The sequence below is a fragment of the Helicoverpa armigera genome, chromosome 14 (genome assembly GCF_030705265.1).
Source record: "Helicoverpa armigera isolate CAAS_96S chromosome 14, ASM3070526v1, whole genome shotgun sequence".
Taxonomy (NCBI): Eukaryota; Metazoa; Arthropoda; class Insecta; order Lepidoptera; family Noctuidae; genus Helicoverpa; species Helicoverpa armigera.
The window spans coordinates 10,826,378-10,952,635 of NC_087133.1; the positions used below are offsets into that span (position 1 = coordinate 10,826,378).

The window sequence follows — 126,258 nt, forward strand, 5'->3', positions numbered from 1 at the left end:
AATCTGGTATTTTTAGGGTTAGTTTCTATAGTAAGTTTTAACAAGCCTGAAGCAATGAAACAAAATAAAAACAGTATTTGAATATTATTTTCCTCACCCCGTACTGTAACTTTATTTAATAAAATTAACCCTCGTTACTGAAATCAATCGTTCGGATCCATCTCCGCAGATAAGCTATTAACTGGCAGATTAAACACTTATTAAGTTGGACGCGTTAGTCCTGAAACGTATCTCTTTCAGATTTATGTACATTTTAATTGCGTCTTCACACAAGATTTCAACGTTACGTTTCAACGGACCACGGCATGAATGCGAAAATCTCTTCTGTCCCTTTCACTATGTACCGCACGCGACCTGCAACCCTTACGAAAATCGTGTGCCATCCCTCTCTGACAGACGCTCGGCTGGCACCGGGCGAGTCCCTTATGTAAGTCAGTGCTTTCACAGCTGCCTCCCCTAACGGACGCGCGCGCTCCTACACGAAAAAATCCATTGACGATGCCGATATACAACTTGTTCCTCACACAAAAAAATATCAGTGAATCCTCCTGTGATGCGAAACTTTTATGAACACGAGTGTACACCAGTGTGTCAAGTGGTCGTATATTTTGTTACGGAATGTCGTATCTAAATGAAAATTTCTTTCAAACTTACGCGCCGGGATTAAGTAAGATTTATATCTGAAAACAACGGAGATTCTCGAGTTAATTTTAGACGCTCATTATGCTCAGTAAAATAATCCAAGCACGCGTTACTAAAGTCACCAGTGCCGTACAATTTATGCGCCAAACATCGGTTAAGGATAAAATAAAAATAGACGAGCATTAAGTAGGAACTTTAATATATGGAGCGACATTCGTTTTAACTAAGTGTCATAAAACTATTTGTCAGCGCGTTAATTAAGAAGTAGAATAAATGTTGACGTATTTAGTGGAAACTAGTAGAGTTGTAAAAGCGAAAAAGTTGTGACAAGATGCTTAGCTGTTTAGTAATTAGAAGATAGACGTAGACGCTAATAGGAACAATACATTTAAGTGTTAAGTGACGATGAAAAGAAGAAGAGTGTCGAATTAATATAGTATTTATTAAATATTATTATAAACAAAATGGCCGGGGAATTGAAGAGGATAAAGAGGCATTCATACGTATTGAATGCAATACTGCTATTCATCTCAATGATTTATGGTGAGTGATTGTATTTTGCTAATGTTGCGTCGACTTAATTAGTTCGCTTGATCTTTCAATTAAAACAGGAAATTATATTATAGTGAATGAACAACTGCAGTATTCGGTAATGTTACATAACAGATATATTATGAACATTTCAGATGCAGAAAAGTTGCAGTACTCCTAGATACCTAGTTCTTTTATTTAAGTATTTTATGTCGTATTTGTGCCGTTTTTTTATTTATCGACAACAAAATCAATTTCAATAACTTAATGATTCAATTATAACTTACATGAAATAAGGAAAAAATAATATTATTCCATTAAAATAATCGCTCATCCGAACATATTTATTCAATTGGACGCAAGATCCATCAGAGTAGATTGAAAACTTACGTGCTCTGACAATATTTCACCCGAAGCGAGAAAAGACCGACGTTGAATTAATTGCTTCAGTCAGTAATTACTTGGAGTAATGTAGTACTCTTTCAACATTAATCTCTAAAGGATAAGCTTTTGCGCTCACCCTCTCATTCAAATTATGTTACAGTTGGCCCGTGTGAGTAATTACGATAATGGTCCTAGTATAAGCCCTTGCAGCATTCCCACAGTTTTCAAAACCGACTTTAAAGACGGATAATAATTTGAGTGGAGCACTCAACATTTAAATGAACACGGACAATGTGTAAGTTTTCTTATTATAAGTTAAAGTGGTGACCGAGTCTGAAACTTCATTAAATTGCTTGAATCGAGTGTAGAACTCGGTCAATTGCGTCGTTTAGTTCTTAATGTGGAAAATTCTTGATTAGTTTTGATCTTACAAACATGGAGTTATTGCGGTATACAAAGATCAACTTTATCGATTGAAAAATAACTTTGAAGAAATTCAAAGTCAAGTTTCAATAAAAAAAACGTGAAAGAATATTATATAAAAGAGTTTATTAAATAAACAAATTAACAAGTATTTACCTATTCAGGTCTCATTCTAAGAATTCCGAAATAAATATTTATACGGACAATGCTTTTCCATACACAAAACTGTTTACGTTTCTCGCACTTAATCGTTCTTCAAACCGCGTACTAATTAATAAAATTCGGTAATAGCGCTTCCCTCTCGAAACACTCTTGGTTCACAAGAACTCTTGAAACCTCTCATCATGACCTTCCAACGTCTTTATATTGTTTGGCCAGACAAGTCTTATTGCAGTCACTTCCATTGCTATCATTAAGATTTTGTTTATTCATCAACAATTTTATGAAGTACTCATTTTAATTGAGTCTATATTATTACTTCGCAGAACTTGTAAGTAAAAGTTTTGTATAATTTTATCAGATAGCAACCTCATTCTCTCTAGTGGGTACGAATAAGCAGTAAAGATATTAGGAACAACAAATAAATTAGAAACATCGTATAACAATTTCTCCGTAAAAGACAGCAAGTTTGCTTAGTTACTGGCTGCGAGCCCCGGGCGATACTATCGTATTCGTTCAATCTACGCACTGTGACAGTTGGCAAGTCTATCTCGACAGCTCCTCGCTTACAAATACCATGGCAACCCACTTTTGCTCTGTTTCATGCCTCGTAAGATAAACAGGTAATCGCTATATTCAATCTGAGGTTTGATACGCAAAATACATCTTAAACATCTCAAGTAATTTTGGCTTCATCTACGTGCTCATACGAAATTAATAAATCCATATTGTCGTAAACCATTATAAAACTTAGTCACTTTCAAGAGAGTTTTGAGCTAAATTTAATTATTTTGCTCGCTGGCAATCTGAAAACTTTTCAATTGAACAAGTAATTTTCGGAATCTTGTAACTTTTATTGAAGTGAAGTGCAGGGAACGAATTAAGATGGACTCATTCAGTGGGTCATGAATGAATTGGAATTAAATCACTTTTGTGAGTTTGGCGTCGCGGTAAAAGGTTTCTGAGCCCTGAACTTTATTCCAAATTTAAGTTTTCTATTGTGTTCAACGTTTCTTTTGCCTTTTTCTTATTAGCCAGGCTTTGGTGACGTAAAAAAACCACTTAAAAATAAGCCAAGAATAATTGTACGCGAACATTTTCTTCGGGAAAATTTTATGTTATTCGTTGACAAACTTGGAGATCTCTTTGAATATTTTGCATTTATTTGTTGTTTCGTTGTTTTTGTTATGTATATTTTTTTCGTATGTTTTCAAAAGTCCGCTGAGAGGAATTGTTTGCTCCCGAGCTCTTGTACGGCGGGCGAACAATTCTTTAGAGCACACTACACTACAACGATCATTAAAACAATGTTTTTTTTCTCGACATGCCCTGAAAGGTGCTTTGATGTCAGTATGGAGATGGTAACCTACTTTTAATAAAATAAGTCTCTGTACTTAGTTTTAAAAAAACATATTATGCTCAAGATAAAATGATATCTCAAATAGATTTCAAAGAAAATAGCCTTTTTCTTTCGACTCCTCCCTCATTAGTACTATTCTCAGAGTACCAGTCAATAATTATGTTCGAGTATATTAGTACCACCTTTGTCTATCTATTGGAAATTACTACTACTTGTAATATTGGGTACTGCTTGTAATATTAGCTCATATGTATATGTGACTCTTAACTTATATAATATTTGTACTAAATATTCGTGCCTTTTATAGCACACCAGTGAATTGGTATCGCCACGTTTGGCTAGTAATGTATCGAAATAAAGTGCGTAATGGCTCATAAACGCTGCCATTTCGCTGCCAACATCGCAAAGATGATCCCCTCTTAAAATTCAAGAAATAAACACAATTTATATACAGGTTTTGTTCCTTTAAATAATACAAGTATGGGTATTAAAGCACCTTATCTTAAGCCAGATAAGTCTATTCAAAGATCCCCATTCAAGAGGCACATTAAAATTCTCGCAAAATGAAACATTCAACAAAGGTCAACATCCAATTCGAATACAAGGAATAATGACCTTATTTATCCAAGTAATATAATTTTATCAAGGAAAAAAGAAACTATGAAAAAAAGCCAATTTCAAAGCAAAAGCTTATTGAAACTCTCTGTAAAATGGTAATGGAGGGAAACGTCGAAACGGCGCCCAAAGTCGTTGTGATCGTATCATTGGATTTTAAACGTTACGCTGTGTGTTTACGGTCGATTTTTGTGTGGTTGTATTTTAATGCAGTGCGTACGTTTAGTGCTTCGATATTAACGGTATTTTTCAAATGGAAGTTTACAAAGTTGGAGTAGCTATCTTTGGAAGTTTGGCAATGCATTCGCTGTACTGTGGCGGTTTTAGATGACTTTATTGAGGGCAAGTGAACAATCGTCTCGTAAGAATTCAAAAAACAAAAATAGAATAACAACGTTTCATTCGTTTTTAGTTGCTTGAACACTTCCAAAATCAAAATTAATTTGCTGTCTACGGCAGTGGAAACAGGGTAAATAATTCAAGGGGTAGGCTTTGGGATCCGAAATCTGTCAGTACTAATCAACACTATATTCAATGGATCTTAAGGTGTAGGTACCTGCTACTCCTTGTTGAATTTGATTATGTTTGCAAAACGCCATTTGACTTCAAGAAGTTAAGTAACTACTTTATTTACCTTTCAACATATTTTCATACTTCTTTACGAACCTGATTTGTCTATAAATATTTCCATATCCATTTCTTTCTGTTTTCAATTACTTCTCTAATTCAACACAATTCTAAATCTATCTCATCATTTTAACTCAGCTATGTTAGAAAGGACCATCTGCCGTACTAGGTACCCACCCTTATTGCAATTACTTATTTGGAGTCGATACAGCATGAGTTCTTCCAGCAGACTTCCTTTCTGACAACATAACTCAATATATCAATAAACAAAATGAGGAAACCTTATTATTAACATGTTCTTTCACCAAAAATTGGGTCAATACTATGAAGGTTCCAATAATTCCATCAATGACAGTCCAAAACTTAAAAGCTAACACTGTTTAATTTAACGATTTCCGAACGATTGGGGTCAAAGTAAACATCTCATTCGCAGTCCATGATTCAGAATAGCCGATATAAACACAAGATATTGAATACCCATTAAAATTAACGATGACTAACATAGAAAGACGTATTGGAACCGGTGCATTAAACGTTGCAACATTTCCTTTGTAACAATACCGTGATTTGGGTCAGTTATTTTTTTATTAATATACTAATACTAGCAACCTGGCTTTGCTCAGGTATCGATACTAGGGCTGCGGGATTGTTCGAAAGAGTTTCCGCGGCCCTGGTACATAAAAGGCGTACGACGGAACACGACGGTTTTTAGTCAGTAAGAGTCTGACACTCCCTCACCACTGCTAACCCACAGCGGCAGGGGTCATTTGATGATTTTTGACGTCGTTAAAAAAAAGGTATATACTAAAGCTGTTTAGTCAGTATGTTTGAACGTGTTACTTTGAGTAACTACTCGATAAAAAAAAAATCAGTGTAAGATAGCTTATTTATCAAGGCAGGTTATTTGGGTGCGTCAAGTTTTCGCCGCGGTATGTGGGTGAAACCACAGGCGGGAGCTAGTAAATTATTTCTATGATATTGGCCCTCCCAAATCCCCTCCCAAAATCGCACTATATAGCTAGGACATGTAAAACTTAAAATCTAATGAAAATCTATTCTGTAGTTTTTGAGATGATCGCAAAAAATCGTGGTGGGGCCGACCTATTAAAAACCTAGACCAGTAATAATGTTATAAAGGTCCTTTTTTATGAACGTAATGTTAGTAATTCCGGTGAACTTATTACATTGTTATTATTAATTGAATTAGTGGGCATTTAGGTATGATTTATAGGGCGGGGAGAGGTAGTTAATTGTGCGTGACTAATTTTTATTGTTCCCTTGTTTTAGTGACGCAAAACAATAGTAATTGTTTAATTACGTAATTGAGCTTGTAACTAGATGATACAGTTAGTTTGATTGAAGTAAAATTGTACTTTCCTCGGACTGTGAATGGATGGGTGAGTAGACCACACGTGTATAGTTCTCGGCACGGATATTGAGCTCTCGGCGGAAGAGTGGGCATCGCTTAGCGCACTGTACACATAAGGCAATAACCCAATAAATCGCTTCTGCGCAGGTGAAGGTCAGGGCTCAATATCTCTGCCGATGATTATAGTACTCTGAAAGATTTCTTTTTTTGCTAAAATTAATGATGTCCACCAACACTAAGGCACTTAAAAAAATCCCAGCTTTGTCTCATCACAGAATATCTCTCTTCAAACTGCTATTTAATGCTACCCTGAAGTTAATACTCAAAATGTGTAAACAAACACTCTACAAGACATCTTCAAGCTCACTTCAGATAAGCAAAGTTATTTTACGCGAGTGTTTTGACTATTGTGAAGTTACTACCAGAAATTCGGAACAGAAAAGTCAAACTTTAGGTAAGCTGAACAACCCACTTCTAAAACTAAAAACAATTAAAACCGAACAAACCCTTACACACAACTTTATCTACCAACCTAATAAAACCGATACAAAGCGATGCAATAACAGAACAAGGGGCCAAAACTAAAAACAAGCAATATCTACCAAACAATCAGATAAGCTTTGCTACAAAAAGTTATTCAATCTACCCACACACGTACGTATTGGAATGCACAAGTTCGTGGCAAATGCTGCCGAATTGAACAGTACCGACGAAAATTTTATTTGGTAGATTTTTATGGCCTGTAGTGTAGTATTTTTTCGACAGATTTCTTTAAATGTTTTAATTTGTACTGCTTTTTTGTCTATGAATTAACATAGTCATGAAGATATTCATAAGTATTTACATTCTTAAATGTTTTTTTACTGAGTTGACGTTAAAACTATAACTAAATGTTTTGAAATGAACATTAAATTGAAATTACAAAAGTACCAAATTTCGGTAATAAAAAGCCAAATTAGACGTGAACCAGTACCTACTAATACAGTTAAGTAAATAATTCAATCATCTTACGAGGTACAGTCAACTTCAGGTCAGTGGTAACAGTTTTATAGGAAAATCGTACTTATTACTATTGAGTTAAGGTGCATGACAGTTACCACTAATGTGCAGTCTACTGTACAAATTCAGCTGCCAAATATCTTAAGTACCACGAATTGTACCCTAATTCTTAACACAACAAAGTATCACTTACATCATCCCTATTTTCTGAAAACCAGTTCACAATACATCAGAAGTCAGACCGTCTGTCTTATTCATGTTCCTTTACAATTTAACAGAAGCTGTCTTGTTCAAAAAATGTTGGCAAGCCTTATAAAACTGTTGTCGACCTAAAAATCTTGGGAGTCTCGTCCGGGCCAATTATTGTTAAAATGCCTTCAAGAAATGTGTGGTTTCAGACTTGTCCGCTTTGAATTAAGGTCAAAATAAAATTTAATGCAATTAGGAATGAAAATTGGGGCGATTTCGGCTTTGTTAAAGTTGTTACTGAATTAGGTAGCAAATGTTTTTGAGGCCCATTGCGGTAACATCAAGGCTATGTACCTATATGCTTATATTTTATACTTAATTGATTGAATAGGTATGATATTGAAGAATTTTCTAGATATAAATATAAACTGTATGTTCAGGCAATCCTTAACAATTTCTAAAACAACGTACCTACTTAGCTCGTTATCTAAACTGTTATCCAGTCTTCAACTTATTTGCCTTTGTAGCAACAAAAGCGAAGTTTTCTTCGTTAAACCATACCATATTATATGTAAAACAAAGTGCCTTCATGCATAAATAAGTATCAACTCGCGTTTACTTGAGGCACTTCAAAATATGACAAATGTGCTTCTAACTTCGCTATTGCCTAATCTTTAAAGGATGAACAGAACAAATTGGATTTAGCTGACATTGACATTATTAATTAAGGCACCAGGGGACTGATGCCCCTAAATCCTTACTGTTCTGTATTTTTTCGAGAAAAACCCGCCAGGATTAGACTTCAGGTATGGCGGAAAATTCCGGGAACTCGTTTATTTATTCACATATAAGATATCTTTGTGGGCTATAGTTTTATACCTCAATAGATATTCTCCCACGGTTCTACCCACAGGCCCCTGGGATCTGTACTTATTTTGGCGTATAGTCTATTACCAGCTGTCTTTTGGTGAAACTGATATTGGGGTCGAATCATTTTATCTAGAAAATTCCATACCTACAATGCCTAAAAAAAGAAGATATAACAATTTTACTACAATTACTCCTAACACAATATCTACTAGATATATAAATAAATAACAAAGTTTCTACAAAAATCTTTAAAAAAAGAATAAATTATTACAATACAATTTGTAAAAGTAGTTAGGTAGTGAAAATATGGACCGTCTTGATTCTCTTAAAAACAAATATAACAACTGTACTTGTTCTCAACCAACAGTACAAGCTGACCTACAGTTAACAACGCCTAGTACTATGCAGTCAGCTGTGAACAGTGACACAATACCACCTCGTGTCGCTGTTCAGTGCAATATTCCACCATCAAGCATTTCACATAAACATAGTTCAGGAAATCAAAACTCATCACAAATATTTTCTGATAGATTTGGTCTAGGTTTTGGTAAATTAGTCTCTCAATACTGTAAAAGTAATATAATAAACAATTGTTCACCCGGTGCCAGCTACAATGAGATCATAGAAAGAATTAAATTGACTAATCTTAATACCACTTCATCTGCCATTATGCTATTTGGAGATAGTCTAGCAGTCAATAAACAAAATATAATAGATTGCATTGAATTAATGATAAAATTAAATAATGAAACAAATTGCAAGTTTATCATCTGTGCCTTACCATATTCTAAAAATTTTACTGAAGAACAAAATCAGTACATATTTAATTTAAATCTATTAATGTACAATACAACTAGGCATTACAATAATAGAATAATGTACTTTGATACAAATAAATTTATAAATAATTTTGTAATGACAAATGATACAATGTATCTTAGTTTTTATTATAAAAGACAAATTGCTATATTGATAGCAAATAATATACAAATTGACCCGGGTTCTACTACAGTAACCTTTTCTTTTAGTAACATTAGTAGTTCTACTAATACAAGTATTGATACACCTGATAGTTTAAACTACATGGTGCGACAAAGGGTGGGCCACATCAACTGAATGTTGTACATCAAAACATTCAGGGCCTTTCCGGCAAGGATCTAGAATTAAGTTTATTCATTGAGCATTATATGGTACAAGTAATGTGCATAACTGAGCACTGGCACAGAAATTCTGAAATAATATTCCTTAATAATAGTAATTACACAGTACAAAGTGCGTTTGTTAGAAAGGAAGCCATCCATGGTGGCTCTCTTATAATTGTGTCCAATAATATAAAGTGTAAAGAACGTTTGGATATAGTTAAATTATCAGTGGAGCGCAACATAGAACTGTCATGTGTTGAACTGGAGCGGTTTGTTATAATTTGTGTATACAGGCCTCCTTCAGGGGATTTTAACATCTTTGAATCGGTAATGGAAAATTCCCTTTCTAAACTAAATTCAAGTAGTAAAACACTTTTAGTTTGCGGTGATTTCAATGTTAATATTTTAGAATCATCTCCCTTAACTATAAGGTTGCTTAACTTATTTAAATCTTTCAACTTGTTTAATTTATTTCTAGAACCAACAAGAATTACGGCAACCTCGTCAACCTGTTTAGATAATATATTTAGTAATTGTACCGCCACGGAGACTCTGATTACCAATGGCCTTCCTTCCGATCACCGTGGTCAACTGGCACGGTTTCCTGATAGACAGCATAAAATCAAACGGGAAATAACATGTCGCCCCTTAACAACCAGTCGTTTTAATACATTCAAAAATAATATAATTGCAAAACTAGGCTATGAGATATTAGATAATGACAATCCCCATTTAATGTACGGAGCTCTGTTCGATATCATTAAATATGAATTTAATTCTAGTTTTAAAACCAAAACTTTCGTAATAAAAGAAACGGCTAATTTCAATGAGTGGGCTACCCCCGGCATTTACAAGAGTAGAGCTAAGTTGTATGAGCTGTATGAAATGAAAAATTATAAATTTGATGAAAATTTTATTACATTTGTTAGAAATTATTCCAAATTGTTTAAGAAAGTCTGTCATGCGGCAAAATCAATGTATTTTAGTAATAAAATCAAGAACAGTAATAGTGTAATTAAAGCTACGTGGAATATTATTAATAGTGAGACTGGAAAAAATAAACAGCGTGATACTCGATACAAAATCGTTAATGAGAATCAAGTTTATGAGAAAGATTCGGATGTAGCTAGAGAATTTAATACCTTCTTTTCTAATATTGCAATAAAGACCACTAGCGACTTAGACTCCTCTACCACCAACGCCGAAAAATTTTTACGAAGTAGTGTTAGCCAATGTGAAGCCACATTTACTTTTAGTTATATTACACCTCATGATATAGTTAGAACCTTCAAGTCATTAAATTCAAAAAAGACAGGTGACTTGTGGGGTATCTCTGTAAAAGTTATAGACTGTATTATTGACGATATTGCACCCTATTTGGCTAGTATATTTAATGAGTGTATTGACTCAGGTACCTTTCCCGAACTTATGAAATACAGTAAGGTTATACCACTCTTTAAATCAGGGAGCAAGAATGACCTAGGCAACTTTAGGCCGATTTCAATTTTACCCACGTTAAGCAAAATTTATGAAAAAATCATTTTAAATCAGCTGCTGCGTCATTTCAATTTACATAATATTTTACATGCGGAACAATATGGTTTCACTAAGGGTCGCTCAACAACGGATGCCGGAGTTGCTCTACTGAAGCACATTTATACCGCGTGGGAGAAGTCGCAGAATGCAATTGGGGTGTTTTGTGATCTTTCTAAGGCGTTTGACTGCGTCCAACATGAAACGCTTACCCAGAAGCTTAAGTACTATGGCATTAGAGATAGCGCACTTAGTGTCATTAGCTCATATTTAAGCGGCAGAATGCAATGTGTTGACGTTAATGGTGTCAAATCTTCCAATCTACCCGTTTGTTTGGGCGTACCGCAAGGCTCGATTCTGGGGCCATTTTTGTTTCTTGTGTACATTAATGACTTGCCATATTATTTAAAATCATTGTGTGATGTAGTATTGTTTGCTGATGACACGTCTCTAATTTTTAAAGTTGATAGGAATAGAGTAGATTTTGATGACGTGAATACGTGTCTGTCGTTAGTAACGCACTGGTTCACAGCCAATAATTTAGTTTTGAATGCGAAGAAAACCAAATGTATTAAATTTGCTTTGCCAAACGTGAAAAATCTCGGCCCCAGTGTAGTTTTAAACAATGAGGAAATTGAAACGGTCCAAGCTACCACTTTTCTAGGAATAACTGTAGACTCCAAAATTCAATGGGGTGAGCATATAACTGGCCTCACGAATAGACTAAGCTCTGCTGCGTACGCTGTCAGAAAGGTAAGAGCTCTCACCGATGTAGCCACGGCGCGTTTAGTGTACTTCAGTTATTTCCACAGTGTTATGTCTTACGGAATTCTTATGTGGGGCAATGCTGCCGACATAGAAAATGTCTTCGTGTTACAGAAGCGTGCTATCCGTGCTATATACCGACTAGGTACTAGAGTCTCCCTAAGGGAAAGGTTTAAGGATATTGGTGTTCTGACTGTGGCGTCTCAATATATTTATGCCAATATAATATATGTAAGGCAAAACATAGAGTTATTTAGTAAAAAGAGTGACGTGCACAATTTCAATACTAGAAATAAACATAAATTAACCGCATCCAACTATCGATTGCAGAAAGTGCACGGTTCGTTTGTGGGCCTTTGTATACGCATTTATAATAGAATCCCAGTTCATTTGCTAGAACTAACGGACAGTTCTTTTAAAATCAAAATTAAGGATATTCTGATTAAAAAGGCGTATTATAACATTAATGATTATTTCACAGATACACGCAGATGGCAGCTCTGAAGTGGACAACAAGTGTTTTTTATATACATATATATTTTGTGACTAATATTGAATTGTATAATTGTAATTTAATTATAATTAAATTGTAATAGACAGCTGTGTTGCTGGGAAGTTTGTTCTTCACCACTTCTTCTTCCCAGCCATAACACTAGGAAGTGGTGAAAGGGGGGCGTTTTGGGGGTGCTGTCATTCTGTATTTTTTTGACGTGAAAAAGTGCTAGAATCTAGCCTATTTTCAATAAACGATTTTGACTTTGACTTTGACTTTGAAAAGAATAATTTCTGCCGTATCATAATAACAGCTGTGTTCTTGTTAAAAGGTTAAACTAGCTCTTTGTGAAAATAATCTAGCAGTACTATTAAAGTACTTATAACATTAAGCTGCCGTGTTTGTTTGCTTGAACTTGTTAATCTCAGGAATGCCTGATTTTTTTTTAAAAAATCCGTAATTCGATATTTCTATTACGTACAAATTGCAGTAGGAAATGTTACTCCGGGATAATAAGCTTCTTATTACTCAGATAACGTATCTAGGTTTAATTGGTATATTCACAGATTCATTACTAGCGTCCACCCTTGGCACAGGCATCAAAGACAAAGTCAAAGTCAAATCATTTATTTCATTTAGGCCTTTACAAGCACTTATGAATGTCAAAAATATAACTAAGTTTGATTCTAGTTGCCCATTCCAAAAGTAGCTTCCTATGGAGAAGCACGAGCATAACAACCACAATTGCTACCTAGTATTACAAAACAATTTTATCTTGGATACCATGTCAGATTTTCCCAAAGGTTAAGAGGTTAACAGAGGTAGACCTACATATAATTCAATCGTATATGGCTATGTTAAAACCCCATATAATACAGGGTTGACCTTTGGACACCTATCGGGAACAAATCCATACACTGGACAATATTTGATAGATAGGTATCTCAAATAATAGGTATGAGGAAATCGAACTCTCAAGGTCTCAAAGGTCAATCTAATATTATAAATTTGATAGTGAGTTATCACGCTTTCACTGTAGAACGGTTGATACAATTGAGATAGCGAAACACGTATGTAATTCTTAGGCCCAAAAATATAACGTTCAAGGTCAAAGGTCACTGATTTCCTAATTAATACATTTGTTTTAACAACATTCTACAAATAAAGTTCCTGTGTAATTTGACATTTGATTCCTGAAGGTGGGTTGTGATCCTAATTATGTCGTACGTAGGCAGTCTTTTGTAATCAAAACATTACAAGTGGGACTTGAATTACAATACTATTACGTTTTGAACAGGTGTGAAAGCTATATAATGTGTATATTTACATATAGATCACTGTATAACCTTTAGTTGACAATTACTTTTGTCTGCCTGTGTAAGAGAGAATTACGTCTCCTGTTAAAGTTCAATGAGTAGCTTTCCTACTAAAATGACACAATCTTTGAGTAGAAGACACGTTTGAAGATTGTTACAAGCAAGCGACATTTTAACACAACAAATTGTCACAAGTAACAACAATAACAAAAAACAAACACACAAACAAACATCAAAAACAAGCGCATAAATGTAAAACTTACCATTTTTATCCACAAAGCTCCTGATTAAAGTACGAATTACGAACTCCAAGACCTAGGATGTTCCGGGAAGTTCTTTACGAGTAGCACTTTGCACTTGTCGACTTGCTAACTTCGTTCCCTGAAGAACAAGTCTTCGAACTTAATATGTAAAATGTCAGAGAGAGCAGATTAGCGACGTTATTTGACACAATGAAATTCCCCCTTAAGTTCCACCTTGATATAGTGATGGCAAGTTTAACAAACTTTTGAAGATTTAATTTAGTGACTTCGGTAATGGGTTTTGTGAGTTCCTTTGCAATCTTGGTTGGAGTCGAACTTGGTTCAGTACTTTGTTGCTGGATTCATCACGTTTTACGATGCAGTCTATAAACACGCTGGTACTTTACAACGGGTCTTTATGGAGAAGATGGTGTATACTTCTCCTTTTTAAGAGAAAACTACATAGTTTGTAAGAATATAATGGATACCTTTGTCTTATTCCTCATTAATCTCTACGATGCTAATCATGTATCCCAATATCTTTTTTTTGCTTCTTACTTAACAATGCAATATATTACGTCATCAAAACCGTCTAGAAGAAAGAAGAAATACCCTGTCATAATACAGCAACGTAAAGGAAACTCCTTTGTCAGAGGCCTATCAATTTCAACCCTCTACATTTACAATAGGTGTTTACCTTAGACTAAATTACATAGTTTTTTTTTTTTCAAATTAGCAACTAACCCACTTCAACTAGTCACAAAACAATTTAATCCAAGTCTACAACCCTTCGTATGATCGAAACAGCGCATTACCAAGATGTACTAAGACAAATGGGCTTCAGTCCATTCTTCTATTGTTGCTGGTTTAAATTGTAAGCCCCTGTCTGTCAAGACCACAGTACATTGTGCTTTATTAGTCCAAATGGATGTATTGTTACCATGTTTTGTGTCCATGGATTGGATAATTATGGCCGTAAACATAATGGAGCCGCTTTAAGTGGTTAAATAGTTAATTTTCGCGTAATTAATATTTTAATGGAAGATTTGTGAAGGTAAGTGTTTTGTATTGTTTCGTTTGTGTTTTAAATGAAAGTGTTTTAGACAGATGTGATTATTTAAACGAGCTTGTGCTTATAGATGTAACAGAAGCACGTGTTGACTGAGCAAAGGTTAAGCAATTTCTGGAGCAGTGGATCCGTGAATTACCATTTGTGTTATGGCGAGATTCGGAAAGCATGTCAAATTGTGTTGTGGGCTGTAGTTGGTAAAAGCTAAGCAGGTGCTAATGTATCGCTTATAATACCGTGAAAATTAGTACATTATTTTTATATAGGTAGTATCGTAGACGATGGATACATAGGATTATTAAATACGTAACAATATGTAACAAACATTTGTCTCAATTTCTATGTTACAGCGAGCTAATTAAACTACTTACAAAGGTATTTTCAGAAACAAAATCTATTCAGTTCAATATTGATACACCCGTGCATCGGAGAGCACGTAAATGTCGGTCCTGCGCCTGATCTCTCTCCGGTCGTGTCGGATTTGCCGTCCCATCGGGTTATGAGAGTGAAGGAATAGGGAGTGCACCTGTGTCTGCGCAAATGCTTGTGCACTATAATATGTCCTGCGCAATTGGCTGATCTCCTTAAATGAGAACAGCCGCCGTAGCCGATAATCGGCTAGGAGGACATCATCATCATCATTATTTGGAATACAATCATACTGTTCGAAGAATAACCGGGCTTTTACGGCGAAAAGTTATCAATTAATTTGTTTATCACTTATAATACCACAAGAGCTTCAAAATTATCGGGTATTTTCCGATAGGTTCGTTGCAAACAAATGAAGGAGTCAAGTTTTTCAGGTTAAAAAATAACGAGCGCGAAGCGCGAGTGATTTTTCCTGAAAAACTTGACGACTTTATTTGTTGCAGAACCTTGAGGGAAATGCCAGATAATTATGAAGCTCGTGTGGTATTCGGGAGATTATTTTTCCGTCCCAAATGTCGGCCACAACCTGTCAGTTTGACGTAGCAACGACCAGAGAAAATATTCAAAAAATTTTCAGTATAATACCATGTAGGTTGTACCACGTGACGTCGAATGGTGCAATTCTATTGGTCGATATTTGGGTCGAAAAAATAATCACAAATAAACTCGGAAGCACTAACGAATATTTCATAGTAACAGCTTTTGTTTTCATTCCACGTGCTTTTGTCAACGGAATATTAACTGTCGTGAATATTATGTATATAAGTTGTGTGTATGTACATATGTTGCACTTAAATTGGCTGCCTTTTGATTCATTTTAGCACGTCGATATTTTTCTTGGATACTACCTACTAAGAATTATGGAATCAGGCGTTACTTTGCGGAAATCCAATACATGAAAGTGTTTGTTAATTTCCGCGTGACAGTAAATCGAGGCTTTGGATACTCGACACGTGTTTCGCCTCTCCACGGGGCATCTTGAGGAGATGTTGACTCGTCAGCCGTTCGGTCATTCCGGCCCAACTTTACTGACTAAGAATTTGTATTCTGTCTGACATGTTTACGATCGATATTATCGCAAACAAAGTCGCGAGAAGAAGTCAGTACATTATAACGGCAGTTTATAAAAGCTATTTCAATGGACTCATAAAAGTTCATTCACCCCAACTTGTTTATTTAAAGGGAAATTCGAATTTTCAGCCGCGATAGGTTCGCTAGCAAAACAGACGCTCCAATTTTGGGGCTCAGAATTTCTGTACTTATAATCTCAAGTTATTTGCTATTCAAGGTGAAGCTATATAATAAATGGGAGTCCAGTCGACATTTACATACGACGTACAAGAATTCGATAAATATTTCATGCGGTATTCAAATTTTTGGGCAACTCTTAACTTGGTGGACACAGCGTGATACATCAAAATGTTTTATATGCTTGTTTGTGAGATTTTTGCGTTCCATTCATTAATTAAAGTTATATTTTTTTCTGGATAATGTTTCCTATTTTTCTCAGGCCAAGTTAAAGTAAATAACAAATAGTAAAAGAAGGATCGGTAGAACAAGCCTTAACACTGGCTGAAAATAAGCTCTATTAGCAACAGAAGGACCAAATCATTATTAAAAGAAGGGAAAAACAAAGTATTTATGAATGCCTCATAATTCGAAGAAAAGAAGAATATCTATATCTCTTAGAAGTAATCCATGAAATGATGATGGCGTCACCTTTTCAGGCTGGTAAGGCTGGTAGGCGTGATAATAAATACTGGAGTATACAGTTAAAGTAAATAAAAAGTAACTAAAGGAATTCTTTACCAAAGTTTCTGCATAAAACCTATTGTTTCAATTCCCCAGTCAATTTAGACTAGAATTTCGCACTACACAACATTATCCGAGTCTAAGAGAAACGATTTTTCACCAAAAGCGACTCCATTGTTCCTGTGAAGAAATCTCATTAATACGCCATCAATCTTCTATACAAAGTCATTCGCAAGTGTTGGTGCTTTCTGATTGCATTTTTCACTGGAGGCATTTTTCTTCGAGGATTCAATAGAGAAAATATTGTCATTGATGGTAAGGTGTTTTGAGCTTCGCAAGGGGTTTCATATACTTGTTCAGGTCTGGGGTTTTATTCTTTGCAGGTCATGTAGTTGGTGATGGAAGGATTATTTCTGATTTTTTATTATGGTAAACCAGTTAAGAAAAAAATCATTTTTAACCGACTTCCCAAAAAAAGATGGGGGTGAGACCCCCATCAGATGTTTTATTTATCAAGCTTTTGTTTTGGAATATTCAGATAATGATGATTGTCCTTGCAAAACTGTGATTTTGATTATTGGTTTTAGCGCCTTAAGATGTGGTTACCATCTGTAATCAACGGTATAAAGTACAATAATTTTAGAGAAGCAATTAAAACACCAAAGTAAATATACTTATAAATACTCAATACCCAATTCTTTATTCATTATTCTTTATTAATCAAATTATTGCTTCAATTTTGAAATTATTTTCCAAAAATTGAATAATCCGATGCCTACCTACCGCAAACAATAGGCAATGAGCAAATTCTGGGAAAATCAAGAGAGTTCACTAATTGTACAAATTCACGTTGTTCAATATAATGTATGAAAGGTTTACATTTCCTAATAGGTTAGAGCAAGAGAATTTCCCAATTTTAACGTTACTGTGAATTTGAGGCTTCATCTTTATAATTGAACAGTTTAACTATAATTATATGGGTTAGGAATAATTATTTTAATAATTGCTATTTTATTTAAAAATCTTCGTTCACTTGTTCTTAAAAATATCCATTGTTTTCAATGTAGTTTTATTTTCTTCTATCATATTATACAAGATTAAATGCCCTTGCGAGTCCGTGTGCCAAACTACTGAACCGATAAAAATGTAAATGTAAGTTCACAGATAATTATGAATAAGGACTTAGCGCCTTTTTTATACTATATGTAGTTTTCTCAAGACGCGGGTGTATTCCCAGGGTTCACAAAAAAGCTGTACTGTACATTTCCTAATAGATTTTCAACTTACTAGGTCATCATCATTCTAAAACCAAAGCATTTCAAATAACTACACAGAAATCATCATTCTTCTTCTATTCAATACCACCAAAAAAAAACTCATAATTAACAACATAACCCATTCATTTTAAACCGCAAAGAAAAACTTTATGGAGCAACCCGAATGCTCAACATAAGCTGTGACCCTAGCGCCCTAAAACCGTGGGGCGACGGTAAACATGTCATGTTTAGAATTATTTATATTATGGTCGAGTGCCAAGCCGAGCCACAATGGCGGTGCTCAAAACTCTATGTAATAGATTATAAAGCAGAATTTATTTGGAAACCATACAATTTTGGGTACGATAATGATGTTTTGGGGACATTTTTTTTTTTGGGTGGAAATACAGTTCTGTTTTGACTACCAAAAGTTTTGAGAAAAAACAATTCGTTGAAATTCTTTAGCCATCAAAATAATACGTATTAAGCTCCCGGCTGTAAAATACTAAAACAAAAGCAAAAAAAAACAAAAGGGTTCCTCTGGGAACAAAAAACCTATTTCTCGCTTCCCAAGCCGCAAGCAAATAGGAGAATATAAAATTTCTTAATAAATCTCAGTAAAAAAATCCAGACACAATTAGCAAAGAATGAAAATTGTCTCATCACAACCGCGTGCTTCGGACTAATTGCCGACGTCTCTAATGAAACTGCATGGTTTGTTTCCGTCCATGGAGAATAAAATGAATACCAGAGGTGCCATAACGAAAAATCTCCTAAGAATGGACCGCGCCAAAATGCGGGTGTTTGGGTGACGAGGGACGTTACTGTCTTTGCCTTCTGTTAATATTTTGTAATACCGAGAATCGTTGACAGCTGTCTCAAAGTTCTCTCGTAACTGATCGTTTTGGACGTGCCCACCGTTCGTATTTGACCTAGAAGAAGCCGTCTGACCTACCTGTCTTATGGCATCTCTGCTCATTTTTCCTACTCCTTGTTTCCGCCCAACTTCCTTCTATTCACTCTCACCTCTCTTTCCCACTTAAGCGCAAAATATATCTCCGTCTCGTTCACCACATCTGAATTTCAGTATATGTTTTAAACTCTATTAGTGGTTTGCGTTCTTTTGAAAGCTTTTAACGGTGCCAGTTTTGCGTTTGCACTGAATTTTAATTGTATTTTGGACTGTTTAGAATTTCAGTTCCTAATAGTAAACTAGCAACCACTGTGAAGTAACTGAAAATTCTGTGAGACCGAGTTAGTATTTTTAAGAGAAAAAATATATTTTCTAAAATACAGTTATTTATGTATGTAGAACAAAAACAAAATTGACAAAATATACTTATTGTGGTCAATCATATTTTTGCAATTGGCAATGCAGCCAGCCTATTAGGTGCACTGCCCGGTGACAGCGATGAGCAATTTTTAGACGCGTTTTATTAGTTTTAAGTTTCTTTTTTAAGTGAATATAGATATAGGTTATTTTAAAATAATGTACAGTTCATCCTTTAAAAAAAAAATCTTTCCTATCATATTTATTTCTTCAATATTATGATTTCATTCTAAAGCACCATTTAAAGTCCACTCCAGAAAATATCACGCGAAAAACCAACACACCACTACACTTAAGGATAATCCTCATAAGTGTGTGTTTATATAAGAACGGTCACACTTTGCCGTTATGAAGTAGGCGGCAATAATCCATAAGGACTCAGCCTTGGCCTATCTGTAGCAAACATCGCGGCATCCCATTTTCCCCACTCTACCCTCTTATGTTACAAAATAATTTGACACGGTGTTTTTTCTTTTTTTTTTTGAATTACCCGTGTGAAGGAAATTGGTGATGGGTGTTGTAGATATGCATGGTGTTTTGACATACTTGGTCTGCAATATATTTAAAGGACCATGTTTTATTATGGTACAATTTTGTTAAGATACCATATTCTTACAAGAACATCATTGGCAGTCGTTACAGGTAGTCCAGAAGCCAGAAAGTTTTACTAACAGTCTTACCTAGGGGTATTGGGTTGCCCGACTGGGTTAAGGAGGTCAGATAGGCAATCACTCCTTGTGAAACACTGATACTCAGCTGCAACCGGTTAGACTGGAAGTCAACTCCAACATAGGTGGGAAAAGGCTAGGCAGGTGATGATGATGTTTTACTAAACTATGGTACAATCTTATTAAGATATCATATTCTATAGTATCTTGATAAACAATATTTCTAGCAAAAAAAATTAAGAACGGAATTAAATAAAAACGTATCTTACAATTTTAAATTAAATTCAATGAAAATGGACGTAGAATTTTGCTCTTACAAAGATCTTTTTGCAAGACAAATAAAACCTTTGAACCGGATAAAGAGATGTTATCTGTTCTACCCTCATTAGGAAAAAAAACTACAAAAGAAAATAACTCGGGGTATGCACGTATTCCATAAATTATTACGTATATTTTTTTCCGTTATAGTTCGTTACTTCAGAGGGAAAATTATGTATGTAATTATACAAAGAAAGAATTATGGCATATTATTAGCTTAAAGGAAAAATGATAATGAATCGGGAAGACTATTTTTGTTACCGATTTCTGTGCTAATTTTATGTTTCCTTGAAGTTTGGAAGTATATTATGGGAGTTTTAGTATTACGCCATGTTAAAGATAAAATTTGAAGGCTAGGATTTTTGAATGGGTGCCTAAGATATTATTAGATACCTACAGTATCCATATAGCGTTTTTACACTAGCGTATTTACCGCTCAGATATTCGCTTGATCGTATGAACATCAACGCGGAATGCGTGAAACACGCGTAGAAAAACCGAACATATACGTGAAAACGCTCTTAAAGCGTGGAACTTCAGCTAAATAGTTAGGTATAAAACAATTATTCCCTTTATACGTATAAAAACTTTTATTTATTTAAGTACCTTCCACAGAGAAACAAAAGAAAAGCTATAACAAAGACACATAATAATACATCGCCATTGTTTATCCTTGACAAAAAGTCATTAAGTAACAAGCCAAAGGAGGGAAATATTCTCCACCAAGAGAAAGTATTAGCCATTTAAATGGTAGCAAAGCACTGGTGCAATTAATTACTACTTTTTCTCCAACGATATTCTCGGCTCTTTCATAGAACATACTGGAACGGTTTATTGTGCCATCAACCATGATTTAAAGCCTTGTAAAGCTGGGATGAAAATATGGCTGAAAAATACTGCACGGTGGCTGTTGTATATTTTTATTGATTTTCTTTATAATTTACTTGTTTTTGCGGTTTTACGCTAATGAGCATTTAATTGTTCGATGTTACACCTCTTATTGAACATCCTTGGCAGTCGTTACGGGTAGACAGAAGCCTGTAAGTCTGACACCAGTCAAACCAAGGGGTATTGGGTTGCTCGGGTAACTTGGTTGAGGAGGTGAGATAGGCAGTCGCTTCTTGTAAAGCACTGGTAGTCAGCTGCATCCGGTTAGATTGGAAGTCTACCCCAACATAGTCGCGAAAAGGCTAGGCAGATTTTCATAAATTACCTTCAAAAATCACACAGTTTATAACATCAAAATCACTTCTCAACTCGCTCAAACGCACTGTAGCCCTCTGTAGTTGAATCTGACACCCTATGCTTGAACGATTCTGTGCGTCTAATTCAGTGAAGCCGATTGCCGTCAGTAATTGACTATGATAACCCTGAATGTTACGTGTCAATACAGTACTGTGGAACTATGCAAATGTGGGTACTATTCAGTGATCTTGGTACATACTGTGGCATATAGGCTGGTCACAAGAAAAGGTTTTATTGTGAATAAAATGAATTTTCGATTTCAATGGAAAGGTTGGTGTTATTTATCTTGTAGATTTTTATATTGATATCTTGTTTTTTTTGTATGTATTATCTATTTTGTACTACATATAAGACGTGAACGTTACAGACTTTCCAAATAAAACCAATGTTATATAAAAGGGACTTAAAATATAATTTTATTTAAAATTTCTGATCGGTCCCTTCCTCACCCTTAAATCCGTTTTAACGTGAAATTGTCGCACTATACAGAAGTAAGGATTTTTTACCCATTATAAAAGGTCAAAATACCGTGGAATAAGATGGAACCAATCTTGATACTTTCTAAAGTATCGTAAAAGCCAGTCTTGCCTTCACTTTTAGTGCTCAAAATTGTAGACGTAATCTTGAAAATTGTGAGGTTATTCGACAACTATGTAGTGAGAATGTTTTATTTTTCAACACTAAACCTTACTATGTTATGAATACTTTTTTTTAGAATGTTAAGACTTTTATTTCTTTACTCTTGGCTTGAATAAGAGTTATTGACTTAGGTAATCTTAATTGACACAGCAATAAAACGAAACTATATAATTTTGTAACACAACTTAAGTGCTTACTAAGTAACTGTAACACTTTAATTTTAATATCTTAACTTCAGTTTAACTTCAAACGGATTTCCTACAAACCCGACACCTCAAAAATCATATAATTAAGAAGCAAAACAGCTTGCTTCGTAAAACCAGCTCAAAAGATACACTTCATTGCCAAAAAAATCTTCAGAAACTTTGCTCCGAAAAAATCAAACGTCGAGTATTTTTTTAAGGAAAAAAAATCAGGAGGCACGTTTCTTAATCTCTGGTAATTAGCGCGAAATTTTTCATCCAACTTTCCGGGCCGTTGAAAAGTATTAATCAAAACGCCGAACGATCTGAAACGTAGTAAATCAACATAAGCGAAAAATCTTTAATGAGAAGCAACGGAGGCAAAATTATCGAGACCCGCCACGCTGCCTGAATATCTAAACCTTAATTATTCCTTTTTTTTAACATAGATTCATTAAATCACCTTCAGAAATGACACGTGTTTCAATGGTAAAAAGTTGTTTTTTTTTATCTCCTTTTTAGGGTTCCGTACCCAAAGGGCAAAAGGGACCCTATTGTTTTCGCTCCTCTGTCCGTCCGTCTGTCTGTCACCAGGCTGTATCTCATGAACTGTGATAGTCAGAGAGATGAAATTTTCACAGGTTATGTATTTCTGTTGCCGCTATAATAACAAATACTGAAAACTAAAATAAAATAAATATTTTGGGGGGCTCCCATACAACAAACATGTGTTTTTTGCTCATTTTAAATAATGGTACGGAACCCTTCGTGTGCGATTCCGACTCGCACTTGGCCGGTTTTTTTTTACATAGATTCATTAAATCACCTTCAGAAATGACACGTGTTTCAATGGAAAAAAGTTGTTTTTTTATCTCCTTTTTTTTCTACACCATTTGCCTAAATCGACGTTTAGGTAACAATAGGTAATTTTGACGTTTTATGCGAATGAAATGTAGCGTGAGACTTTGAATTTTTGGGGCCGTTAGGAACTTTTATTATGTATGAGGTATAAATCCATTTTTTTACTTTTTGAATTACATTTATTTTGACGATCAAGAGAGTTCAAAGGTCAAAAATACATGCTTGTTTAGTCCAAAAAAAAGGTGACCTTTCAGTCTACCGCGCAACGGTGTAAAGTACGCGCGCGCGCTCCGTTATTGTTCGTAGTGATCGACAATGTCGTCGTCTAATTCGACAAATACTGTAAAATGTGTTCATTGTAATATAGTAATTAATGAGGTGTTAGCGTTCATTCAATCTAAAATGGACGTGATGGATGAAGAAAGCATGATACGTCTGTGTGCTACGTCATTCTTGGAAAAAGAAATAGCTGCGGCCAAGAATTTGTTATTTGATTCGATCTCAGCGGTTAAGAAAACTACGCGAAAAGGTGACGGCAAAAGCCAACGTAACCTTGAAGATATAATAAGTACATTAAAGAGAGTAGAACCTGATCAAATTCCAATTTTTGTGGCGAGAGAATTGCACCGTTTACCCCCAGTTACGTTCGATCATATCGACGCAACGAGACTGCTTAAGGACATTATTCTGATGCAAAACGAAATACAAACCCTTAAGCGTGATTGTGCTACTATGGAACAACTAAATCAGTTACGTATGGATCTTAATAATATCAAGCAAACATCAATCGTTAACAACTTCGATTGCAATATTAATAAAAAGAGAGGAGGGTATCGGAATATTGATATTTCTGGAGGTGAGCTTGACAGTGGGCCCGTAGGGCTAATATTGAATTATGATACCGGTAAAACACAGGAATCAACGGGATGCTTATTGCAATCATCCACAATATCTAAAGTTGGCGATGATAACTGTACACATAAATGCATGTATGCACGTATTCCATAAATTATTACGTATATTTTTTTCCGTTATAGTTCGTTACTTCAGAGGGAAAATTATGTATGTAATTATACAAAGAAAGAATTATGGCATATTATTAGCTTAAAGGAAAAATGATAATGAATCGGGAAGACTATTTTTGTTACCGATTTCTGTGCTAATTTTATGTTTCCTTGAAGTTTGGAAGTATATTATGGGAGTTTTAGTATTACGCCATGTTAAAGATAAAATTTGAAGGCTAGGATTTTTGAATGGGTGCCTAAGATATTATTAGATACCTACAGTATCCATATAGCGTTTTTACACTAGCGTATTTACCGCTCAGATATTCGCTTGATCGTATGAACATCAACGCGGAATGCGTGAAACACGCGTAGAAAAACCGAACATATACGTGAAAACGCTCTTAAAGCGTGGAACTTCAGCTAAATAGTTAGGTATAAAACAATTATTCCCTTTATACGTATAAAAACTTTTATTTATTTAAGTACCTTCCACAGAGAAACAAAAGAAAAGCTATAACAAAGACACATAATAATACATCGCCATTGTTTATCCTTGACAAAAAGTCATTAAGTAACAAGCCAAAGGAGGGAAATATTCTCCACCAAGAGAAAGTATTAGCCATTTAAATGGTAGCAAAGCACTGGTGCAATTAATTACTACTTTTTTTCTCCAACGATATTCTCGGCTCTTTCATAGAACATACTGGAACGGTTTATTGTGCCATCAACCATGATTTAAAGCCTTGTAAAGCTGGGATGAAAATATGGCTGAAAAATACTGCACGGTGGCTGTTGTATATTTTTATTGATTTTCTTTATAATTTACTTGTTTTTGCGGTTTTACGCTAATGAGCATTTAATTGTTCGATGTTACACCTCTTATTGAACATCCTTGGCAGTCGTTACGGGTAGACAGAAGCCTGTAAGTCTGACACCAGTCAAACCAAGGGGTATTGGGTTGCTCGGGTAACTTGGTTGAGGAGGTGAGATAGGCAGTCGCTTCTTGTAAAGCACTGGTAGTCAGCTGCATCCGGTTAGATTGGAAGTCTACCCCAACATAGTCGCGAAAAGGCTAGGCAGATTTTCATAAATTACCTTCAAAAATCACACAGTTTATAACATCAAAATCACTTCTCAACTCGCTCAAACGCACTGTAGCCCTCTGTAGTTGAATCTGACACCCTATGCTTGAACGATTCTGTGCGTCTAATTCAGTGAAGCCGATTGCCGTCAGTAATTGACTATGATAACCCTGAATGTTACGTGTCAATACAGTACTGTGGAACTATGCAAATGTGGGTACTATTCAGTGATCTTGGTACATACTGTGGCATATAGGCTGGTCACAAGAAAAGGTTTTATTGTGAATAAAATGAATTTTCGATTTCAATGGAAAGGTTGGTGTTATTTATCTTGTAGATTTTTATATTGATATCTTGTTTTTTTTGTATGTATTATCTATTTTGTACTACATATAAGACGTGAACGTTACAGACTTTCCAAATAAAACCAATGTTATATAAAAGGGACTTAAAATATAATTTTATTTAAAATTTCTGATCGGTCCCTTCCTCACCCTTAAATCCGTTTTAACGTGAAATTGTCGCACTATACAGAAGTAAGGATTTTTTACCCATTATAAAAGGTCAAAATACCGTGGAATAAGATGGAACCAATCTTGATACTTTCTAAAGTATCGTAAAAGCCAGTCTTGCCTTCACTTTTAGTGCTCAAAATTGTAGACGTAATCTTGAAAATTGTGAGGTTATTCGACAACTATGTAGTGAGAATGTTTTATTTTTCAACACTAAACCTTACTATGTTATCAATATATTTTTTAATGCTAAGACTTTTTTGTCTTTACTATAACTCTTGGTTTTTCTTGAACAAGAGTAATTGACTTAATCTTAATTGACACAAACATAAAACTAAATTAATTTATTTTTTATCACACAACTTAAGTGCTTACTAAGTAACTGTAACACTTTAATTTTAATATCTAAACTTCAGTTTTACTTCAAACGGATTTCCTACAAATTCGACACCCCAAAAATCATATAATTAAGAAGCAAAACAGCTTGCTCTTCGTAAAACCAGCTCAAAAGATACACTTCATTGCCAAAAAAATCTTCAGAAACTTTGCTCCGAAAAAATCAAACGTCGAGTATTTTTTTTTTGAGGAAAAAAAATCAGGAGGCACGTTTCTTAATCTCTGGTAATTAGCGCGAAATTTTTCATCCAACTTTCCGGGCCGTTGAAAAGTATTAATCAAAACGCCGAACGATCTGAAACGTAGTAAATCAACATAAGCGAAAAATCTTTAATGAGAAGCAACGGAGGCAAAATTATCGAGACCCGCCACGCTGCCTGAATATCTAAACCTTAATTATTCCTTTTTTTAACATAGATTCATTAAATCACCTTCAGAAATGACACTTGTTTCAATGGTAAAAAGTTGTTTTTTTATCTCCTTTTTAGGGTTCCGTTCCCAAAGGGCAAAAGGGACCCTATTGTTTTCGCTCCTCTGTCCGTCCATCTGTCTGTCACCAGTCTGTATCTCATGAACCGTGATAGTTAGGGAGCTGAAATTTTCACTGTTGCCGCTAAAACAACAAATACTGAAAACTAGAATAAAAGAAATATTTTGGGGGCTCCCATACAACAAACATGTGTTTTTTGCTACGGTATGTACGGAACCCTTCGTGTGCGATTCCGACTCGCACTTGGCCGGTTTTTTTTAACATAGATTCATTAAATCACCTTCAGAAATGACACGTGTTTCAATCGAAAAAAGTTGTTTTTTTTTTTATCTTCTTTTTTTTCTACACCATTTGCCTAAATCGACGTTTAGGTAACAATAGGTAATTTTGACGTTTTATGCGAATGAAATGTAGCGTGAGACTTTGAATTTAGGGACCGTTAGGAACTTTTATTATGTATGAGGTATAAATCCATTTTTTTACTTTTTGAATTACATTTATTTTGACGATCAAGAGAGTTCAAAGGTCAAAAATACATGCTTGTTTAGTACAAAAAAAAGGTGACCTTTTCACAGAAATTCAATATTGAAATATTTTTTATTTTTTTTTCTGTTCAGAGATTTTTGCTCCACTATTTTATCAATAAAATGGTATGTAGCAACGATATTTTTAAAATATGTGTACCAATATTTTTTAATATTCTTTGAGGAGAAAGTTCAGTCAGCACATATTTCTCAGAAAAAATGGTGCACATCGTTATATGTTTATTTATTTATTTAAAAAATATATCAGAGTGAAATTCTCTGGAGATATTGCCAAAATAAAATCTATTTGGCACACACATACCAAGCTCATGTGACGTCACAAAACAGAGATACAGAACCTACCAATTAACGAAGCTCTTATTTTATTCACTAGCTAGACAAAGATTAACACCTACCCACCTCCAATTAATACTCGCAAAATAATTAAGCCACGTATTAATTAGACATGCTAGGCCAAATTGCCTAGTGGAGCGTCGTTAAGGCCCGGTGCTGTGTTTATAGCGGGCCTGACATCAAAGCTATGTTATTATGTTAGCAGCGTGAGGTCAATGCCAAAGTAAATGTTTGTCGCCCCTGTCTAAGGGTATATTGAGGTTGTTAATGAACGGCTGGTAAGGTGCAACATACTCGCGGTTATGTTGCCCTGGTACCTTGAGTCAGTGATTAAATCTGTGTTCCATGATGTTAGAAGTTCTTGAAATGGATTAAATTACATTTATTAATTAAACAGCTTAGACTATACCTGCCATACTAAACTATTTTCATAATATGATGCTATAACTCTAATATGGCATATAAAACTTTAACATTGCCGGTCAGCGGGGGGCGTTTCAAGGTAGTGATAAAGTTAGTCAGTCTCATTGTCCTACAGAACTTAACCTTGATTGATTAAATCAAGCTGGTGCTTCATCATCATCATCTCAGCCATAGGACGTCCACTGCTGAACATAGGCCTCCCCCTTTGATCTCCACAGATAGCTGGTGCTTACCATCCACTATTTATTTATACACCCAATTTATTGCAAAAAAAAAACGCCAAAAGTGTTTTGTAAAGCCAATTCATTTCGATCCAAAAGGCACAAAAGTTCTTTACAAGTCACAAAGCCATCCTCACCTCTAACAAGCAAACAAGCACACAAACAAACAAACAAATAATAAGCACAAACTGAAACTGATACAGCAAGCAAAGACGTGACCTAATTAACTTCTCCACGCAGAAATTAAAACATTTCACAGAACTTTGATAACATCACACAAACTTCTATTACGAAGCAACGTCAACTATGTATTGCAGTTTATAAATAGTTCATAATTTGTTCTGATAAAGCTGGAACGCTTTATAAAGCCGGATTTTATGCGAATTTAATGACAGCTTTTTAGCAGCTAATATAATAAGGTCTTTTAACGAGTGTTCTCGTACATTCACCAGTAAGGAACTACTAGTAAAATTGTTAATTTTTTTAAAAGATTTGTGATATAGTAACGATTCAAATGTTATCTTGATGTAGAGACAAAGATGATTAGTAGATTCAAATATTATCATTGTTAGAAAGAACTTGGGAAGAGCTTTTCAACAGTGAAATAATTTCTTCGAATCGGTGGTAGCTTCGGAGCCTTTGGGGTACAAAGAAAAAAAAATCCTCTTTATTATATTTGTATAGATAACTATATAATAAACATGATAATACACACACATATTTGTGTTACGATAATAGAAGAGGTGTATTGTAGCACGGCTCTATTAGATACAAAATTAATGAGAGCTATTTAACGGCTAAAAATAGCGCTTTTATAGTGAAGTTATTTATACATCAACTTTGTGGCTGTAATATCATAAATAATTGTTGTAGAAAATTATGGTACGGGAAGCATTTATTTTTAGTTTCTGAGAGTAAGTGTAAATAATGAAGTGTTAGTCAGTAATCGGGGTTAAAGTAAGTTGTATTATGTAAAATTATTCAGGTATGAAGCTAAATATATATGTAGCTGATGAAAATCTACATATGCAGATGAATTTGTCTGTAGATAAAATTGTTTGATATGAGCATGTAGACACTGTATCTCATAACAGTTGGTAGATGAGAGTTGACCTTATTTTTTGTGGAACTAATTGCACGAAATGGGTCCACTGGGGTCAAATGTTCTACAATTCGAGCTCTCACAGCTAAAACCGCATATTACAATTCAACGAACGAAACAAATGAAAAAACACGTACAAAAAATCTCATCATCAAACGCGATATAAAAATTTAATCCACTATCAAGGTGTGAGTCCACAATATTTTTCAGAGCAAAAAATATTGCGATGCAAAATCAGACACGCAAACATGTCCTTTAGTATTCATATAAAAAGCTGGTGAAAAATATTTTGCCCTACATTTGCTGAATTTGTTCTCAGTGTCATATTTTTACGTCGAAATAATTTTTACGCGACCCGTTGTAACATTCATGGCAACTTTTTTTTTTGTGTATTTTAAATTTGGAAGTGCACATGTTCTCTCTTGCTGCTGACGTGTCTTTGGTGTTTTATTTTTATTTTCTTTTTCGGCTTTACCTTCTGTTTTTAAATGTTTTAAGTTTGGAAATGAGATGGGATCTATGTATGTCTAGTAAAAAGTTTTATAGCTCCGAGAAGACTACAAGATCGGGTTCGTCTCTAGTAGAATATGCATTGCATGTTTTTTTACCATTCGAATTGTTTGGTTATGGTTTAAAATGCTGCCGTAATGAACCAAATTTTGACACGGCCTTAATTACCCCTTATTAAAACAAACACGACTTAATTTAATACCCCAAATTTTTCTAAACCTACCGACCATGACGAAACAAAATAGAGATGCCAAAAGAAAAATCATCACGCTAGAGTTGTCCATTTTTGGCACGGCTGAAACTAGACATACGTTTTCACGGACCGTCTGTCAACGTCAAGCCACTTGGTATATTTTAAACTAAACCATGTCACGATAGCACTTGATTTTTCCGTTGTTATTTTTACATACGTATTTTAGCTTTTGTTTTGAAAGGATTGACTGTGCTGTCGTTGTAGTAGGTAAACGCCAATGGAACTGTTAGAATTTGTTGTGTGTATTTCTAGTAATGGGCGTGCGAGTGAATAAATATTGTGTCAGTATTTTTTTTGTTTTTTTTTTTTCAGGTATATGGTGTGATAATGTTGTTGGTGTTTTGCATTTTTAAATGCCAAATACCATAAACAGATTTATAACATTTTATCTAAAGCGATAACGATTTTTTTAAACTTTAATCGACTTCCCAAAAAGAAGGTTCTCAATTCATCGCAATCTCTAATTTCATCCGTTTTACCGATTGCATTGAGCCCACATTTCTGAAAAGGCTATTTGTATTGATAATTTCCAAAACTACCAAATGTATTCGACAAAATGGTTTTGCTAGACAACACCACGCAAACGAAATCTCAAAAACATCAAAAAATTTTGTAAATCATAGAAACTATTTTTTCCTATGTCTACGTAACTGACACTCCTAAATTCTTTCGTCATTTCATCATGAGAATAAATGTGTCATCTCATATACATAGACATGATCGTTTGTTCTCATTTCCCCTCATCTAATAGTCTTCACGACTCTGATTGTGATGTATGGAATATGCTAATCGTTGAAAATCGGATTTCAGTAGCTTTGATATTTTTAGATGAGAATGATTTGTTCAGCTATTTACAGCGTTCTTTTGTTTTTATTTTTATTTGGCGTGACTGTGCCTTCAGTTGCTTTTCTTGATCGATTTTTTTGTGATGAGAAATATGTGTTTCAGTCGTTACCGATGGTCAAATGTCAGAAAGTCCTACAACTAGTAGGTATTGCCAAGGGGCAGTGGGTTGCCTGGGTAACTGGAATGATGAGGTCAGATAGGCAGTCGCTTCTTGTAAAACACTGGTATTCAGCTGCATTCGGTTAGACTAGGCAAGGACTAGAAAAGGCTAGGCAGATGATGATGATGACTTGGTACATTTTTGTGACGAAACCTCTATATACATAGGTATGTAGCTCTTTACTGATAAATTCCAGAAATATGTGTAAAATCCCTCATTAATTTGACACAATTTAATACCACTTTCCCGAATATACGCTACCATTTCTGTATCATGGATTGAATAAAAACACCTGAAAATTTTCCAAGCGGTAGTAATTGAAGTGTAAAATATGTGCGTCAGTAACCTACATAACATAAGTACACGCTGTCTAACACAAAGGCTTTAGCAGAACCCCTAACAAGATTAATGACTAAAATACTCGTAAACGTACCTACCTCTAGTGTAGTAAGTTCCCGTACCTGTATGTTGAATGTAAATCGCACTTGAATAAGAACCGTAATAACCGCTCTCCCTTTGTGTTCGACCAACTTATGCAGAATGATAAGCTTCCGAACCGTAAAGTCCGAGATCCACAAAGAAATATTTACCAAATACGATCGTACGTCTATCGAAAAACTATAAGAATACACATTTTCTTACATCGATCTCCTGTACAATGCCTTGCAATTTCATCTTCAATATTCCGTGTACGATATTCTGGACTGACAGAAAGGTCGTTTGTAGTGCTTTGAAGGCTTTTATTAACGCTACCTTTTATGTATTGCGTCACAACATCCCATCAGCGTTTGTCCATTATTTTTATTCGAAAACTCTCACGGGTGCGGTGCAAAACCATTTTTCGATAAATTGAATTCCCTTGTCTCTTGTAAATTCATTCATCGTGTGGTCACCCTATTTGCCGGGCAGTGATGGTGCCATGCCGAGTAACTAAGGCTATTTTGCTGCAGTTTGATCGCTGTTTTGTTAAACATCGTGTGAAAATTGTTTTGGCTATGTTTTTTCTATTTTATTTTATTTTGTTTTAGAAGCGTGCAAATAGGACTAGTGGGGATTAGAGCTGTTGTTTGTGGAATAGAATGGGATAACTGGACGTTTTTCATCATGTTTTTTTAAAGCTCATCACGTAACATGGGTTGGCTTCCCAAATTTTGTCGTTCGATAAATAAATGTCGATTCATTTGTGTTTGACGAGTATACATACTGAATGTACATTGTAAAAGGACAAGTTGAGATCTTTAGAGTGACACATAAGACAAAACTTGTTACTTCATAATATGTACCATATGACAATATAAACTAAACCTTACAGCAAAAGGCACAAAGGCACGCAACTTTCCGCCCTTAACTTCAATCAACATGCAAAGAAAATATTACACGTGTATCGCTCAAAGTGTCTCGGACGTAAACGCTCGGACGCGTACGAAGTCGCACGGACTCGCACGAGTCTTACGAATATACACTGCATCTGGACAGGTCAAATGCAGGTACGTGATTGCACTCAACGGTGACGAAAGACTCCAAGCTTCTTATGTATTGCTCTAGCTGTAAGGAAACTTTCAGACTAGCATGTTCTTCGACGCGTGTGCTTTTTGGCATATTATGTGGTACATTTCACGATCAATCTTCATAATATGATATGTGCTTATTGACTAACTTCCAAAAAAGAGGAGGTTTTCAATTCGAATGTTTGTTTTTCAGAAAAAAAAAACACAATTAACAGTGAATTCTGTTTTCTTTCAGTGTATTAACTTCTACTGCAGCAATAGGATGCCATTTCAGACTAGTATTTATTTCGGCATACGAAATAAACAAGCTTATACGAGCTTCATAAACTGAAAATAAAACGCGCATATCAGCTAGTCTGAAACCGCTCCAAACGGATCTGTTTCCGAATACTCGAGTACTAGAAAGTTCGTGAAAGGCATTCGTGCGAGTAGTGACGATCTCGGCCGATCGCGTCCGGCTGTGCCGTGTAAACGTCGTTGTAGTGTGATAAGGCTCTTACACGCCACTGCGTTTAGATTCGCTCTATATAAGTGTGAAATGCAATTGTGAGGGGAGGGAATAGGGGACCGTTTGTTTGTAGTTTTGTACTTGGCTTACTTGAATAAAGGTTGTTAATAATGAAGTGCTTTAAGTAGGAAAATATGCAGTTCATTGTGATGTTTTGCTAAAGGAATATAAGGTCTTATTGATGTCTTTAATATTTTTATAAAAATCTACAGCCTTACTACAAAAACTTAAAACATCTGTTGAACACCATCTGTTGATTTTTTTTAGACAAGTGTTCAAAAGACGTTTAAAATTTTTTGTGGTATGACGGTAAGTGTTCACTGCCAGTAGCAATTGTAATTTTAAAATTATCTTAATATAATTAATCTGCAACTATAATGTTCGCCAACGTAAACAAGTATAGCATGAAATAATGTACAACACAACTTTCCAATACACTCCGATCCACGTGCCGTTACAAGTACATAGCGATCCCATATAAACCTCTAGAGGGAAGCCGATCTATTTGACTTTGTTTTCAACACAAGTTCCACGTACTTCGTCCTCTCCAGGAAAACACTTGTCAAACTTTTAAAATACTTGCACATATTGAAATTGGATAACTTACCATAAGTGGATAGGACCTTTTTACGAATAAAAGAAAGAAATAGACTTGGTTAAAATCTTGAGAAGTTCAAAGACTTGTAAAGAGTTGTAAGATGGCCACTTATTTAGTTTTGGTCCTTCGATCCGTCGGCATTCTTGTGAAGACTCGTATCTTGCATTTTGTATGACAATATTAAATTCCAAGAGTGCTCACCCCTTCTCAGAGGGTTGAAGGCCAATTTTACGTAAAACAACTCCATTTGCAATTCTGTTCTTTAATTTCTTGGAGATCTCCTTGAAGATCCCCTGAGAGTCTTGAATAATATTTTCGTTTGACAAAAAATTCTTCGTGTCAACTTACTTTATTTGTGTTGTAAAATGTTTGTGTAATGAAATGTATACTGAGACGTTTTGGGATAACGACTGTGTTTGACCAGAATTATGCTGTTTTTGTCAATATAAGATTACATATAAATATATTTTTTTTCATCATTAAGTAAAAGAGCTCCAAATATACACAAAAAAATATCTAAAAACAGTGAACTTTGTTCTTACTTTGAAAGGACCAAACTTCATATCAACAGCTATATTAAATCAAACATCGGCCGGACCAGCTCAAAGGGCGAATGCCGGAAATAATAAACTCCTAACATCCCTTTGAGACGCCGAAGTATCCTATTTACGACATTATAACACATATAATAGTATTCACGACGAGATAACATGAAAAAATCTTGTTAGCAAACACTCAACGATATCTGATTTCTGGGTTCACGAAAATAGAAATTGACATTCAATTTTGAGTCGTATGTCTCAGGTAATAAGAGCCAAGGATGGCTGGAGAACCCTGGAACCTGTGTAAATTCAGGAGGTAATGACTAAATGTAAACAAGATTATTGTGATTGAAGTGAATAACGTAATATTCTGCGACGTTAAAATAACAAACGATATTTTTGGGTAGAAACATAATTTGGTTTGAAGCTTGGAAGAAATATATTTTTGGAGCCCTTCAAATTCTATCTCGAAAAAGTCTTACCAAAAGTACAAAAAATACACTGACATTTTCCATATTGTGTAAATACTATTTTTGTATCTCTAGCAAGCGTTGTGCCCAATCAATCAATAAACCAGCTTAGCCTTCAGAGCTTATTAAATCAATGGATGACTTGCAACCATTAATAAACATGCAACAACCAAACCAAAATCAAATTCATCATGTTTGACATAACCATATTTGTGTTCAATGCCTGACCCAATTCTCCCACTCCCAAATTACCCAAGTTTAAAACATTTCCCAGAAATTTTGGCACAGAACTTGCTTCCATTCTACCTCTCATAGATTGATCTACGATGAGTCAACCAGCCATTGCCATATATCTTAATATCAAAGACCTTGATTCACGGATATTGAAACCAACGCTGTAAATTTCCATTTTCTGATTTGGTGGAATTGAGATTTACAATGCATAACCCGAAATTTATTCTGGATTTTTAGTGTTGAACAATGTGATTGGTAGTTACGATGCAAATGCAAACAAAGGGAGATAAGTATATTAAATGCCATAACATTTAATTGGTATCCAACATAAAACCCTGTCAAGCATGACGTTAGTAGTGAGTAAAATAAACAAATAATGATGACTAAAGAATAGAATGATGAGGTTGAATAAATAAAAGAAGAATAACATAATAACATAATAATAAATCGTTTATCGATAGCTTAACATCCAAGCGTGTTCAAAGGAACAATCATAAATTAAATTCTGAACTAGCCAAATAATTCATGGTACCAACACAAGAATTTAAAGTCAGTATTATCGAAATTCACATTCTACCATTTGAAATATATTTCGAGCTCCATAACACTCGTTATTACCTAGAAGAGGTCGCTATGTCTGAAATTGTTATAAATGATTTCACTCGCTCTACATTCAGAAATATTACCTGTTGTTATGGTTAATAAAAATTTATTGCCATTGACATCACTATGGTATTATCTTTTGGAACTTTGCATGGATTTTATGGGATTCAAGATTTGTTTGGTTTATTAGGTCAAATGTCGTTGGTATTTGCTTAATGTATCTTTTTATCACCTTGCGTGTTTCCAATACTTTTGGTACTCTTGTCAATGTTTGTTTCTCGATCATCAACTACTTTATCTATCCTGTCATGTTCATGCAACAATAAAAACCAAGCTTTAACAACACTACTTTACTCCTTCAACTTAGGCTTTTAAACTCAAAAATATTTTACAGTATCTACATCATCATCCCTAACAAGCATCTGATAAACATTGTTTAGCACTTAAATCTTGCCATAAAATTCTTCAGTCTATACTTAGCACTCAACTGCCTCCGTAGTTCCGGTAATTCATGCCAAATATGATAGATGGCGCTTGCTATCGCCTCCCCGTCGCCATTTTCAGTGCTTCACATACATTAGTGACTTTATTAGACTCCCTCGTGAAATTTTGTTAGATTTTGGGAACATAAAGATGTTGGGCAAATAAAGTCGTTGGTTCGACTGCAAGGGTTTATGAGTTTTCAGGATTCGTTGGGTCATATATGTTTTCATTATTGCATTTAAGTCTTAAGTTCGTCCGTGTTAAGCATACAGTTATTTTGAGAAAAACAGACGTTTTTGTTTTCAGTGAATTTAGGTCTAAGTAGTAGTCTGTCTTTCTCACGAAATTCGAAAAAGAAATAAAACTCAAGAATCTAGAAAAAATATACGTCAAAAGAGTATTTTTTAAGGATCTTGATGTCTGACAATAACTCAAAAATAAATAACAAAGGAATGCGAAAAGAGACATCGTATACATGTCAAGATAATATTTTTTTACACATTGATCGGTCTTAGATGACCTATATGGTAGTTTTTTGGTATTTATCATAGAATATCTGTTGGCTTGCTCCCAGAACACGATTCGATTACATCGTACAAACTTATTGGCGGACCAACGTATTGCCTTCATTTGTACGAATTTGGCGATTGGACACTAATTTTATTAAATCGTTCAAGTTTATTAGTTTGCAGTTCTTATTTAACATATTTTTAATATACATGAATTTAATATACAAATGAATTGACCTGTCCTGTTTTTTGTGCTGATTTTAAGCTATCGTTTTATTTTTTACCTTTTTGTGCTATTTCTCAATCTACTTTGTCAACACTACTTCGTCTCGAAGGTCTTGTTTTATCTTTTGATAAAATTCCATCTACAATGTATCAGCTATCGAACATTGCTTATATCATATAGGCCACCTTTACTTAACCAAAGTACCTTCACAATCAATATTTTTAATTACGATACAACTGCCAAAAGTCTTTTGTAAACGTAAATATATTTACTCTCATAGTAATACGCGAGATAATTTATCACCGATCCTTATTACCAGAGAGCTTTACGTCATCAATATTATCTCAGCCAATATTGATGGCTTTACTTATTGTATTTTTGTCATTTATTTGATCGGTTATTGCTTTTACCTCGTATTTATTTTGACTATATGATTTAATATTCATTTAAATGATTGCGTTTTTAAATAGGTTTCAAATTTTCATTGAATCAAAGGTTTTTACCATTGCTATTTAACGTAGCATTCAGATGAACCAAAGTCACCTAGCCCAAAGAATTGTTAAGCAGCACAGATGACCAATGGGGCAGAAAAGTTCTTGAGTGATGACCACGACCCGTAAGACGCAACGTGGGCAAACCCTACACTAGGTGGACGGACGATCTCGGCACGGTCGTCACAAACCAGTGGATGCTGAAGGTCGAGCAAAATGGCGAATCTTGGCGGAGGCTTTTGTCCTATATGCCTTGACTTTATTAGAATCCAAGTGTTTTTTTCATAATTATATATAATTTAATTTTCTACATTCCGTTAGCACAACATGTTTATCTTGTTCCAAATAACTACAGCTAGATAGATAAAGCACTCTAAATGTATAAAAGCTACCCAAACACCTTCGAGTAGAGTATTACAGTAACAGATTATGTTAAGGCTTACACACATCTTACATGTGATTGTACGTGTTCCCAATCCGTTGCCAAGTGATTCTAGATTAATACCGTATGTTCTAATGTTTATTTCGAAGGAAATAGGGGATGTGTATCTTGAATTATAACTAGAGGTTTTCCTTGATTACGCTCGCGTCTCAAGGGTGGCTTAATCGTAGGTACCTCTTTTTTGGGAATTTCTTTCTTTCTGTTTAACAGTCTCCGGGGAGTCAGATAGAACCAGGAGTTTGATGGAGACTACTTCACTGGCTATCTAATAGTTATCTACTTTACACTAAACTCTCATTTTTCTTGGTTAAGTTTTTGTGCTAATTGTAATTCATTTCCGTCTTTTGCCCAAAAAGTGTGGACCATGAAAGTTACTTATTTTACTTTAAACTTTTTAGATAGATACTACATAACTATTCCACCAAAACCAAATCTGTTTCTAAAAGTGTTTTTAAAACAATTCTATAATTCCACTATTCCTATAGTCAGTCCATACATTTAGAAAATGGGACCTCGAAAGCGCTCAACGAGAAACCTTCATAAAAATAAAACCGGTTTTCAAACTAAAACATTGTACAGCTATTCGAAGATTATTGGTAGATTTTCAGTCCATATGCTGTGTTATAACGCGAGCACTGCCAACACTTCTCCTGAAAATCGCTCCGAGTTTACTTCGAAAGGAAATCAGTTTCTCTGATATGCTACATAACATTTTATATATAAATGTTCGAGAATATTCCCCAAGTATATTTTGAATTATGTTCAAATGCTGTTCTGGTTAGGAAATACATTTTGCTTGTAATCTAGTGGTAGATGTAAATAGTCGTAGTCTTCTTGTTATCGTGTTGTTTATGTCTTTAGTAAGCCCTAACCATATACATTTTTGTCTGTTCATCTGCATAAATGAATGTTAGATACATATGTATAAAGGACTACTGTTCATTTTCGGGTACTAGCAATCTTTATCTTTGCACCGGTAAAATGTTTCCATGTGGTACACAAACATTCCTAAGGACTCGCTATATTTTGATAAAAAGCAGCACGAAACTTCGTTCATTTGTTTTTGAGTATATCGCGGACTAATTGACTAACGAGGCGGAGGACTTTATTCCAAAATACTTAGTGACAGCCCAAAATTGAATGTTCCATGCACGAGATACCACAAGTAAATACCAGCTAGAATACTAGGTTTGTTTATACCTATTTCACTTAATAATACAAACGGAATGTGTAGGTTGAAACTGAAGCTTCAACAACAAAACGCTCGGTGGAACTTCTCAACGAAAATAGATTGTTTTGTTGACTATTATCATATTACGTCTTCGTACTTTACACCGTAGTATTAGATATTTGATGAACAAACTGAAATTGATACTGAAGCTTTATAATATAATCCTGTTGCGACGCCTACTCGTTCTTAGCAAAACAAAGAATAATATAAAGATATATTTTACCTATAGGTACTTATGTTATTTATTTTGGGAGTTTATTTGTTTATCTCAGGAACTATACGTGCAAAATGAAAAAAAGTCTTTCAGAGTTAGCTTATTTATTCTTTTTAGCACGCTTATTTATATTAGCTTGACTTGTAACTAACAATGTATGTAAGAAAATCTTGGAATATCAATTTGACAAACTTCCCGGTCTTCGATTAGAATGAAATTTTGCACACGCTCTGAGTTCTGATGACAATACATGACTAGCTAAGAAACGTTACCAAAAGCGTGTTTTTTTAGTTTTTCAAACCATTTGTATATGTCTAGGTATGACATAGGACTAGATATTAATGCCAAAATGCTGACTAAAATTCTCGTTTGCAACAGCTTAATAATGAGGCACCAATTCATTTAATTTAAATCTACCCAATCGCTTTGCATGATGTAGTTACAAATGTTTAAACAAAAACATTCATAATTTTAGACAAATAACTCGTGTCTTAAAAACATTTCTTGAAAGCTTATGTTCGCAACAGATTTCATACAAGTAAGATCTTATAATTGGATTTTTAATTTAACCAAGTAATATAACGTTGCTGAGACGCGAAATCATATATCACGCTTTGAAAATAAAAAGTACTTTATTTCGGTTATTTTTGTTTCAGAATTTTTCGTTGTATGTTTTATGGAATAACGGAAAAGGAGAAAATCTGGTAAAGTAATGGATATATGCTCTCAGAGTTTCAGTGATGTAAAAAAATATTCTACGTCTAGGTTTAAGCGAGTTTCCATTTCATTTGATTTTTCCTTGCAGTTTAATTTTGAAAAGAAAATCAAACGTGTACAATACAAATTTTATGGTAACCAAAAAACAATAAAAGGAAGCAAAATTATTGACTAGAACTATATTTTATACATCTATACTAGATTCTAACAGCGCCAGCGGTTACATCCTCACCCCATGGAAACTCCTTTGCTCACCCATTTAAACAACTTATGGCTTTCTCGATATGAGCTATCTAACATTAAAAGAATTTCTCAACTTAGCTCCTTAATAAGCTCATGTTATATTTCTCCGTACTCAACACACTATTTTTAACTATAATTACCAACTAATAGTTCATCGACCTTTCACGCTGTCAAGCTTTCAATTCTTAAGGCTGAGAAGAATTGATAAAGGTACATGACCTCACCCACGCGATATGTACCCAGATACTGGAAATCCCGACAAATTAGCTATCTCACAAAAATAAAAATCTTGTTAGTATGTGCTAAAAATAGTATTAGAACTAAGAAACCAACTTAGCTTTGTAATGTTTGCGTTTAGAACAAAGAACTGATACTAGAATAAGAAAATTCTTTCTTTTTCTTTTTTTGAATTGCATTATATACAACCGTCGTGGTGGCCTAGTGGGTAAAGGACCAAACTCTCAAGTATGAGGGCGCGGGTTCGATCCCAGGTCGGGCAAGTACCAATGAAACTTTTCTAAGTTTGTATGTACTTTCTAAGTATATCTTAGACACCATTGACTGTGTTTCGGATGGCACGTTAAACTGTAGGTCCCGGCTGTCATTGAACATCCTTGGCAGTCGTTACGGGTAGTCAGAAGCCAGTAAGTCTGACACCAGTCTAACCAAGGGGTATCGGGTTGCCCGGGTAACTGGGTTGAGAAGGTCAGATAGGCAGTCGCTTCTTGTAAAGCGCTGGTACTCAGCTGAATCCGGTTAGACTGGAAGCCGACCCCAACATGATTGGGAAAAAGGCTCGGAGGATGATGATTATATACAACCATTGTGTACTTTATTATGTACTCCGTTATGTACTACCTCTATATACTGCCCTTATGGTTAATCTCTTTTTAAAAAATCACTTAAACAATTATCTTCATCTTCATCTCGTCTTGTCTTTCATCTTGTCTTTATACTGTTTTCAGGTGTAGCCGCATACCTATACAAGTACATTTGCAACTTTGGGAAAACAGTAACCTTGTATGGATATGCAAGAAAATTTACAGGAGTAAAAGTATCCTGAGTGTACCTTTTCATTTCCTCTTCAAAAAGCAACAAAAATCCATACACTTGTTCATCAATTTGTATAAGGATATTCAAACACGTAACGTTAGCATTAAATTGCCTGGTTGAAGGTGGATAGATAACACAAAGTTTAGGCAAGCGTGGGAAGTGCTAAATTATAATAACTTTGGATTATGTGTAATCTGCGAAGTACGTGTGTATTATACTCCTATAATTTTGAGTATATGAAATTTCTAGGCAATTTGTAGTGATCGTGATTTTAGTCCTAAAAATATAACGCAGGATCCATCTCCCGAACCTTTTCCCTACCACGTTGGGGTCGGTTTTTTCTGTCTCATATTGAACATGTTATTATTATATGGCTCTAGTTATGTAGGTTAAACTTTGGAATGCGCATGGCAAATATAAGCTAACGTTCGAGACAGTAACTGTTGACCTACTCCTATAAGTTTTAAAGCCACCGATTATATTCAAGTACCATTACACAAAAAGCACCAATAGGTAATCTGCTTTTCAACGGATCTAATTCAAAAATATTTGTTTATTTTCATTCAGAATTCGAATCAGTAAATCAAAACATCGCAACGCACCCAGAAACGCCCATTCCTTTTTAATCATCCAATCTCTTCACGTCGTTATTTTTTCAGTTTCAGAACGGCTTTTACTGAAATACGTACACATCTCATATATACGTGGGGTACATATATCATATACGTATATGGTAAGTCGGAATCCGGGGATGCCTCGGGACTTATTAACGCATTCCCTGCTTCCCACTGTGATTCACTGGCGTGTTTCAAACGTTTCTTTTCTTGTGTGGTCTAAGTGATGACAGTTTGCGGGTGCAACAGGTTTATTAAGTAGCTAATTGGCCTGGGACATGGTTTAAAATGTTTCAAAATAAAGTAATAAAAAATACTCTGTATCTTTGATTCTTTTAGGAAATAATAATGATGTTCTGGATAGTACATTAATGCATGTTGTTGAAGTGCTTAAAGATATATTAAACAGAATAGGTTCTAATTCTCGCATAAAGGCTAGATGAATGTAACCTGCGATAGTATTCGTGAGTAAACTGTCTATAGTTTTAAAGTAACTAAAGTATATAGAAAATACATAATTCTGATCTATTAATACTTTATTTCTATATAATAAAACTGGAAATAAAACATTACGTACTGCATTCATTTGATTCCCCGAATACGATCGTTTATTACAATAAAATTATTTTGCGCGCTTTCATGTTTTCAATTAAAATAGGTATTTAATAAATGAAATGTCTTCATAAATTATTCCGGAGGCGTTCCGAACTAATATTAATTTAAATTAAATTATGAAAATGTAAGTTAATTACTTCTATGTTATTTTATAATTAGCAAAGAAAATACATGGAATCCTGGAAAGTTTAAAGACTTATTGATTGGAATACATAGAAGAAAACAGTAACGGGACTTATTTTGAGATTCAAATTAATCTTGCTAATGTGATTCTATTTTTATAACCTTTTATAATTTTAATGTAAGAATAGCCGGTTAGCTGGTTTGAGGAGGTCAGGTAGGCATCTGTATAGACTGGAAGCTGACCTCAACAAAGTTGGGTTAAGGCTAGGCAGATGATTTCATTTTAACGTGATAATGCTTGAAGTACAAATTCAATTGCTATAATTTCCATTAGCTACGTTTGTGTTACTAATAAGCCGTAATGCATACGTCAGGGTTACAGAGCCAATAGCTTAATGTGAACCAATCTATTGTAATCCAATTCCATTATGGCACTGTGACGTTATGCTTGCCCGGCCAATCTGACGTTTCATGACTAATCTGTGAGATTGTCAAAATTATAAACGAGATAATGTAATTTGCGTTGACATAATTTTATCTAGTTTTATATTTTAAATAGAAAATATATGAGATACATATAACATAAGACGGGAGTAGTAGGCGCTCTTTGGGGGAGACCTGCGGTAATGGACTGGATGTTGGCTGATAGATGGCTGATATGATGATGATGATAACACTGTGGTATGACGATACTAATATACGATAAGTCATATTTTAACAAAAAAAAAATAAGTGACAGAAAACTCGCCATTGAATTAACCACACAAAAAATAATTGAACATATCGCTCCGCTACCCGCTTCAGCTTATGCCTCAAATCAAATCCTTAACAGTGTTGCTCTGATTCTTTTTTTATGTTCTTGTTTTAAGAATGCTTTCATGGTTTCTAAAGGGCGGCGTATGATTTGTAGCCGCGAATATTCCGAATACGCGCTTTGTTGGCCCCTAAATAACTATGAAAAAGGATTATGGCATACTTTTCTTTTTAACAACTTTATGACTTGAAATAGAAACTAATTTTTGGACGGTAAATGATGGGGAACGAGGTGGAGTTGAGATGTTCTTTTATTTTTATTGTTGGCTTTGAAGTATGGTTTTATAGGATTTTTATTGTAATTATATTTGGTCTATAAAATTACAATTTATTTGCAAGGAGAAATAACATAGAAGAAAAATACATTATGACATCATTTTTCTAACACATTTTATTTTAGAGGAATACCTAGAAGTGGATAGTTTAATAAAAACGTTTAAATGACGCTATAATAACTAAGCTCCAAAGCTCAACAGCCAACTTTAAAATTTCAAAACACTAATTAAACAAACAACCACAAACTAAACGCCAACTACACAAATCAGGTCCAAATTAATCCGGAACTCAAATAGATATTCCGAGCAAAGGAAATATTCAGTAGATCTAGCCCGCAGTATAAACAAAAACGCATTAACGGCTAATGGCGAAGGTGGCTCGCCTCAGAATGACGAACAAACAAACAATTGTACTAGTACTTCACTTTGAGTGTTTATGTGTCGTTCGAACCCTTTGGCTTTTCAGTTTATTTTGATGATGCTCAAGAGATCGTTTGAGATGCGCTTTGTTCCACGAATAAATCTTTTGCTTTCATATTTCGTTTTGGGTCATGATTTTGAGAGGGAATGAGCGAGCTTAGTAGCTATAAACGAATGTGAATATATCTCTTGATACGAATACGAAGTCTGTACAAAAAGCATTGCTAATAACATGATGCCTAGACAGATGAAACAGTGAAATCTACCAGCCATAAAAGGCATACTTACCACATAAAACAAAGAGCAAACAAAACAGGCAAGCCTACAAACAATACTGTCAGTAGTCCAGCTAAAACAAAATAAGCATAACAAAGGAAACAAGAAAATGCATTCAGAATCTAACTCAACGTGGCTTCAATACAGAGCTTTTACGCAAATGTAGAAGCAAAAAGGATGATGGGCAATTTTGTATGAACCCTGGCCTGATAACCAATAAAGTTCAAATGTGTATTAGCTTATTACTTATACCCCACAGTTACCGAAATTAAACAGTTCATGTCAAGAATCTACCGGAAATAAGTACAGTCGGGCACAAAAGAGTTATACTTTTTGCACCATTTTTTTTCCGAAAAATTAATTCTTTAGTAAAAAAGTTAATTCTATGTTGTATTTTCGACAACTTGTCACTCGTTTAAATAATCGTAGGGTAGACTAACAAAATAAAACAGTTGTAAATAGGCATAATTCTTTAAATAATGAAACAAAACATAAACACTTTTCATTCTACCATCGTATACTATTTCTATTATTGAAGATAGCATTTTCTCGTCATGCGGCACCAGGATAGTCGGCCCTGGGTTGTTGATTATTTGATAATATACAAATAGTAACCAAACGGGTGATCAGGTCCGCAAGGAGATAAAGCCCTTTTTGGGTTTAGTTGAGGCTCTTGGTTATAAACCATTTGAAACTACCAGCACAAGGTCAGCGTTATACGTCCACGTCGTTAGCTGAATCAAGATATTTAAGTTGTTTTTGAGCTTCACGGAGTTTTCATTATGTGGCACATCAGGCTTGTTAGCCAGGACAGTCGACAGACATTAGTGATGATGGATTGATCCCAGTACAACGTGACATGACCATTTTTGAGAACTGGATAACATGGTACCTCCAATTCCACAGATTAATAAGGATAATACTGATATATTATCCATGCCAATAGATGATGTCTGTGCAAGTACTCACGATTAGTATTTGTATTAAATGGGTTATGAATTTGACTGAACCGATTTGAAAAATCTGTCAGTGATGGGAAAGCTACGTTATCTCTGGAGAAGTAGGCGATGTTTTAGGTGTCCTAAAAAGTTAAGAAGTCATTTATTCAAAATACGCTGAAAATCATCAATTTAACAAAAGACAGTCAAATCGAAGTCAAAAAGTCGAAGTTAAAATCGTTTATTAAAAAGTACACTAATTAGATTAGCACTTTTTAACGTCAATATTACAAAAGGACAGCACCCCAAAACGCCTTTCAGCTGATTGGAAAGAAGAAGCGGTGAAGAACAAACTTCCCAGCAACACAGCTGTCTATAACAATTTAATAATAATTAATAAGTACCCTAGATGCTCGCACTTTAACACGCTTTAACACTTCTTTTTTTGGATCACAAAAAATCATTATCAACAGTTATCTCTTCCAGATATAGCGCAGGAGGAATAAATTCATTATAGCGGCCAACGCCTAAATACCATACAATGGAAATAACATGGGCGCACGCACCGACAGTGCGACGTCCTGTTAAACATGTACAATAATGGTGGACTAAAGCATCTAACCCCTGTCGCTCACGATCTATGAGCACATAAGAATAATATGTTCTCGCTCTAACATGCCTGGACTGAATGCGTCCACGCAGTAACGACACATTGTTTAAAAATATATTACAATCTTGAAGGTCGGGTAAGCTGTCTTCTCTACAAACTTCCATAATATAAACACCGTTTCGTAAGTGTTCTGCTACGTAAGATTTAGATAATTTTAAGTGATATGTCCCTAACGCATACATAATAATATCATTTTCAACCATACGTGGAAAATCTATAAAGAGATGGTTTGCATCGATTCTTAAAAAGATTGCTCGCTGCCTATTTAGACTTTTTAATTCTACATAATCGTATAATAGATTGGGCATATTAATTTTTGAATTTATTATTCTTATGAACTCAGTAGCATGGCTATTATCGACAACTACCGGATGAAAGGCATTTATAAGACTGGCCGCTATTCTAAAATCTATAAACATATGCTTAAGGGCTTTGTTAAAATATGTCTGCCGAAGTAGTTTGAAGCACTGTTTAATTCGCCCATTTGTAGCTTCGATCACCCAACGACAAATGGTAATCAAGCGTGACTTATTTGCTTCGTCTGTCGATAGCTGAGAAGAACCCCTTGCTTTGGTGGGAGGAATATGGCCTTCATAACCACATTCCTCTAGAGCTGGTATGCTATCTCTAAACCCTCGATCAAGTATTAAAACATCACCTTGCTCCAAAATCCAGTGAAGTGGGCTAACTTCATTATTTACTATGCCCGCCATAATTGTCGCATCAGAAGTCACGGCAGCATATGGACCTAGCACATCTATTATATATCCATCAGAACATACAATCAAAAAAGGTTTCAGAAGATTTTCGAATTTATGTAAACTATACGTCTGTCGTTGAAAAAGAAAATTGGAACTTTTATCAATATAAATGTAAGTGCCGTCACATATAACAATTGCTTTTGAATTTTGATTATTTCCGAAAATGCTTTTTGGTATTAATAAATTCCGTTCCAAAATGGTGTCCCTAGATATACTGTTGAATCCCAAATGTGAGTCGACGAAAGTTGTTAAAGACTCCCTTGCGACTGCCAGTTTCCGTTCCAATGTGCGACGAGTCATATTAAATAATGTAGCCAACCGTTCATTGGATTCGCCTGATCTCAATTTTGATAAATAAATACCCAAAATAGTACGAGGGCGATTATTATCTCCACCCAGAGATGGTGTCTCACTCAATATCTGGGCGAATTGGTCATTATTTAGACCGACCCAAAAATGTAGCTCCGCATCAGTTAACCCATTTAACACATCAAAAGAGAGCCGAGTCGCGATTGCAGTTTTTAATATACTGCACACATCTGAAAACTGTTCTGCGGTGAATTGGTGGACCATGTTACAGTGATTGATTAGGTCACTCCAGTTATTATTATATAAATGCTCTATGCATACTCTAGCATTGCTAGGAATATACAAATTGCATTCACATAACAAATAGAATTTCACATTATGTGGGATGCGGTGACGAGTGGGATTGTGACAATAGTTGTAAACGCAATGATCACCCCTGTTAGGAGCTCTCCTATATTGAGGAACGTTAATACTTCCTTGTGCTGGTAGTTGGTCTGGTATTGGTGCAGGGACGAGTGCTTCTTGTTGTCTAATATTATTTAACGCTCTTTGCCAACAGCGATGACAAACAGCCCTTCCGTTATTGAATTCGATCTGAAAATGTACGTATCATGACGCATGAGATATTTATGCTTCTTTACTAATATAATAAGTAGGAATGTTTATAGCCTAAAGTCTTAGAAACTACTAAAAAGTACCAAAACAAGTACCAATGCCAAGGGGTATTGGGTTGATCGGATAACTGGGTTAAGGAGGTAAGATAGGCAGTCGCTCCTTATAAAACACTGGTACTCAGCTGCATCCGGTGAGACTGGAAGCCGACCCCAACATAGTTGGGAAAAGGCTCGGGAGATGATGTTTGAGTATGTTGTGTTTGTACTTACTTCTTCCAAAGCCTGTTGTCGAATATACTCTGCTAAAACAGGTTGCTGGAGCATGTTTGCTCCTAAAAGATGTCGCTGTGTTGCTCGATAGACCGATCGAGGGCATAAAACACATCGACGGCTTATTAGTTCCATCTTGAAACCTAGTTTTTATGGGTATTATAATGTGAAAAATGGAAATGTCAAACTAGGAAAATATTTTGTCGTAGATTTATAATAAGAAGATATGTTTTTTTTATAAAGCATACGTACCAAAGCGGTTTCAGTCGGCTATCCTATACTATCAGGTGTTATATCTTCGTTCTCCGGTGGTTTACAAGGTTGTGCCCATAACAAAAAATGAAGCTTGGGGTGTAAGCTATCATTTGATATGCAAATCGTTTTTATTGGTTATGCCGTTTAGACTCACCAGAACGGCGGAATACGTACACCATACGCTATAAATACTACCTGCTCAATATTTTTTTTTTCAATAAACTTGGAAAATATGGGCGCAGACACCTTCTGTCATATGTCCTGACTAATATGGACAGTAATATAATGCACTTAAACATCGCTCCCATACAAAATGAAGTGGTTCAAGTCCATAGGCTGTCCTATGCTATCAGGTGTTATATCTTCATTCTCCGGTGGTTTACAAGGTTTTGCCCATAACAAAAAATGAAGCTTAGGGTATAAGCTATCATTTGATATGCGAATCGTTTTTATTGGTTATGCCGTTTAGACTCACCAGAACGGCGGAATACGTACACCATACGCTATAAATACTACCTGCTCAATATATTTTTTTTTCAATAAACTTGGAAAATATGGACGCAGACACCTTCTGTGATATGTCCTGACTAATATGGACAGTAATATAATGTACTTAAACATCGCTCCCATACAAAATGAAGTGGTTCAAGTCCATAGGCTGTCCTATGCTATCAGGTGTTATATCTTCGTTCTCCGGTGGTTTACAAGGTTTTGCCCATAACAAAAAATGAAGCTTAGGGTATAAGCTATCATTTGATATGCGAATCGTTTTTATTGGTTATGCCGTTTAGACTCACCAGAACGGCGGAATACGTATACCATACGTTGTAAATACTACCTGCTAAATAATCTTTTTTTTTCAATAAACTTGGAAAATATGGGCACAGACACCTTCTGTGACTCGTTCTGACAGTTATTGACAATAATAATGCACTTAAACATCCCTCCCATACGCAATTAAGTGGTTCCAGTCCATGGGCTATCCTATGCTATCAGGTGCTATATCTTCGTTCTCCGGTGGTTTACAAGGTTTTGCCCATAACAAAAAATGAAGCTTAGGGTATAAGCTATCATTTGATATGCGAATCGTTTTTATTGGATATACCGGCCAATTTTACCCATCATCCTTTGCCACAGTCTTGCACCAATGAAATGTTCACAGAGAAAATTTCTCCTTTGCATTATTAAAAAAATATACCAGAAAGAGCAAAGTCATCCAAGTATAAGTTAAACAGTTTTTGTTGCGCGCTCAAATTGAAAGTCTTAAGATTGTTTCAAGAGTCTTATGATAAATGGGCTTTCTATACTTCGGTTGTTTTTCTTGATTAAGGAGTTGTGTTTTGTTTTAAATAAGTGTGGGGTGAAAGTTATATTATGATGTCTATTTGATGGAAGCTATTGTGTGGAGCCAAACAATTTTTGGTATTTAAAACGTTATCAAAAATTAATTTTGTTAGAAATTAACGTTTTGAAAAGTATGTAATATTTTGTGTCCAATAATTAATCGATATCCGTATCGGCTTTAAAAATAAGTACGTTAAATACAGCTTGTTTACCACTTCAAAACAAATTGTCCTTGAACCCTTGACATTTCAAGTACTAAAAAGAAGAATAAGCCAAACCTAATATAGTGAGATAAGGTCGTCCACTTTTGTTCCTAACGACTCATGTTTACTTTAATCAAAAAACTTTGAAGAGCTTAAAAAAAGAGTTTAAACATTTTCCGCATCGTCGAGAAAACTTCCTAGAACTATATATTTGCTGCTTAACTAAACGAAAGAGGGAAACTGCCAATAACAGAACTTAAGTCTCAGACTTTAGTTTTGAAAGGAGATTTTATAAAAATAGAGACGCTTCAATGTGTATCTAGGGTAGAATAAAGATGTTACATTTTATTGGATTGTTTTATTCTTTGAATTTGTAGCTAAGTGGAATTGTTTTTCTTCTTTGTGTTTGTAATATATTTAGTTATGACACGCTATTAGTGTTAACTTGTTCTTTATCATTGTTTGTTTCTGAATATAACTTATTATTTTCAATTCGTGTATTTTTTCTTCTCCTTTTATCGTCTCTATTATGGTCCCATGTCGATATGTGAATTTGGGATTTAGTACTACAATAACACATTTCATTTGAAAAGCAATTTTCCACGTTATTCAGTACTAGCAAAATGGTATGGTTATGGTGCTCAAAGCGAAGCTATTTCAAGCTACACACAAAGTAGCGTCTCGAACCAATCTCGTCAGAAAATCAAGTTCTCCAAGCTTCATCTTACACTAACAACGTCAAACATTTTTGGTCACTCAATAACCTTTGACAAGCGATGTGTGTCGAATGGAGTCCGATGACGTCACGCCGTCCATTGTAGTTAATAGCGAGCGGTATGAACAGTTTCTGGTTGGCCGTGCGCGAGATTGCAATCAGGCATTTGATAGACTGTCCGGCACAATATCGGCCGTACGGACGCTCATAGTAAACGGTAATGAGTAGTTTAGCTTGGAATGTTTCGAATGTTGGTTAAAGGATGTTATTGGGTTGTAAGGTTTTATGGTATGGTTATGGTTTATGGGGGTTCTGTGAATATTTAGGTGAATTTCTGATTCATTTGTTTAAACTATCCGCACTCATTATGATAATATATGTTTAGACTTCGAATATGAAATAGCGATTCCTTTGTCTCCGCATCATATTTCATTCAAACCAATTCAGTATTTTTGTCAATGGAAACAGGAAAATTGTAGTATGACATTCGCATTTGCAATAATCCTTAGCATCACAACATATACAAATTTTATCTATTAACTTCATTAATCATGTTGTTCCATTTGTTCCTAACATCTACTTTTTATCTTTGCCTTGTATCTTTTGGTACTATTGTAATTATTATAATTGTCCTAACAATAATTCTGCCTAAGCCCCCGGAGACAGGCATCAGCGTTGAAAGCCTGTCGCTCAACATTATCCAGGTTGCGGTCAGGTATTTGTGTCCTATATGATTTCATACACCTGTATGACAATACTCTTCAAGTTGCCATCTATCTTTACACCTTCCTTGTAAAGCATTCCAGCCTTCAACATAATACTAAAGACAAAACTCACATTCGCATGTACAACAGTCCTTATTGTCATATCATTCACCTTCATTATCACCTCTCTTTATATATTTTTTTCCTCAACAGTTTTGTTATAATCTTTTGCTACTTTTGTAATTATTATAATTGTCCTAGCAATAATTCTGCCTAAGCCCCAGAGACAGGCATCAGCGTTGAAAGCCTGTCGCTCAACGTTATCCAGGTTGCGGTCACGCGCGTCGGAACAGTTGCCACTATCTAACAGCGTTTGTGTGGATGTTAAATTATTTCCTTCTGCATGTATGGGTTTTGGTTAATTGTGTTGATTGTTTTTTGGTTTTGATTGATTTGGATTGGGGATAAAATTTTAAAGTATTGCTAAAGTATTTTTAGTAGGGTCATACTCTTTGAAGCAAGTCTAAAATCTATTTTACAGCCCATTTACGACGGTTTATGACTAAAAGCCATTTTGGGTGGTTGATCCTTATTTATAAGAAGAATTTAATGGCAAAAAATTCTGTAAATAAATATAGATTTTGGAAACATTAATAATCATTCATTTTCATACCCTAACAATCCAAAACAGAATAATCGTTACATCAAACCGATTAAATCCGAATCGAGATGTAAAATCGAGAAGTCGCATCAACCGATTCGTTCACGCTCCACCGAGCAACGTTTTGAACCATTTGAAGGAATATTTCAATAGCTGCCGAGTCATTTTCTATATTGCTCGACAGATGTACTGCTTCGTTTGAAAGCTCCTGTCTAGGGCCGAAACGTGTGTAAGATTTATACTCGCTCGTATAGCTATGAAAATAAATTCTTAGTTACAACAGTTTATGTGGGGTTTATACTGAGAGGTAGCTTTGGATTGTTTACGATAAGTGTGTTTGGATATACTAGCTTTTTTTTTCATTTTGGAATAGACGTAGACGTTTGTATGGGTTGCTGGTTTTAACACGTAGGAATTTTAAGGCTAGTTTAGGTATATCGCTCAATTACTGAGCTTATTAGATCTTATAATAATAATGTCGGGACAACTGACCTACCAATTGCACCAAACATAATTTTAGATATCCAAAATATAGGTGCTTGACTAAGACCTTTTGTAAATTCACAATAGATTTATATAGGTACTACAATCGCACTAACAACGCAAAACACTTCAATATTAAAATAGAATATAGCAATGAACATTACGATTCCATTGAAAATTTATCAAGCAGAGATTAATTCAGAAACAAGGATTTAGAATTCGAAATGTTTATTAACAATATTGCAGAATAGACAATGAAACAATTTAGAATATTGTACGACTTAGGATTTACGGCGCGGTGAATATCTGAAATTGTTGTTACCTTTCCAATGTAATGCTGGTATTATTATTTGAAGGCCATTACTGTATTGCCATCCTAATATTACAAATAACCTCCAACGTCACCGGGAACACAGTTCGTTTGTGCCTTGTTAGTCATCAGCGCAAGTGCCAAAACCAAGCAACTTGACATGGATGCAGCTTAAATCATCTTTTATAGATGTAAAAGGTCACTGATGATGATTGCAAATAACATTTTTTGGTGTGTGCACCCGCAAGGGTCCGAAATTAAGGAACTGATTTAAAAAATTCTTTGTTGTGTATAGTACGGATAGTATTTTTACTGTCCAACTTTGCTCAACCAGGTGACATATTTTATCTGGGTAATGGAGGAAGTTCCCGAGGACACGGGTAAAACTGGGAGAAACAGCTAATAATTTGACGAAAATTTATAAACATCAATTCTTACTTGAGAGACGGCAAACATCTCGCTACTTTACTAACAAATTGAAAGGCAACGAAAGTTCCCTGCCCTTTCAATGATTAGTATTACTTGTCCGAGTACCTAAAAATCAGTACTTTGTGAATTCAAATATTTTGCGAATATAATTGCTGAGTATTCATGGAAACATACGTAGTTATTTTTGTGTTCTGCACACCATAAAGTCCTCAATTAGTTTCTGTACGCTCTTCTCAAAGAATAACAATGTCTTTCGGCAGTTCAAAATATTCTATCAATGTCTTAGTAGAGATATACATTTTTCATTTTGGGGCTTATGTATTTTTATCTCTATTCAATCAGCTGACAAAAAGCTTGCAATCAGAGAACTTGCACAGCTATTAATAACCCCAATTTGTTCCCGCTACAACTTAAAGAACAAATTACAAACTCACACAAAACACCAAAAATGCTAATTGAAAGTATCCTATAAATAGTTCTTCCAAAAATGTCAAGGGACTACATTTTTTATGAAGTCTACGTAAATAGCTGTGCGGTAATCATTAAGAGGTAAAGACTCATTTAAATTTAATCTTGCTTTGGGTAACATGTGGGAAATAGCCAAGTAATTATCTTGGACGCTTTCTGAATTTATTTGACTCGAATGTTTTATTTAATTATTTGGTTAGTTATTTAATTAAATTGGGAGCGTTTTAACTTTTAATGGTTTATTGTGGATTAAATTAGCTTAATATAGAAGTTGAGTTAATTAATTTACTTGCAATTTATAATTGTCATTGCTGAATGTAATCTTTGTTTGCATATAATATTTTAAGCTGACAGCGAATTTAATTTGCTCTGGCTACTAATGTTATAAAGCTTAGGACACACCAAGACTATAAAATTTTCGTACCCACGGTTTTACCTATCTCTTAGCCAAAAGCCATCTCAGTCGCTTTAGCAGTTTTTGCGTACAAACAACTCACTTTCGCATTCCCTTTTAAAAGCATTTATGTTACAAAAGTAAGGATATCCATGACTATTTCACAGGTCATTGGCCGATAATAAAATCGAGCGTTTTCACCACAATTTCCCTCCCGTATATTCCACATTCGATTTGGCAAACGAACACATTACTGGTACATAAATTATTTTATTTTTTTGCCTCGTTTCACCATTCCCGTTTCTCCATTAAGATATCGTGTTGACATTTAACTTAGCTTCTGAGAGCATACGGTACACTAAAGAGTTGGCTGACAGTTGCCCCGATGGTGGGCTTTTTAACCGACTTCAAAAAAAAGGAGGAGGTTCTTATTTCGTCGGGATCTTTCTTTATGTTTGTTTACGGATTACTCAAAGACGCCTATACCGATTTGCGAAATTCTTTTTTTTTTATCGTGGATTCAATTAAAGTTTTTAGTCGATCTGTTACCGGTCAAATACCTAATCGTTTTTATGTGCTTACTCCTATACATCTTCGTACTTATCAAGCACCCGATCAAACGTCGGCTGACTAAAAAGTCTGCAGTATGCTTTTACCCTAAATTGTATGGAGTAGGCGAAGTTATTCAAGCGTGTAGCTACTGGTTTATAAATTAAATTCCAGTTAATAGAATGTATTTTTCGGGTGATTTGCTTCATGAAAAGGTGTGAAAAAGAATGGTAAGGTTTCGTTTATCGGTTTTGTTAATCGATTTGTGCAGAATGAGGGAGAAAATTAAAATATAAAATGAATTTATTATACCTTTTTATACTAATATGAAAATCTTTGAAAATTAATAACAGTTTATAAAAGTTAAAGTTTCAAATTCATAATATTATGATTAAACACAGAAGAGATCATTTAACTATCTGAAAGAACCCACTACATAGTGCACTAACATTTCTTAACATAAACAAAATCAATATACGAAAGGTAGTTTGTTAAACTTAAAAAGCAAAGTTCAACTTCAGTATTCCACTGAAATAAATATAGACTTATTACACGTATGATACTTAACTCAAATACAAGAAAAAGCAAAAGGTACAAAATAAATTAACAAGTACACATCACACATCGAATGAAACCAATAAAACAGTTTATTCACTTAAATAACTGTTCTTGAAACATCTGCGCATATATTGCAAATTGAGAATCAAGTTATAAACTAAAGCGGTAGTCCACACCTTGACCATTTGAAAATATCTTGTGAGCAAAGGAGTATACTAATGCAATAACAGAAGATATCTTCTTGATAATACACTAGAAAATTTCTAGTGTATTTAATAAACAAAATTATTCACTATTTTGATCACTTCATCGACTCTTCACAATCAAATATAAAACACTCTAAACACTGCACGACGTTGTCACTTCCCCAAAAAACACAGCCGTCACCCAAGCCCATCAATAACTCAGCGTAGAATAAGAACATTTCCTGTAAATTAATACAGACGTGCCATAAACATAATTTAATCTGGAGACACGTAGGCAAACAATAAATCGCTCGAGAAAATCGCTGTCACCGTGGCCCCTACCATCGTCCCTCTCGGAAGAAAACAGACGGTATAGACATGGAGAATTATTACTCTTTGGACGGTAGCAGGTGCGTTCTCGACGCCAATAAGACTAAAGCAGTCTATATTCGTACAAACTTACGGTTATAGCAACGATATTAAAGCGAGTTCGGAACGCTTAGTAGCGGATTTATGAGCGTATTTATTTTGAAGTAAAAAATGATGTTTGGATTGGTAAATTTTGGCTCGAATTCTTTTTGGTCGTTTTCAGTGATGTGGATTAGTTATAATTATGTGATGGATGGGGCGATTAACGGTGATGTGTTTTAATTTGTATCATAAATGCAGATTTTTTTGTTAAAAAAATATGTATCATTGAGTTATAAGTAGTGACATAAATGAAATATACGATTATTTTTATAATTCTAGGTCAAGTTTTCAATTCTAAAACTCCATAACAAACATAAATGTCGGAAAAATACTTTTTTCATTCCTTTAAGCCAACCTTTTTGGATAGAAACGCAAAAGCAACAAAATAACACATAAGTACCCGAAAGCCGCCTCTACCCTCTCTATAAACGTAAAAAATACCTCCTTTACCGCGGACCAAAAAAAAAAAAGATTTTCCGTTCTGTATTCATTGTTTCTGGTAATCCTTTGGGGGCATGCCCGCGTTATGATATCTGGATAAACAAGAAAAAAAAAACTAATTGTGATGCATTGGACTTGAAGCTAAATTCGCTTTAGAAGATAAGGGAGCTAGGTTAATAGAATTATCTAGAAGCTTTGCAGTAACAAACTCGTATGGGATACTGTTGTGCTGTCCCTTTTCAAACCCTGGCGAAAACAGTTTCGTCGGAAACTGTAAACGTACTTTTGTGTTTTTTCGCGAGTAGATACATTTTCATGTTTAGTTTGCCATCTAAAATTCAATCGAATTATCATCCAAATATAAACTTCCTATCTACGTATGAAGACATTGAACACTAGTCTTTTTCCAGTGGTTTCAGCCTCGTCCCGTGGGAACTGTTGCCCATACTGAGATAAAATTATACCTACCTTTTGTTACTCGGGAAGTGTATTTTTAAACAGTCAAAGATTTTTAGAAATCGGTCCACTAGTTTTTGAGTTTAGGTATCCATTACAAACAAAAACTTTTAAGTTAAACGGTTTTATCTTACGTGCACTGAAAACTAGAAAATAAAAAAATAGTTACTTACCTGTCAACCTACGTAGGTGGTCCCGGTCATATTAGACTAAAATAAAAACGTGGGGCCCATTATCTATTGCTGTAGTACTCTCTTCTAGAGGTATAATAGGTGTGGATTGCATCGACTTACTATAATCGTAACTGGAGATTTTGACAATCAATAAATCAGCCGTAGCTCATGATCTACCAAAGTATAAAGATATGCTTTGCCATAGGTAGGATTTCACAGGGGCCCCACGTTTATAAAAAATTGATAAAAAATTGTTATCAGCCATTTGGTAGCGGCGGCCATCTTAGATTTCAATTTTGCATAGTAAATTGTATTCTACTTGTTGAGACCCATCAACATGGGTATCAAATGAACCTAAGTTATCCGCCATTTTGTAGAGGCCGCCATCTTGGATTTTAATTTTATATAGTACATTGTATTCTATGTACTGGTTGAGTACTTTCATTTGAATCTATATTGATGGGATTGATAAAACCTACGTTATCCGCCATTTTGTAGCAGCCGCCATCTTGGATTTCAATTTTTTATAGTATATTGTATTCTGCTTGTTGAGCCCTTTCATTTGATACCCATATTGATGGGATTGATAAAATCTACGTTATCCGCCATTTTGTGCCGGCGGCCATATTGGATTTACAATGTTATTGATATTACTATATTGTATTGTCATCGGAATTAAAGGTGTATACAAAATTTCAGATTAATCGGTTGACAGGAAGAGGGTGAAATTTGAATTACTAAATTTGACCCAAGAATGAATAAATAATAAATAAAACAAACTGGGTGAGCTAAATAAAACCGTTTAAAAATTACAACAATTCCTCTTTATAATATTAGTACAGTCAAAGATTATCCAAATTCACTCCATAAATTCATTCGATATCCCTGATTGGCCAATACAAATACAATTCACCTCGAAGGCTTTAACCAACCAATTAAATTACATAGCGACACAAATTGGACCAAGTCATCCGTTCCTAGTATTCCAATGGAGAGTGATCTCGAATGCCCATAGAACGTCTGTCAGCTGTATCAATTAGTCCCAGAAGATACTTAATGGATTGTGGTGTGACCTGTTTGATACTTGACGCTCAATATTGCTCGGTTCAACTGCAGGCTTTATATTGATACTTGGTACACATAAGATATGGACAACCAATTGGGAGTTCGTGTCTTTGTTTTAATTGCTAGATTATAGGAAATATGGAAGACAGTTTTGCCGTCAACAATAAAAGTGAAAATATTAACTAACGCAAGAGGTGGTGCCCTCAAATACAGACAACAGAACATACAGAATCCCATTGAAAACTTTTGCATTAGGTATAAATAAGAGGGACTGCGGGATTTTTGGGCTGCAAGATTCAATAGAGTTACTGCGGCTCTGGCACACAAAAGGCCCCAGAAAGAACAAAGGTGGGTTTTAGTCAGTAAAAGTCTGTCACTCCCTCCTACTGCACTCACAGCGGGTCATTATTTTGATAATTATTCTTTCTTTTCCAAACAAAAACAGACAAGCAGTACACAATAAAAAAACAATAATTAGAGAAAGCAGAAACACAAAAATACAAACCAATTTGAAAACACAAAGACGGAAAGAAATTAATTAACACGAGTTCTAATTGCCCTCAATAAATTTTGAGAAAAGGTACCCTGTTCGTGTATTTATAACCAGAATTAGTTTAACTATTATTGTGTTTACTTTGTAACGTAATTGAGGGGAAATCTTTGATGTTAAGTTCAGTTTATTTATAAAAAAAACTTATATGGTGTGTTCCAATTATGGAACATTCAATTGAAATAGGGAGTTTTTTTTTATTTCGTTTTCCTTGTCACAGCTGTATTGTTGTTGCTTTACGAGCACGACTTTTGGCTCGTTTCATACGTATTTTTTGCAGTTTTTCTTCAAAATTGTAACAACAAAAAATATATTTTTCTTACTTGACGATAAAGTCTAAAGTCCCGCATGGAGCAAGAACGCTCAATCCGTCGCCGTGTTAGAGGAGGCAGGCATGTGCCCTGCAATGGAACGATAGAAGGCTGATGACGTTAATGATCTTACCTGTAAATAAAACAGTTTTAAAATTATCCTTCAAACATTCTTTCTTCGATGTTAGTATTTATTTATCTTAAGAAATATAGTTGAATTCTTCGAACACGCTTCGTGGAACAAAACATTGTGCTACTGAATCAAACGCTTGGCTAGTTCGTGTATTTTGAATGAATATCTATTCAAAGTTAGACAGGAGAAAGTACGAATGCCGAAGCTTGAAACATTTTCTTCAATATTAAATAAAAGAGTTATCTAGACTCTGTTGACAGTGATGTCTGGTGCATCGAAATTCAATGTTTATTTTTTATATTTTTAAAGAGTTTTTTGATCATTTTGTTCACAAGTTAAGTTTATTTATTTTCCAGTTAAATATTATGTTTTGTTAGTGAAAAAATTCGGTTCAATGAAGAGAATTAGAGATAAACAGAGAAAACTTTTTATCAACCAACTTATATACATTTCTTTTGGTAAAGTACACTTCTTTTCGACATTTCTATTAAGAGCCAAGAGCCCACCAAAAACCAAAAATTAAATAAAAATACCCACTTCAAAAACAGAAAATAAAAAAACTAAAAAAGAATACTGGAAAAGCTTTAGAAATGGCTACTGCACGGCATAGAGTGAGACTCGTTCATCCCACATCAGTGAGACCAATTATTCTCGGCACGGGATTAATGCACCACAATACGAAGTAATGCATCACGGGGTACCGGGGAAATTACGGGGGAAGGCGGTTCTAGAATGGGAAATTTTTTGTTGGGGAATGGGGAAAATAATATTGTCGGAATAAACAGCTTTTAACAAAAATATGGACAGATAATAATAAGTCTGTAGTACGTTTTTGACACAGTATAACGTACAGTATTACGTTTTTGAGCTATAGTCTAAATACCTCTTTTATATATTTGTAATCTTGTAAATAAGTCAGTTAAAATTTATACTTTTAATAAAATTAATTGGATTCATAAATTACTTTTATAGGTAATAAGTGGTATATCCTATATAGATGGTCTAATCAAGCAGTAAAATATCCTGTTTACCTGTCCAAAATGGTCCACAATCATTGAAACTACTTAAGCTTTTCTGCCAAAATAACATCCGAATTACTACTCCTCCCTATTGGGAGGTGGGTTAATTATTTCAAATCAAATCAAAGCACTTATTCGCGTTTATTTCTGAATATTCTAATCAACTTAAAAAAAATGCTACAACAACATCCCAACTAACATTAAGCGCTAATACAAGAGTTATAACAGATATATAAAGGAGCTAAACAGGTCCTAAGGTCATCAATAAGTGCTATCACATGGGAGTTATAGCGAGCTATAAATCTATTATACCCCTGGAATGGGCACAAGTTCTTATGGCCTTAGGTTCCATAATGGCGATGTAGTGGAGTTACAGAATTAATTTAAGAGATATAGTAGAGCAATTGTGGAGGTACAGTAGCGCTAACTGAGACTTAAAGCGCTGTAAGAGTGGTATTTAAGTGACTAGTGACTCCTCAAGCGGTATGGTAGAGCTACATGCTGCTTACTGACGCTTTGAGCGCTATAAAGGGAGCAAATGTATGAATATAAACTCCGTAAGGGGCACAGTAGATCTATGATGTATCTTACTTACTGTTTGAGCGGTTAGAAGGTGGCAATAAGGTAAATTGTAACACCTTGAGTTGCAGTATAGATCTAGAATAGGAAATTTTAGCGTCTAAGGATATAATTTTTTACTTTCTTTCATAGCCGGCTAATGCGGTATGTTTTTGTATAACGTTGTTAAATGAATGATATATCAAAAAATTCGCTTGGTAAAAAGGCGGAGTTGAGTGTTATTTTAAATCGTTGTTAGTGGAAGCTGAAGCGGAATTTTCATTGCGAAGGTAAGTAAACTGTGAATATGTGTATATATTATTAGCAAATAATTGAAGGGCCCACACTTTGTTGCGTATTTATCTAAAAAAATGTTTTGATTCACATGGAGCAAAACATTTTTTTACTAAATATGTAACAAAACTTTGCCTATTGACTTAAGTGTCGTGACCCTGGTATTAGGACGCTAGAAAAATAAATACCTTCATTGTATTAAGTTTTCGTTTCGTATATTTTACTGTTTTTAATTAACTTCATTATCTAAAAATGGTGGACGCATGAATTTGGGGATCCGTAGTTATTTTCCAAAAGCACTACCTAGCCTACGGTTGACTATAGTCCGCGCGGAACTTGGCCGCGCCTTAGGTATGTGAGCTTGTGAGCGGTGGGGCGGAGAGGCGAGGGCACTTGCTGTCTACACTCAGTTAGACGCCGTACGCAGTGACGGCAACGCACGTTGACAGTTCCGGTTAGCTGACACAAAACGCACACAGAGCCCGCGCGCTAATAAATAAATACCTACCATTCAGTCTCTGCCCTCCACCTAAGTTCATCGTGACGAGTGTTGTTTTTGGCGCTGGACACCGCGCGAAAACTTTGTAGTGCCTATACCTTTGTTCACGTAGGTAACTTCGATTGCGCCGTTTTAAAAGTGTCACTAGGTAGATATTAGCATTATTTACCATATAGGTTGTTAAAATAAATAAGAGTGCAAGACGATTTAGACGTTATTGTATTTTTTTAATTTAATTCTGTTAACTAAACAATAATATTTCAATTTCAGAATGCCATTCAAAATTGTAAGAACATTAGAGAAGGGAAAATACAGCCACTGGATTGTTCCTGCTACATGGGAATCTAATAACATTGTAAAATGGCCTAAAAGAAACATTTCAAAACTTGTTAAATGCGATGATTACTTACCAGACCCGGATTGGCGACAAATAAAGTGCCGAGTAAAACGAAACAATATTCCAACTTATAAGGACGCTGAACGAGAACTCGAGAATTTATTATGTGTAACAGACACTGATGAAGAGCAAATAAATGACAAAATGACAAAATCCAACAAACAAGAAGTAAACTTGAATGCACTTGTGGAACAATTGGTATGTATTACTTTCCGTTTTCAATTCAAGCTTCTTTAATTTAAAAAAAGTTTGTTATAAAATTAGCTTTTGCACGCGTATTTGCACGATCGTGATGTGGTGTTTTTGTGTGTTTCTGTTTCGGTTTTGGCTGTGCATTGACCGGTCAGTCAGTAATTATGTCAGTTTCTTCAATTTCTAAAAGATGTTCCAAAAATAATGAACGGATTGCAACTACGTTTGTTTCTGCTCGAAAAATACCCGAGCTCGGGTATTTTCCCGGAAAATAAAATGGGATAAAACTCGAATTCAGACGACTTTGTAAAAATCAAGTAAGGGCTTTTAACAAAATCGTTTTAAATAACATTTTATACAATTGTGTTATTAGTACCACAAGATATTTAAGTCATGTAATTTATTTTACAAGCTCGGGTATTATTCAGGAAAATACCCGACCTTGGGTATTTCCCGGCAGAAACCCAACCGTAATTGCTTGCGAATAGGCAATGACATTTTTTGCAATACAAAGAGTGCTTTTGCTTTTTTTTTCAGACTACCAACCAATACGAACCACTCATGATTTCTGTACCCAATGAGCCCAACGCGTCTTCCTCTAAATTTACAACATCCGACCAACAACAAGTGGTATGTATTATTACTTTCAGGAAATCAAGATCCTTTCATTTGATAAATAGATATTGAGTTTTTGTTTCAAAACGCTTTACGAGGTATGCGATCTGAATAGATTCTTTTCTCTTTATACTTATAGATGAAAACATGGTCAACGTTTTATAAGTAACTAGCCGTTTTCCCGCGGTTTCACCCGCGTCCCGTGGGAACTACTGCCCATACCGGGATAAAATATAGCCTATGTTGCTTGTGGATAATATAGCTTTCGAATGGTGAAAGAATTTTTAAAATCGGTCCAGTAGTTTTTGAGCCTACCTATTCATTACTACCAAACAAGCAAACAAACAAAGTTTTCCTCTTTATAATATTATAAGTAATAAGTATAGATGATTGCATAAAAAAACTTTTTTACAATGCAGAGACTGAGATTTTTTTACGATACACAACCCACCTTTTGTGTTTTTTTTTTCAGTATAACCAATACAATTCACCCGTGATTTCTGTACCCAATGAGTCCAGCGAGTCTTCATCTCAAATCATTTTGACTTCAGATAACCAAATACTGGGTATACCTCCAAATACCTATTGTGTGCTTGCTGAAAACCAAGATCACTTTATAGACAAATCACAAGAAAATAGTGATTTAAAGAAAATATTAGACGTATTGGAAAACCACGACAAAAAGATGGATTCAATATTGGAAAATCAAAAAAAAATTATGCACAAGATGGCTTGCATTTCTGTCCAAGTTGATAATATGCAATTACAACTCGGTAATTGCAATGAAGAGGATGTTGTTCCCTTGGGTACGTCTAAAAACCAAGTTGAGAACTTGCGATTCAGTTTCTCTCCAATTACAACTGTTGAAGATTTGAACAAAATCAATGATTTACTTTCTGATAAAACTGCTAGAAAACAACTGAAACAAACTTTTTCGGTTATTTGTTCCGGTGGAAAAGGAATTAATTGTGCCTACAGACTTATAGATATCATGTTTTCGCGTGATTTTTTGTGTCAGTGCTCTTGGAGTGGCAGTAGTCGTTCTGATGGCGTTAAAATTAGTTTAAAGTGCTATAAAAATGTTGTTTCGTTTTTTTGGGAGATGATTTTCAGTTGGGACCAGACTTTTACATTACAAAAAAATGAGCTTTTTTTCAAAAGCATTTTGAAGAATGCCAACAAAAGAAAAAATGCTAAACAAGAAAGGTCATCTACTGCACGAAAACGAGCCAAAATTGAAAATAATAAAAGTAGCTCAGAGCCTTATAATAATGAAAATAGTGCCGGAAATATTGAACAAGACGCAAACGAGACGGAAAACAACAATTATGTAGCATTCGTGGCAACTGCTGAAAATAATGTTGAAAATCAACCCAGACATATACCTGGAATCAAAATGATTCCATAGTACTAGCCCCAGGTGACGATTCAATCGAAGTCGAAGAAGAGTCCCTATGCTAATTTAATTCATTTTTAATTCATTTATATTTTTAGGAGGTAAAAGTGCCTACTTTAATTATAATGCAAATGTTTTATTACAGGAACTAATCATACGAATAAATACGCTATGCTACATGTCACTATTCCAGTAAAAAAGTACCTGATTCGCATTTAATGATTGTAATTGTTATTTAATAACGTAAACAATTTCTGATCTTAATTTTAGTTTAGATTAAGAGGTTGATTTTGCACGAGAAATAAAAAAAAATACATACATTAATTGCGTTTAATTCAAAATGTTACACAGTGTGAAGTAAAGGAAAGAAGTAAAGAGAATTTTCAAGCTCAATACACACAAGTTTAAACTGGACATCTCCTGGTGATATCACAATTTCATCTCGATTTTCAGTGTCTTTTGCAACTACAAACATATTCAAATATGATGATTTAATAGGACGTTGAAATATGTCACGTTTGTTCCTTAATCTATAGCCATGAATATGCACAACATTAGATTCATGTAATTGCTTAATCTCTTTTATTTCCACAATGTCGCTGTCATTCGTCATGCAGTATCTGTCCTGAAGTTTAGATGATAATACATATAAGTATTAAAATGAAGCGTTGTACGATATTGACTCTCAGATACAAAAGGCTCAGTATGCTCAGATCTTTTATGTAAATTAGGAGAATCAACCATACTTTTCTCGGAGATTCTTTTCGCTAGCTGTATCAGAGGTTTATTGCCCTGCCTGAGCATATTTTTAATTGTGTATAATTTATTTTCGAATGGATAAGCGTTAAAAGTTAGCAGGGGCCCAAATTTTTCCACTTCATCTACTACGTGCATCAAATTGTGAACATTGCTGGTCGCATAGTCTCTCCCATAAAAAAATTTAAACTGGTCCACAAAACTTTGAAACAGCTCTCTAGCTATTGGTAAATAAGTGCTATATCTACTAACTGAACATATAGTTGCCGCACAGAAAAACATTAGAAAATGTTGGTACACATCTTCATGAAGGACATCAATAAGTACGATTATGCTCAAATAATGTAAAAAAGTCCTGAATTCTGATCCTTTCCAGTGCGCAAGGCAATCAAGTGAGCGGATTGACCGGTGTATTTCGGAAGGCATTCTACTTTTCATCAAGAATTCGTTTACTTTAGTGATATCCCTTGCACACCATTTTGTAGTATAAATCCCAAAGTTTCCATTACGCCATCCCACTAATAGCCGTTTCATGATTCCTAGATCAATCAAATGTAGTGAATCTCCTACAGGAATATCTTGAACCATGTCGATTGGTAATTCTAATAGTGGGGAATCTGCTTTGTGATGAGCTCCATATTTCTTAGCTCTAAAATCTTCATTATTTCTATCAGGAAACTTTCGCGAAGAAAAAAACACTGTATGTGAACGGTGAGAGTATTCGCCCACAGTTGTGCATTTCAAACAACCATGCATTCCATTAAAGTTGCAGACACCTGAAACATGAGAAAACGTATATTTTGTGTTTTGCATTGCTTTGTATTTGCATTTAATAGTCGGCCAAAGAATTAAGCTTTTGAAACCGGTAGAGACTGATTTAACCTATTACTTATTGACTCATTAAATAAATTGTTACATAACATCTCATATAAATATATAAACAATTATAGACTTACCGATTTGAGCCCTGTTACTGTAATTATTTGCCGACTAAACTTACCGATTCGTATTATGTAGGTACAAACCTTTAATGAAAGCTCGCGCTGGAGAATCACAGATGAAGCATCTGATTTTCACAGAAATTTTCTTGTCTTCTATTTGGATGCCTTCTTGTAAAATACATTTAGTCTCATTTACAAAATCTTCTAAATAAAGTTTTAAACTTTTTGGTTTTCCGATACCAAAATACACGCCAATCACAAAAGGATTTGCGTCGACTTGATGAATGTTTGCTAATATTGGCCAAAATTCTTTTTTAGAACTGTTGTGGATTGGCAATCCATCAATATTAAAATTCAAGTAAATTGTATTGGGTAAATTACTAAACTTCCTTAAAATACATTTCAAAGGTTCAGAAATTCCATTATGCCAATATTCGCCATCGTCATCTAGTTTTTTTATTAAAATATTTTTTGGTGTTTGTAAAAGAGTTCGAGGATCTTTTGGTAGAATCATGCCAAATCTGTCATTTAAGATTAACAGCAAATCTTTTATAGCAGTTTGTGTAATATTTTTCTCAATGGACCATGCCCTCAATTTTTCACTAAATTGAAAATTCTTAATATATTCACTCGGATTATCCTCATCATCACTACTCAATGAGTAATAACATCGGTCCTCTTCGGAAATATCAAAACTTGCAGTTGCGATATCACTTCCATTACATGCGGAACCCTCATCAAGTAAGTCTCCCACTTGACCACGTCTAGTGATGCTTCCATTTTCATTCAGGTTATCTTGTGATAAGTTTGCATCTGCAACGTTGTAGTTTAAAATATTACGATAATCTTTCAAGATTTTCCGTCTATTTCCACCGGTTCTACTTTGAACTTTCCAAGTTTTAAAACGCTTTTGAGAGGAACTATGTTGTGACGCCATTTTTTTGTTCGTGCGCCACGTGACCAATTAGAGGTACTAAAGTAGTAACGAACTCAATAATTAAACCTTAAGTAATATAGAGACTATACTTGACACTATAAGTTCTATTAATAGGGAGAAATATCCCTACTATTCAGCCCTAAATCATACAAGGGAGTTTTGTATCCCTTTAGGAGTTTGGTGTTGTAAAAGTGTTAATGAACACCATTGTAGAGCAAGTAACGTTAATTGCTCCTTTTGAGCAACTATCAGCGCTCCGAAAGAGTTTGTAGCAGCTTGCTTAGAACTTTAGAAGTTAATAGTAAATGTTAATTTCTTATATGGATCTTATAGTCGTAAAATTCGCTCAAAGCTATAACACAGAAGCTTTGGTCTGTATTGTAGGGATAGTAATCGCTGCTCTACGCGTTTAACCTCCATACATTGCTCTTATAATTGCTTCACTGTCACTATAAGTGTTATATTTTATTACTAACACTCTTTTGTCGTCTCAATCTATAATTGCAGCTACTATTCTACCTTCATAACACTTTAGGTTCTAAAGTAAGCTGTATTTGCAGCCATAATGTTTGTTGGGATAAAACACTAATTTATAAATCATTTTCAAGTCTTCCGTAAGACCTTTGACTTGGACTAATTTGTTGAGCAAATGTCACGTTCGTTCGGAAATCTAAACATTATGAGCAAAGACGTTAATGAATTCCTACACGATGCTTATTTTGTTTATTCCTTCTCGTTAGGAAGCTGATTAAAAACGAGATCATATTTTTCCTTCTTCCGTAAGGCGGAATAACTAATTAATAATTAGTGATATATGAATACTGTTTTTCTATGAGAAATGATCACGAAGAAATATGAAGTAAGATTAAGATTTGGACTTACTATATTTTACGTAATATTTTTTTTTCTAGCTAAGCGAAGTAGTTCTCTTAAAAGGCGAAATAAACCACATGGAATATGAGAATATCAGAGTACCTAATTATACTTGAAAAGTGAAAATAATCTAGAAAATAGCCACTCATAACGAACAAAGTACATAATAAAGTACCTCACTTACCATATTATTCAAGCAACAAGTACATATTTTGTTATCAGCAAACTAATAATGGCCAACAGTTGGCCGAATAAATTGCCTTAATACAATTACTTCGCCCATATATTATTTTATATTAGTCTCGGTGCAAAATTAAGATAATAAGATATAATTAAAATCCAATGGAGAATTGGCTTACTGGTAACAAACCAGAATGAATATAAGACAAGGAGAATAAAAACACTAGTGGAGATGCCATAACGGAAAATCGCCTAAGAAAGTAGCTTCCCAAAATGTGGATTTGCGGGGGACGAGGAACGTTACTGTCTCCGCCCCTATTCGCCTCTTTGGAACCGGCCAATTTTTGTAATACCAAAAATCGTTGACAGATGTTGTTAGTACACTCGTTACAGATTATTTCGGTCATGCCTATCGTACGTATTTGACCTAGATGAAGGCGATTGGCCTACCTGCATTATAGCATCTCTGCTCAATTTCCCTTGCTCCATTATATAAGGATATTTTACTAATGATAGAGCTGCGGTTCTAAGTGTTTTTGTTTGTCGGCTTTTTAGCTGTGAAGTTATTTATTAGGCAAGCTAAAATCGTTTCGTAGAGAAATAGTCTTCTTGTTTTGCTGCCCCGTTTATTGGCCCGAGTTCAGATCTTGCGAATTCTGACTTAGTTTCAGCTTGCTCAGTCTAATGTTCTGTCGGTGTTTGGTTGGTTGAAAATGTTTTATTACTGTTGTTTGTTTTATGGTGATTTTGTCTTGGTGAGTATTTTATAGCTAAGCAGGTTGTTTAGTAGGTTAGTGCATTGGTTGCACCAGTTGTTTTCAAAACAAGTTTGAACATAAAATAAGTTTCACCGCTAAACTAAAGAGGTTGAGTTCTTATCACTTGCGGACCTATGAGATGTTTTAATATAACTTTAACGATATTAAAAATATTATTGTGAGTCTACTATTGTAAGCATAGACTAAATTATAAATACTAAACCCATCTCTAAATACAACCAAATCTTTGTCCGCAGGAGCAGGAGGCCTCCGCACCACAGAGTTACGAATCACACCACGCGTCGTGCAAAGAGGTCGGAACGTCACTATGGCCTGTCTATACGAGCTTCATGACTATGGTATATACTCCGTTAAGTGGTACAAAGGGACGCAGGAGTTCTATCGGTACTCGCCTCTGGAGAGCCCGACTACTAAGGTGTTACCCGTCAGTGGGATTAAAGTTGATGTAAGTAGCTTTATATCTTGTAGTGTGTGTGTGTATGTGGATGATTAATCAAACATAGGGTGCGTCTACACGGTGTACACGCATGTTTTTAAAAGGCATGTAACCTGCGCATGTGCCTCAACATGCGCAAGCTACTTGCACCGTGTAGGTAGATGCACCCTTATAGGCAGTCAAGTGTTGCTGGGGATTTTATTGCGCCACTCGTTCTTTAGTCTTCTAAAGTCGAACAGACAAACAGAGTTTAGTAGGATTAATTTGAAGACTCTTGAAAAACACTAAAGCGTTTATTAAAAGCGTTTGCCCTTATTCTAGGATTAGGGTTGAAAGATGATTAGATTTTAATTACCGATTGTCTAAGATCTTTCATAAATTCAATTAGTAATTTTCGTTAGCACGTTAGTAATATTATTATCACAAAGTAGGCATAATTCCTGAATAACCATCCACTAGGCTAACGATTGGATGTACATAAAAAGCAGAAGACCAAGTCAACAAAAAGCTGACAATGGCTCCCATGGTTATATACTACAGTCAATAATTGATTTCCTATCAACAAATTACCTATTGTCTATACTACTACTTATACATTTTATTTGTTTGTACCGTAAAGGCTCCGAAATATCTGAGTCGATTTAAAAAAATCCTTCACCGTTGTCAAGTTACACAAGCCCGGGTACGCTATATTTTCTCTGGGCATGGGAAGTAGGATGCTGGCAAAACTGCTGGAAACAGCCAGTTTTCTATAAATTGTAATTATAATGTTTTCTTCCACAGAGGTTAAGGTCTAATGAAACCCACGTAGTACTACTCCGGGTGGTGGCGAGCCTCAGCGGGAATTACAGCTGTGAGGTGATACAGAATGCGCCATCCTACCCGCAGTATATCGCCTCAGCGAGGCTGGATGTTGTTGGTAAGTACAAACATTCATGAACCTCAAATATCTTTAGCCTAGCTTGAGATATGAACTTTAATTCTTTTCCCGCCTTTACGCAACGGAATAGAGAGCTATTTTGGAAGAATGAGGTTTTAATCTGCCCATTCTAATAATATTTGTTCACCCCCTTTTCCTTAAATACATATGATTACATTGGTAAAATAAATTAGTCTTTCTGAAAATTAGATACATGAAGGTATATGATGCTGTACCTATTGCCCAATTTCTATTAAAATCCGTTGAATCGTTTACGCGTGAAGAACTAATTAAAATGCACACTCACAAACTTTTGCCTTCATAATATTAGTACAACACACTGTTAACTTAACAATTTCAGCTTAGTTAACAACGTTAAAAATTTAACCAAAGCGTACTCACGCTTAAACACAAAATAAGCTAAAGTCAGGAACTTGCGCGTTTGCCAAACTTGTTTACCGCTCTATTTTGCGTTAGAAACTGCTAAGTTGCAGATAAGTTAGGCAATATCTGCCTAAAGTTAGCAAGATAAGGACTATTAGCTGCGACATAAATTGATGTCAAAAATCACATTAATTTTAGAAGTTTTTAAGTCTTTCTTAGTGACAGATTTCTTAGTTTCTTTTTATGACGGAAATTGCTAAAAGGTTTTGGGTAGTCGTGGTTGTCAATGATCAAGCTTTACTTATATGAAAGGATTTTTTTAACCAGAAGGGAAATATACAAACACCTTTATAAGACGAACCAAGATCCTTACAAGTCAATAGTTCTGACTTCCATTTACGAGGGGAGGTCAATAAGTTCGCGGAATGGAGGGGTTGGCGGGGATAAATTTACCCGTCCAGGTAGGCACTAGATAAGCACCTCATTAAGAGTATATATACCAAGTTTGAACCTAATCGGGTCATTAACTTTTGAGTTATCGACCTGCAAACGACTAAATCGGGAAGAAGTCAGCCAGTATGGAGAAAATTGAACACCGTTTGCCGTTATTCAATTCCTTACCAAGCAAGGAAAATCCGCTCAAACGATTTTTCAAGAGCTGTTAGCAGTTTACGCGGACTCTGCTCCTGGTAAAACCATGGTTTACAAGTGGCATGGTCTTTTCAAACAAACAAGGGAGTCCATTGAAGACGACCGCCCCTCCGGACGGCCAATTGAGGCCAACACACCAGAAATCGTCGAAAAAGTAGAATAACTTGTATTGGGACTATTACGGGACAGTACTACGGTTCTTTACTGGAAAGATTGAAAGAAGCCATTAAGGAAAAAAGAAGAGGAAAACTGTCAAAAGGTGTGCTCCTTTTGCACGACAATGCACCCGTCCACACGTGCCATGTTGCGACGGCTGCCATTCACCGATGCTGCTTTGAACAATTAAACCACCCACCATACAGTCTAGACTTGGCCCCCAGTGACTATTATTTATTTCCAAAAATGAAGAAAGAGCTGCGTGGAAAGAAATTTGACGACGATGAAGAAGTCAAGTCGGCGATTTCGGCCTATTTTGACGCCAAAGACAAATCATTTTTTTTCGATGCTATAAACAAGCTATTTGAGAGATTCGAAAAATGTATTAGGGTTAAAAGAGAATATATTGAAAAGGAAAAATAATTTGGTGTTTAATTTCAACCTCCTTCGCTGTCATTCCGCGAACTTATTGACCTCCCCTCGTATGAACAGAAATTGCTAGCTTCTTTACTATGATGCAACTCTTAAAATGATCTACTCTTCTACCAAAAATCGTTCATTTACTTGACAAAAAATTACTCGTCTTAGCTTTTATGATTCAGAATTCCATAACAAGCGAAAACCGATAAAAACCCCGAAATAAACAAGATCGCTATTTATCCAGAATTATTATGACGTCCCCTAATAAGGCCCAGGAAGATGCCCTAGCAACACAGCAGGAAAAACCAAATCAAAGATAAATAATTGACCTACTTTCTGTCTTTGAGCTTCCTTATAATGATATCAGGGTTCTATGTCTTTCTAATCTTTTAATGATGGAGAGGAATTCTCCCTTGAATATTTTGTTGCAGGAAGGATATTTCGTGTTTATAAATATTCATTTTTAAGGAAGTAAATAAGTGAAGTTAAGTAGCATCGCTTGAGATAATATTTTGAAACGAAGCAGTTGAAAATTCTCGCTTGCATAATATACTCTTGTGTTGACACGGTGTGAAATAACCCCTGCAGTTTTTGCCTAAGTCCTTCCAAAAGGAATATATTTCCAAGAAAGTAAATCAAATTTCTTTCTTCCAATACAACAACAAAGATTTTTTTTACCTCATTTAATAGTTACATTAAAACTACGAGAGCAAAAACCAAAACACAAATTCCTACAGCCATATCACGAAAATGTCCAATCCCATCATTCGTTCAAATATCACAAACGCTACCTTCCCAGCTTCTCGAAAAAAAAAATACTACGGCACGCGTATTATTAAAACTCTTTTGACCGTAACAGACAATGGGCAACAAAGGTGGAATCATAAAAATGTGATGTGAAACACAAAGGGTAGGACAGTAAAATAGAAGGGGAACCTACACCTGTGACCTTAGGGTACGACGGAATAGCGAAAATTTGGGGAATTCAATGTTGGTGGGTCATTTTGGATTGTTCTTTTTTTTGTTACCAACTGGCTGGATTATGGGTAGTTGTAATAAACTAGCTCCCTCTAGCGGTGCCACCCGGATAAAAATGGTCTTTCTCAATAAATGGCCAACACAGGAAACAGAAATATAACATGGCATGCACACTGAAATAATTAAAAAAAACGGTCCAGTAGTTCCCGAGATAAGTGCGTTCAAGCAAACAAACTTTCAGCTTAATAATGTTAGTTTTGACAGTAATAGTCAATGGCGTTTTCAGCATATTTTTGGCATATAATATTTTATTGTTCCACAAAACCTTTAAAAAGCTGCTGCTGTAAAGATTATGTTCAAACAAATCCTTCGAATATTGCTTAAGAATTAAAGCTGTGAAGGTATAAAATAATTTACAAAATGTAATCTTCCCACCGCTTGTTGGCGTGAAAATACCAAGCGGGAGCGAAATATTTTGCCAAGTATTTACTGGATAAGTTTCACAGCTTTTTGCTATAACCCAGATTTTTCTCACCCATAACTGCTTCAAATATCTGAACATACAGGGTAGCTTTATACCACCAAAAGCATGGTTCAGCACATCATCCTAGCCTTATCCCAACTATGTTGGGATCGGCTTTCAGTCTAACTAGATGAAGCTGTGTGCCAGTGTTTTATAGAGAGCGACAGTTTATCTGACCTCCTCCACATAGCTACCCGCGCAGCCCAAAACTCCTAGGTACGACTAGTTGTCAGACTTACTGGCTTTCGACTACTGTAACGACTGCCACGTTCAATGGCCGACCTATGTTCAATGACAGCCGGATACAGGAAGGATTACAGAAAAATAAAATATCGTGTCCAAAAGTCAGTCACTCGGAACACTTCCAACGGAACCGATCGAACGCAAATCTTCACACGTGTAAGATATATATTAACAATCGCTTAAATAATTTTCCTACAGGAAAACAGCAATATCTACTTACTTCTAACTTAAATACACGAGGGAACCAACCATTGTGTTATTAGTTTCAAAACTATTAAACACCTTTCCGAGTTGAAAACTTCCGAAAATACTTAAACCCTCTGCTGGCTGGGTCATCTAACTTGCTCCGAAGTTCAGTAAAGCAAATACCATTGATTTTCTTACTGCAGAGCTCCGGTGCTCTTAAAACTTGAGCCAGAAGACAAATAGCTCATTCCTCTTTGTTTTTCTTTTTGGCTGACCTGATAATCTCAAAAGTAAAAGGGAAGATAGATCAATCTGAAAGAACATACATGCATCTTTCTTGCAAGTTCATTTTCCATGTGATTAACAGGTGATGAATTTCAATTGCCTAAACAATGCAATTAATATTGATTTTTAATCAGCCGCCTACCCCAAATAAAACATTAAACAGGGCAGGAAGAAGAAGAAAAAAAATATATATTCTTGATAATTAATTTGAAATACTTTTAAAATGGGAAGCAGGTTAGATAGACAAATAACTAAAATCCATAATTTCTTTTCTATCAAAAACTACACCTAAGCAATTTTCAAACACAAATAAATTCTAAAACCAAAAACCACTCAGCTCGTATTTAATAACGTAGAATCTAAAGCACATTTTTATAATACCGCGCTGCATCATTAATCTGGCTGCCACGGTGGTTTAAATAACAATATACGCGGTATCTCTCACTAGTCCATGGGGAAGACTCGTGTTTAACGGCTAGCATTTATGGTGAGAATATGAAATGGTTTTGGTAGAATATAAGCAATATAAATTCGAAATAGTTTGGTAATTGCTATAATGTCTAAAATAATGTGGTCAGCAAGCGACTCTGAGTTCAAGAAGATATAATAATATACGCGGGCAAATTGAGTTCCTCCTTCTTTTGGAAAGTCGGCAAAAAAATCTAGAGGCTACCAAAAAAAATGCATTTCATGACATTTTGAGTTATCTCAAAACAGCTTGAGTCGAGTTCCGTAAAACCCTCTTAGCTAAAGTATGGCTAAGCTGTAACATTTTCGTTGAGTTATTTCGTAAAATAATATTTATGTGAGAAATAGTTTAAAACATCTGACGCTAAAAGATGTTACTTTGACCGATATGTATGTATGTCAGCCCTTATACGGATTAACCGATTTGAATGCAGTTTTATAATTTTAAACTGTGTGGTTTTGTAGATACATTTCATCAAAATTAGCTCACCTGTTTTAAAATCAACTTCTTTAAGTCAAAAGTTTTGTTTCAACACTTTGTGCCCAAGTCATATATTCTATTTATATATTCAAGCTTCTACCCGCATTGGTCCACAGGGAAGACTTGTGTTTAACGGCGAACGTTTATGTGAAGGAGAAATAAGACAATAATGTACGGCTAATATATTACTCGCGTTGGAACAAAGCGCCAATTTTAGTTACAGACGTGTGCAATAGTGTGCATTAATTGGGCACTCCATTTTCTTTTTTTCTTGCTCCACGGGATTCGGAATTAATGGTGATTTATGACATAGTAATAGAAAGACAGTGATAATGCTTACTGATAGTATAAATGCGAAAGTGGCTCCGTCTGTCTTTATATTTTCATGCAAAAACTAATGCATCGATTTAGGTATAGACGCCAGTTCAACCTATCCAAATCTGTAAAATATTACCAATCAAACATTAATCTTCCACTATTGTGATAAGGCAGAAAATCTATTGAATAATTAAGCAATAATAATTAATTACATATGTGCATAGTATGTCGTCTGTTCATAGACAGTCTAGAACCTGAGGAAGGATAGCTAGCTTTTATCCACGTGTGAAAATTAGTTACCTCAGGAATCACGTAGAACTACGGAGAAATGCAAGTACAAAATAAGCAGGCAATCACGATTTGCCAGCACCTACTTTACTTACCCCACAAAAGCGCCTACGCAAATTCAAAGAGCAATCAAACTCAGATGTGTAACTGAACATCTGAACTGGCATTTCAGTGAATTCACGTAGGCACCTACATGTAGTCACGTTAATTGACGCGTAGTGAATGGCTGTGCATACCTTCGCTGTGGTGACAAAAGTGAGTGCATTGTAGCTTTGACTGGGTTTATAAAGTTTTACGGGTTCGTGCCTGCGTTTAGGTAGGCAGTTGGTTACGTAGTCTGTACCTTTTCAATGCGCAATCTGTGTTATGTTAGACATACTTTATAGGACGAAACTTGTGAGTGGGTTAGTAATGTTTTTACAATAAAGCGGCTGAACAGATTCCAGTGATAACATAGTTTTTTATACAGGTACGCGTGAAAGTATGCCTCTCATCACGTCCGTCGTTACCGCAGGAATAAAACTAAAGGTCGACTAGACGTTTTTACTACATAGTTAATTTTGCAGTTCCTGTTAAGCAGAGTTAAGCTGTAGCGCGAAAGGAGAGATATTAAACCAATAGCATTGCATAAAATCTGAAACAATCTCCAACCAATCCTATTGGGTTCTATTTCTCCAAAGTCGCCCCATTTTAGGACAGGTGGCCTTATTTTTAATGCTAAAACGGCAACAGGACATCTTCAAATGCCCCAAAACCATCAGACACTAACCCAACCTCTTCTCCCCCAGGCGTAGGAGGTCTCCGAGCAACAGACCTCCGAATATCCCCACCAGTAGTACAACGGGGGAATGACACTACTCTCGCGTGTCTATACGAGCTGACTGACGCCCCCCTCTACTCCGTCAAGTGGTATAGAGGGCGCCACGAGTTCTACCGATACTCGCCTACAGAGAACCCTACTACCAAGATATTCCCCTTTGCTGGGATTAATGTTGATGTGAGTTGATTTTTTTACTTTTTTTTCGTAGTTTTTAAGTGGTCGTTATGTGGTAAATTATGGCTGAGAAATGTGGTAAGATGATGCAGATATGAATGCTGGTTTTACTTAAGATATATAGGCTTAAATGGCATATTTTATACTGACACGTGTAAATGGATTTAGCACAATCTGTCTACAGTTCTTTCAACCGGCTGTTTACCTTTTTCTTTCTTTTGTGCTTGAATTCTCTTTATTCTCGCGATGGTTCTCTGAGTGATGCTGTATACCACGTTTGTTGTACCTATCGATAACTTTTTTCTTTCAAGCGTCATTTACTAGAAATTTTACAGCCTTACTTGTAAAAATCATCTAATCATCTTCTAAGCGTCATTTTAACTAATTACTACTTGAAGCCTTAACTGTGATTAAATATTTGGGTTCATTAGTTAAGACATGCTTAAGCATCGTTTATAAGTAAGAATCGTTCTTAAATAGCCTTTAAGTATTACTCATTATTTAAGTAATTCACGTTTATAAGTAAGGCTGCTAAAGTTTAGAATTTTAAAGTGTCAATTTCCACTGCAAAAATCTTTCATAGCATAAAATAAAGACTTAAAACTTCAATTGTTTTCCCATCTGAGTATGAGTGACATATCTGACTCAGCAATTGGATAGAAGCATTTTATGCTAACGCTACTAAGAGTAATAAAATTGTGACGAAATAAAACAAATACCATTTTATTGGAGGAATCATAAAAGGCGACTAGACCGTAGTTCGTACTTGTCGATCGTCGTTAAATTTATAATGAAAACGCATCATAAAATTGACGAAATTGCCAGTTTTAACTATCGTCGATCAAATATTAATTCGATTTGTTTTCTCGATAGAATACCTAATTTTTACTCGGAATTTATGGCGATGTGATCACGTTTAACCCAAAAATATAATCACAGAAACAGATACTAATCAATTTTTTTTCTTACAAGACTCGTCAGTTATTTATGTCGTCAGTGTTATAGATAAAATAGAAGTAATTCTTTTGAAAATACAAAATATTTCTTTGTTCGCACCAAAATAACCACCAACTACCAAATATAATACCTATAACATTATTTCTATCCTATTCAGACTATTCAGTGAAGATATAATTTAGGCGCTTACTATTGACACAGACGAGTTAATAACCAGTCTCGCGATGGTCTATGTCAATACAATCCAACAGAATGTTAAGTTACATCAAAAGTCGAACAAATTCCGATATCCTTTCTAATAATTCTACTTAATTAATGTCAAAATTTTTGCTGAATTTTTCTTTATACTGAACATGACGAAAAACTGACAATATTGTTTTTCATCTTCATAGTCCTCAAGGGTATGATTTAGTCAAGTTCGAAAAGGTATATATCAACCTGAATACATAAAAAAAGCTGTTCTCAAAAAATAATGTATTTTAAATTGCAAAAGCCTTAGCAAATAAAAAACCAGACTGACTTCTCCCGTCACAGTAATCTACTCCATGTATCACCTTCACGCATAAACTGCTCCGCATATTAAATCCCGCAATAAAGTATCCAAACGGGCTCTTAAGCCAACACTTACGTACGTAAGTCACTGCAATGAATTCCTACACAATTCCTTTAAAACTTGTAGGTACATGTTGTACACGATTTGTCTTCTTACAACTGTCAGGACGACTGGTCGTGTCATGTAAATGCATGTCCGTAAAGAACGTTGTATACCCCAAGAGTTTGCGAGGCGATATAGCAAAAGCATCGCTAGCATAGATCGTAAATGTTTGGCAACAGTGCCAAGTTCGATGTGGATGTCAAATGATTTGGAAGCGATGGGAAAATATTGCGTGTGCGAGGTTATTTCTTGTGTATACTACTGGATATTTGCTTTGCTTATATGTGGGACGATATTTGAATTTGTTTGTTATCGAAATGTAAGATTTATTTTTCGTGGAAATCAAATTTATTGTTGTATAGGCTCCTAATTACGTTTAAAGCTCCATTAAATGCTTTAAAGTCTTCTAAAAAGACATCAACACAAACTTTATCTTATTTAAAATAAACGCAACTTTATCCTTTAATCTTCGAGCTTTAAAACCTTGTTTATATCGCATCAAAGTCGCATTATCTTCGCCCGCACTGTACACAAGCTCAAAACTTCATTTCACAAAACAGATTTATTATATCTAATGTAAAAACTCGGCGAGAAAATATGCGAATCTCGGGTACCAAGTGCCGACTGAAGAAAAATGTGGAATATCAGGGGGAACGGTTTTAGCAGCCATATTTCTTGTCGTCGGAGAAACTTCGCAGCAATTATTTTTACCTGTTGAGCTGTAGAAACAATGTATTTTATGGTGTGGAATTTGGTTAATATACCGGCTCAGTTTAGCGGAAGGAAAGCGTGTTGAGTCGCTGTTAAAATCTCTGAAATGTTCGCGGTTAAATAATTTTGTAATCTGCTTGTTCTGTTGTGCTCCACTTCGTGGTATTTTTAAGTATTAACAATGAGCTCTTTTGTTTATGACTTGAATTTTATTTTTTACTCGTTGACTTTGTGAATAATGGTCTGTCATAAAAGTTGGTTGGGGAGATAAGTTTTACTATGTATGGTATTATTATATGGTATTATATATATGGTAGGTACTCATAATTTTATGTTTGCAATTAAGCTGTAATTTGTATTGGCTACGTACCGACCTTATTCATCATTCTCCTGCCCTTACCCCAATGTATTTTATTTGGGATCAGAGCAGCATGTTGTCTCCTTCCATACTCTTCTATCTCCCGTCTTCTCACAAGTAACATTCTTTCTAACCGTATCAAGCATTTTGAAAGCCGTTTTGTAGATTCATAGAATCAAAAGATGTCTCAAGAGTATTTCCCTAAGCCCTCTTAAATTTCAGTAGACACTAAACAATTTGAATCCACAGAAATGAATTATATTGTTCGTTTAGTACGAAGGGTTCGTAATCTTAATTCTCAAACGTAAGTTGACTTCAAAGAAATTTTCTCATACACTAACTTAGTAACATAGTGCTCTTAAAATTCATTTGATTTTCACAACCTAACCTTTAAGTAGTTCTTAAATTTCTCTTTGATACTCGAGTTAGAAAGTAGTGGTTTTATGTACAAAAGTGGGTGTTCCAAGTAATTGTTTTAGCGGTGATGTCTCTTTTCATTATTTACTTAATATAACCTTGGCTTTGAGAAAGTTCTAGTTATCATTGAATTTAATTTACATTCTACAGTACTACACTTAAAAGCTTCACTTAAAAAAAAGGTAAATGTAATGATTTTTTAGTGTTCTTTAGTTTTGCTGAAAATTCTTAAGACCTAAACTAGATTGTTGCATATTTCTATAATAAATGGGCTATTTAACACTGAAATTATTTATCAAATCAGTCCAGTAGTTCCAGAAATTAGCGCGTACAAACTTTTTAGTACAGATTGCTTGTAAAACCATTCACACTTTTCAACATACCATGATTGATAACCACTACTAACCTCAACCGGTAGGTGAGCATTCCCCATTAATGTGCATATCCTACAATAATAAACAGTTCACTTTAGGCCATTATTATGTCAATTTGCCGGCCATATGTTGAGGGTAAAGCATGGCTGTCCATATCTCGCAATTGAGCGTTTGCTCCATAGAAAACAAATGACTAGCGGAGGTGCCAAAACGAAAAATTTCCTAAGAAAGTTGCGCGTCAAAATGCGGGGGCGTTACTGTCTCCGCTCTTAAACACCTCCTTTGGACCCGATTTTATTTTTTAATAACAAAATAGTTGACATATGTCTGAAAGTACCTGAACGCCTTGTTAATTCACTCGCAACTGCAAGTTGTCCGCATATCCACCGTACGTAATTGACCAAGAAGAACGCGCCTGACCTATCTGCACTATAACATCTCCGGCCATCTTTCCTTACTCAGTGGTTTGTTGGCATGATGAGTAGCGTCAACATCAGCACAGCTGGATGACGTAACATCTCATAAATCTCCCATGTTTTACCCGTTTAGGGGAGAAAGGAGATAATTCAGACGCGTGGAAATGTTTTTTCCTGTTGCATCGAGAAGAAAAATTGCATGGTGTTTTTTAGAAGGTAGCAGATGTTTATGTTTGCGCCTTGTTTTGGTGTTTTACTTCATCATCATCATCATCAGCCTATCGCAGTCCACTGCTGGACATAGGCCTCTCCAAGTGCACGCCACTGAGATCGATTTTCGGCTTCTCGATATTTTACTTAAACGGAAATTAAATATAAAATCATTTTCAGCACTTTTGTCGTGCCACTCCTGGGCACAAGGTTCCACTCACACAGAGAAGGATTGAGTGTTAGTTACCAAACTCGCTCGATACGGGTTGTTGATTTCAGACTTTATAAATTCTGGACTATAGTCCAAGTTTCTTCGGGATGTTTTACAGGTTTAAGGTGAAGAAAAACTATGAAATAAACTACATTTGAACAAAAGATGACCAATTTTCCTCTTCCTACCACAAAGCTATGAAAGCAATAAGGAAAATTCAATTAAATAGTTTAATCTAAATACTTGTGTGTCCGTCTAGTAAAGGGGAAAGATAACAATTATAATGTATTATAGAATATTGTTTGTAGGCGTTCAAGCGGCTCTGCTTTGTTACCCAGCTGTTGGTCCAATTTATAAGAGACAGCTAAATAATAAATATTCCATTAGCAGGAAGTTTTTAAAATTAATTATGTTGATAGAATTTAAATTACCACCACTGTATCGAATGTATGTAAGATTAGGTGTAGAACTAACAGGTCTGCAGTCTTGAAAGATCGAAGAGAAATATTAATGTTTATGAAATTACTCACCAATAGACAGGCAGTGGTTTATTGCTATACTGTCAAAACGTACAATTTTAGCGTAACTATGAGACTCCTGTTACTTTATTGTATTTCCAATGCTTTGTTTCACCAATTTAGAATAAGATTCTCCTGTCACTTGCAACAACAAGCCCAAAAAGGCGGGACAGATAACTAGGAATTTAATTAATACAAAAGGAAAACGCAAGTAAATATTGTATATAAATAATACCTTAACAAAAGGCTACTAAAATCTATTTTGTTTTAGACAGTTCGCATTCACTCGGATAACAACGAACTTGAATAGCTTTGATAACAAATATTTTATTTCAATTAATTTTAATTAAGGATCAAAATGACTGTTCTGAAACGTTATTGTAGATTTCGCAAAAAATGTTTTTCGATTTTCAGGAGGACAAAGCTAAACAATAGGTACTCGTATTTTGGTGATTAATTATTAAACTTATCGGCCAGACTCAGGCCGGTCCATTATTTATTTGCCAAGCTCAATGCTAATTGTTTGGTTTATTTGGACTGAACTGACAGAAAAGTGGACTGCTTTTTGAATTTCGTAAATTGTATTTCAATGCTAAATGTTTTTGTGATGAGATTTTAAGGTGAAACAGTTTATCCCTATGCAAAGTGAAAGAAGTGTGCGTGCAATATATTTTTCCATGAAAAATGTGTATAAAGCAGACATTTCATTTGTAGATATTGGAAATTGTGCCTACCATTGGATAAAACCGGATATGTGACAAATAAAGCCAATTCAATATTTGCTAAACATGCAGAATTTAAAATATCAATTTTACATTCTCATAAAACCTATCCATAGACAGACACATATACTGTTAAATTATGAGAATATTTGAAAACATTATCTAACTGAATAAACACACTCGGCACACCACAAAACTTCTCCACATTATAACAAAAATATTATACGAGTAACAACGTAACAACTTCCATATATTTATACAGTACATACCATTCACAAAACGAAAAAAATGATCATATTCTCACAAAACGTACCGTCAATCTCTTCCCAACACGGAGGATCACACTGGATTCTAAACGGGAAAAAAGAAGACAATAAAAATAAATTAGACCGTCATACTTCTGTCACAACCTAAGAACAACCAGCTCAGAACAAAAGAAATATGTTATTTTTTCATACAAAATAAACCTCGGGCTATTCCTACAGTTAATTTTAGCGGCAGCTGTTTCCCATTCCTTCGCGTCAACCCTAAAAAAACAATCAGCTATTCACTTCACTCTCTATGAAGGGAAATCCGAGCAATTTTCACATGCTTTATTCCCGTGTCCCAAGCAACGGTTTGTACATTTTTTTCCTTAGAAAAGAGCCATTTCTCCTCGTCGTCTATGTGGTACGTGTTCATAAATCTAACCCTTTATCACTGGCTCTTATTTTGCAGTCTCGCGGCGATAATAACCCTATGGGTCGTTTTGTTTCGCTTTTATCCCAGTTTCCCCCCAGCCTAAAACGACAATCGTTTCTTTTTATAACACAATACGCGTCCGAATGAAGAATAGATCGAGGGAATGAGAATATGGATCATGCTTATTGTGTATCAGATTTTCCGAACGCGAGTCGTTTCTAAATTGCGTACGGCGCTCGCGTGCGCCAATTTTCCCCGATTTACGGGAAATTTATCAAGAACACAATGCATATTTAGTGGTTTATTGTTATGGCTAATTTTGTGGTTATTGCGGTTAGTAAATTGTTATGTTAATGATTAACTTTTACGGTACTGGTTTTGTAAATATATAAAAACATACCTATTTTGGTTGAGGTTAATTTAAAGTAGGTACTTCATTTGAATGGTAATAATGTGGTACTTAAATACTCTATGGACTAATTAACTTTACATAAAATACGCGTAAATAAGTAGGTACAATCTTACCTAGCATAATGATTTCAGTTGTTATAATTAATTTATCTCGTTTGTGTTATTCAAAACCGCTTTCATAATATTTATTTTAACAGGTTATAAAAAAAAAATGTTAGAAGATTGATTTTATTCTACCAGCCAAACTCTAGAGTATAGTATTATAACAGATAGGTATTCTTAGTTAATTATGGCATAAAGTATTCAACGTTCTCAAAAAAAAAAAACAAACACTAAGAAGTGGAACTAGAAGACCAACAAAAGTGAAACTAAAGCGAAAGAAACTTCGACCCATATACCAATTCAGTGGAACGTAGATCACAATTACTAACAACTACACGAGACCTAGAAAAATACTAAGAACAAGAATTAATTGGCGAGTATCTAAACTCAATCTCGGTCAGAATTAGATTAGAGGAGGTTGTTAACTTGTTACTGAGACAAACGACGCTAATTTGTAAGGATAATTAAATGTTTGTTTTTCGATCCCCTTTTTTTGCGAACGCTTTCTTTCGGGACCTAGAAATTAGGGTGGCTTTTGTTTAAATAAGATTTGGGTCCCACAAAAAAGACACGCTTTCTGAAGTGTACTGGAGCTAAAAGAAGAATAAGGAATTATTTTTTAAGACTTTTAGCAAGCTATTTAAGAATGCTTGTTAGGCCTGAAAATTATTTAAATGTATTTTATTTTTTAATTCCATACACGTGAAACGCTTTTTTCATAGAAATTACTTATTGATTAAACTATGGTATGAATTAAGCATATATACATTAAAATATACACTGCAATATACACAAAAATAAAAATATAACTACAATAGGGCCATGTTTTTGTCTGATACCTACAGAATAAACGAAAAATCGTAACAATACTTAAAAAGAAATACAGCACGACTTTAAAATTTTTGATCTCCAAATTTTTTGCAAGCAACGGACAGATTATGAAGATAAACGGGCACAATGTGCAGTAGGAAGGATTTTCCCAAGCTTTATGCAAGTCAGGAAGTCTCTTTACGTTATACCATAAGCCTTTCGAATTATAGATGAAAAAACAGATAAAACTGGCAGAGATGTACATGTTGATGATGGTATTAAGGCCGACCATACACCACCAACGGTCATGCTCTTTTAGCTCTTAGGATTTGAAGCAACAAATTTTAATATACTATGCAGGTCTCATGTGAAAGTTGATGTATCTATAATTCATCCGCCAAAAGGATTAAATACAACGTGCTACGTCGTGTAAAAAAGTCAAAGTCGGTTGCCGAAAGCAGATTTTACAGCTAACCAAATATGTACCATAACCACATTGAATTACGGCAGAAAATATGCTTGAGAAATGCCCTGCGCATTTTAACATTCTCCTTATATGAGAACAGCCGCCTTGACCGATAATAATCAGTTATGAGGACATGATATCATCAGATGATTCTAATAATTTGAAAAATCCAAACCGAAAAAATCTGATCCGTGAATAAAGTAATAATCAGCCATATATAATGTCACTACCATACATTATGTTTTGTTACGGAAATAATACCGTAGAACATTTTTGTGCGGAACCTACTCATAACTGTTACCAGCTTAGCTTCTTTTAATTGCTTATGTTTTTTTAGACCTGGTTTCGGTGCAGCAAGACTTCTTCTCCCCCCCTTCTTATTTGACGTCATCTCATAAGTAGGTAACATTATTTGTAGCCTTCCAGTCTTTCACACAATCATTGTTCTCCATTCACACACACATTCACATTCTTGCTCAACAGTATCCCTACAACATTGATCCTCATTCCTGTCTATACCATGAAAACTGGTTTCTACGCATCTTCATCTTTCTCAAACAATTCTTATTTCTTGTCCAACAGTTGGCACGGTCCAATCAGAGCCAAGTGGTGCTAACCAGGGTCAGTTTCGGTCTGTCGGGGAACTTCAGCTGTGAGGTCACGGCGGACGCTCCTTCCTTCGCCACTTCTATCGTATCTAATACTATGGAGGTTGTTGGTAAGTCTATATTAAAAAAATATTGTTTTCTTTGTTAAATTTTTTAAGTGATAATGCAATGTCCAGGTGATAACTTGCTTGTGCAAAATTATTCATAAACAATTTGTTTGCCATCAATTGTCTTAGAAGTAGAATTATCACTGCTTCTGCGCTGGGACTATTCGTAGCATTCCATTAATAAGGTTCCTATTAAACACTGTTCCAGTTTTGATTTTTGTTTTTTATATCGAACCTTTAATTCAAGAAATTTAATTGACTATTTTTCTACACAGCCCTCCCACCGTCACTACCGACGATACAAACAAGCCAACACTACTACATACCGGGCGACGTGCTGCGTGCCAACTGCTCCTCAGGACCCAGTCGCCCGCCGTCCGACCTCGCCTTCTTCATCAATGATATGCCTGTAAGTATCAATTATATACTCTAACGTGAGGTAATAAGCTGTCTGCTCTTCTTCTTCTCAGTCAGAATAAAACTCAAAATCATACATGCAAACTTGGCTGTACCACGGCATTTTTTGAACGTAAAATTGTTTACATATAATTAGCTTAAACTACCCAAATTGCAATCCTCTTAGTATTTCACCTTTCCATTCTCAAACCTTATTGGGAATCCATTTTAATCTAGGAATCGGACCGTTTGATATTTGGATTTATTTGCTAGAAATAACCCTTTTCAATCCTAAATTTGCATAGGATTGCGTTTGAACCTGGCAATATGGCCAAAAAGGATTGGTAAATATTGTCTGCCAAACTCGTACGTGACTAAGAAAATAATAGAAGGATACTGTGACCCTGAACTTTTTCAAATAAATGAGGATTTCAACGCTAAGTGATATGAATTGATGCAGGGCGTGGGTTTTCCTTTTAGAAAAAAGAACTTTCCACCGCAGATTTTTCTGAATAACAAGATAAACTGCGCATAGTGAGAATCTTTTAGAAAAAGGATTCCTACAAAGTGTCACTTATAGAACAAGGTTTTAAATAAAACGTACAGCTACCATTACGAGAGAGAGCTTTAGTTTTTTTGCTCCGTTCCTCAGAAAATTGTTACAGAAGTGCAATTATTTCAAGAACTAATTATTATTTCTAGAAAGAATTCTGTTCGAGAAGAATTTCTGAGGAAAAAATATTACGAAAGCCAATTATCTACGAATAGTATTGTCGACTGTGTTTTCAGCTTTTTATTTAGGTATTTTGATGAATTTAAACGTGTTTTTCAGATATATTTTTGTAAACAACTTTTCTTCCGAAGCTCAATAACGTTCTTGTTATTTAGCAGTTTTATGCCGCAAAATACTGATATGTCTTCAAGAAATTTTTAATAGGTTCATCTTGGCAAGTCATTGGTAATTAACCTTAACTAGAGGTCCAGTATTTTGCCACGTGTATGGCATTATTTATCATTATCAACATCTAAAACAGACGGCAAAGTATTACAATTTTGAATAATATATACCATATAATCCCAGTCTTCTCTCTAATTAACAAAGGTCCCCAGGATCGCATTTTTTGTCTCCGAACTTTCGCTCCGTCGAGATCATTATCTTGGTCACAAACAAGTATTGGTATTTTCCATGGCAGTCAGTAATTTATCGTTGCTTAGCAACCAGGTTTTGATCCCAAAGATGCGCCTTTGATATTTTCTGATAATTAATAAGCGGAAACGTATACCCGTCTCCTTAATTCGGAGCAAGATGCTGGTCTAACAAATGAAGGTATTTGTGTTATTATATTTTTAAGAAACATGAAAGGTTGGAAACTGATGCACAGCTGTGATGATTTCCACAAAAGCTCCATTATTTTAAAGAAAAATTATCTGCTCCTTGTCTCCTTTCCAACCATTTATTAAAATCGATGTAATTGATCTCCCTAAAACTTAAATTTTAGTCTCGTTTTCTTTGTCAGCCTTGTTAGTTGCCCATATATCATATTAAAACCTAATTCTAAGTAGGACATAAACATAGAAGATAAGATATCTTATACATGCACTAACTTAGATACAGTTATCAAATCCGGAAATTTGCGGCAAAGCCAAGACTGAACGGCGATGCCACCGCAAATGCTTTATCCTAAACATTGCAAGCAATATCCAGTCCCGTATTTATGGCTTCGCAGAAACCCAATTTATTGCGATAAACAACTCGTGGGCCAAACACAATATCTGCATGTTTTATGAAGGATGTTTTGAGGTTGCCATCAACACAGAAGCTTCAGCGGATATACATTAAAGAAGTAAAGATATAGACGCCCACTACAATCTTTTAGTCGGCCGTATAGTTGGCTTGGGCTCATAAATCAGTATGAAGATGAATGATAGTGCGCACATTACAAAGATCAGTATTTAACCGGTATCTGACCGACTGAAAACTAATTAGAATCAAGATTTTCCTAAAAATTGTTTTACCAAACATCGTTTCAACTGTCGGCTGACTGTTTAGTCTGCAGTGTACTCTTTGAAGAAGTAAAGATTTATCCTTCTGTTGAAGATAGGATTTCTTCGAAATCTTTTCTGTACCTCACTTACACAACTGGCCGCAAATTGTGAGTTTATTCTACTGTATCTTTTGGGATAACTGTATCTTTTACCTTCTTCCAAGTAACGTGATAGAAAATAAATATCACAATGGTGGACCATTGAGCACAAAATGATACTTAGAAAATGTTTTGAGCACTTTTCTGTAGGTCTATTCTGACTTTAAGGTTTTACACCTCTGTTTTGGTTTCTATATTATTGTTGCCGTTCATTGTACCCCGATCCCAGCATCGTTTAGGAAAACTGTTACATGATCTAGGAGGAGTTTTTTCTCTGAGACTGATGGTTCTACTTAAACCAATTGTTCTTGATATGTACTTCAGCAAACTTGTGTCTACACTGAGAGTGCGCCCATCGTCTCAGCAATCCGTTTACAAAATCCGCTCCCTCCTCCATCTTAACGTCCAAGGAGTTTCAACTTAAAATAACTTCAGAAAGCTACAGTTGTTCCAACTCAAATTCTATAGTGGGAAGTTTTAATGCCTTCACAGTTACACATTTTGTGGATGCCATCGCCAACGCTTTGAGATTTCTGTATCTGGGACGCGGTTTCATGCAATTGTTCCGCGAATCCTGAACAAACTATTCGGTGACGATATTATGAATTTTGTGGGGTATTTTAAACGGTTGTGTTTGAGATATTTTTGTTGGATACTGCTTGCAGCCCGCGGTTTCTTTCTGGTTGTAGTTCCTTCGGGATATGGTTGAAACACGAGGAACAGCCAGTAAATAATAAAAGCCTCCTCTTTCATCTCGTCTTTTTCAAAAACTGTTGTAAATTTTAATCCATATACGTTGATGTGAGCTTAATAAATAACAGACATAGTTCCATTCACATTCGTATGATTATTACCAATCATATTTACTTCATTGTAACCTAATATTTGACCAATAATATTATATTTGGAGTAGCTAATTAATACCGTGTCATCATCACTAACCAAAATCAATAATCACGGACAGTTTAGAAAATGTATTGAATTTAACATCCATGGACGCACTCGCAATGAATAAAAGCAATCCAAACCATGATATTATTTACAAAGAGCGAACCAAATCTATTTTTTGTTATAACTCAATTATCGTGGGATTTAATATTAAAACTGCTCACCACAACTCATTAAAAGCTGAATAAAATTTGTTTAAACAAAATATTTGCTTAGCACTGGTAGGATGAATTTGCACTTCTATGGAAACATAGGGATGTGTATTTGTTGTCCGGTCACGCGTTTTTAGACGTTTATAAACATAATTTTTGTAACGTAAATAAATAAGCATCGTTTAAAAGTTGTCTACTGCAAATTCTTTTGGTACTTAGGGAACTACTCCTATTCTTATAACTTCTTGGATAAAAACTATGTTATTATATTATATATTGTATTTCAACCTCTTCAATATAAAATGTCATTTAAATCTCCCAAATCGTAGAATCCTAGAAGGAAACGTAGGAAACTCTCTCCTAACTAATTCTTAGACCACAAGTAAAAGCCGCGAGCAGCACCTAGTATTATCAAAAGTATCAAAATTATTCAAAAACACAAACACTCAAGTCAGAAGTTGTTGTTATTAATAAAAGTATTGTTATCGCGGTCCGACGCAGCTCCAACTCTTGTGTATCCCCAACCCGTTACCATCGCTCGAATTCGTTGCGGCGCCAACACAACAACTGTTGACTCATTGTTCTCACTGTTGATATTTGCAATTTTCCTACGTTAAGCAGCTTCGTCTGCCACGAGGGCTCTTCAGATTTAATCACATCTGCATTGGCCGCTATTATGGAAATTTTAACTTTATATGAATATGCATAAAGTGCGAATTTGTTCGTCCCACTTTTGTACTTACGCTATTTTGTTTGATAAGCTGATTTGTTTAATTTGCGAAAGTTGTTCTGTGTAAATTTTCTCATTGTATCATTTTCGTAATGTTTGTCATGTATGGAGTTGACGTAGCCGCGATAAAGTCGCGAAGCTTATCGACGTTGTAGCGAAGCAAGCGAGGCGAACAAAACTTTGTTGAATTATTTGGTGTATTCAAATGTGACTTTCGAATCGATATTGTTTTAAAAGCATTGTTTACTTGCTGACACTAAGGCGCCTTGTCGTCTTGCTTTATCTGAGCTGCCATACATATTTGCGGAAACAACTCTTTGTTTTTTGAAAAAGTTCGGGGCTGCACGTCAGTTACCAAATCTGTCACTTAGTTTGCTAAATAGCATACAACCCTTATATCGTTTATAACTAACTCAACATCACTCCTAAGTAACTCAGTAAATTTTCATCAGCTTTCCCTTCACCAGGTGACACCAGGCACTCACCAAGTGCACCCAGCGCCAGAAGGCTTGTTCCGTTCCGAGCTTTATGTCCAAGTCCAGCTGTGGCCAGCCCACTACGAGCGAGGAGCTCCCATACTCCGCTGCCAAGCCAAGATCGGAGATTTGTACAGAGACGATGCAGCAGTAGCACTGTATTCAGGGAATAGTGACCCTAAAATTGAGAGAGGTGAGTTCAATTTTGAATGACTTGATTGATAGGAATATTTTGAAATGGCTTGAGATGAAAAAAAAAGTGCATGCACACAGAAGTATAGAAAGGTTTCTGAAAAAAAACGATATTTGCAACTGGTAAATATACCTAATAGAAAAGTCGATGTTACGTACATACAATAGCTTTAATGAAAATAATGACATTGAAAATTGTCTACTAAAAATCAAGATTCTACAACAAGATATTGTAATACGCAAATAGCTAGGCAATCGCAACTAAGCGAAAAGTGCCAAACAAATTGCAACTTTATTCTGTAACAAGAAGTTTCACACTCAAATAGAACAAAAGCACAAATTCCACAACTAAAATTACACCTTTTAGTGGACTCTGGATTCCAGTAATCTCAAGGGTAGATTCATAATGTGAAATTATGTAAAGTACCGTACAGCTCTCAGAAAATTTATTCATTACGATGTTCTGAGCAAGGGCTGCGCTACTCCCTTCAAGCATAATTGCAATTTTCACGACGGCTCATAATGTTCGCGTATTATTAAATCTGAGCATTATCACATCACATATGGAAGTCTGGTGCTAAGTACTGTTATAAAGAGTTTGAGTACTTTGCGAAATAGCCTGATATTATGACGGTATGAGAATAGACATGTAGCTTCTGTTGCTTTGTTTTGTTTATTTGTATCTACATGTTTAATTGGCTTTTTGTCAAATCGTTGTATGCAGTGGCGTAGCGTGGGGGGGGGGCAGGGGGGCAAATTCCCCGGGCGGCAGCTTTTAGGGGGCGGCAAAATTTACCCAATTAAAAAAAAATTGTTCGCAACTAGTATCTGCGCCGCTACATAAAACTGTCTAACAATGACAAAACATTAAGTTGAAACTTTTTAAACTTAAAATCAATTATTGTTCTCGCTGTGGCGGAATATTGGGCTGACATAGTGTAGTCTCATATGACATGTCATCAACTCGAAAGAAGAAGAAGAAGAAGAATTGTTAAAACACACGTTTACATGTAGATACATAGATCAAACAAACATTCGATATTTTGAACACTCGATGTATTGACTGCGCAATGTATTGAATGTTCGATTTAATAACCATTCCATATTATGAATGTTCGAGTATTTAGAATTTCGATTTATAGTGGTCGATCAATTGATATTCGATTATTTGTTATTCGATTCGGCGTAGTACACCCCTTCGCTCGCGTGCTTAATTTTACATTTGTCAACGAACAAAAAGTTAAGTACGTTTGGGATAAATTTTACGTAATTTTTGTTTTAAGTCCGATAAAAATTTCGCGCTCGCTTCGCTCGCGAATTCAAAAACGATATGCCTTTATTTTTGCATCTGTCAACAAACAAAAAGTTAAGTACGTTTGGGCTAAATTTTACGTAATTTTTGGTTTAAGTACGATAAAAATTTCGCGCTTGCTTCGCTCGCGCATTTGGAATTTAAAAGCCTTCATGAAATCAAGTAACAAAGATTTTAAAGAAAAGTCTACTTGAGAACCTCCCCCCTTCTGCCGGGGCTGCAGGTTGTTCGAAAGACTTACCGCGGCTCTGGAACATAAAAGGCCTACGACGGAACACGATGGCTAACCCACAGCGGGAAGGGTCATTTGATGATCTTTAATGTCGATACAAAAAAACCCTTTTTTTGATGTCGGCTAAAAACGACAAACGGCCAGTAACACTTGTTAAAAAAAAAAATACACGGGAAGGGGCGGCAAAATCGACAACTGCCCCGGGCGGCAGATACCCACGCTACGCCACTGGTTGTATGATTGATATTATCCACTATCTCGCCATTGAAACTAGACATATTCTATCGTCATCTTCTATAGAATCCTTTGCTCCTAAGCTTTAGGTTAAATTAGTTTCTAACTGCTTTTTACCCATCTCTATTGTCACATCCAGACTTCTTAGGTACAACGTTAGGTAGTTCATTCTCAATAACAAATCCAAAAATCATATCAGCACCACTCAAACCAAACCCAGCATTTCAACTGTTTAATCCCAGTGACGTCAGCAAAGCGTAATGTGCTGATTATATTAACGTTTTAATTAACCTATCACTTTCCATATCGATTATGTCGTCAACGCTCGTCATTATATTGAGCTTAGCTATAGTCACATTAGTTTGGATGACGTAAAAGGCGTAATCAGCCGTATAATTGGAAAACGTATGCGGTCCATATTGTTCAAGGGGCAAATATTTGGGCAATAATGTTGGGCGATTTGTTGTTCGTACTTTACGTGAGTGGCTTGTAATTGGGTGTTAACGAAGTGTTTGTTGCAGTTCAATCATGGTTTTTATAGATTTTTGTTGCATTGATTCATTTATTTTTGTAACAACTACCCATACGTTTTCTTGGTGGGAATCAGTTTTATTATTTTTTTCCGACCGACTTCTGTCTTCTTATGACTATGCCACTGTTTCACACAGCCACTCTTCTCCAATAGAGAAAGTATTCTCGTTCATACTAGTACTTCTAAAGAATTCAAAAAACAGTTACCCCAAATACATTTCTTAGAAAAAAACAAAAACAGGAATACCAAAAAATCCAACGAACCTAAAACGGCTGAACAGCTAACAAACCCGCATATCTTTAATATCCGTGGAGAGGAAGCTTGCCTAATAAGATTACGAGAACCAAAGAGGGCATTGAGGATTCCATGAGTTATTGCCTCCCGTCTCATTTGGCCAGACAATTTCCTCTGAGAGCAACAGTAAGGCGTTTGTTGCTAGATAATAAATTTATCTTCGGCACACGGCGAGCGTTTATTGCAGGATACACGGGTACTGACAACTGGTAACGCCTGCTTCTATTAATTTTGATGATTCTCCGAAGTGGTGTGTTTTAAATTTATTAACAATGGAGTTCTTTCTGTTGTTTGTCTGTATTTTTAAAGGGAACTTTATAGTTCGTGGATTTTAATATATTTCATGGTACTTCGTTCTTAACAACAATAATATTTTCACAAAACATATGCAATAGATTTTGCAAGTAGATGAAAGCCCGTATTTGTGTTTTACGAAAACGGCTTAACCAACTTCAATGATATCTACATTCAAAAGTAGAAAAATCGATTTCCATGACATAAAGTGGTCAGAACGCGAGCGGCACCACAGAAAATGGCTAGTATCATAACATTGTGTGACACGAATATGATGATGAAAATTAAATTATGAAATTCGCTTAATTGAAATGGAATTTTCGTTTTTGATTATCCTAATTATAAACTGGATTGGCGCTGTGATTGTGGTCTTGCTTTCCATAGAATTACTTTGTTGGTACTGTGTGATGCGACTGTTAAATTACAAACAGAATTTCAATTATAATTATGTACAGTTCGTGTATTAACATAAACAGATGTGACCGGTAAATATATTGACTTTAGCTTTCGCTTTAAAAATCGGAATTCAAGCACTAAGTGGGTTACGAAATTTTCACTTATCCTTCCAACCTCTAACAAAAACATATACTTTGTTCCTTCTTACTACAAAAATTACCAACCAAAAAACACTAAGCCACAAAAAGGCCAAAAAACAACAGAATAACAATGGCCACAACTTTTTACTCACACTCAGCGTTTTCTACTCTCGGTGTACGTAAACCTTTAGGCACAAATTAAATTAGTGAAGGCTTTCAAAGGCAAAATAGGGTTCGTCGGCACTCGTCGCTATTCCACATACTTTGTGTTAAAGGCACGGAGAACAAAATGACTAGCGGAGGTGCCATTAGGAAATATCTCCTTAGAAAGTAGCGCGCTTAAATGCGGATGTGCGGAGGACGAGGAAAGTTACTGTCTACGCCCTTATCCGTCTTCTTTGGACCCAATATTTTATATAATTCCAAAGATTTGTGACAGATGTACGATAGAATCCAAAAACCTCGTAAGTTATGCTCGTAACTGATCATTTTGGCCACACCCACCGTACGTATTTGACCTAGAAGAAGGGGCCTGACCTACCTCCATTAAGGCATCTCTATTTCTCTTTCCTTATTCCATGGTTAGAGCTCATTCTAGGAAATCTGTTTAAACCAAGTGCTTGTTAGATACGAGCAGACACTTCTGTGTTACACGCTGCTAATAGATTGGGTTATAAGTTTTAACGATGTGTTTTAATTAATGTTTGTTAATTGTGTTAATTAGTATGTACTTTTTTTATTGGTTTATCTATGTTAGAATTATCTGTAGGTATTTATTTTTGGCTTTGTTCTTGTTTATATAAAATGATATAAATATTTTACCATTGTCATAATAAAGGCTAAAAAATGGTCTTTTTAAGATTTTTCGACCATAATTTTCTTAACGGTGATTACGACGACACTTAATTACCTATCCAATTTTTCTCAAAATAAATTGACAATACGCTAACGTTCCTATTTCTTGGTCTGACAGAGATCTACGTTACCCTCATAATTATTTTGAATATACTAACAGTAAATTTTTGTTCCAGTGACATCACCTGGGTCAGCCTCCAACCTACAAGTGTGCCAATTTTTACTATTACTTCACATTATTGTTTGGGCAAACAATACCTAGGTTAAACTAAATAAAGTAAAAAGTGTATAAATTATAAAATAATTGATAAAAGTATAAATAGGTAGAGGTATTCGATACAGTCGGATGAAATTGTGAATTTAAATGAAAAATAGTTAATTGTACCTAACGAGCTAATGACTACGCCAAAGAATGTAAAGACTTAAGAATATTGTTGATTTAATACAAATTATATATATGTCAAACATTTGTTTTATTTTAATCACTTTATATATTTTTACCTATTCCTGCACCCGGTTAGAATTTATGCCACACCCACCCAATATATGGAAAAGGCGAGGCAGGTGACCTTATTTGTTTATTAGTTTTAGACGGAGTAGCAAACAACCTTTAAAATATATTATATTTTTTAATTTGTCCTAATATATTTCAGGTCCAAATTGCAGACTTCTTTTTTCAAAAAAAAGGGTTTGAAATTCCTTGTATATTTTATAGAGGTAATTAAAAATACTCAAAACGATAATGAACACTTATTAATGAAAAAAAGCTTCCAAATACACCCAAAATACAATTTCCATTGCCGCCTCTGTACGTCAATACGAAACAGCAACGAAATTGAGGAGGAAGTGTAATTAAAAAGTTCATTTGCGCCCGTTTCAAATGTTTGAAGGCTTTATTGCTCTCCACGACAAACAAGTGACTTTAATACATGTGTTGATCGTATTTTTATTATTTGCTTGAACATTGCGCTTTTCGGAAACTCTCGTATTTACAAAATTAGGTCCTTTATTAGTCAATATTTGAAATTCCTTTGCAAATTAAGCCGGGTTAGGAGACTGGATTTGGAATGTGCTCTTTGCAATTAAATGTCAATTATTGCAATTAGTTACTTTGTAATCAGTGCTGTGATTATTTTTTAATTATAAATAAGTCCTAGTTAAACATTTTTGCTTGGAAGTTTAATTTAGTTTTTAATTTAAAAATGGGAAAAATAGCATTTCAAAAAAAGGTGGTTTTATTTTTGTCTGTAACTGTTAACAAAAGCTTGAGCTGAAACACATTATGAAAAACAGGAAAAAAAACATCCAAAATCCACGAAAAGTATCAGCTTACCTTATCAAGCCTTCCTAGAAGTACAAAAATATCCATTTTAATGGTATTTTGTACATATACAGAGGCATTACTGAAATTCCAGCTTACAAGCCCATTAGGACCTACACGATTTAATGTAGGTACAGTCATCTCCTAAAATTGCCGACAATCTTCCAAACTTAACCGACTGAATAATTTGGCCAGGCCGGCAGAGTTCTTTGAGTTAATCTGACCAAAGCCACATACCTAGGTCAAAGGTTTTACTTCAGTTACGTTCCTGAATTACCATTATATATAAGGGAGCAAGTGACTTTGTTAGCGACTTCAAAAGGACCAGGTAATTTCCTTCAGTTTTGCCAAGAATATACATTTACATTGCTGTGGGTTTGCAGCGGTGTTGTCTCTGTCGTTCCAAAGCCTCCTTCTCGAGCATGACTGCTTTGAAGAAGGAGGCGACGGCATCCCATTTCCTTTCGCCCTGGACCATGGTCTGAACCAGGGCCGGACACGAGAGATCGCCGCCGCCTAAAGCTTCGATGAGGACCCGGCCCTTCTCAAGCAGGGCAGACCTGGACTGTGTGGTCTACCGGGAGATGTCATTTGATGACGATTTTCAAATCTGTCAAAAGAACCTAGTAGCTCATACAAAAAAGAGCTGGATGAAAAACACATTTGTTTTATAACACAACTTCAGACACCTTACTCGTGATAATGTATACTAACTCAAGTTCACTTCCAAGAAAGGGCTCATCGAGACTAGGTTCAAGTTTAGGTTACATGTAACCAAACGCTTAATATTATTACGCCAGCCATCCATCTTCTGAAGATAAACAAGTCTATCTCAGTTTCTTAGCACGTATCCTGTGAACCGATGTTTGTGGTCGGATCTTCGATGGAATTCCTAGAATCTCTTGCTTCGAGTATGATGTTGTGTGACTAGGACCTACTAATACCTACTAAACCTACTTTGGGGACCTGGTAATATGTTTGTTCAATTTCCATTTGGAGTGTTGAGACAAAAGAGAAGTGATTTTTCAATTAGGATGTTTAGTTATTACTTTTGTTAATGTCTTCTATATGGATTGGCAAATGTGAAGTGCTTGTGAATGAAAATCAGGTTAAAGTATTAATTGGGTAGACCTTACGATACTGTTGGAAAGAGTGACCACGGTGCTACACGAAAAGGCCCCAGGAGGATTAAAAATGAGTTTTCATTTCACACAAAACAAAAAAAGATTTTTCTGTACAACTACACATTGATGTAAAAATCTTCTAAACAACACTTACATTTAGCACAAAATAATGAAATTACCTACTGAAACTGATACATAAATTCGCGTATATTTTGACGTCTTCATCCAATTAACATCTAAACGTACTTCATACACTTAGGGACAAAATATTGGCGTCTTGCGTTTACAAAGGAGCAATTAGATACGGAGTTTAAGCCGCAATTATACAGACAATTTCATGAATAAATTAGTGTTGAATTCGTAATCAAGACATTCTGATTTTATTATTAGCGGCACTTTCGTTTGAAAGGGTGTATTGTTCTAATTGTGGGGAGGGGGAAGAGTTATGGGCTGGGTTCGTTGACTAAATGCCTGTTGTAAGTATAATTATGTTTTTGTTATATTTTTCTTTGTATGGGTTATAGCTAAGATCACTGAGTTTAGGAGGTCAGTTAGACAGTTGCTAGATGTGATTACTGAGAATCATCTGTTTTCAGTAGGACGAGAAGACGATCCCAACAGAGTTGGGAAAAAGCGATGTAAATGATGATGGCTAAACAACCTCAGAATTAGATAAATATGTATCTATATTATGACTTGAATTTGGGACACAAAGGGTCATTACACAGTCACTCTTGCTTAATCAGGACTTATTTCTAGCTCTACAGAGCATGTGCTAGAAATAACATAGTATTCCTGACATAGAAACCATAATGAACATGGTACCAGCGAGGATTTCCCTCCAAAATTCCTAATGCAGTCTCTATCCTGCCTAACAACGCATTAAGCCACAGAAAATAAAATTATAAAGACATGCCCTAGAAAATGCCATCAGAATTCACAGTACCCTAATACGGTATAGCACTCATTCGAATTTCAAAACTGCTAAAACAGAGGCAGACATTAATTACGTTAAAACAGTGAAACGATGCTCGTATTGTATGAGCTGGAAGCTTAGACAACCTAACTAGCTAAATACGCCTTGCATTTTGCAAAAGCTGCGTTACACTAGTGAACAACAATATTATCATGTGCGTAAGGATGTGATCGAAAAGGCACTAGTTAGATCTTACTATTGGTTGTGTTACCTCATCCCATCATGCTTATATTGGCAGTATTTCTTGCATAGAGATTTATGCCTATAGCAGGTCCAGTCGGTTAAATGGTCTTAGCGTTGCAGAGATACGCTCGGCACCTCAAAATTCGATATTGCAGTACGCTGCGAAAAAGAATTGGAAGGCTGGTGTTGAGTACAAAGTGCTCTGTGGTTTGTTTCTCTGTGACTGCACAGTACTCAGTTATGTAGAATTACAATTTTTTACCTAGATATGTCTTTGAAAAGATTTTTGGGTCCTCTAATGCAAAGTTATATTCTTCTGAATATGAATGCATGATGAAAAGAAATATAATGTATGTCTTAAAGAGTATTATTTTTGAAGCTCCATTTATCATTATTTCTACGCGTCTCATAATAACCAGTTCATCGAATCACTATTGTTACGATTGTATAAATCTTGTTCAAGGGTCGTTTACATACCAACGCGATGTAAAGGGTTCAAGTACTTTGAATTATTCAAAGTATTCAAAACCTATCTTATCATACTCGAACAACCAACCACTTACAACCTTGTATTTTTAATATTTTTTAACCCCAAAATGTTCAACATATTTATACTTAATAGCTAAAACAGACTGTGACGTGTTTGCGAAAACACATTGTACCCTGCAAACGGCCATTTTGTGGTCCAAAATGGCTCGTAAATGGCTTTTATGAGTGGCCAGGTTTGGTGCTGCTTTGCCCATTATTCGTCGATTTTAAAAAAGGAATTTAAATTAATTGTCCAAACGAAATTATTTGATGTTTAAAACTGTCCTTTAAAAATGACACCCACTCACCTATATGCTCAAGAGAGTTTAGATTCGAATCACAGTAGGCAGATGATGTGTCTGTCGTAGCCATATCGTAGAATTGGCCACTTCATGAAAAGCTTGAGCATTTCATGAAATGGTTGCGTTTCATGAACTGTTCATGTTAATTTGACCAGATCGTTAAATCGTCAACATTTCTCGATTTTGTCATCCACGTCTGGCCGTATGGTATAATAGGGTATCCATTAAATATTTAATATAAATCCACAATATTTTGGGTCGACCCATTGGAGTTTAATTTCATAAAATCTGTCTACCAAGTTAGGGTGTTAGCATTCCTGCGATTTACAGGAAAATCGCAATACGTTATTGACAATGAACTTTCTGACTGCACGATTTGGAAGCAGTTTGTTTGTACATAACTGAACTTGTCTTTAGCAGTATTGCACATAAGAGGAAATTAAATAAATACGTAACAAGTCACGAAAGACTGAATAAAAAGACTTATGATAGTGCATGGATTTTGCATTTACCTATATCAGTGGTTCTTAACCGGTGGTCCGCGGACCACTGGTGGTCCCTGGAGGCATTCCAAGTGGTCCGCGAAGCTTAGCTTCGCGACGTTGCTATACGTTATCTAACTTAATTTTCATCGACTTATAATTGCGAGCGGGGGTTTTCGCATGGACGTATATCGGGTGTGTCGTACCTAGTCTCCCCCATTCATGAAAATGTATATTTGGGCTACATTTTACGTAATTTTGGTTTTGAGTCTTAAAAAATAATTAAAATTTCGCTCTCGCTTCGCTCGCGTATTCAGAATCTGTGTGCCCTTATTTTTGCATTTGTCAACAAACAAAAAGTTAAGTACGATTAGGCTAAATTTTACGTAATATTTGGTTGAAGTCCGATAAAAATTTCGCGCTCGCTTCGCTCGCCTATTCAGAAACTATATGCCCTTATTTTGGCATTTGTCAACAAATAAAAAGTTCGATACGTTTGGGCTAAATTTTACGTAATATTTGGTTTAAGTCCGATAAAATTTCGCGCTCGCTTCGCTCGCGTATTCAGAAACTATATTATGGCCCTTATTTTTGCATTTGTCAACAAACAAAACGTTAAAGAGGTTTGGGCTAGATTTTACGTAATTTTTGTTTAAAGTCCGATAAAAATACCGCGCTCGCTTCGCTCGCGTATTCAGAAACTATATCCCCTTATTTTTGCATTTGTCAACAAACAAAAAGTTAAGTACGTTTGGGCTACATTTTACGTAATATTTGGTTTAAGTCCGACAAAAATTTCGCGCTCGCTTCGCTCGCGCATTTGGAAACTACATAGGCAAGTTTTTCTTTATTTGCATTTGCTTACCTACACAACTGCCGACATGCGTTTAGCTTTGAGTAGAACTGACCCAAAAATTCAGTTTTTTTTTTATTAATAAAGAAATGAGTACTAATTAAGGTAAACTGATGAGGTGGTCCCCGGCAAGACAACCTTTAGTCAAAGTGGTCCCTCATGTCAAAAAGGTTAAGAACCACTGACCTATATAAACCTTCTTCATCAGAATAGATAACAGAAAGAGTAACTATAAATTGAGTATAAAAGAACCAAACGGCATAGCACCATTTATTAGACAGCATAAGATACTATCACAAAACGCTCAAACGCTCTAGATTCTAGAAAATCGCTAGCTCGCAAAAGCTCTAACACATCTTTAGTAGAATATGCTGAAATATAAGTCCATTTAGTTCTGTCTAAGATAAATATCTCAACAAGCGAAACCTTTAAGGTCATAGCACACATGAAAGGCAAGCACGTCGCGTCACGGCACAGGCCGACCTGAGTGATTAAGTTGTCTCATATACAACACTTTATAATTCGTCTGTTAGAAGCCAGTAAGTCTTATAACCAGTATCGGGTTGCCTGGGTAACTGTTTCGACGAGGTTAGATAGGCCAGTCGCCCCTTGTAAAATACAGGTAATCAGCTGCATTCGGTTAGACTTGAAGCCGACCCCAACATAGTTGGGAAAAGGCTAGACGGATGAAAAAAACACTCTATTACGTCAGTATAAAGCCAATGGCGGGGTGACAGCAAGCTTACAGAGCTACCTGACTACAGCTGAGCCATGCCGTGCCGTTCATATGTGCCATGACCTTTACTCTTTGTGTTTATTTTGTCAGAAGACGTACATGATACTACGACTCAAGGTTTGATATGAATATGTTGCCAAAATAGTGTGATATTTTTTTCCCACTTTTATTAAAAACATTATTTTATTTATATCTTTTGTGTGTGACCTTTAGTGAATATACGAGTTTTATTTCGTATTTTAGACGCTATAAGAAATGTACTAAGGACTTTAGCTGGTTTTATTCAAATGTATTAAATAAACTATGATATCATTGTAATCGTATTACTAACAAATAATTGGTAACAGTTTTATGACACCTAGAATTACCTTAAATCCCAGAACTATGTTAAGTAGTAAAATCTTTTGATAAGCGACCAAGATACTTCCGAGCGATCGACATACAAAAAATACAAACATCAGAATTGACAACCTCTTTTTGGGGAACTCAGTCAAAAATGACTTCTAGCCTTACAACACACTGGAGAAACTTCTCCAATTATTTCCCACACATTATTTACAACACAAAACTTTTATTACAACCGTTAGACTATCGAAATAAATAACATCCATCGCATCGTCCATATTTGTTCGATAACAAGCAATCGCGATCAGATTTTTTTCAACACATTTTTGTTGATGTTCGTCCGGAAATCAAAACTCTGGGGGTTCCAAACTATGCTAGTTCTATTGTCTGTACTGCCATATTTCTTTTTCCGTGATATACTGATATTAGCTCTCAACAGATAAGTTGAATAGACTTTTTGAAATTTATCGCTTGGCTATAATTTATCGTTCGGAGCTCTGTTTTGATGTGGCGATGTAATTGCGTATGGGTTCATTTGTGAATGGTATGGTATGGGATATGCGTTTTGATAATGATCTTGTTTAGGGATAAGTGTTTGTTTTTGGTAAGTTGTTGTGTGTCTTTTGCAATAATTAATTTAAAAAAAAAAACTTATATTTATGAAACAGAGCAAGGCAAAGGCAATTTTCTTCCTTTCACAAGGCAATGCGATTGAATTTCTACCAGAAACGACTTCAGATACAATTATGTAATTTTGTAAATGATCATTCATTTGAAATTAAGTACATACTTGGCACATCCCATTAATACCAGATTTTCAGTTTTTTTTTTCTTAATTACACTCGAGCATCTATTTCTGGGAAAATTGCAAATTAGACTTAGAAAAGCTGTCAAAAAACATGTTCAAAAGAGTAACATTATAAAAAAAAAAACTGCTGCAAATTAAAAACCCTCATGCACACGTAACAACATAAACCTAATCCTCATAATACGACCTAAACTTTACTGACACAAGCCTCACCACAGAAAAATAATGTTTACATTAAAACCTGTGCTTAAACTTAAATTAAAAACTTTTTTACCGGACCGCGGCGAAGTTTTAGAACTTTCTTAGCCGGGTATTGGAAAATACGTCAAGCACTCATGTTTGTTTTGTTTCTATTTCACCTTGGACAAGTTTTATCACTCTATTGGTACTTTGGTACTAACTTATATTAGTCGATAAGTTATTATTTTTGAATAGGTTTTCCTTGTATGTTGGGCTCTTGTCGATGTAACATATATCACCATCCTAATGTTATATCAATTTTGTTGGGATCGGCTTTTAAGTTAGTATATATGATGAAAACTGTACTAAAGCCAATTTTACTTTCCTCTTTGAAACCATCACACACAAAACTCTGTACACCACTCAAAAAAATCAACACCCCCATATAATATTCCGGTCTTTCCCCCAACATAGTACCTTTATCTGGGCCATTGTTTACAACATACCATTTAATTCCAACATTGTTATAATTGAAACACGCACGCGATACAACGCCTGCATTCATAATACGGTTAAACGGTCAAACTCAACTTTTTATCCGAATAATAAAACCTTTTTAATGTAAAAAGTTTTAAAAAGTATAACATCGCTTTTCTGGTTATAACTTTTTCGGAGATTCCATTTTTAATTTTAGATTAAGGGCGCCTTATTTATGTCGTTCGGAGGTCGGTTATTGTTTTTTTTTTTTCGTTATTGAACTTTTTAAAGGTATCGTTTTTTGGAAAGTATCGCTTTTTAAGGTCCTTTTAAATGTAATGTCTTCGTAATGCTTTTTGAATAGAGTTAGGGAATTGTGATTTTTTGTAATACCGAATTGTTATTGTTTCTTTCTGTTTAAGACGGTTGAATAGTTTTAATGGTGCATTTTTTTTGTGTATACCTAATACATCATCTGCATGCCTAGCCTTTTCCCAACTATGTTGGGGTCGGCTTCCAGTCTAACCGGATGCAGCTGAGTACCAGGGTTTTACAAAGAGCGACTGCCTATCTGACCTCCTCAACCCAGTTACCTGGGCAACCCGATACCCGTTGGTAAGACTGGTTGTCAGACTTTATGGCTTCTGACTACCCGTAACGACTACCAAAGATCTTCAAATGGCAGCCGGGACCTACAGTTTATCGTGCCATCCGAAACACGGAAGAACTCATTATGACAAGATGGTCACCCATCCACGGACCGACCGCGCCAAGCGTTGCTTAACCTTATGATTTTTTGTGTATAATACAAACGTCAAAATTGTAAGTAAATACACACGCTGAGCACATTATCATAATATAAAAGAGTTCTTTCAATTAGGTATCGGTTTTGGTATTTTAGTACAGAATATTCAATTTAAAACTGGTCTATTTATATCTGTAGTTATAAAAATACCACAAATAAAATTACATACCAAACCAATACAAAAAGTTCTAAAAACTCTGTTCATTAAGTATTCCAACAGTAGCCACTATGTTGATATTCTGCCACCAAAATATAGTTCATATTTATGTTTCAAAACCTCTAAATCTATTTGCATACGTTTACAAAACGGTTTTTCGTTAAATTGATTTTATTCGCATATAAAATAGGCGTAACTTTGAAACTCGAGATCAAATTGGGGTTATAGAAAGTAGAGATAATTATCAGCTCTTTTAACACACGATTATCAAGTTTTTGGCATATGGCATTACAAATATCAAATTATTTTTTTTTCGGTGACTTTGTCCTATAGACCACATTTTAGATATATTCTATTGTAAATGTTGTAAAGCTACCTATTAACGTTCACTAAAATGTCACTCACACACCCATGTGTATCGACGAGCTTTTACCGGCGCTATCGGTGCCGTCAGCACTGAGTGTCGTGCATCGAGCACATGCATGTGTGAGTGACATTGTTAAGAACATAAGAAGGTCCGTAGTTTGACAACCGTGTACAGGAGAATATAGGTATTTAAAATGTGCTTCAACATTAACATTGGTGATTAACGCTCAATCCTTCTCCGTGTGAGAGGAGGCCTGTGCACAGCAGTGGGACGCAACTTTCACAAGTCACACACTTTTTAACAGGCAACCTTCCAAAACCAATGAAAAACTACTTTGAAATAAGTTGCTAAAAGCACACCCTATATAAATGAGTCACCGACCCAGCCGTATATATTCCAGCGACAAACTTTTTCCCTCTTGTTACCGACGCACGAGTGGACGCGCGGACAAGCGTTAGTATTCTCGAGAAATATCACATAAAACGACCACCAAGACGTTTGAACGACAAATTGGGATTTGATTGATGGTCTGTTTGACGATTTTTTTCAGTTTTTCAGTAGATTTTGTAACTAAGTGAGGGAACAATCACGTAAGTAAAATAACTCTGCCGCTGTGAAGTTGGGTTACAATGGATTAAAGTATAATAAATTATGAATGACATGTAAGAAACCTCGTTAAATGTATTTTGCCGCGAATAAAAAAAACGAGCGAATGTATACGCTTGACAAAATTCGAAAGTGTGAATGCACAACAAGTTGAGATAACTAAGAGCGTTTAATCAAACAAACGATTCTATTAGCTTTAACACATTATTTTATCCGTTAACTGGCCAGTCAAAAATGTATTTAAAGATAATTGAGCCAACTCCTAAATGTCTTTGAATCACATCTCGACCATCCAGTAGAAAATTAATAACATGATTGTATGGCCGTAGTGGCTAAGCGTTGTGATAATGGCAATATCCCCGTAGGAACGTTTTGTTCCGAACTGTATGGACTAGTGAAATTCGCAGTGAGTATGCTCGGCAGTGTATTCCCGTGAGCATTTTGTGATTAGGAAATTGAGATTTTTTTGTATAGATGTAGAAATGAAAATTCTATCTTTATGTATTCTATCTTTTTGTATTATGTCTTTGGATGATTGCTGTACTCATAATATTATTACTTTGTGGTTTCAGGTGATACATGTTTTTATGTAGCTCAAAATATATAGTGATAGTTTCCACGATTCATTGAAATAATATAGCACACTAACTAATCCAAGACGTTCTAGACCAGTTTGGAATATAAACGAAATCATTAATAATGATAGATTTTTTTTATTACTAAAATAGTTAAAGAAATTACCTAATAATCCCAATAAAGTATTTTTCCAGACAAACGTAGGTTAAAATCCCTATTTCTATTATTTTTACCTTTATAAACCTAATTATCTCATAAAACCTTCCCACATACTTAATAACTTAAAAATAATAGGCATAAAATTATTCGCCTATTCAATCTGTCCCCACACACTATCCAAATACCTAAATTAATAATGGGCTTTTCAAGTTTATTTACAAGTAAATACATATGTACAGACTATACATACAAGCTTAAACTACTTATCTAAAAAAAAACCTAAATACTACAAAAAAATAGGCATAAAAGTATTTGCAACAGCCTGTCCATTCTGCACACTAACTCTTTGCCCCCGATTCAATGCTCGCGTGTTCTCATTCCGTGTCTAGAGACCGTTACACTTAATACCATCGTAATTAGACAAGCTACCCTTCATTTCATTTGGATTTACTTGAGTGTAGTTAACGAGTAGTTCGCTTCAGCACGTAATAAAGAGATTTTATTCTAATTGTTGTTTCTGTTTCTGTGTTTGTTATTATAGAATGATTGTTGTCTGGTTTGAAGCGGTTTACAGGTTTTATGGGATGGTCATTTTAGAAGAGTGAATTTTGATGAAATAATTATTAGTTGTCTTGTAATGTAGTTGACTTGTAATGTAGTGACGAAGTGGTGAACGAAATCAATAAAGATATTAATATGATAATAAAATTAACATAACGAAAATCTAGAATCTAGATGATAGAGGTATAGATGCTTTATCTCACGAGATCGGGTGAGCCATGGTTGTGTGTAAATATCCCAACTCCGTGAAGGACCGAGAAGTTAATTCGTTAATCTTTCGAGCTTTTTCATTAAATACAATTGTAAATAAAATATAATTTAGTTTCAGAGCTGGTTCTATCAACTAAGTAAAATACGTACCCACGTCTTTGATAATAGAGTGCAAAATGCAATATCAACCCACAAACGCAAACTGTCAATCAACTTTTACAACGTTCACTAAAATATAAAATTCCTGAAAGTAAGCTTCAATTTTTGCTTTAATGTTTCGCTATGCACCGATAACGAGCAATGGTCTGAAAGAATAAAGATGAAAATGAGAATTTTAAAATTTAACCATGGACCTTTAGTGCGGCCAACGTTCAAATACGGCAGAAATTCTGTCGATAGCTGTATTATCTTATCTTTTATGTAGCCGGGAATCATGGAGAATAAATTGAAAAATGGAGGTGTCAAACGGAAAATCTCTTAAGAAAGTAGCGCGCCTAAATGCGGGTGTTCGGTTGACGTGGAAAGTTACTGTCTCCACCCTTTAACGCGTTGTTTGGAACTAACCTCTTTTTTAGGTAATACTAATATAATCCCAAAGAACCCGAACGCCTCTTGAATTCACTCGTAACCGATCGTTTTGGTTTCGTCCACCGTAAGTATTTAACCTAGAAGAAGGCGCCTGACCTACCAGCGTTATGCCATCTCCGTTTATCTTTCCTTACTCCGTGCCGGGAATCGTTAGAGGGAACTATTAAAGAGAAGTGTCACAGTTTAAAATAAGAAGAATGAAAAATTGTATGTTTTTGGATTGAAAGATAAATGTTTCCATTCAGTTTTTTGTTCGCAGTAAGGCTTACCTAGGGGGTATTTAGTTGCCTTTAGTAACTGGGTTGAGGAGATCAGATAGGCAGTCGCTATTTGTAAAACACTGGTATTCAGCTGCGTCCGGTTAGACTGGAAGCCGACCCCAACCTCCGAGCCTTTTTCCCAAACCATGTTGGGGTCGGCCGACCCCAACATAGTTGGGAAAAGGCTAGGCAGATGATGATATTCGACGAGTTATCATAGTAATATGTTGGCGTTTCAATGGTTATTTTAAGGTGGGCGTTGAGTTTTATGATTAGAAAGGGTTGAAGTTAAATTAGAATGTGGTTCAGCTGATAACCAAGGGACGAAGAGGTTAAGTTGTTTTTATAATAACTTTTAACGAATATTAGTGATTATTAAACAGTAAAATGAAATTTTGACATGACATGTCATCACAATATTTTAAATAAAATTTAAATTTTAAATTTAAATAAAAAGGATGATTTTCTGAAATGGAAATGAAATGAAATGAAATCTGGAATTCTAAAAATAATATCTGCAAAACTGAGTAAATAAAATAAACGCAAAAAAAAAATTCTTCTAGACTCTGGGGCAACACAGAAGTTAACTCGGACGCAACAAGGGCCCCACTCTCCTAATTTTACTTCGACTGAGATCCAATTCCGACTCATTTACGATTGAAGCAATTTGGTGACGTGGTGACGTGACGCGACGCCCTGCAGCGGTCTCTCCGGCAACGGTTGCCATGGCCGGAGGCTACGCTGACAGGGCGCTGCGGTGACGGCGGCGGCGCGCGGCGCTGCGCTTCTGAGTGCCACCCCAGTGACGTCTGTCACTCAGTGTTTAGACTGTGTTGTGTACATATTTATTTTTTGTATTTATATTTGTATTGTTAGTTGTAAGTGAAATGAACAGTAGCGATGCGGCGAGAAGTGCCAGTCAACCTTCTGCATCGCTAGGTATTCCGGAACGATGCCCGCACTGTACCCAGGCACGGTACTTTAAAGGTAAGCGGGGTCTGAATATCCACATTGGAAAAACACACAGACCCCAAAGTTTTTCAGTACCTCCAAATGTCAACACCCCCAACCTGGCCCACACAGTACCCAATGATGTTCCCATTTGGCAAAAGCTTTCAAAATTAAAAAACTCTGTTCCTATTTTAAAGCGGGTTCCCCGTGGTGCGAGGCCATTAGTAGCGCAATCCTTAGCGCAGTGCATGCGCCTCGCAGTACGAGAGAACTCGCCACGTGCCTGGGAACTGTTACTCACCTTCTCCTACAGAATTCTCCATATCCAAAAAAATTTTGCTAGCAAAAAATCTTTGACATCAAAAGTAAAAGAAAATTGTAATATTTCGACTCAAAATTTTGACTCTAAATTACCAGCACAATGTTTTACATCCCCAAGGTGTATAAGCAATTTAATTGAAACAAAGCTAGGCGAAGGTGATATCAGAGGTGCAGCCAGAATACTCTTCAGCAGTGATGTTGTGGCGCCATGCTCTCCGGATACTCTTACAGCCCTGGAGAGCAAACACCCGGCCCCCGCTGATGGTCTTTCCTTTCCCGACCCTCCCCTTCCTGATACAAACACCCTCACAGTTACAGGTCGACAAGTGGCTGAGGCTGTAAATTCTTTTCGAAGCGGAACCGCCGGTGGCCTCGACGGCCTGACTCCGCAACATCTTAAAGATTTAACGAGCTCGGGCGCCGGGGACGCCGGTGCGGAGCTTCTTAAGGAGCTTACAGCCCTAACCAATGTGATGCTCTCCGGCAGTGTGCACGATGCTGTCCTCGACATCTTATATGGCGCTAATCTGTGCGCCCTTAAGAAAAAGGACGGCGGTATTCGTCCCATTGCCGTGGGAACAACATATCGTCGTATAGCAGCCAAAATCGGTTGCAAATTTTACAGTGAGGAACTTTCGGAAAAATTCCAGCCCCTACAGTTGGGATACGGTTCCAAAGGGGGCTGCGAGGCTGCCGTACACGCTTTGTCGGCCTACCTAAATTGTGGCAAAGGAGAGGTCATCCTGAAGGTTGACATCAAAAATGCTTTCAATTCCGTAAACCGGGACACCCTGTTGGCTGAAGCACAAAAAAATGTACCAAAAATTTATAGTTTTCTCTATCAGTGTTACAGGCACCCATCAAAATTACTTTATAAGGACAACCTATTAGAATCTGCAGTCGGATGCCAACAAGGTGATCCCCTCGGGCCAGTAATTTTCAGCCTAGCCATTCACCCGATCATTCGAGAGCTAAATTCCAAATTCAACGTTTGGTATCTAGATGATGGGACCCTGGGAGGCGATGTAGAGACCGTATTTCAGGATTTCATTCATTTAAAACATAAATTTCATTCCATTGGTTTAGAACTAAATTGTACAAAATGTGAATTATTTATTACTGACACGACTGACAGACAAATGACAATATCCAAATTTCAATCATTAGCACCACAGATTAAAATTATAGATAAATAGTCTCTCCGCCTCCTTGGGGCTCCCATCCTAGACCAATCTTTTTCTACATTTATTTCGGAAAAAATTGATAATTTCAACGATATTTCGGAACGCCTACAGAAAATATCAATGCATTCGGCCATCACAATTATTCGACACTGTTGTTTTGGTCCTAAATTTACACATTACCTCCGTTCTTCTCATCTCTTTCAACATAGCCACCTTTTAGACCCAATTGATAAAATTATCCGCCATACCCTCAGCTCCATTCTCAATGTGGCCCTGGACGACCGAGCCTGGCAACAAGCCACATTGCCCATCCGGATGGGAGGTCTCGGCGTCCGCAAAATTACCAGTATTAGTTTACCGGCATTCATATCCTCGGTTCACGGCACCGAGAAATTAACCAGGAATATTCTTACTCCAACACTGGCTGATTTCGAGGTGCCGTATTTAGCCGAGGCTATGGATGCATGGAAAATTACTTGCCCGAACGAAAATTTACCCAGCAACCCGTCTTCCCAAAGACAGTGGGATGAGCCGCTCTGCAGAGTAACCCGGAATAGTTTGATAGAAACGGCAATTACTCCTGCTGAGCGAGCGCGCCTACTGGCTGTGGGTAGATGGGAGTCGGGGCTTTGGCTTCAGGCACTACCGTCGTCAAACATTGGCACCATGTTTGACGATACAACTTTCCGCCTCGCTACTTGTTTACGTATAGGAGCACCGTGCTGCTCCCCTCATCGCTGCCACTGTGGTGAGGCTGTCACCAGCCTCGGACACCACGGCCTGTCATGCAGCCGCAGTGCGGGCCGTATTGCGCGGCATGCAAACATAAATGACATTATCCGTCGAGCTCTTGTTGCCGTCGGGGTACCAGCTGTATTAGAACCAAACGGCCTGGCACGCGACGACGGTAAGAGACCAGACGGCATGTCGTTATTCCCTTGGAAGATGGGTAGGCCTTTAGTATGGGACGCAACCTGTGTCGATACTCTTGCACCATCACACCTTCCAAGTTCTGCGTGCTGTGCTGCTGCTGCCGCTGCGGCTGCGGAGAACCTCAAGCGGCGGAAATATAGTGGCCTTGTCGGAAACTATATTTTCGAACCGTTTGGGGTTGAAACCCTCGGGTCGTGGGGTCCGAATGCCCACATTCTATTTAAAGATCTTTCTAGGCGGCTGGTTGACGCTTCTCGTGACCAGAAGGCTGGCTATTACCTCGGACAAAGAATCAGCATGGCGATCCAACGAGGTAATGCTGCCAGCCTCTTGGGCACGCTCCCAGTTGACAGCGATGGGGACGAATTTTTTGACGCTTTTTAGTTGTTTGTTTTACTAGGATAGTTTTTGATTTTTATTGTAAATATGTATTGTAAATTGTATGTAAATAATGTCACAAAATAAAGAATGTGGTTTTATTTACATATTTTGGTGGTTTGTATTTGCTTGTTTGTTCTTAACGGTTCTGATTATAATGTTTGTTGTGTAGATTGGAAAACTTTATATTTTATGTAAGCTTAATTATCATAGGTTTACTTAAGCACAACTTAACCCCAGATGATTATGAAAGATCAATTATTATATAAAATGAAAATGTGAAATCAGAATCATCCTCCGAGCCTTTTTCCAAACTATGTTGGGGTCGGCTTCCAGTCTGACCGGATGTAGCTGAGTACCAGTGCGTTACAAGAAGCGACTGCCCTGCCTGACCTCCTCAACCCAGTTACCCGTCAACCCAACAAAAATGAAAATGTTGAATATTGTAATGGAATGAAACAGCAAGTACAAAATAATATTTTTAAATCCAAAAAATCATAAACACTTCGCAACTTTTGAACACCGACATAACATGAAGAAAATACTCCACCGTGAAGATTTGAATAAAATACCACGAACCCCATATCATAATACTTGAAGTTGGCCAAAGAATCACATATCGTATTATATTTTATTTCCATCCAAGCTTTCAAAGTTTTATGATCAACTTTATTGCGGGGTAGAGTTAAATTTCCTTGTTGTCCTGAATTTGGGTCACATTCAGTATCAAGTTTTACAGTAAGTGCCTTCGGTCTAATGTACCAATTCTATCGTAAAATTGACTGAGAAATGTGTTTATGATACGTATGATAGAAGGTAATTTTTGTTGGCAAATGCTTACACAGGTGAGGGTTGAAGGAATAGATATTGAAACTTGGTTCAGGCATTGCCGTAGCCCAGATATAGGGGCGCGTTAAAGAAGAAAACTATTATTCACATAGTTATTTTTTATATATATATATACAAACAGACATAGACCATAATTTTGTTATTTTCAAAAGAATTTATTAGGTGAGGATAGAACGAGCATTCGTTCGCTCAGTTGAAACGCATGGATGTCTTTGGCTTGAATCCCATATGATGCCTAGCCTATTTTGTTTTAACTTTAGTACCTATAGCATCAACTGTGTCCTATCCTAATTAATATAATCACGAGTTTTAGGCATACGGCATAACTTCAGTATTTTAGTTCCGCCACATCATTTTTTTTCTTCTAAATTTTAAGTTTTATGCGTGTTAAACCTCCTAAAATTGCCTTTTAAATTCAGAAATCTTAAAGCCACAATCCAGACCCATATTTTGCTGCCATCAATTTTATTTTCACAGCGATAAAATTCTCAGGATTTGACGAATCATTAACTCGGCGGAGTCGCGAGTAAACTCCGACGTACATAATAGTAAATTCTTGATGATTAAACGAACTTACCTGAAGTGAAGTTCAATCCCAATTACACGAAGGCTCTGTCCGAAGAGATCAAGAACAACTACGTAGTAACGCGCAGGTACTACACTATCCATCCACTGAATTTGAAATAAAAAAATAAAGATTGAAAACCAACAACTGTCAGCGCCCTCTCTTGGTAGGTAGGTCATTTAGTTAAAAGTAGAGAACGGAATTACTTACGATTACATACTTACAACGCATTTGGGTATCAATTGAACACACCTGGTTGTTCAAGTACGGGATCGGGCGGGTGTTGATCTCTTCGGACAGAGCCTTCGTGTAATTGGGATTGAACTTCACTTCAGGTAAGTTCGTTTAATCATCAATTACACTCTGCTCTGTCCTCGAGATCAAGAACAACTACGTAGAACTTGAAAGCATTCAGTTGCGTTGTATGTATGTACGGTTTTGTTATTTTATGACTGAATAAAAGAAAATAAAGAGCATGTAACAGATTATTCATTAATTATATATTTATTTGTTTTACAATACTTAATGATTACTTATGGCAATTACATAAGTAGGTATGCTACATACTTACTAATTTAAATTAGATACTATTGAGAAAAAGGCATTCTTTACATTTACTGGAAAAATAAATTTCTTCTATCGAAATAAAAAGGGGTAATTAAGATTCTAAAACTGATACAGCAAAATCATTGGCATTATCCGTTAGGACTGGTCTTTGATAAAACCTTGCAAATACTGATGAGGATCCACTCCAGCCTGCTGTTTTTCTAATTAAATCTATGGATACGCCTGATCTTAGAGCAGCTGAAGTAGATGCATGTCTAGTTGAATGGGCTTTGAATTTACTGGTATCAACACCACTGTCACATAAAACATTTTTAATCCAGCGGCTCAAAGTCTGTGAATTTACCGAATTATAGGGGCTTTTATAACTTATGAAAAGGTTTTCTTGTGCGCCTCTAATTGTCTGAGTCTTCGAAATATATGCTCTGAGAGCTTCTGCTGGGCATATTTCTGGCTGCTGGCTAAAAAATGGTAAATGAAGACAGGGTTGTGTTGAGCCAATACGCGAAGTTTTAATCAAATCTGGGATCTTAATAGATATGTGGTCTGAATTAACACTGATATTCTTAATATTAATTTTGAGATGGTCTGAACCCTGTGAGCAGTCACTAATGCGATCAGTGCAACAGTCTTTTTGGTGAGACATTCTAAATCTAACTTATCGTTGGGATAACATTGAGACAAATGATTTAGTACAATAGACGGATTCCAGGTTTCATTATATCTAGGCAGTGGTGGTCTAAGTTTATAGAAACCTTTAAATAAACGTATGATTCTATCATCAGTTCCGATTCTTGAACCAATAATCAAAGATAAGGCTGACCGATAACTATTCAAAGTTCCGTATTGGGCCCCGTTATTAAATTGCTTCGTAAGAAAATATATGATATTAGGGACAGAAGCTTCATATAAATCAACACTGTGAGATTGGCAAAAAAGGAACCATCTTTTCAAACCTGTATCATACTGCTTCATGGTATTATTGGAAAGTGAAGCGTACATTATATCAATAGAAGCAGTCGGGATGCCTCTTCTTAGAAGTGCCGTCCTGACAATCTGCCTGCAGCCAGGGTAAGCCGTGGAGGTGGAGGTCTGTGGGAACATGACAACAGAACTTGGTCACATGGTTCAAACAGAATAATATCTGATACTAATAAACTTTCGAACAACGGAAACCAAGGTTGAGTGGGCCAGTATGGAACAACGACAATGCCTTCAGCCTCATCCGTGATTATCTTTCTCAAAGATTTTAAAATCACAGAAAAAGGTGGAAAAGCATAAAATTTAGATTGCGCCAATTTAGTGTGAAAGCATTAACGGCGTAAGCGTCAGGGTCTTTCTTCCATGACACATATAAGTCACACTTTCTATTTATTCTAGATGCAAAAAGATCAATAGATGGTGAACCAAACTTGTGAATGATTTTACTGAAGGCACGATTAGCTAGCTCCCATTCTACGTCAGGATGCGTGGCCCTAGATTCAGCATCTGCGATTTCATTATTTTCTGAGCTTATATAAGAAGCAAAAACATAAATATTTCTCTGCTCGCACCATTGCCAGAGCTCCCTAGCAATTTTATTTAAATTAGGAAACCTAATACCACCCATTCGATTAATATACGATATTGCGGTGGTATTATCGATGCGCAAAAGGATCTGACAATTTTTTAGGTGTTTTGCAAATATCTTGAGGCCAAAAAAGGCTGCCATGAGTTCTAGCAAGTTGATATGCAGATCCTTTTCTACATCACTCCACTGTCCGTTAGACGTCTCATCTCTACATGCCACCCCCCACCCTGTTTTGCTTGCATCTGAAAATATTTCAAGCAAATATTTTCGTCACGAATAGGGTTGACACTATTTTTGACAGCGTTTAACCACCACAGTAAATCCTGACGAATGTGTGAAGGTATATCCATAAAACTTTCATAATCGTTAGACCTAAGCAGAGCTAAGTATTTACATCTTTCCAATTCCTTTGTATAAAGCCAACCGTATTGGATAGCTGGACAAGCAGAAACCAGAAGACCCACCAGGCGAGCAAGAATTCTAATTTTGCAGCGGTTAAGGGTCATAAAATTATTCACCTCTTCTATGATGTGCGACTTTTTCTTATCAGTTAACTGTATATGGAATAACTCTGTGTTAATAATGAAACCTAGATATTTACATGAAGTCTGTGGCGTCAATGAACTTTTTTCGATGTTAACAACAAATCCCAAAGATTCTAAAATTAATTTTGTCGTCTGAACATTTTTTAAGCATTCTTCATAAGTCTTTCCAATACAACATATGTCATCTAAATAAATAGTTGAAAAATATCCTAAGCTTCTCAGTAATGCCATCACGGGCTTTAGCAATTTGGTGAAGACATATGGAGCTGTACACAAACCAAATGGAAGGACGTTGAATTCGTAAAGATTATTATCCAAACCCTTAATATATGGTATTTGAAAACGCAAAAATTTACGAAATTCTTTATCAATTGAGATCAAGAAATATGCGTCCTTTAAATCTAACGTGGCTAAATAAAAATTTCTAGAAATTAATTTTATTGTTGTTCGTAAATCTTCTAACTTGAAATGATTTGTATTTATAAATGTATTTAATTTTTTAAGATTTAATATAAAACGCTGTCTTCCATCTGGTTTGGGTACAAGAAAAGTGCTTGAGACATATTGTCCCGGACATGGTACACATGGTGATACGGCACCCATCTTAATTAGATCAGTGACAATCTCCCTATATGCTTTTAATTCATTTTTATTTAAGATTGGTGCCGATGGGGTATTATTTTGCTGTACGTAAGTATGGAAAGGTATTTTATAACCCCTTATCCAAGATAAAAGTAGCCCATCGCTGGTGATAAGACGCCACCTATCGATGAAGTGTGACAAACGTCCTGTATGACTCACCGGCTCTATCGGCGGTGCGGTGCGGGTCTGTGAGCGCCTGTAGGGTGCGCTCGGCTGCGGCCGCGGCGGCGGTGGGGCGCGACGCTGTTGGCGCGGGTACTCCGGTCGGGTCGGAGCAGGCGCTGTCGAACGTCTCGCCGCAACTCCCGTCTGCCTGCTCATGGTGGAAGTGGGCGCCGCGAGTTTAAATTCTGCGTCTGATTGGTTAATCTTCTTGACGGTCCAGGTATAGGTGCTACAGTCTTCATTTCTGCACCTGTTTTATTAATCGCTTTTGCCGCCTTTAACAAGTCACCCAGTTGGCTACCAAAAAGATGGCTATCAATTTTTGCTTCGTACAAGTGATCTTTTATTTCTTTTTTGATTGAAGAACAGACAAAACTCCTACGAATCATGGATTCTGTATGTTGCAAGTCACAGGCTAGTTTACCGGCGTCAGTTAATGATTTAATAAGCGATATGTTTGTACTATCGGTGGATAAAATCTGTGAAAGGGCATCTCCTACACAAGCGATTATCAATGCGATTTGCTTCTGTTTATTTTCGATAGCTTTATCTTTCTTGCTGAGAACCTCAGATAAAGCTGCTTTTACCTCCTGATTGAGAGCAGGAGCATCGATATTCTTGCAGTTTTGTGGGATAGAATGTTTATCAAGAATCTGTTTTCTAGCTTCCTTAGAGACCATTCGTCGCTGTATGCTCCCACCTGATAGCTAGATTTGAATTCAAGGGTGGGCCAAATTTTTATCGTTTATGGGGCTTCCCTAATATTTCTAAAATGTCATCAGGAAGAGAATCCTCAACTGTATCGTTGTCCGCTACTTGCGCGGCCGCCGCTGCAGTATCAGGGACAATAGAAGCTGATAAATCTGGAGGTTGCTCCGATATATTGACCACGTCATTAAGTGGGGCGTCATCCACGACATGGTGGTCTATATTTTGTGCGGCCTCGTTAGGTTGATGAGTTAGCGTGAGAGATGACGAGCGTTCTTCACCAGGGTGGGTTCTGTGAGGTTCGTCTGAAATGGGCATTATTGCCTTTAATTGTAATTGCTCGCATAATTTGTTATTTAACATTTATGCGGGGAACTATGACGGAAGCATTCCATTGTAATGCTCACAATCATCTTATTACAGCATTGGTAACAATCCCTGTGGACTGAACACAGCTTGTTGTTATCAGATGGCGGAAACATTCCATTAAAATGTTCACAACCAACAAAGTATATTTATGTTAATAGTTTATGAAATAATGTGGGTAGTAATCGTTAGAACTCGACTTAGCTTGTAGGAACATTCCGTTATAATATACTACCACGAAAATAAAATTTCTAAAATTAAGAGGGTAGATCCAACATACCGAAACAAATAAATCTTTCTTATGGAAAAAAAAACCGTAGTATTGATGAAATCAGCTAATTAATAAGCACTTACCTAAGATTTTTAACGAATCCTGTGAAGATGAGCGAAGACGGTGTGCTCGCCTCTTCCGTAACTTTCTTTCGATCTTCCTCATTTTCCGATCTACGTAGGACTCAATATCTTCATCACTATATCGCTTTTTCGGCATAATTGTAACTTTAAGCTTGATTACCACAGTAATAAACACTTACGAGCACCTATAAGATGGATTTTTTAATTAAAATAATAATTATTTGAGAGGAACGAAAAAACGTGGCGGATAGTGTGAGCACTAAAACGCGAATGACCTACCTACCAAGAGAGGGCGCTGACAGTTGTTGGTTTTCAATCTTTATTTTTTTATTTCAAATTCAGTGGATGGATAGTGTAGTACCTGCGCGTTACTACGTAGTTGTTCTTGATCTCGAGGACAGAGCAGAGTGTAATTTTAGTATGAACGTCAGCAGTAATAAATCCAGTAGAATAGTAGAAACTAAAGCATGTCTGTGTCACTTTGTGCGATTCAGCTATTCTTTGAAATAACGAACTCGTTTGTCGGGATCAAGTGCATTAAATGCTAACTGCTTGGAAACGTTCTAGTATTTTTTACGTTGCAACCGTTTGAATATTGATCAGGAAGATTTTTGCATTTTTCTTGAAAACATATTTGGTTGCAAAGACAACCGTTTTCTTCTGAAAAGGTCTTGCAGTTTTAGCGATTACATTAATAAAACCGATTTAGCTGATTTCGACCACGGGGATTTTCTCATATAAGACGAATCAATCACCAACTTCCAAACTACTGGCTGCTTTGTGAAAGTTTATAAAACCCAAAAAAGCTATTTCGGCATAGCAGTCGCACTTGCGGCCACTATACCTACGAGGCAGTCTTATTAGAGGGCGAGTACATTAGTAATAATATAATTGGTACCTAATTCACATAAAAAAATGCCACTGCGAAACGCCAAGTGGCGCGGCGAAAAGCAATAAACTTTTGAATTCAGTAATAGGGTGTAGAATGCAACTTGTCATTCAGCCACGGTGATCGTTGATGCGAGCTCCGGAATTTAGCACCAATCTTTCGCTTGTTTACACATAAGGCATCATCATCAAAATCCGACATGCAATCCACTTCACCGCTCACCGCAGCGGTGCGCGGTGCCTTACGTTAATCGCCTAATTGAAGCCCTCTGGTACCTCAGAGAGCATGTCTAACAATCAGTGTGATAGCTAGTCTAACTTGTTAAGTTTACTAATGACTCTCCAAGGAATGGCGATATTAGTTTAAGGGTTGTAAAGGTTAGACGGCGAACTAGAAACTTGAAATGGCCTTGATCTTGAAACTGAGAATTTTCGTTTATAAAATCCTTACTATACTTATTTGTATTATAAGTCCTAACTACAGTCCAAAATGATTTAAAATATGTAATAATTTTTATCACAAAAACTTCTTTCGTCTTATATTGTATTATGAATAATGCATGCACGTGCAAATTAATTTACGAGATGGTATCATAATCCACTCAGATTCCATCCACAACAACATAACCCATAAATACTCGCAAGATTATCACAATCTCCAGAAAGCTCAATCCAAAAACCGCATTACATTAAAACCGCAATTCAGTGTCAAAACTTTTTCCTATACATTTTTTAAATTGCCAACTCGATCATTAAATAACGGGACCTCATCGGAAAGCAATCACTTTAATTCCACATTCGGCGATTAGACCCGCATAACTTGGCTCCAACTCCCATAATTGTCAGTTCCCTTTTACGCAGTTAAATATAATTAAATCCGCAGTGTTGCAGAAGCGTTAATTTTGTTCCGGAGAACCAAAAATTAGCAAATTAGGGAGGGAAAATGTTTTATTAATATTGATGCTTACTTTTTTGGAGGACCCATTTTTTTGCGGGAGTATTCTTTGGGGATGTCGTCGTAAGCCGGAGGTTAGCTAATTGAGTGATGTAAAATGTTAAATCTACAGACGGTGGGTAAATTTTTCAACTACGAGAGCCTTCACTGCATTAAGAACACCATATACCTAGGTAGTAAGATAGCATACAGTAGAAATAGCCTTTATTAATTTTTTGGATAACTTTCAATTCTTTACTTTCATTCGGAGTCTTATGTAATAAAAACATGCCTTAAAAATTACACGAGTCATTAAGAACTATGTATGTGTGGGTCTTAATCCATAGTTTACATCGTTCATCACCATAATTACATCACTATCTCAACCACAATAAACTAAAACAAACATTAATCATTCGTAAGTATTATCAAGACTCACATTAGCTCTCATTGATAATAGAAACGTTACTGACCCAGAAACAAATGACTAGCTCTTTATTAATTATGTGTGTCTCATAGAGGAAGGAAAAACTAGCGGAGATGCCATAAGGAAGGTAGGTCAAGCGCCTTCTTGTAGGTACGGCAGCCGTGATCACTTACTTGAACTAATAAGGCGTCCAGATTCCTTGTCAAATCAAAACCAATCTGTCAAAAATTGGTCTTAATTGATTGGTGATTTTATTTTGAAAGTAATGGGGACCGTTCCTCGTCTTCCGAACACTCGCATTTTAACGTGCTACCTTCTTAGGCGATTTTGCGTTATGACATCTCCGAAATTCATTTTGTTCTCCATGTTGTGTCTGCTTTCATTTGGCGTACAATTGTATATATTTATTTATATTTAGCTAAATGCTTGTCTCGGAATTGGTTTAGTAGAAAGGTAAGTTCCTGCTTGTTTTATTGCGGACATTAAACTGTTGTATTTTCTTGGAACGTTTTATCATTCTCTATGCTTTTGTTATCTGCATTTTATTCATTTTGAGGTTTAATGGAGCATCTTTAAGAATTAAATCTTTAACTGTTCTACGGAAGTGTTCTTTCCATAAAGTGCTTCCTTTCTGGTGAATGTGAAACCGTTAAAGAAAATTGAGAAGCTATAACCAATTCCAAAGCAATCCCATATCTTAATCCAAGCATTAGGCATTAGAATCCAATCAAAAACTCAAAACAAACGTACATTAATCACAAAAGGGTTTGATCACCCCAGTCACCATAACCAAGGCAGCTCAGATAGTATTAACAGCAATTAACCAAACAGGGCTTTAAATCAAAATTTCAAATTATGCTACTCCCGCAGAGGGTGAAATGGGGTTGTATCCGTGAAATCGCATTCATCAAAACTTGGGAATTAGCTTCGTTCCCTAATTAAACCTGTCGGTTGTTAAGTTCGCCCCGATCTCCCCTGGGATCTCAAATCTTACGTAAATATTAGGTTTGAATAAAACTTTTATTATTATAGCTTTATTGGTGCTTAATATCCGTGATCCTTTGTGTAAAGGAAAGTTGATTCGAACGAATTCTAATTTGGAGAGTGATTTGAGGGTGGGTGAAAGACCGAACGTTTAGTATTCATTGCGTTCGAATTGTCTTTAAAAACTGTACATTGATTGAATAGGGTACGCAGAAAGGTTCTTTAAGTAAACATTTGAAAATTCATTTACGTTTGGTCTATCTAAATGAACTGAATATTGATTACCTGGAATTCAAATAACATTTTGAATGACATGTGCGCTGTTTTGAACTCACGCATCTATACAATTGTAATTTCAATACCTATGTTGATAACATGATTTTCTGAACAACTTGCCTAAACTGCAGCACAAAATTCCGCTCCATTTTACTCCCTAGTCCATTCAAACGGTATCTGTAATTCACAAAGCTGACCCAACAACTCCACCTGAACTAAAAGTGGTCGTCTTCCACAAATTCAAGTAATTCAAGCAATTTATCATCAAAAACAAATCTGTTTCAAACATCACTGAGTCAAACTATGTTGCCGAAAGTTATATTTCATTGGCTTAATAATTCAAACGTCCGTTTGAACATGGACTAATATTTACGGATTGCAACTCCAGAGAGATGTTCCTGCAGTCCATGGAAAACAAAATGACTAGCGGAGGTGCCATAACGGAAAATCGCCTAAGAAAAAAACCCAAAAAATGCGTGGAACGAGGAACGTTACTGTCTTCGCCCCTTCACCAAAAATCGTTGACAGATGTCTCAAAGAACCCAAACGCTTTGTTAGTTCATTCGTTACGGATCGTTTTGGTCATGCTCACCGTACGAATTTGACCTAGAAGAAGGCGCCTGACATACCTGCCTTATAGCATCTCGGCTCTTCTTTCTTTACTCCGTGTTCTAGTCATAATCACAATTTGATAGAGCTGTACCAGTGTACGGGTCCCGGTCAAAGTTTTTAATAAAATGAATTATGCATTTCTGAATTCCCGTTGAGGTCCCAGTGTTGGGAATTCTTTGGTCCGTTAAGAATTTGGGTAATTAAAAGACAATGAGGATTCGTTGTCAAAAGTTGAGATGGGACAGCTTAGCTTATTTAGTGAGGCAGTAAACAACCACGTTTGCGAAGAAAAGGGTTGAACATTTAAAATTTGATTTTGTAATTATGTTTAAAAAGCAGAAAGTGAACTGATTCGGATTGTGGTTGACTTCGAAGAAGCAAATTTTTGCGTCTTTAAGTAATTAATGAACATCGCCCAGAATACTTTTAGTTATCACGTAATTCCTCTTAGCTTATTTTTTTTTTGACTCATTAATCTTACATTAGGTAATTGTGACCTCAAAACGTATTAAACCACAATTAATATAAACACATGAGCTCAATTTCCTTCAAATCTACCAAGGAAAACAGGTTATAATTAATATTCCCAGTACTGCTACTGCAATAGACACTGCAGCACAAGTTGTAACATCAGGCAAACATCTTGCCAACAGTTATGTTTGCTCGTATCAATGCATCTGCATAAACTGGAATATACCTACGTAGCTTACAGTTAATAATGTTTGCTAAACTGCTGTGTGGGATATAACATAAATACAGCCTATTATGTTGCCCGTTGTTCGGATATCAAACGTCTTAGAATGGGAATAATTTATACGCCCGTTAGATGGACGATGCAAAATTATGGGTTGAACTTATTTAGAGTTAGAGTATGACATTGTGTTAAAAGAGTTTGATATACATATTTTGGGAAACATAAAATCAAAAGTAAGTAATCAAAAAATATAAAGCAAAGGAATAATTCCGACTGCAAATATGGATGTACATAAAACCTTCTCCTTATTCTGATGAATACTATGTAGAAAACCGCATAAAAATAAAAGTGGGATAATCGCGCAAAAGCACACAAACATACGTAAAGGTCAGACTCTGAGACCCTCCTTTTTCTGAAGTCGGGTATTAAAATAGATATGGAAAATTACGCAACTGTAAGAGACCCCGCAAACTGCAAACTTTTTAGTCTTCCGATAATTTGATCGGAGTATTGATCAAAATGGGTACAGGAGATATATTTATTGCATCACGTTTGATGCGTTGCCAAACTAAATAGTCGGCCAGAATCAGTATTATAGCTTAAACTAACAGTGTGAGATCCTAATTATATCTATCAGGCACAAATCCCACTGTTAGTGGGAAATCCATGATGGACTGATAACATTATATTCCAGGAAACCAGCCTAGTATCTCATTTATGCTTAGCAATCCTATTTATTATCACTGCATTAGTAAACTAGGTGCTGTCATTGGTTTTATTCGCGCCCCGTCGGTAATTCTCGGTTCACTTAGATAAAATGGAATCTGTGAACTTTTTCGATAAATGGGCTATCAAACACTTTTTTAAATCATAGGAAAATCTGTATGGAAGAGATCGCTCTTAGCGATAAGATCACATTATGGTACTATTTTTATTAGTTTATAAAAATGTATTAATTTGTGCATCTAATAAAGTATATCCAACTATCTATTGTTATCTTTCAAGTTGGTGTTGTAAACAAACAAACTCTTTAACTTAAAATTATTATTAGTATATAAAGTACTGACCAGGAATGCCAATAGGTACTCGCTCCAAGAAATTAGCTACCAAAAATCGAAGTTCAACAAATCTATCAGACATTAGCACCAATAAAAGGTAGCTATCTAAACATACTACGTACAGCTATATCTTTTACTTTTAAGAGGATCTTTTAGTATTCCACTCGCGATCCCTATCTATCCTTCAAAGAACAAAGTGCTTGCCCAGAATGGAGTGCGAATTGGATAAGGTAGCTCTGTTATTGGTTTTGCGACAATGGAACCTTTTCACAATAAGTTTTCAAAGCTCAATTATTAGATGTCGTTTGCTGAGTTTGTGTTGATGTTGGAGTGGTATGGTTCTAGGTATTTTTTGGAGCAAATATTTGGTAAGAATCATGGAACATACATAGACTTTAGGGTCATGAATTTTGTTTTTTCTTTTTGGATTATTGATCTGTACAAGTATGTTTGTTACCTTAAGAGAATTAAAAATATATTTCGCACTGAAATACAATTATAAAAAAATTAAAAATCCCTAAAAAATATTTGGGTGTTGCAATTTACTTTATTAAGTGTGAAGGACCCTATGATAAATGATAAGGAATACTTACTGACACAGGGAATCAAGGAGGTCAATCCTTCCATACACGAGGACATATGATTGTCTGCAGCTTACCTCACATATTACTATTTGCATAACCCTTGGAGGACGGGCCCTGCATAGGAAATGAGATGTCGTGACCTCTGAAGATGGTTTCTTAAATACCTATCCCTGATTTTTGGATCGATTTTCTTAAAGTCCTTATATAAAAGCATTTTTCTTCTTTAATTTACTAAATCAGGTACATTACCGAGTGTGCGGATAGTATTTTTTTTGGGGAGATGCTAGTATTATTTATTTCGATACCCTAACAGTCTTTCCACACTGGCGGATTTCTGGCATATTTAGAAAACCGAGCGATATGATCTGTTGTTGAGCATTGTAGCGTGGAAAAATCGAACCGTAAATCCGCTGGTATGAAAACACTATAAAGCATTACATCGCTCTGCAACTTACAGGAAACCCAAATACACGAGCATGTTAGAACAAAATAGTTACCTCAACAATTTGCCAGTATCACGTGTCAGTTTTAACCTACAACCAAGCTGCAAAATGTCGAACGTTCCTCGCTGAGAGTGCCGAGAAATTGGTCTATAGTGACAATATGCTCGTATCACGGAGGAAGTAAGATTAGCGGAGATGCCATAAGGCAGGTAGGTCAGGCGTCTTATTGCAGGTCAAGTTACGTACGGTAAGTGTGGTCAGTTACTAGAACTAACGAGGCGTCAATGTAATGTCAAATAAGTCAAAGAATGGTGATTTGATTTTTAAAAAAATGGGCGGGTTCTAAAGAAGGCGTATAAGGGCGAAGACAGTAACGTTCCTCTTTCCCCGCAAACCCACATTTTGACGCGCTACATTCTTCGGAGATTTTCCGTTATGGCATCTCCGCTAGTTATTTTGTTCTCCGTGGTGTATAGTGACAATATGTTCCTATAGAAACTAGTGTGTTGATATTGTTTACATTGTGAAAATCACTTGCACTGTTGGATGTTTCTAGGAAATGTTGTAATACTATCAGTAGGTATGTTGTAACAGTAGATTATAGAACGTAAATCTTTAATAGTGTTTGTTTTGTCAGAGTGTAGCTGTTGTAGTTTAGTGAGATTTTATATTATGTTATCTTCCTTCCTAGAATCGGTAAGGGTGCAACTATTCAACTGTTCTATGGCGTTATCATAAATCTAAGAGAAATTCTCTGTTTTGCCTTAAGTTTATCCAATCACAGTTTGTTGTTGGACAAAGGCCACCCCTAATCTGCCATGTACAATAATGTACATATCTATAGATATATCTTATGCTAAACTCGACTCTGAAAAATTAAAGTGAAAAATGAAGAACTCTCCGCTATACATATTTGTTTTCGAAAGAAATAAGCTACATTTTCTCACTACAGATGGATTGCTTTAATTCTCATTTAACATTGGGAATTGAACAGGCACAGTAGATTTAAACCGATGCGATGCATGTTAAATTGTAGAACACACTCGCGCAGTCAGTTTCTAACTTCAGCTGTCAGTTCGTTTTCATTTGCAACCCTATGAAACGGTTTTGATATGCTAGAGCTTGGAAATAGCTTGTAGTTGATTAAAATCGCTATATTTGCTTGAAATAAAAATTACTCTATAAGTGATTTACAATGACAAGAAAGATCTTTATAAACAATGTAATGTCTCTATTTCCCTACTCAATTTTACCATTAATTTCTTTAAAATATAGTTGTAGTTTTTATTGCTCTGTCAGTTCCACACAGACCACTATACCACTATACAGACCACTGCATTAAAACTTACAGACATTCAATTATCATCATATCTGAAATTCTACCAATTAATGCAAATTGAAAAGCAAATTAACTGTGAGAGCATCACTCATATCAAAATGAAATCAATACTCCCTGGTATATTTAAATAATTTTATACTGTACAACATGATAATCATATTATGATTGGCGGATAACCAATTTAATGTTGTTAAAAGGTATTAAATGGCTGAAACGTTTCGCGTTCATGTTTATTATTAAATCGACAGTCGTTTACAGACGGAATCGTCATAATTGCATTGGAACAATAGGCCCCTGGGCGCTATTTGATCAGCGCTTAAAAGTTGATATTCGCCAAAATTGTTCGGATGGACAGAAAATGTTGCGAAAATTGTATTTTGTTGTTTCAACGTTTATCTCGTAACGTTTTTGAGTGAAGTTGATAGCTTGAAGTGGAATGTTTTCACTGTGAATTTAAGAGCCATTTCTGATTTCGCGATGGAGGAACAATAGTTATTTGTTATACAAGAGTGCAAAGTTGCTTTTTAACCGCGGGCTCAATTTTGATGACCGAGCAAGCGAAGGATTCTAAAATTGAAACACGAGCGTAGCGAGTGTTTCAATAATTAGAATCCTGAGCGATAGCGAGGGAATCAAAAGACAAGGTGAAAATCTTGCACTCGAGTGCAACACGTAACTTTTCATCCCACCTCATCGAGGAAATTACTAAATGCAAAAAAACAAAATGGCGCGCACATATGAGTATCAAATTAAAAAGAAGTACCTATTTAAGTTCATTTATTTAAAAACTCAGTTTAAAAATGAAACGAGGTTAAAAATCTATGTAAAAACAATAGTAAAAATTACTCAATTAATTAAATAATTATTTTAAGCAGTATTTTATTTGTTTAATATGTATTTGTTTGAAAAGTCTTATCAAGATTGTCACAAATGGAGTATTGCACACGATGTTCTAAATTCAAATCACTTTGCCGCTCTAGAGGATAAAAACGGCTTTTGCGCTCAGATATCAAAGGGTAAAACTACTCTTTCCGAGATGGTGGGATGAAAATGTTTTTTGTTATTTTTTTATGCTGTAGGTGGGTTTGAATTTCAGTTTTTATTCGGCTCGACGCTTTTGATACAGTCTTTTGAACTTACGTATAGCGCAGCATTTATTTGGTTGTAAATTCAAAAG

The 126,258-nt window shown here is 35.6% G+C and overlaps 3 protein-coding genes across 6 annotated transcripts; 2 read left to right on the forward strand and 1 right to left on the reverse strand.

Annotated features, from left to right (window-relative positions):
• Positions 1-424: 424 nt before the first annotated feature.
• On the forward strand, positions 425-94,416 carry LOC110375079 (uncharacterized). Of its 2 annotated transcripts, none has more exons than XM_021333054.3 (8): positions 425-1,185; positions 68,589-68,797; positions 69,572-69,707; positions 75,877-76,085; positions 84,684-84,819; positions 85,092-85,225; positions 89,639-89,855; positions 94,320-94,416. In XM_021333054.3, exons 1-8 carry the CDS (start codon positions 1,107-1,109, stop codon positions 94,403-94,405), a joined length of 1,206 nt encoding a protein of 401 aa, XP_021188729.1. In that variant the 5' UTR covers positions 425-1,106; the 3' UTR covers positions 94,406-94,416. The 2 variants fall into 2 exon arrangements, with proteins under 2 accessions (XP_021188729.1, XP_021188730.1); XM_021333055.3 differs by having other exon boundaries at positions 426-1,185; positions 89,654-89,855.
• On the forward strand, positions 60,538-64,060 carry LOC110384383 (uncharacterized). 3 transcript variants are annotated; one of them, XM_049847609.2, is made up of 4 exons: positions 60,538-61,434; positions 61,557-61,881; positions 62,413-62,505; positions 62,963-64,060. In XM_049847609.2, the coding sequence occupies exons 2-4, from the start codon at positions 61,558-61,560 to the stop codon at positions 63,896-63,898; spliced, it is 1,353 nt and encodes a 450-aa protein (XP_049703566.2). In that variant the 5' UTR covers positions 60,538-61,434; position 61,557; the 3' UTR covers positions 63,899-64,060. The 3 variants fall into 3 exon arrangements, with proteins under 3 accessions (XP_049703566.2, XP_049703567.2, XP_049703565.2); XM_049847610.2 differs by having other exon boundaries at positions 60,538-61,394; XM_049847608.2 differs by having other exon boundaries at positions 60,538-60,783.
• Positions 64,184-67,093, reverse strand: LOC110377675 (uncharacterized). The gene is made up of 2 exons (XM_049847588.2): positions 65,668-67,093; positions 64,184-65,418 (listed from the first exon to the last, which is right to left on the reverse strand). The coding sequence occupies exons 1-2, from the start codon at positions 66,518-66,520 to the stop codon at positions 64,496-64,498; spliced, it is 1,776 nt and encodes a 591-aa protein (XP_049703545.2). The 5' UTR covers positions 66,521-67,093; the 3' UTR covers positions 64,184-64,495.
• Positions 94,417-126,258: the final 31,842 nt, after the last annotated feature.

Excerpts from the sequence above, each read along its gene's own strand:
- LOC110375079 (XM_021333054.3), top strand. The coding sequence starts at position 1,107 with ATGGCCGGGGAATTGAAGAGGATAAAGAGGCATTCATACGTATTGAAT. Across the intron at positions 69,708-75,876 it reads AGCGAGGCTGGATGTTGTTG|GCGTAGGAGGTCTCCGAGCA; the intron begins GTAAGTACAAAC and ends CTTCTCCCCCAG. Across the intron at positions 89,856-94,319 it reads TGACCCTAAAATTGAGAGAG|TGACATCACCTGGGTCAGCC; the intron begins GTGAGTTCAATT and ends TTTTTGTTCCAG.
- LOC110384383 (XM_049847609.2), top strand. The coding sequence starts at position 61,558 with ATGCCATTCAAAATTGTAAGAACATTAGAGAAGGGAAAATACAGCCAC. Across the intron at positions 61,882-62,412 it reads ATGCACTTGTGGAACAATTG|ACTACCAACCAATACGAACC; the intron begins GTATGTATTACT and ends TTTTTTTTTCAG. Across the intron at positions 62,506-62,962 it reads CATCCGACCAACAACAAGTG|TATAACCAATACAATTCACC; the intron begins GTATGTATTATT and ends TTTTTTTTTCAG.
- LOC110377675 (XM_049847588.2), bottom strand. The coding sequence starts at position 66,520 with ATGGCGTCACAACATAGTTCCTCTCAAAAGCGTTTTAAAACTTGGAAA. Across the intron at positions 65,419-65,667 it reads AGCGCGAGCTTTCATTAAAG|GTGTCTGCAACTTTAATGGA; the intron begins GTTTGTACCTAC and ends CTCATGTTTCAG.